We start from the raw sequence: 144179 nt of genomic DNA on the forward strand, positions 1-144179 counted from the left end.
TGCGCACACCGCACGCGCACGCCCACGTAACGGCTTGGCTGGGCACCCCCGCTTGGCTTGGTGGTCCTGGTTTGGATTGGCTTTACCCTGGCATTCCTTTGCTGGGCTTGACCTTTTCTTGCTGGGCTTGGCATTCCCCTGGCTGGGCTGGGTGTTTCCCCGGTGGGGCGTGCACTTTCCCTGGGTGGTGGAGGGGGCGTGGGCTCTCCCCGGGTGGTGGGGGGACGTGGGATCTCCCCAGTTGGTGGTGGGGGAGGGGTCGTGGGCTCTCCCAGGGTGGGGTTTTGGCTGGGATTGACCTTTCTCCCCTAACAGATTGGAAACTCGTAATTTCCCGCTTTTTGGTGAAACTCGTTGACAGACACCATCTGCTCGCTACTACCAGGCTGTTGAAAGCAGATGGTGGCTGAGGTTTCTCCAAAGCTGGCTGCCTCCCCTATGAAGAAGCCCTTTGGCTTCAGGGGCAAGATGGGCAAGTGGTGCTGCTGCTGCTTCCCCTGCTGCAGGGGAAGCGGCAAGAACAACATGGGTGCTTGGAGAGACCACGACGACAGCGCCTTCACGGAGCCAAGGTATCACGTCCGTCGAGAAGATCTGGGCAAGCTCCACAGAGCTGCCTGGTGGGGTGAAGTCCCCAGAGCGGATCTCATCGTCATGCTCAGGGGCCCTGGCATTAACAAAAGGGACAAGAAGAAGAGGTAACCGGGCCTGGGGCTGGGAGGAGGCGGGACCTTGGGGGATGGGGTTGGACGTGCCCTCGTGTGTGTGTGTGTGTTTGTGGGGGGCGCCCTGGCTTTCTTGCCTCCTCAGGTCCCACGCCACCCGGTGTGTGGATACTTCAGAGAGCTCGGGGCACAGGCCTCTTTATGAGCAGCAACACAAAAACAAAACTTTAGTTGATTTCCAATCCCATAATAATTTCCCTTATGGAACACTTAAGAGACTGTTTTAAAGTGATTTAACTCTCAAAATTAAGTCGATGCAGCAGATTATTTTTAATGTACACATTTTAAAACAATGTTATATACATTATAGAAAGGAGTATAATGAGAACTAAGTCCCATAATATATCAAATTCTGAGATTAAATATTCTTCAGATAAAATCCAATATGCATTTTATATCAATGTACCCCTATGTAAATATGTTCTTTACTGAGGAACCTTAGAAGGAAACTGAAATGGGAAGATAGTTCGTGTCCTTGAATAGGAAGATTTATTTTTCTTAAGATGTGAGCTCTTTTGTGTTTATCACTTTTACCCAAGCCAAATAAAAATAGTAAAGTTTTAACATTTTAAAATTACACATGCTGTCTTTTACTATTGTGATAAATGTTTGTGACAGAATGGAAAAAGACTTGCTCTTCCAGATATCAAAATGTTCATGTGCTATTTCCACAAATTGTTTACTAACAGCTCAAAAGACATAAATAAATAGAACAGAATACAAAATCCAGAAATACCCAAATATATGAATTTAGAACTTGATAGTGGTGATGTTTCATAGTAGTATAAAAAGATGAATTATTCATAAATGAAATGCATGCTGTTTGGAGAAAACTAGCTAGATTTTTTATGTCACAAAAATAAGTTCCTGGGGTATACATTAAAAATTTTAAATATACAAATTAAGAAAAGTGCCAGAAGGAAACACAAATGTCTATTTTTATATGCAGATATATTTTATGTTCACAGAGACCTAAGAACCTCAAAAACAAGTATTCTGAAGGGTGGTTTGGCAAAATAAAAATTAAAACACCCTGTAAATAAGAAAAAAATTAACAAAGGACAAAACACTTGCAAAACATGTATTTTCATTTTACAGAGAATTCTTTCAAATCAACAAGAAGACAACTAAATAAAACAAGCTCAATTTAAAATTGGGCAAAGTACTTTTTTGCATGTCTACCAATGACCTATGCACATAGGAGAACATAGTGTTCCTGATAAGAGAAGGAATTTAAATTAGAAGAGAAATGAAATACTCTTTTCTATCTAAGTTAGAAGAGGAATGAAATTCTGTTTCTATCCACAAAGTTTGTGAGGATGAAGAACAGTGGTACTTATACAGCTTCTTAAGGTTTAAGTTGCTGTGAGTTTTCAAATAGACATTTTGGTGGTAAGAACCACATTTTAAAAATGTATATGCCTTTTACCCATCAATTCCATTATACTGAAATATCTTTTGGAAATAGATACATCTGCTTTTCTTAGTATTACTTAAATAGCAGTGTATTGAGAAGAACTCATGTAAAGATTTTATGAACAAATTTCAGTCCATCCATATGATGGAATAATATGTAACCATTGAGGGTGTCAATAGATACAGAGATAAGTTGACATGCAAAGATGTACTTAGGTATATATCAAGTGAGAAAAAAATCAGTTATACGCAAACAGAATCTGCTCTTGTGTTAGCTGAAAATATGTCAAAAATATGATAAAACTTATTTCTGGGGATTTGTATTGTAAGTGAAGTTTTTCCCTTTATCTTATCTGCGATTTCTGCGATGAACGTCTGAAAAGTTTTAGTTAAGTTTCACTAGTAATGAAATAATCCTTGGGAAGAGAAGGAGTATGCTATTTGCATAAATACAACTAATTTCTCACATTCTAGTATTTATTTTTCTTTCTGTGGATGCGTATCTTCTGTGAATTTTTTTTTTTTTCGACACGGAGTCTCACTCTGTCACCTAGGCTGGAGTGGGGTGGTGCGATCTTGGCTCACTGCAACCTCTGCCTCCTGGGTTCAAGTGGTTATCCTGCCTCAGCCTCCTGAGTAGCTGGGATTACAGGCACGTGCCACTACGCCATGCTAATTTTTGTATTTTTAGTAGAGATGGGGTTTCACCATGGTGGTCAGGCTGGTCTCGAACTACTGACCTCTTGATCTGCCTGCCTCGGCTTCCCAAAGTGCTGAGATTACAGGGGTGAGCCACCATGCCTGGCCTCTTCTGTGAACTTTCATTCTTTTCAGAAGTAGAGGGAATCTGTTTACCTGTTACTGTAGATTTTATTGTGTATATATTTTATTATATAATTATCTTTTCATTGTATATAGATTAACATGTGTAAGAAGTATGGATTAATTATTTTAGTTATATATGAAAATTAAAATAGCAAATATAAATGATTATTACTATTGTGAATGTATTGCTGTACTATACAGGAGTTTTCTTTGAAAATATTGAATTCTTCAGCTGTGTTTATCAATTCTTTCAATCGATTTATTCATCAAACATAAGCCAGACACCTATTATGTGGCAGGCATATTCTACTATCTCTTAGGATCCTTCTATCTTTGAAAATTTCATGTTTCCCTGCCAGGCCTGAGCAAACTGAGAGATTTAAAATTGGACTATTAGGACTTAATCTCAATTGACGCTTTTCCTCTCTCCTTTCAGAAAAAAGCGTTTCGGAAGGTAGAAAATAATAAAACGTAAACTTTAACTGCCTTTTTGAAAATTTATAACAGTCACGGGTAAAGACTAGTTTAGGACTTTTAAGAACTAAAACATGATACTTAAACAGCGTGGAATATTATGCAGCCATAGAAAAAGAACAAGAGCATGTCCTTTGCCAGTGACTTGGATGGAGCTGCAGGCCATTATTCTTAGCAAACTAACCCAGGAATAGAAAACCAAATACTGCATGTTCTCACTTACAGGTGGGAGCTAAATGGTAAGAATGCACAGACACGTAGAGGGGAGCAACACACACTGGGGCCTATCAGAGGGTGGAGGATGGGAGGAAGGAAAGAAGCAGGAAATAAAACTAATGGGTACTGGGCTTAATACCTGTGTGATGAAATAACCTGTACAACTAATGCCCTTGGCACACGTCTGCCTATGTAACAAACCTGCACACCCTGCAGATGTACCCCTGAATATAAAAGTTGAAAAAAAATTCCACAAATAGTTTCATAAATCCATTTTAAAAAATAAAATTTATAACAATCTTAAATCCTAATATTAATGATTGTAAATATCTGATTTACATACATTCTACAAATCTAAGTATTGAAAAAAATTAGCTACACCTATTCATTTGAATTCCATGTTTTCTTTGGCTTAAAGATTTTTGAACACCAAAGTAAGAATTAGTTTATTTTAGAAATTTGTTTTTGTTTTCACCTCAGCCCTCTTAATGTGTAGTTCTTTTAAGAACTAAAATTCATCTAAATGTCAGTCATCTGACCAGAACTGCCCCAGACCTGTTATAGATACCATATTCTACTTAATGTAAGGCACCATAGATTTTATGATGCCCCATTATTTTATGTCACAAGAAGAGAGTTATTTAAATGCTGCCAATTATAGTAAATTGTGAATTATAAGCGGTATTCCAGTGTAAGAAATGTGAAAACATGGAGACAATGAACATCTTAGAATCAATAAAATACAATGTTATCTGTAATCTTTAAGACATATCTCAAAGTGTAGGTGTAATTGTATCATGTCACTTATTTCAAATAGTCTTCATTAAGTAGTAGTATTAATACAAATTATAATATCTGACAATTATTGAGCTGTTATTTGTGTTAGGAACTATTCTACATATTTTGTGTAGAGTCTCATTTAAGCATTATAGTGGTTTTCTGTGAGAAAGCTATTTTTTGCATCCCCATTTTATTGATGACGAAATTGAGACACAAAAAGACTAAGCAACAGCTAGGAAGTGACAGAGCTTAAAACAGTTTTCCAGCTCAAGTTGAATGGAATCCAAGGGCTGCGCTCTTTCTGTTCTGATACTCTGCTCTTTCATTAACACAGTGAGAATAAGAGGTAATAAATAGTGTGCTTTCTTCACAGGAATATTAAATATTTGTTTTGAAGGCTGGGATAGCATGCTATTCAGCATTTGCAATTACATGAGTCATTGGTATGGCTTTAGATAGTGCATTACAATTTCCTAAAAAAGTCTCTCACTCTCTTAGGACTGCTCTACACTTGGCCTGTGCCAATGGCAATTCAGAAGTAGTAAGTCTTCTGCTGGACAGACAATGTCAACTTCATGTCTTTGACAGCAAAAAGAGGACAGCTCTGATAAAGGTATGCAGTAGCCAACTATATCAGCATGAGGTAGATTTAAGATAATTAAAAAAATGAGTTTTCTCATGTAAATATAACTTGGTGAAATCTGTGGAATGTTTATTTTGAATTCCTAGGATTTACAATTGATTTCTTGGTCTAATACTGACAGGCCGTACAATGCCAGGAGGATGAATGTGCGTTAATGTTGCTACAACATGGCACTGATCCAAATCTTCCAGATATGTATGGGAATACTGCTCTACACTATGCAGTCTACAATGAAGATAAATTAATGGCCAAAACACTGCTTTTATACGGTGCTGACATTGAATCAAAAAACAAGGTACAGATCTACCAATTTTATTTTCAAAATACTGAAATACATTTGTTTTAACATCGACTTGTGTAAGGGTCAGTTTGCCATATTTGGAAGCTCAAGCATAACCTGAATGAAAATATTTTGAAATGACTTAATTATCTAAGATTTAATTTTAAATATTGTTACTTTTAAAGAGGCATCAGCAGGTACAGCTTTTTTTATGCACTTGTGGTAAAATTTTTTTGAAAACACTGAATTTGTAAAAGGTAATACTTATTTTTTTTCAATTTTTCCCTTCCAGGTTTTCTTTTCCCTAATCAATGTAAAATGACAAAATTTGCCCTGGAAGCAAGTTTTTCATTAAAACTCCAAGAAAACTAAAACATGTTTCAGTGAATAGAAATCTTGCTGCTTTGGCAAGTTCCTAAAAAAAAAAAAGTAATAGATATGAAGCGATGTATCTTTTAGTGGCAAGGCTTAAGATATTTCTGATTCCTTATAAGGCAGAAATAGAAAATGAAAAGGAGAGCAATCAGAAATATCGAGGCCAATTTGGAAATTAGGTAATGGAGGAAAAAGACCATGAAGAGATTCTGTGTGTGTGTGCTTTTTTTTGTTGTTTGTTCATTTCTTTCCTTTGCGTGGTGAAACAAGGTTCTCTTCAGTTTTAGAGAATGACAGTTTTTTAGTTTGGGAGAGGGAGTTAGTGGGTTGTAAACTGCCTAGAGATTAATTTTAGGAGCCCTCTGAGGAAGCAGATTGGCAGTGAATAGGTGGTATGTAATGGGAAACCCTTGAGCAGAGGGAATATCAGGGAATTATTTGACTTATTATCCTATTCTGGTAGAAATGGCCACTTAGATAGAGTCTAAACTCTGCTTTCAAATCTAGAATGTCTTGATGGGAAGGTGGGAGATAAAGAGCTTATAAGTAATAAGATCAAGTTGGATTTTGAGTTTACTAGGCCCTGTTCTAACCCCATCCAGGAAAATTAAGTGGTGTTTTCAGCAAATGAGTCTCTCACTCTTTCCTTTTTTTTGGCCAAAAGCTCAAATGATAAAGGGAATTGGCCATGTGGGTGAGAGATGAGACTGAAGTAATTGTCTGTTGCACTAGTTTTCAACTAGAAGTGTGCATCTCAGTAACTTGAGGAACATTTTAAAATAATCTACAAGCCTAGACCCTCTCCTGAAGATTTTGATACAGTAAGTCTAATAAAGCCTGGATATGTCCATTTAAAAATGTTTCCTTGAAGGCAGGCATGCTGGTTATGGATGCCTTCCTCCCAGCTGCTAGAGAGGCTGAGGTGGGAGGATTGATTGAGCTCAAGAGTTTGAATCTAGCCTGGACAACATAATGAGACCATGTCTGTAACAACAATGACAGCAACAACAACAACAACAACAACAACAACAAATTCCTTAAAATGCAGATACACTTCTGCTTAAGAACCACTGAATAGATAAGTGTAATATGTAAATTCTCATATCTCAGAAACTTAAGACATCTCTAGAAGAGTTGGAGTTGGATATGCGCAATTTCCTTTAAATCTTTCCTTTCCAATAATATTAGTTTGACTTTCTCTTTCTTTCTTTCTTTCTTTCTTCTTTCTTTCTTTTTTTCTTTCTTTCTTTCTTTCTTTCTTTCTTTCTTTCTTTCTTTCTTTCTTTCTTTCTTTCTTTCTTCTTTCTTCTTTCTTTCTTCTTTCTTTCTTTCTTTTTTTCTTTCTCTCTCTCTTTCTCTTTCTCTCTTTCTTTCTTTCTTTCTTTCTTTCTTTCTTTCTTTCTTTCTTTCTTTCTTTCTTTCTTTCTTTCTTTCTTTCTGACTGGGTCTCACATTGTTTCCCAGGCTGGAGCACAGTGGTGCAATCACAGCTCACTGCAGGCTTGACCTCCCCAAGTACAGGTGGTCCTCCCACCTCCAGTTTGTATTTTATTTATTTATTTATTTTTTTAGTAGAGATGGGTTTTTTGCCATGTTTCCCAGGCTGGTCTTGAATTCCTGTGGTCAAGCGATTCAGCTGCCTCAGTGTCCCAAAATGCTAGGATTACAGTTGTGAGCCACCATGCCTAGCCTAGTCTGACTTTCTTCTCTGTGGTTGGGACATTAAAATGAATATTATTGGTAGTATCTATCAGCTTACAGAATAATACCTTTTCCTTCCTACCATCAGTTATTCACTGCCATTCAGAAGGTCTTTAGAAATTTGCAGTGAGTATTCTTTCAATAAGTAGAGGCTGGCCCTCTCAGGATTTTGTGTCTCTTTGTTATTCAAGTGCTTAAGTCAGTAAGTCATTACTAAGAGCAGAGTTTTCTCAATTAAAATTGTAGCAAATTCCAAACCATTTTTGTCAATTAAAGCCATATTATGGACTATCCAGTATGTCTCTTAAGTTTGTAGAACTTTGGCATAATCAGGATGGTAGTATTAAACACTAAAAACCATGCAGTTATTAAGAATACACATGGGAATTCTGTTAATTTAGTTTCAGCAGTCCTATGAACTGATTATTTAGTTAACAATCAGGAAAATTAAATATAAATAGATTTCAAATGAATAAATATGGGAAAAATTCTTGAAATGGGCAGTATGAGCCTTAATAGCAATTTTTTACTGCACATTGGAGCTTGATTTTTTGGGTAAAACATCTGAAACTGAAGAAATATTTTACATGCAAATTCTTGCTTTATACACAACAATTTGTCACAGGGTTTGAGGATATAGGGATAAAAGATACAGACCCTGCCCTCAAGAAGATTTTTGTTTAGATAGGAAAAATTATTATCATCCAATAATACCATGTCACAAATGCTGGGATAGAGTCAAAGATTCTTGAAACCAGTAAATGTTTAAAGTGAGTTTTCAAGATGACCAGGGTTAATGTGGTGAGGCAGAGGAGGGGTGTTTCCAAGGGAAGAGCAGTGTGTGGGAAAGCACGGAAGAGTGAGAAGGAAACAACTACATTTTATTTACTTTCTATGAGTATAAGTCCATAGGATCTTTATATAAAGTTTCCAATTCAGTTGAGAAATATATAATTTTTTCAGTTACATATTATTTTTGGTTTCTATTGTTTTACAGGGTGGCCTCACACCACTTTTGCTTGCTGTACATGGACAAAAACAGCGAATGGTGAAATTTTTAATCAAGAAAAAAGCTAATTTAAATGCACTTGATAGGTTTGGAAGGTATAGTTATTTCTTTTAATCTCTGTGTTGTTCTAGATTGATAGCAGTCACTCAAGTCATAAATATTAAATTAATAATACTAACTTATACTTATTGGGACATAGTTATCAGTAGCAACACAAATCAGTTAAGTAGAAAAAAACAGTTATTTAGACTGGGCAACATAAAGAACAGTTTTAGTAGGACTCATTTTATTATTTTGACTGATGTTATTTGTTATGTGATGTTATTGGTTGTATGTTCTTATGTTAGCTAAAGGGATTTCATATTAGTTTTAGAAAGTGTGAACTTTAACTTTCAGTTATGACTCAGTCTTGAACTTCTTAACCCTTTCTAGTAGTTTTTAACCTCTGCTTCTTATATGGTTTTCCACTAAATATGCTATATTAAACATAAATAGGAGTTGCAAATCATTTTGTCTTTTGAATAACTCTGCTTTAAGTTGCTTTCTTTAAAGAATATTAATGTTAGCTTATCCCTACTTGACAATCAATTGCTATTCCCACATACTGTGGGTTCATCAGATTTTTCCCTTTTTATTTCCAGTGTATTTTGATGTTTTTATTTTTAATTAGTATGGAGAGAGGGAGCGAAGATAGTCTTAAGTGGATACACTTTTCCTTTCATGAAGGCAAGCCATAGGTGGGTGATAAAGAGAAAAGAGCTAGGCTTTAGAGTCACACAAGACTGGGTTTAATTCCTAGCTTTCTTACTTGCTAGGTGTGTGACATTGTGAATGTTATTTACCACCAAATATGTTGTCATGTATGAAAAGGAGGAGAATATATCCTTCAAAGTTAGCTGTGCATAGTAAGAAAGATATATATATATATATATCTTTATATATATCTTTTTATAGCATTTAATTCAGGGCCTAGCACATGCTTATTGGTATTCATTAACTGAAACCACTATGACCACTATTCTTACCATTTGTTATTACTGCTTTCAGCATGCAGATAGCTCTTATTTATCTGATCCCTAGCTGATTTTCTATTACAGTGTATCAGTCTAGGGACCTGGGAAGAAAACTTCACTTAAATCTTTGTCTACTTCAGATAAGCAGCCCTAGCATAGTTTCTTGCCCATCAAAGGCCTTTAAATTAGTAGCTGCTACTATGCAATACCCCACTGAGATAAGAGGTTTCCTTTTTGTCCCTTCCTTTTAACCTTGATGGTACTTTATAAAGATGAACCCTTGAGCACCCAAGATGCTTATGTCTTTTAGTACATGTAAATGTTTAATTCTGCATGGACGGGCAAGATATTAAATTGGCAAAGTATATTGAATTAGCTTTTAAAATCACTTGAAGTTCCTAAGGGAGAAATTATCTCTATATTATTTTAGAACTGCCCTCATACTTGCTGTACGTTGTGGATCAGCAAGTATAGTTAGTCTTCTACTTCAGCAAAATATTGATGTATTTTCTCAAGATGTATTTGGACAAACTGCTGAAGATTATGCAGTTTCTAGTCATCATAGTATGTAAGTGTTTACATTAAAAGTCTAGTTAAAACTACATTGAGGTTTAAAATAATTATAATGATTGCATCTTATATATCAGGTGAGATGTGATAGATTGATTCAGGTAGTTTTAGAGTGGCTATGATTTAGTCCACTGCATCAGCTAGAAATGAAACAAAAAACTAGACTAGTTAGAAGTACCAATGGGTGCAGGATTCTTTATCTCGGGACTTTTAAGACCTTTATCCTTAGAGATTCCAACATTGTTCATTTCATTCCATGTATAACACCTATGCATGGGATAAAAAATAGTGCCATATCTTTAATTTTTCTAGTTAGTTATTTGGGTCTTGAAATGTTCAGTTTAGGAGAAAGTCTTGTACTGTCTTCTGGGGACTGTCTCCTATATACTCCCTGAATTTTTTGAGAACCAAAGGGATTCACTAAGTCCAAGGAAGACAGTCCTTTTTTTCAAGTCATAAGGAGGAGAAAAAAAGGACATTTTAATCATTCTTTTGTTTCTGTTGATTCTGTTGCTGCATCGTTGCCACTGAAACTGGTCCTGCTGCCTGGTAATGGTTGGCCTTTGACATCAAGATGCGCTTACTGATTCAAATCCCTCAAGTCTTCATGGTGATCCATACATGGACTTCAAAGTTATAAAATTTTTTACATTCACATACCTATGCCTATGTGTTCAGCCATTGTTCCCAAAGCACCAGCACCCTGCTCTGGCAGCTTAGCATCCTGGCTTTATCCACACACAAAGTGAGCAAATTGACCCTTCCACCCACATTCAAAACCTGATGTGGAACCCACATGTTATCCTACACTTAACTGAGACTGTCATGGTAAGAGATCCTTTGAGTCCCATGTTGGTCTTTTCTCTAGCAGATATTAGCTGGGCTTGTTCTAAACTGTCAGAGAGGTTCAAATAATGTGGCAGAAAGAGGTCAGTGTTTGTTTATTCTTCTTTGCTACCATATCTGTACCCTGAGGCACATTTATATTGTGTATAGTACCTTAGGCAGTAGAAAGTCCCATATTAACCTTCCCCAGAGCAGTGAGCACCCAGTTATAGTTGACCCCTTGAATGATCCATTTTCCATAATAATGAGAATCTCCCAAGCTACTTGCATCTCTTCCTCAAGATTTAAAAATATTTTCAAATTCTACCTCACTGGAAGATATTGAAGAGATTTCTCAGGATCTCAAGTAGGTTAGTTGGACTTAGAGCCAAACCTTGTCAATGACTCATCACTGTCCATGTGTAAAAGTAGAGCTTTGTGCTTGCTTAGGCAGCACATATCCTAAAATTGGAACAATACAAAGAAAATTAGCATGGTGCCTGCATAAGGAGGCTGAACCAATTTTTGAAGGATTCCAAGTTTTGTGCAGTCACTGGAAGGTCATTTGACTATTTTCTGACTAGCTCCAAGGAAATGGTGTGAATCAAAGCAAAATGGGTGCCACCTAAATATTGAAATTGTGATTTTTTGCTACAAAAATATTCATGTAAGGTGGTCTAAGAGATGACCCCAGAGCTGAATAATGTGTGGGGTGTTGTGTGAAAAATATATTGCCAGCATGTGACTTGAAAATTCAAGAAGGTCAACTTACAACTTCTTCATGGAACCTAAAAAAAAAAAAAAAAAAGTAGGGTTTTAGTCTCCCATGTCAGCTGGAGATGAGCAGGGAGATGAAGCATCATCCTAACAAACATCTGCTGGTTTAGAGTTTGAGTCTGTAGAGAAGGATCATTGGTCCAAGCCAGGTGTTGACATCCAGTGGATTTTCTGCCCTTGTTGTGATTGGTAAACTCCGTAATAGTGGGCAATCATGTTTTCTACTTTAATGAGATATTTATGAATAAATTTAGTTACAAACTATGAAATAGTTGAGATTCCTTGAATTATAAGCCATAAAGAGTAGGACAACTAATAAGGAAAATTAGGACTTAACATTTCCTGAAAATTACAACATTTGCATATTAGGGCCTATGAACAAAATATACATTGGGTTTTATTTGGGATTCTGAGATAATTTCAGTATAAAGTTTAGGAATAGATTATTTCATTGCTTTACTATTTTTCTGAGCATTTAGAAAATGTTATATTGTTAAGTCTTTGTAACAACCTAGTGAAATAACAACCTAGTGAAATAAGGCAGCAAAGTCCCCACTTTGTAGAAATAACAACCTAGTGAAATAAAGCAGCAAAGTCCTCACTTTGTAGAAGAAGACATTGAGCCTAAGAGAAGTAACTTGTCCAAGAACAAGTTGAGCACTTAGGCATAGGTATGGATCAGCTGTTCATTATGGAGCTAGGCCTTATGCAGAGTTGGGACACTTTCTATTGTGTCAAGCTAATGCAAGTTAGTTTATTGAGTCATAATGCCCTTGATTTATGAGTATTTCACCTTACTTTTTTCTTCTTTAATTAGAAGCTTAATGAGAGGTTTGTAGAATGTACACAGAACTGTATGGGATAATATTGTTAAGTTCTGATATTCTGATACTGTTTGAAATACTCAAAGAATTTTTGCATTTGGTAAGCATTTTTATATCAGTATTAAAATAGTAATTTTATTTATTACATTTTTATACATAGAATTTGCCAATTACTTTCTGACTACAAAGAAAACCAGATGCCAAACAACTCTTCTGGAAATAGCAATCCAGGTAAGACTTCTGATAGTGAATTACTTTAGGTCAGTTGTCCCCAACCTTTTCGCCTTCTTGGCAGCAGGGACCAGTTTTGTGGAAGACAATTTTTGCATGGACTAGGTGAAGGTGTGGATGGTTTCAGAATTATTCAAGCACATTACATTTATTATGCTACTTTATTTATATTATTATTACCTTATAATATATAATGAAATAATTATACAACTTACCATAATGTAGAATCAGTGGAAACTCTGAGCTTGTTTTCCTGCAACTAGATGTCCCATCTGGGGGCAAAGGGAGACAGTGACAGATCATCAGGCATTACATTCTGATAAGAAGCACACAACCTAGATCCCTCACATGGGCAGTTCACAACAGGGTTCATGCTCCAATGAGTATCTAATGCAACCACTGATCTGACAGGAGGTGGAGAGCAGGCAGTAATATGAGTCATGGGGTGTGGCTGTAAATAGAGATGAAGCTTCCCTGGCTTGCTTGCTTCTCACCTTCTACTCTGTGGCATGGTTCCTAACAAGCCATGGACTGGTACCAGTCCATGGCCTGGGAGTTGTGGATGCTTGATCTGGGTGGTCCTATCACAGATAAAAAGGTAAAAGTAAGGAAGTTTTGATCACAAAAGAAGAGCGAAGCACAGGTTATGTTTCATATGCTTGTACCAACAAAGTCTCACTATTACTGACTTCATTCCTCCTAATTTGAAATTGAAAGAGATAGATTTACTTTGTTGGAACAAGATGTATTCTTCTACCTGCTGGTTAATTGTCATGATAAACAGTAATTTTGTTAGAACAAGATGCTTTGCTGCCAGTCGCCAAAAGATTGTCATAATAAATACACAAATTGCCCAATTCTAGGCTCAGCAGATTATAATAAAAGTACAAAAATGTTTCACAGTAAGAAAAATGCTAGTATGCTACCTGGATGTGGACACCTAACGCATCGTACAATCCAGACTCTATAAGGACATCTTTAATTTAGCCCTATGTTTATCAAAGAGCTTCTGTAAGTTAGATTGTGTACATTGCAAGAGACAAAGATGGAATAGATGTAGTTCTGATCTTTAAGGTGCTCATAATAGAATACAGCTGCCTCTATTTCATTTCTCTGCCTTTTCAACAGAATTTACAAAGAAAATATTTTTATGTTTTCACTTGTCCACTTAACAAATAACTATAAAATGTCTTTTAGGTACTAAGCATTTTTCTAATGCTAGAGAACAGAAACAATTAAAAATACAGACAGGAGTTTGTCATTATCATTGTCATTTTTATTATGTTCCTACCTTATTCAGTGCTTACTGTGTGCTAGATGCCCACTGGAAGTTTATAATTATGATTTATTGTATATTATATTGATTATGTGCCAGACATACGTGATGAGGAATGAAAGCTTTAAAAAAAAGTAGGTAGGATTTAAGGTAAGCATGCAGAGTGAGTAGAATTTTTCTACGTAAAGAAGTAGAAGAATGATGTTTGGCAGAAGGAACATGTAATGAGATTGCCTGTTGGGAGGAAGAGCAGCAAGTGCAAAAGACAAGATGCTTAAGCGAACTTTGTAGGGTTTATGAGCAGTTCACTTTTGCTAGTACAACTAGTGTGAGATAAGAGAGGTTGGGAATGAGGTGAATATTTAGCTAAGGCAAGTTTATGATAGACTTTTTAATACTGTTGAAATGAGTAGGTCTTATTCTGGGGACCACGGGAAATTTACCTTCGATATCTTCCAGTGAGGTATTTGCTTTGGACTGCAAATACTAGATGAGCAGTGGCTAAAACAGTAGGAACCAGAGTTGTTTTGGTTGTTCAGTGATATACTAGGTTCCCCTTGTCCCTCTTTCAGCTGTGCTTCATGTCTCCTTTCATGGTTGGCTAATCCACAACAGTTCCAAACATCTTGTTCTCACAACACAACATCACAAGGGCTGCTTTTCTTCACACATGTCTTTTAAATAGGGAGAAACCTTAGAAGCATGCAGTGGACTTCCTGTAACATATTATTGGCTAGGTCACAACATATGCTTATCCCTAAACCAGGCACTGGAAGAGCAAATGTAAGTATGTGATTAGCTTAGAATAATCATTTCTCTTTCTGAAGCTGAGGAGGGGGATTGGAATACTGTCTCAGAAGACTTGTGTTTCTTCTGCAAGAAAGAATAAGGAATAAGAAAGAATAAGGGAGCCAGCAATGTTTGCTGCAGGGACTCATTGGAGAAATTTGAGCAGGGGAGTCACAAGATTAAATTAGAGTATTAAGGCCTTTTGGTAATGTTGTAAAACAGGGGTTGGCAAGCTTTTTCTGTAAATGACCAGGTGGGGAATGTTTTAGACTATGTGGTCTCTGTCATATCTACTTAACCCTGCTGTTGTGTGAGAGCAACTATGGATAATATGTAAGCAAATAGGAATGAGTGAGCTCCAATAAAATGTTATTTTTTTTTTCACTTTTGGCATTTTTAATAGGATTTTTAGGCATAACATCTTACATAACCACACAGAAACTGTTTCTGGTCTTTTTTTATTATTATACTTTAAGTTTTAGGGTACATGTGCACATTGTGCAGGTTAGTTACATATGTATACATGTGCCATGCTGGTGAGCTGCACCCACTAACTCGTCATCTAGTATTATGTATATCTCCCAATGCTATCACTCCCCACTCCTCCCACCCCACAACAGTTCCCAGAGTGTGATATTCCCCTTCCTGTGTCCATGTGATCTCATTGTTCAATTCCCACCTATGAGTGAGAATATGTGGTGTTTGGTTTTTTGTTCTTGTGATAGTTTACTGAGAATGATGATTTCCAATTTCATCCATGTCCCTACAAAGGACATGAACTCATCATTATTTATGGCTGCATAGTATTCCATGGTGTATATGTGCCACATTTTCTTAATCCAGTCTATCATTGTTGGATATTTGGGTTGGTTCCAAGTCTTTGCTATTGTGAATAATGCCTCGATAAACATACGTGTGAATGTGTCTTTATAGCAGCATGATTTATAGTCCTTTGGGTACATACCCAGTAATGGGATGGCTGGGTCAAATGGTATTTCTAGTTCTAGATCCCTGAGGAATCGCCACACTGACTTCCACAATGGTTGAACTAGTTTACAGTCCCACCAACAGTGTAAAAGTGTTCCTATTTCTCCACATCCTCTCCAGCACCTGTTGTTTCCTGACTTTTTAATGATTGCCATTCTAACTGGTGTGAGATGGTATCTCATTGTGGTTTTGATTTGCATTTCTCTGATGGCCAGTGATGATGAGCACTTTTTCATGTGTTTTTTGGCTGCATAAATGTTTTCTTCTGAGAAGCGTCTTTTCATCTCCTTTGCCCACTTTTTGATGAGGTTGTTTGTTTTTTTCTTGTAAATTTGTTTGAGTTCATTGTAGATTCTGGATATTAGCCCTTTGTCAGATGAGTAGGTTGTGAAAATTTTCTCCCATTTTGTAGGTTGCCTGTTCAATCTGATGGTAGTTTCTTTTGCTGTGCAGAAGCTCTTTAGTTTAATTAGATCCCATTTGTCAATTTTGTCTTTTGTTGCCATTGCTTTTGGTGTTTTAGACATGAAGTCCTTGCCCATGCCTATGTCCTGAATGGTAATGCCTAGGTTTTCTTCTAGGGTTTTTATGGTTTTAGGTCTAACCTTTAAGTCTTTAATCCATCTTGAATTGATTTTTGTATAATGTGTAAGGAAGGGACCCAGTTTCAGCTTTCTCCATATGGCTAGCCAGTTTTCACAGCACCATTTATTAAATAGGGAATCCTTTCCCCATTGCTTGTTTTTGTCAGGTTTGTCAAAGATCAGATAGTTGTAGATATGCGGTGTTATTTCTGAGGGCTCTGTTCTGTTCCATTGATCTATATCTCTGTTTTACTACCAGTACCATGCTGTTTTGGTTACTGTAGCCTTGTAGTATAGTTTGAAGTCAGGTAGTGTGATGCCTCCAGCTTTGTTCTTTTGGCTTAGGATTGACTTGGCGATGTGGGCTCTTTTTTGGTTCCATATGAACTTTAAAGTAGTTTTTTCCAATTCTGTGAAGAAAGTCATTGGCAGCTTGATGGGGATGGCATTGAATCTGTAAATTACCTTGGGCAGTATGGCCATTTTCACGATATTGATTCTTCCTACCCATGAGCATGGAATGTTCTTCCATTTGTTTGTATCCTCTTTTATTTCCTTGAGCAGTGGTTTGTAGTTCTCCTGGAAGAGGTCCTTCACATCCCTTGTAAGTTGGATTCCTAGGTATTTTATTCTCTTTGAAGCAATTGTGAATGGGAGTTCACTGATGATTTGGCTCTCTGTTTGTCTGTTGTTGGTGTATAAGAATGCTTGTGGTTTTTGTACATTGATTTTGCATCCTGAGACTTTGCTGGAGTTGCTTATCAGCTTAAGGAGATTTTGGGCTGAGACGATGGGGTTTTCTAGATATACAATCATGTCGTCTGCAAACAGGGACAATTTGATTTCCTCTTTTCCTAATTGAATACCCTTTATTTCCTTCTCCTGCCTAATTGCCCTGGCCAGAACTTCCAACACTATGTTGAATAGAAGTGGTGAAAGAGGGCATCCCTGTCTTGTGCCAGTTTTCAAAGGGAATGCTTCCAGTTTTTGCCCATTCAGTATGATATTGGCTGTGGGTTTGTCATAGATAGCTCTTATTATTTTGAAATACATCCCATCAATACCTAATTTATTGAGAGTTTTTAGCATGAAGGTTGTTGAACTTTGTCAAAGGCTTTTTCTGCATCTATTGAGATAATGATGTGGTTTTTGTCTTTGGTTCTGTTTATATGCTGGATTACATTTATTCATTTGCGTATATTGAACCAGCCTTGCATCCCAGGGATGAAGCCCACTTGATCATGGTGGATAAGCTTTTTGATGTTCTGCTGGATTCGTTTTGCCAGTATTTTATTGAGGATTTTTGCATCAGTGTTCATCAAGGATATTGGTCTAAAATTCTCCTTTTTTGTTGTGTCTCTGCCCGGCTTTGGTATCAGAATGATGCTGGCCTCATAAAATGAGTTATGGAGGATTCCCTCTTTTTCTGTTGATTGGAATAGTTTCAGAAGGAATGGTACCAGTTCCTCCTTGTACCTCTGGTAGAATTCGGCTGTGAATCCATCTGGTCCTGGACTCTTTTTGGTTGGTAAGCTATTGATTATTGCCACAATTTCAGCTCCTGTTATTGGTCTATTCAGAGATTCAACTTCTTCCTGGTTTAGTCTTGGGAGAGTGTATGTGTCGAGGAATTTATCCATTTCTTCTAGATTTTCTAGTTTATTTGCGTAGAGGTGTTTGTAGTATTCTCTGATGGTAGTTTGTATTTCTGTGGGACCGGTGGTGATATCCCCTTTATCATTTTTTATTGCATCTATTTGATTCTTCTCTCTTTTTTTCTTTATTAGTCTTGCTAGCAGTCTATCAATTTTGTTGATCCTTTCAAAAAAACCAGCTCCTGGGTTCATTAATTTTTTGAAGGGTTTTTTGTGTCTCTATTTCCTTCAGTTCTGCTCTGATTTTAGTTATTTCTTGCCTTCTGCTAGTTTTTGAATGTGTTTGCTCTTGCTTTTCTAGTTCTTTTAATTGTGATGTTAGGGTGTCAATTTTCAATCTTTCCTGCTTTCTCTTGTGGGCATTTAGTGCTATAAATTTCCCTCTACACACTGCTTTGAATGCATCCCGGAGATTCTGGTATGTTGTGTCTTTGTTCTCGTTGGTTTCAAAGAACATCTTTATTTCTGCCTTCATTTAGTTATGTACCCAGTAGTCATTCAGGAGCAGGTTGTTCAGTTTCCATGTAGTTGAGCGGTTTAGAGTGAGATTCTTAATCCTGAGTTCTAGTTTGATTGCACTGTGGTCTGAGAGATAGTTTGTTATAATTTCTGTTCTTTTACATTTGCTGAGGAGAGCTTTACTTCCAAGTAGGTGGTCAATTTTGGAATAGGTGTGGTGTGGTGCTGAAGAAAATGTATATTCTGTTGATTTAGGGTGGAGAGTTCTGTAGATGTCTATTAGGTCTGCTTGGTGCAGAGCTGAGTTCAATTCCTGGGTATCCTTGTTAACTTTCTGTCTCATTGATCTGTCTAATGTTGACAGTGGGGTGTTAAAGTCTCCCATTATTAATGTGTGGGAGTCTAAGTTTCTTTGTAGGTCACTCAGAACTTGCTTTATGAATCTGGGTGCTCCTGTATTGGGTGCATATATATTTAGGATAGTTAGCTCTTCCTGTTGAATTGATCCCTTTACCATTATGTAATGGCCTTCTTTGTCTCTTTTGATCTTTGTTGGTTTAAAGTCTGTTTTATCAGAGACTAGGATCACAACCCCTGCCTTTTTTTATTTTCCATTTGCTTGGTAGATCTTCCTCCATCCTTTTATTTTGAGCCTATGTGTGTCTCTGCATGTGAGATGGTTTTCCCGAATACAGCACACACTCGACTCTTTATCCAATTTGCCAGTCTGTGTCTTTTAATTGGACCATTTAGTCCATTTACATTTAAAGTTAATATTGTTATGTGTGAATTTGATCCTGTCATTATGATGTTAGCTGGTTATTTTGCTCGTTAGTTCATGCAATTTCTTCCTAGTCTCGATGGTCTTTACATTTTGGCATGATTTTTCAGCGGCTGGTACCCGTTGTTCCTTTCCATGTTTAGCACTTCCTTCAGGAGCTCTTTTAGGGCAGGCCTGGTGGTGACAAAATCTCTCAGCATTTGCTTGTCTGTAAAGTATTTTATTTCTCCTTTGCTTATGAAGCTTAGTTTGGCTGGATATGAAATTCTGGGTTGAAAATTCTTTTCTTGAAGAATGTTGAATATTGGCCCCCACTCTCTTCTGGCTTGTAGAGTTTCTGCTGAGAGATCCGCTGTTAGTCTGATGGGCTTCCCTTTGAGGGTAATCCGACCTTTCTCTCTGGCTGCCCTTAACATTTTTTCCTTCATTTCAACTTTGGTGAATCTCACAATTATGTGTCTTGGAGTTGCTCTTCTCGAGGAGTATCTTTGTGGCATTTTCTGTATTTCCTGAATCTGAAAGTTGGCCTGCCTTGCTAGATGGGGAAAGTTCTCCTGGGTAATATCCTGCAGAGTGTTTTCCAACTTGGTTCCATTCTCCCCGTCAGTTTCAGGTACACCAATCAGACGTAGATTTGGTCTTTTCACATAGTCCCATATTTCTTGGAGGCTTTGCTCATTTCTTTTTATTCTTTTTTCTCTAAACTTCCCTTCTCGCTTCATTTCATTCATTTCATTTTCCATCATTGATACCCTTTCTTCCAGTTGATCACATCGGCCCCTGAGGCTTCTGCATTCTTCACGTAGTTCTCGAGCCTTGGTTTTCAGCTCCATCACCTCCTTTAAGCACTTCTCTGTATTGGTTATTCTAATTATACATTCTTCTAAATTTTTTTCGAAGTTTTCAACTTCTTTGCCTTTGGTTTGAATGTCCTCCTGCAGCTCAGAGTAATTTGATCGTCTGAAGCCTTCTTCTCTCAGCTTGTCAAAGTCATTCTCCATCCAGCTTTGTTCCGTTGCTGGTGAGGAACTGCGTTCCTTTGGAGGAGGAGAGATGCTCTGCTTTTTAGAGTTTCCAGTTTTTCTGTTCTGTTTTTTTCCCCATCTTTGTGGTTTTATCTACTTTTGGTCTTTGATGATGGTGACGTACAGATGGGTTTTTGGTGTGGATGTCCTTTCTGTTTGTTAGTTTTCCTTCTAACAGACAGGACCCTCAGCTGCAGGTCTGTTGGAATACCCTGCCGTGTGAGATGTCAGTGTGCCCCTGCTGGGGGGTGCCTCCTAGTTAGGCTGCTCGGGGTCAGGGGTCAGGGACCCACTTGAGGAGGCAGTCTGCCCGTTCTCAGATCTCCAGCTACGTGCTGGGAGAACCACTGCTCTCTTCAAAGCTGTCAGACAGGGACATTTAAGTCTGCAGAGGTTACTGCTGTCTTTTTGTTTGTCTGTGCCCTGCCCCCAGAGGTGGAGCCTATAGAGGCAGGCAGGCCTCCTTGAGCTGTGGTGGGCTCCACCGAGTTCAAGCTTCCTGGCTGCTTTGTTTAGCTAAGCAAGCCTGGGCAATGGCGGGCGCCCGTTGCCCAGCCTTGCTGCCGCCTTGCAGTTTGATCTCACACTGCTGTGCTAGCAATCAGCGAGACTCTGTGGGCGTAGGACCCTCTGAGCCAGGTGCGGGATATAATCTCGTGGTGCGCCGTTTTTTAAGCAGGTCAGAAAAGCGCAGTATTCGGGTGGGAGTGACCCGATTTTCCAGGTGCGTCCGTCACCCCTTTCTTTGACTCAGAAAAGGAACTCCCTGACCCCTTGTGCTTCCCAAGTGAGGCAATGCCTCACCCCGCTTTGGCTCACACACGGTGCACGCACCCACTGACCTGCGCCCACTGTCTGGCACTTCCAAGTGAGATGAACCCAGTACCTCAGATGGAAATGCAGAAATCACCCATCTTCTGCGTTGCTCACGCTGGGTGCTGTAGACCGGAGTTCAATAAAATGTTATTTAGAAAACCATAAGGGAGACTGGATTTGGCCTGTGGCCTATAGTTTTCTGACCCCTCATAGAGGATTGATGGAAGGTAACCATGTAAAGAAACCAGGAGACAAAGGAAGATTTGCTGTAGTCAGCTACAGTTTCCTTGTCACATGTCCTTGGACTAGTATCAATTTATTATAAGGTTTTCACCCATCCATCGTGAAATAAATAAAGTTAGGAATCTCAGTTATTCATTTTAAAATGTTGGCCTTTTTTTGGTGTTATGCCTTTTTCATTTGTTTTGTTTTAATTTTTTTTCATGTAAGAAATAACATTAACAGCTGGGTTTTTTAAAAAAATAAAAGCCACTTTGTAAATGTTTATGTTCCCAGTGGCAGTGGGAATATAAAATGGAAGCAGAAGAGAGGTATAGTCAATATGATTTAGTGACTGTTGAATGAGAAAATTTAGGGGACAGAGAGAAATCCCAGATGATTCACAGGTTTCCAGGTTGTACAGTATTATTTAACCTGAACATGAGGAAGGAGTAGGAAATTTTCTGGTGAATACAGAAGAGCAAAGAAGAGCAGCTCAAGAGGAATGACTAATTATTTTTCTGTGCATGTTTAATGGGATATTCATATAGGATTTTTGAATAGATCATTGAATATCAGCATTTATAGCTGGCATCCTACTAGTTTGACTCTCAGTAATAAGACTTGTCAAAGATCCAAGAATCTGAAAGTTGATGATAAATTTCCATGTGTATCACCATCAATGACTGAAAGTCAGCATCCACAGAATTGGGAGAGATGAACTTAATAGATAAAGATGAATTGGAGTTGTGTTTCTCTTAGAGAATGATACTCTCCATGACTTGTGTGAGTCACAGCTGCCAGAAAACAAAGAGGCCAAGGAACATATTAAAGAAGCACAGCAAATTCAGTCCTAGAGTGCCTCTGCTTGGCTTCGTGTTATAGTTCTGACTTCTAAAAAATCACTTTTTGGCAAAATATACTTTGTGTTTCTTCCCCTCTTGCAAACTGCAACCAAACAGAATCCTTTTTAGCAAGGCATTTTTGTGTTCTTTGACCAAAGCAACATATAAATAACAAAAAGAAGTAAGAGAAAGAACTTTTTTTTGTGTGTATAGGCTAGTATTTAACATAAACTTGAGAGTGAGTGCCAGTATTATATTTAGGATTTAGGGACTAGATAGGAAAACTGGATAGAAATCTAAAGATTGCTGACTCAAACACAATGTGGTTTCTTTGCTTTATTTTCACAGCTCTGAATTCACAACTATTAGTTATATTTATATGCACTATAACTTTAGAAAGCACCTTCCCAAACCAAATTTTATGTGATTTCTTATAATTTAGATGACTTTATTATAGAATTGAATTTCCAACTGTTCATAAGAATTATTGAGCATTTGCTGCATAGTATCATCTCAGCTGTGTCCACATGAGCTACCTATCACCTTGTGTTAATGAATAATGGTTCACCAGGAATATTGGTTTTGGCATTTAAAGTGATCTGTATTTAATGCAGATAGGACCAGGGACCACTCTTGAACATTAATGTCCAAGCATCTTAAAATTACACAGAATGCTTTCATAATCAGAATTCTGCCTCACTCTCCATCTTTAGCCCTTTTCCCCATGTGCCCTTTCTCTGGCATTACTGAACTGCCTGCAATGCCCTACTCACTCATCCTTCTCTTGTAGGCAAATACATTCACTCTTTCACACCTTACTCCCTCTCTTGCTGCTTCCTGGCATACTGCCAACCTTTCCTGCCCTCTACCCCTTGTAATCTGGCTAGCCTCAATATTTAAGTCTCTGCTTGGCCATGATTTCTAGAAAACCATCCCTGACATGCTTTATTTTCATTCTTTTTAAATCCTAATGCCTACTATGTATGTAGCAGGACTCAGTAAAAAATTGCTGAGTAAAATAAAGAATGTTTATACAAAGGTGATATGCAAGACTGTCCCCTACAGTCTTGGAGCCGAGGGGACAGACATGTGGAGCAATAACGTACATTTGAGATGGTAAAGATGCAGTAGAAAAATAAGTAAAGTATTAAGGCAGCCTCAAGGAAGGAGGTACCTGTTTATCTGGGGAAAGACATGCAGAATCAAGGAAGACTTCACATAGCATTGTTTTAAAAGATGAAAAAAATTGTCAGAATAGTGGAGGGAAACATTTAAATATTAGGAAGACATTGTACACTAATAAAGGTGTCAGCAGTGATTTTGGAAATCATTTACAAGGCACTATTAGGAAGTGGAGAACAGTATACTGTGTTACCTTATATGTTTCTGCCGTATTTTAATATTGTGTTCCTGGTGGTTTTGTTCATTTACGTTGGGTGGATGAATTTGTGAGTGAATGTTTGACATGTTTGTATGTCCTCAATCTGGTGGACTCTGGTATCTCCCCAAGTGGTTTGTTGAAGTTTTGGAGAATTATTACTTAAGTAACTATTTCATGAAAGATTAAGCTTCATTTAAGCGCTCAATTTATGAAATGAAATGTCTTAAATCTATTTTTATAAAAACAATAGTTTTAAATTGTTCTAAGTGGTTCATTTTAACCAAATATATGGATTTCACTTCAGAACAAGACTTAAAGCTGACATCAGAGGAAGAGCCACAAAGGCTTAAAGGAAGTGAAAATAGTCAGCATGAGGCATGTAAAATTTTAAATTTAAATTTCTGGTTTAATGTTCTTTTCTTTGCTTTGATAATAGTAGATAGTCCAAATGAAATTACCTTTCAGACTAGGCTTTGATAATCAATAAATTTTTTAAAATAATTTTTTAATAGATTCTTAAAGTTTATTTTAATAGATTTAGTGACCTTATTAACAGAAGAATCAATAGAATCTAATTTAATATTTGATATTTAACTTAAAGATTATAACCCACTATAAAATTTAAAATATTCTTATTTAAAATATTCTTATCTGCCTTCTTGATTGGCTTATAGCTAATCTTTCCCTTTGGAATAGAGGCAAAACAAATCCAGAACTTTATTTGTTCTTTTATTTTTACAACATCCTTACATGATAAAGAAAGTAACATCAATTATTGGATCATATTATCAAGCAATTGAAATTATGAACAATGTAGCAGTGATGGTCCCTGAGCTGGATTCATGGCAAAGGAGTAATCATGGCCAGTGATTGAAAATCTGCGGTTTTATATTGCCAGTCAGTGATGCCAAGGTTAAAGATGAATTCTACCTGTGGTCTCTCACTGACCTCAGGGTTTCTGTTCAGGGAGAGAACCAGGTCTTAAAAGCAACCCAACTGCCTATTACAATAATCATATCTTGCAGAATGAGACCTTTGTTGTTAGTGTACAAACACAGTAACATTTTAACATTTCAGTTGCAGAACATCAGTACATATTATTTAAAAATTTTTATCCTCTGTCATTAGTACACATTAGAATATATTAGAACTGGACTTAAGCCGATAGTCTAGATACATAACATGATCGTATTATAGTACATAATTTCAATTAAAATGTAACAATTTGCATTTCTTTCTGTTTGGTGTTGATTTTGGCTCCTAATAATTTAAAGTGTGCCTACACTCCAGTTAGTAATCTTTTAAAAAACCACCTAAATGCACTGTAGGGGCTCACTACTTAAGGTATGGTGAAGTAAAATCTTTTCAAGTGAGAAAAACCCTACAAATTACCTGCTAATTCATTTTGGTAGATTTAACACATAATGAATTAAGTTTAATCCAAACAAAAGGTGACAAAGTTAAGTTTTCCAGTTCATGTTTTTCTTCTTTCTTTGGCTAAGGTGAATTTTTTTATGTTTTAGTCAGAAGCCAGTGATGTGGCAGTAGCTAAACATAGAATAAAATGTTAATTCTTCATTTTAGTTATTTAATTATTATTTCTTTAATTATTTTAACAGGTAAATTTTAATTTTAATTATTTTCTAATTTTTTATTGTCCATACTTGATTACTTAAGAATAAAATTATTTTAAAAACATGTACTCCAAAAGAGCAGACATCTGAGAAACACAACAAGCAAATTAACCTTCTATAATTGCATCTGCAGAAAGTGACTCAAGAACCAGACATAAATAAGGATTGCGATAGAGAGGTATACCTTTATATTCAAATGTTTCCGTTGAATTAGATTTTTACATTATGTTGTTTAACAAAGTATAATAAGTTTAGGCATGTATGATTCTATCATGTAAGTAGCATAAATCATCAGTGAAAAATTTAGTATGTAACTCAGAAAGCTGAGTTGTGTACATTAAGTTTTAAAGAGAGACAAACCCTAGAAATATTCTTCATTATTATGGAATAATCCTGAATGGTGCCAAAAATGCTACGTAATGCTACTTTAGGAGCTTTGGATCAATCATTTTATCTTTCTTGGTATTAGTCTGATTATCAATAGATAATATGGCTAAAGAAGATAATTTGTTATTCTGTATATCCTCTAGCTAGAAAGTTTTATGGCCACTGAATGTGAAATTTGGGGAGCGTCTCATTTACTGGAATTCCATGCTAGCACCTCAGCAGTTTTATTCTGCTTTTTGTGTTGTGGGAAACTTTGGTTCCCATGTTTCAGTGAGCACTTTCATGTTTTTGATATCCCAGCAACCATATGAAAAAGCAATGATCACAGGCAGTGGGGGAGAAGAATATTTTAGTGCAGGAAAGGGAAATCTTCCTTTCTATTCCTGGAGCCCGACAGTGTCTCATCCTCTAAATCTGACTGCTTAATGGAAAATCCAGGTTGTAAAGATGGAAGAAGACACATTTTGCATCTTTGTGTTTTTATTTGTGTGTTCCCACAAGTCAAATGGGGTGAATATTTATATTAGATTCTGAAGAGTGGTTGGGAATAAAAGCACAAAATGAAATTTTGAAATTTTGGAAATTTTGAAATTTTGGAAAATTGTTCTATTCATTCAAAGAGAAATAAAGCAAACTTTACAAAAATTTTAATGATATACTAATGATGTAATAATTACATCTTAAAATTATATGGTAACAGTTCTGTATATATGATCAAATTTAAGTGTGAAATATTTTTAATGACAAATTATGACAAACTGAGTCAAATGATAAAATCAATTAAAACAAAAAGGTACTTTTTATTCAATAAAGCAATAACTGTCCTTAATATCAAACTTCCACTCAAGGTTGAAGAAGAAATGCAGAAGCATGGAAGTAATAATGTGGGATTATCAGAAAACCTGACTGATGGTGCTGCTGCTGGCAATGGTGATGGTGGATTAGTTCCACAAAGAAAGAGCAGAAAGCATGAAAATCAGCAATTTCCTAACACAGAGATTGAAGAGTATCACAGGTAAGCCTATGGCAACATTTAACAGGAGATAACTATGTGCTATCAAACTAATCCGAATTTGGACTAATATTCATGATGAAAAAATTTTATACTTTTCCTAGGATATTCAGCCTTGCCTGGTAATCAGAAGAATGAAAATCAGCAAACAATGAGTTATATTTTTTCCAGTCATTAATTTATTTGAAAAATAACCAGTGTTGGCAAATGTGAGGGAAAAAGCATTTTCTTTTCTTTTTAGTGAACTTTTATTTTAGCTTCAGGGGTACACGTGCAGGTTTGTTACATAGGTAAACTGTATCATGGAGATTGGGGTTACAGATTATTTCATCAGTCAGATAATAAGAATGATACCCAATAGGTAGTTTTTTGGTCCTCTCCCTCCTGCCATGCTCCACCCTCAAGTAGGCCGCAGTTGTCTGTTGTTCTCCTCTTTGTGTCCATGAGTTCTCATTGTTTGGTTCTGACAAATGAGTGAGAATATGTGGCATTTGATTTTCTGTTCCTGCATTAGTTTGCTTAGGATAATGACCTCCAGCTCCATCTGTGTTGCTGCAGAGGAAATGGACTCACTGAAAAGGATATTTTCATACACTGTTGGTAAATACATTTTGAGTGTTAATTTAGTAGCATATTCACACACACACATATATAACAGTAAGGATATAAAATATATGTATGTTATGGATATTTGTATAGATATATTACATATATACTTATGTATAAGGACATTTATTATAGCATAATTATATCAAAAAGTTGGAGCTAGTCCAAATCCTTATCAATAGGAAATAGCTCAGAAAATAATATAGTATGCAATCAGTTTTTTAAAATGAAGTTAGATCTAGAGTGTACTGATTATTTCACAATTAACATGTATTTAAAGCATTTAGTTTGCTGACCCATCTTAAGACAATTTTGTTAGAATTCTTGTAGTATCTGCTGTGTTGCAAATGGAAGCTACATGCTATGTTGACACTGTACCTTGTTAGCAACAATATCGCTAGTTATTAAATTATGGTTGTCAGTGCCTGAGTGCTGAAATAATTGGACCCTCAACTGAACATTGCCAAAGGATTGCACATGGGGATCTGTATTTTATGTAAATATTTCAGTATATTGGATAAAACTTGTTTAAATACATCAAAGGATCTTTGATCTACTAAAACAGGAATTGGCCAGCTTTTTTCTGTAAAGAGCCAGTTGGTAAATATTTTAATCTTTGTGGACTATATGTACTTATTTTTTTGAGACAGGTTCTCACTCTGTTGCCCAGGCTGGAGTGCATTTGCGTGATCATGGCTCACTGCAGCCTCAACTTTCTGGGCTCTAGTGATCCTCCCACCTCAGTCTCTCTACTAGCTGGGACCACAGGTGTGCAATATCACACCCAGATGATTGACTCTATGGACTATAAAGTAAATAAGCATGGCTGTGTTTCAAGATACCTTACTTAAAAAAACAGGCAGTGGGCTGGAGTGGGCCCACAAGTGTTAATTTGCTGACCCTTGTGCTAAAAGGAAGGTGTTGCTAATGCAGTGAATCTTATTTGTAAGTGTCCTGCATGCATGACATTATCCTTCCTTTGAAAAAAGAATATATTTCAGTATTCACCTCACCATAGTTTTCAAGTGACTTCATATAATTTTTATATTGATGTAATTCATGTAATTATACTTCATAAAATTTTTAAAATTTCATTTATAAAATAAGATTATTTTCTGCATTTCTCCTATTTTATTCCTGTTAATAGGACTCAGTATTTTACTGTGATCAATTACTTTGTATATGTGATGAGTATCAACTGTCCTAGATTTCACTGATTTTTATCAAGCAAGAAATACTCCTCTTGAAACTTTTAGTATTCCTTGGTCTTTATTTTTATTCATTTATTTTTATTTTATTTTATTATTATTATACTTTAAGTTTTAGGGTACATGTGCACAATGTGCAGGTTAGTTACATATGTATACATGTGCCATGCTGGTGTGCTGCACACATTAACTCATCATTTAGCATTAGGTATATCTCCTAATGCTATCCCTCTCCCTTCCCCCCACCCCACAACAGTCCCCAGAGTGTGATGTTCCCCTTCCTGTGTCCATGTGTTCTCATTGTTCAATTCCCACCTATGAGTGAGAATATGCAGTGTTTGGCTTTTTGTTCTTGCGATAGTTTACTGAGAATGATGATTTCCAATTTCATCCATGTCCCTACAAAGGACATGAAATCATCCTTTTTTATGGCTGCATAGTATTCCATGGTGTATATGTGCCACATTTTCTTAATCCAGTCCATCATTGTTGGACATTTGGGTTGGTTTCAAGTCTTTGCTATTGTGAATAGTGCCGCAATAAACATACGTGTGCATGTGTCTTTATAGCAGCATGATTTATAATCCTTTGTGTATATACCCAGTAATGGGATGGCTGGGTCAAATGGTATTTCTAGTTCTAGATCCCTGAGGAATCACCATACTGACTTCCACAATGGTTGAACTAGTTTACAGTCCCACCAACAGTGTAAAAGTGTTCCTATTTCTCCACATCCTCTCCAGCACCTGTTGTTTCCTGACTTTTTAATGATTGCCATTCTAACTGGTGTGAGATGGTATCTCATTGTGGTTTTGATTTGCATTTCTCTGATGGCCAGTGATGGTGAACATTTTTTCATGTTTTTTGGCTGCATAAATGTCTTCTTTTGAGAAGTGTCTGTTCATGTCTTTTGCCCACTTTTTGATGGGGCTGTTTGTTTTTTTCTTGTAAATTTGTTTGAGTTCATTGTAGATTGTGGATATTAGCCCTTTGTCAGATGAGTAGGTTGTGAAAATTTTCTCCCATTTTGTAGGTTGCCTGTTCACTCTGATGGTAGTTTCTTTTGCTGTGCAGGAGCTCTTTAGTTTAATTAGATCCCATTTGTCAATTTTGTCTTTTGTTGCCATTGCTTTTGGTGTTTTAGACATGAAGTCCTTGCCCATGCCTATGTCCTGAATGGTAATGCCTAGGTTTTCTTCTAGGGTTTTTATGGTTTTAGGTCTAACGTTTAAGTCTTTAATCCATCTTGAATTAATTTTTGTATAAGGTGTAAGGAAGGGATCCAGTTTCAGCTTTCTACATGTGGCTAGCCAGTTTTCCCAGCACCATTTATTAAATAGGGAATCCTTTCCCTATTTCTTTTTTTTGTCAGGTTTGTCAAAGATCAGACAGTTGTAGGTATGCAGCATTATTTCTGAGGGCTCTGTTCTGTTCCATTGATCTATATCTCTGTTTTGGTACCAGTAGCAGGCTTAGGATTGACTTGGCGATGCGGGCTCTTTTTTGGTTCCATATGAACTTTAAAGTAGTTTTTTCCAATTCTGTGAAGAAAGTCATTGGTAGCTTGATGGGGATGGCATTGAATCTAAAAATTACCTTGGGCTGTATGGCCATTTTTATGATATTGATTCTTCCTACCCATGAGCATGGAATGTTCTTCCATTTCTTTGTATCCTCTTCTATTTCATTGAGCAGTGGTTTGTAGCTCTCCTCGAAGAGTTCCTTTACGTCCCTTGTAAGTTGGATTCCTAGGTATTTTATTCTCTTTGAAGCAATTGTGAATGGGAGTTCACTCATGATTTGGCTCTCTGTTTGTCTGTTATTGGTGTATGAGAATGCTTGTGATTTTTGTACATTGATTTTGTATCCTGAGACTTTGCTGAAGTTGCTTATCAGCTTAAGGAGATTTTGGGCTGAGACAATGGGGTTTTCTAGATATACAAACATGTCATCTGCAAACAGGGACAATTTGACTTCCTCTTTTCCTAATTGAGTACCCTTTATTTCCTTCTCCGGCCTAATTGCCCTGGCCAGAACTTCCAACACTATGTTGAATAGGAGTGGTGAGAGAGGGCATCCCTGTCTCGTGCCAGTTTTCAGAGGGAATGCTTCCAGTTTTTGCCCATTCATATGATATTTGCTGTGGGTTTTTCATAGATAGCTCTTATTATTTTGAGATACATCCTATCAATACCTAATTTATTGGGAGTTTTTGGCATGAAGGGTTGTTGAATTTTGTCAAAGGCCTTTTCTGCATCTATTGAGATAATGATGTGGTTTTTGTCTTTGGTTCTGTTTATATGCTGGATTACATTTATTGATTTGCGTGTATTGAACCAGCCTTGCATCCCAGGGATGAAGCCCACTTGAGCATGTTGGATAAGCTTTTTGATATGCTGCTGGATTCGGTTTGCCAGTATTTTGTTGAGGATTTTTGCATCAATGCTCATCAAGGATATTGGTCTAAAATTCTCTTTTTTTGTTGTGTCTCTGCCCGGCTTTGGTATCAGGATGATGCTGGCCTCATAAAATGAGTTATGGAGGATTCCCTCTTTTTCTATTGATTGGAATAATTTCAGAAGGAATGGTACCAGTTCCTCCTTGTACCTCTGGTAGAATTCGGCTGTGAATCCATCTGGTCCTGGACTTTTTTTTGTTGGTAAGCTGTTGATTAGTGCCACAAATTCAGAGACTGTTATTGGTCTATTCAGAGATTCAACTTCTTCCTGGTTTAGTGTTGGGAAGGTATATGTGTCAAGGAATTTATCCATTTTTCTAGATTTTCTAGTTTATTTGCGTAGAGGTGTTTGTAGTATTCTCTGATGGTAGTTTGTATTTCTGGGGGATCAGTGGTGATATCCCCTTTATCATTTTTTATTGCATCTATTTGATTCTTCTCTCTTTTCTTCTTTAATAGTCTTGTTAGCGGTCTATCAATTTTGTTGATCCTTTCAAAAACCAGCTCCTGGATTCATTAATTTTTTGAAGGGTTTTTTGTGTCTCTATTTCCTTCAGTTCTGCTCTGATTTTAGTTATTTCTTGCCTTCTGCTAGCTTTTGAATGTGTTTGCTCTTGCTTTTCTAGTTCTTTTAATTGTGATGTTAGGTTGTCAATTTTGGATCTTTCCTGCTTTCTCTTGTGGAAATTTTGTGCTATAAATTTCCCTCTACACACTGCTTTGAATGCGTCCCAGAGATTCTGGTATGTTGTGTCTTTGTTCTCGTTGGTTTCAAAGAACATCTTTATTTCTGCCTTCATTTCTTTATGTACCCAGTAGTCATTCAGAAGCAGGTTGTTCAGTTTCCATGTACTTGAGCGGTTTTGAGTGAGTTTCTTAATCCTGAGTTCTGGTTTGATTGCACTGTGGTCTGACAGACAGTTTGTTATAATTTCTGATCTTTTACATTTGCTGAGGAGAGCTTTACTTCCAAGTATGTGGTCAATTTTGGAATAGGTGTGGTGTGGTGCTGAAAAAAATGTATATTCTGTTGATTTGGGGTGGAGAGTTCTGTAGATGTCTATTAGGTCTGCTTGGTGCAGAGCTGAGTTCAATTCCTGGGTATCCTTGTTAACTTTCTGTCTCATTGATCTGTCTAATATTGACAGTGGGGTGTTAAAGTCTCCCATTATTATTGTGTGGGAGTCTATGTCTCTTTGTAGGTCACTCAGGACTTGCTTTATGAATCTGGGTGCTCCTGTATTGGGTGCATATATATTTAGGATAGTTAGCTCTTCCTGTTGAATTGATCCCTTTACCATTAAGTAATGGCCTTCTTTGTCTCTTTTGATCTTTGTTGGTTTAAAGTCTGTTTTATCTGAGACTAGGATTGCAACCCCTGCTTTTTTTTGTTTTTCATTTGCTTGGTAGATCTTCCTCCATCCCTTTATTTTGAGCTTATGTGTGTCTCTGCACATGAGATGGTTTTCCCGAATACAGCACACTGATGGGTCTTGACTCTTTATCCAATTTGCCAGTCTGTGTCTTTTAATTGGAGCATTTAGTCCATTTACATTTAAAGTTAATATTGTTATGTGTGAATTTGATCCTGTCATTATGATGTTAGCTGGTTATTTTGCTCATTATTTGATGCAGTTTCTTCCTAGTCTCGATGGTCTTTACATTTTGGCATGATTTTGCAGCGGCTGGTACCCGTTGTTCCTTTCCATGTGTAGTGCTTCCTTCAGGAGCTCCTTTAGGGCAGGCCTGGTGGTGACAAAATCTCTCAGCATTTGCTTGTCTGTAAAGTATTTTATTTCTCCTTTGCTTATGAAGCTTATTTTGGCTGGATATGAAATTCTGGGTTGAAAATTCTTTTCTTCAAGAATGTTGAATATTGGCCCCCACTCTCTTCTGGCTTGTAGAGTTTCTGCTGAGTCTCATGGGCTTCCCTTTGAGGGTAACCCGACCTTTCTCTCTGGCTGCCCTTAACATTTTTTTCTTCATTTCAACTTTGGTGAATCTGACAATTATGTGTCTTGGAGTTGCTCTTCTCGAGGAGTATCTTTGTGGCGTTTTCTGTATTTCCTGAATGTGAATGTTGGCCTGCCTTGCTAGATGGGGGAAGTTCTCCTGCATAATATCCTGCAGAGTGTTTTCCAACTTGGTTCCATTCTCCCCGTCACTTTCAGGTACACCAATCAGACATAGATTTGGTCTTTTCACATAGTCCCATATTTCTTGGAGGCTTTGTTCATTTCTTTTTATTCTTTTTTCTCTAAACTTCCCTTCTCACTTCATTTCATTCATTTCATTTTCCATCATTGATACCCTTTCTTCCAGTTGACTGCATCGGCTCCTGAGGCTTCTGCATTCTTCAGGTAGTTCTCGAGTCTTGGCTTTCAGCTCCATCAGCTCCTTTAAGTACTTCTCTGGATTGATTATTCTAGTTATCCATTCATGTAAATTTTTTTCAGAGTTTTCAACTTCTTTGCCTTTGGTTTGAATTTCCTCCCATAGCTTGGAGTAGTTTGATCATCTGAAGACTTCTTCTCTCAACTCGTCAAAGTCATTCTCCATCCAGCTTTGTTCCATTGCTGTTAAGGAACTGTGTTCCTTTAGAGGAGGAGAGGTGTTCTGCTTTTTAGAGTTTCCAGTTTTTCTGCTCTGTTTTTTCCCCATGTTTGTGGTTTTATCTCCTTTTGGTCTTTGATGATGGTGATGTACAGATGGGTTTTTGGTGTGGATGTCCTCTCTGTTTGTTAGTTTTCCTTCTAACAGACAGGACCCTCAGCTGCAGGTCTGTTGGAGTTTGCTAGAGGTCCACTCCAGACCCTATTTGTTTGTGTATCAGCAGCGGTGGCTGCAGAACAGCAGATTTTTGTGAACTGCGAATGCTGCTGTCTGATAGTTCCTCTGGAAGTTTTGTCTCAGAGGAGTACCCGGCCGTGTGAGGTGTCAGTCTGCCCCTACTGGGGGGTGCCTCCCAGTTAGGCTGCTCAGGGGTCGGGGTCAGGGACCCACTTGAGGAGGCAGTCTGCCCGTTGTCAAATCTCCAGCTGCATGCTGGGAGGACCAATGCTCTCTTCAAAGCTGTCAGACAGGTACATTTAAGTCTGCAGAGGTTACTGCTGTCTTTTTGTTTGTCTGTTCCCTGCCCCCAGAGGTGGAGCCTACAGAGGCAGGCAGGCCTCCTTGAGCTGTGGTGGGCTCCACGCAGTTCGAGCTTCCTGGCTGCTTTGTTTATGTAAGCAAGCCTGGGCAATGGTGGGTGCCCTTCCCCCAGCCTCACTGCCACCTTGCAGTTTGATCTCAGACTGCTGTGCTAGCAATCAGCGAGACTCTGTGGGTGTAGGACCCTCCGAGCCAGGTGGGGGAGATAATCTCCTGGAGCACCGTTTTTTAAGCCCCTTGGAAAAGCGCAGTATTCGGGTGGGAGTGACCCGATTTTCTTGGTGTCGTCTGTCACCCCTTTCTTTGACTAGGAAAAGGAACTCCTTGACCCCTTTTGCTTCCCAAGTGAGGCAATGCCTCACCCTGCTTCGGCTCACACATGTTGTGCTGCACCCACTGTCCTGCGCCCAGTGTCTGGCACTCTCTAGTTAGATGAACCTGGTACCGCAGATGGAAATGCAGAAATCACCCGTCTTCTGTGTCACTCATGCTGGGAGCTGTAGACCGGCGCTGTTCCTACTTGGCCATCTTGGCCTGGGACCCCCTTGGTCTTTATTTATAAGCATGAACAAAATGATAATCAGCTTATATAATCCAGAAATGTTCACGGGGTCTTTTAGTTGTATAATTTTTTTATTATTATACTTTAAGTTCTAGGGTACATGTTCACAACATGCAGGTTTGTTACATGGGTTATACATGTGCCATGTTGGTTTGCTGCCCACATTAACTCATCATTTACATTAGGCATTTCTCCTAAGGCTATCCCTCCCCCTGGGCCCCACACTCTGACAGGCCCCAGGGTGTGATGTTCCCCATGGTGTGTCCAAATGTTCTCATTGTTCAATTCCCACCTGTGAGTGAGAACGTGCGGTGTTTGGTTTTTTGTCCTTGTGATAGTTTACTGAGAATGATGGTTTCCAGCTTCATCCATGTCCCTGCAAAGGACATGAACTCATCCTTTTTCATGGTTGCATAGTATTCCATGGTGTACATGTGCCACATTTTCTTAATTCAGTCTATCATTGATGGATATTTGGATTGGTTCCAAGTCTCTGCTATTGTGAGTAGTGCCCCAATAAACATATGTGTGCATGTGTCTTTATAGCAGCATGATTTATAATCCTTTGGATATATACCCAGTAATGGGATGACTGAGTCAAATGGTATTTCTAGTTTTAGATCCTTGAGGAATCACCACACTGTCTTCGACGTGGTTGAACTAGTTTACACTCCCATCCACAGTATAAAAGTGTTCCTATTTCTCCACATCCTCTCCAGCACCTGTTGTTCCCTGACTTTTAAATGATCACCATTCTAACTGGTGTGAGATGGTATCTCATTGTGGTTTTAATTTGCATTTCTCTGATGACCAGTGATAGCATTTTTTCATGTGTCTGTTGGCTGCATAAATGTCTTCTTTTGAGAAGTGTCTGTTCATATCCTTCAGCCAATTGTTGATGTGATTGTTAGTTTTTTTCTTGTAAATTTGTTTGAGTTCTTTGTAGATTCTTGATATTAGCCTTTTGTCAGATGGGTAGATTGCAAAAATTTTCTCCCATTCTGTAGGTTGCCTGTTCACTCTGATGGTAGTTTCTTTTACTGTGCAGAAGCTCTTCAGTTTAACTAGATCCCATTTTTCAATTTTGGCTTTTGTTGCCATTGCTTTTGGTGTTTTAGTCATGAAGTTGTTGCCTATGCCTACATCCTGAGTAGTATTGCCTAGGTTTTCTTCTACGATTTTTATAGTTTTAGGTCTAACATTTAAGTCTTTAATCAATTTTGAATTAATTTTTGTATAAAGTCTAAGGAAGGGATCCAGTTTCAGCTTTCTACATAAGCTAGCCAGTTTTCTCAGCACCATTTATTAAATAGGGAATCCTTTCCCCGTTTCTTGTGTTTTTTTTTTTTTTTTTGAGAGGGAGTCTCGATCTATCACCCAGGCTGGAGTGCAGTGGCGTGATCTCGGCTCACTGCAACCTCTGCCTCCTGGGTTCACATGACTCTCCTGCCTTAGCCTCCCAAGTAGCTGGGACTACAGGCGCTTGCCACTACGCCCGGCTAATTTTTTGTATTTTTTAGTAGAGATGGGGTTTCACCATGTTAGCCAGGATGGTCTCAATCTCCTGACCTCGTGATCTGCGCAACTTGGCCTCCGAAAGTGCTGGGATTACAGACAAGAGCCACCACACCTGGCCCCCCATTTCTTGTTTTTGCCAGGTTTGTCAAAGATCAGATAGTTGTAGATGTGTGGTATTATTTATGAGGGCTCTGTTCTGTTCCATTGGTCTGTATCTTTGTTTGGTACCAGTACCATGCTGTTTTGGTTACTGTAGCCTTGTAGTATAGTTTGAAGTTAGGTAGCATGATGCTTCCAGCTTTGTTCTTTTGGCTGAGGATTGACTTGGCAATGCAGGCTCTTTTTTGGTTCCATATGAACTTTAAAGTAGTTTTTCCAGTTCTGTGAAGAAAATCATTGGTAGCTTGGTGGGGATGGCATTGAATCTATAAATTACCTTGGGCAGTATGGCCATTTTCACGATATTGATTCTTCCTATCCATGAGCATGGAATGTTCTTCCATTTGTTTGTATCCTCTTTTATTTCATTGAGCAGTGGTTTGTAGTTCTCCTCGAAGAGTTCCTTTACGTCCCTTGTAAGTTGGATTCCTAGGTATTTTATTCTCTTTGAAGCAATTGTGAATGGGAGTTCACTCATGATTTGGTTCTCCGTTTGCCTGTTATTGGTGTATAAGAATGCTTGTGATTTTTGCGCATTGATTTTGTATCCTGAGACTTTGCTGAAGTTGCTTATCAGCTTAAGGAGATTTTGGGCTGAGACGATGGGGTTTTCTAGACATACAGTCATGTCATCTTCAAACAGGGACAATTTGACTTTCTCTTTTCCTAATTGAATGCCTTTTATTTCCTTCTCCTGCCTGATTGCCCTGGCCAGAACTTCCAACACTACGTTGAATAGGAGTGGTGAGAGAGGGCATCCCTGTCTTGTGCCAGTTTTCAAAGGGAATGCTTCCAGTTTTTGCCCATTCAGTATGATATTGGCTGTGGATTTGTCATAAATAGCTCTTATTATTTTGAAATACATCCTATCAATACCTAATTTATTGAGAGTTTTTAGCATGAAGGGCTGTTGAATGTTGTCGAAGGCCCTTTCTGCATCTATTGAGTTAATCATGTGGTTTTTGTCTTTGGTTCTGTTTATATGCTGGATTACATTTATTGATTTGCATATGTTGAGCCAGCCTTGCATCCCAGGGATGAAGCCCACTTGAGCATGGTGGATAAGCTTTTTGATGTGTTGCTGCATTCGGTTTGCCAGTATTTTATTGAGGATTTTGCATCGATGTTCATCAAGGATATTGGTCTAAAATTCTCTGTTTTTGTTGTGTCTGTGGCAGGCTTTGGTATCAGGATGATGCTGACCTCATAAAATGAGTTAGGGAGGATTCCCTCTTTTTCTATTGTTTGGAATAGTTTCAGAAGGAATGGTGCCAGCTCCTTCTTGTACCTCTAGTAGAATTTGGCTGTGAATCTATCTGGTCTTTGACTTTTTTTGGTTTGAAAGCTATTAATTATTGCCTCAATTTCAGAGCCTATTATTGGTCTATTCAGAGATTCAACTTCTTCCTGGTTTAGACTTGGGAGGGTATATGTGTCCAGGAATTTATCAATTTCTTCTAGATTTTCTAGTTTACTTGCATAGAGATGTTTATAATATTCTCTGATGGTAGTTTGTATTTCTGTGGGATCGGTGGTGATATCCCCTTTATCATTTTTTATTGCATCTATTTGATTCTTCTCTCTTTTCTTCTGTATTATTCTTGCTTGCAGTCTATCAATTTTGTTGATCTTTTCAAAAAACCAGCTCCTGGATTCTTTGATTTTTTGAAGGGCTTTTTATGTTTCTATCTCCTTCAGTTCTGCTCTGACCTTAGCTATTTCTTGCCTTCTGTTAGCTTTTGAATTTGTTTGCTCTTGCCTCTCTAGATCTTTTAATTGTAGTGTTAGGGTGTCAGTTTTAGATCTTTCCTGCTTTCTCTTGTGGGTACTTAGTGCTATAAATTTCCCTCTATACACTGCTTTAAATGTGTCCCAGATATTTTGGTACATCATGTCTTTGTTCTCATTGGTTTCAAAGAATATCTTTATTTCAGCCTTCATTTCATTATTTATCCAGTAGTTATTTGGGAGCAGGTTGTTCAGTTTCCATGTAGTTAAGTGGTTTTGAGTGAGTTTCTTTATCCCGAGTCCTAATTTGATTGCACTGTGGTCTGAGAGACCGTTTGTTGTGATTTCTGTTCTTTTACATTTGCTGAGGAGTGCTTTACTTACAACTATGTGGTCAATTTTGGAAAAAGTGCAATGTGGTGCTGAGAATGTATATTCTGTTGAGTTGGGGTGGAGAGTTCTGTAGATGTCTATTAGGTCTGCTTGGTGCAGAGCTGAGTTCAAGTCCTAGATATCCTTTTTAAACTTCTGTCTTGTTGAGCTTTCTAATATTGACAGTGGGGTGTTAAATTCTCCCATTATTATTGTGTGGGATTCTAAGTCTCTTTGTAGGCCTTTGAGGACTTGGTTTATGAATCTGGGTGCTCCTGTATTGGGTGTATATATATTTAGGATAGTTAGCTCTTCTTGTTGAATTGATCCCTTTACCATTAGGTAATGGCCTTCTTTGTCTCTTTTGAGCTTTGTTGATTTAAAGTCTGTTTTATCAGAGAGTAGAATTGCAACCTCTGCTTTTTTTTCCTTTCCATTTGCTTGGTAGATCTTCCTCCATCCCTTTATTTTGAGCCTATGTGTGTCTCTGAATGTGAGATGGGTCTCCTGAATAGAGCACACTGATGGGTCTTGAATCTTTATCCAATTTGCCAGTCTGTGTCTTTTAATTGGAGCATTTAGCCCATTACATTTAAGATTGGTATTGTTTTGTGTGAATTTGATTCTGTCATTATGATGTTAGCTGGTTATTTTGCCCGTTAGTTGATGCAGTTTCTTCCTGGCATCTATGATCTTTACAATTTGGCATGTTTTTGCAGTGGCTGGTACTGGTTGTTACTTTCCATGTTTAGTGCTTCATTCAGGAGCTCTTGTAAGGCAGGCCTGGTGGTGACAAAATCTCTCAGCATTTGCTTGCCTGTAAAGTGTTTTATTTCTCCTTCACTTATGAAGCTTAGTTTGGCTGGATATGAAATTCTGGGTTGAAAATTTTTTTCTTTAAGAATGTTGATACCTTACATCTACAACCATCTGATCTTTGACAAGCCTGGTAAAAACAAGAAATGGGGAAAGGATTCCCTGTTTAATAAGTGGTGCTGGAAAAACTGGCTATCCATATGTAGAAAGCTGAAACTGGATCCCTTCTTTACACCTTATACTAAAATTACTTCAAGATGGATTAAAGACTTACATGTTAAATCTGAAACTTTAAAAACCCCAGAAGAAAACCTAGGCAATACCATTCAGGACATAGGCATGGATAAGGACTTCATGTTTAAACACCAAAGGCAATGGCAACAAAAACCAAAATTGACAAATGGGATCTAATTAAACTAAAGAGCTTCTGCACAGCAAAAGAAACTACCATGAGACTTAACAGGCAACCTACAGAATGGGAGAAAATTTTTGCAATCCACTCTTTTGACAAAGGGCTAATATTCAGAATCTACAAAGAACTCAAACAAATTTACAAGAAAAAAACAACCCCATCAACAAATGGGCAAAGGATATGAACAGACACTTCTCAAAAGAAGACATTTATGCAGCCCACAAACTCATGAAAAAATGCTCATCATCACTGGCCATCAGAGAAATGCAAATCAAAAGCATAATGTGATACCACCTCACACCAGTTAGAATGGTGATCATTAAAAAGTCAGGAAACAACAGGTGCTGGAGAGGATGTGGAGAAATAGGAACACTTTTACACTGTTGGGAGTGTAAACTAGTTCAACCATTGTGAAAGACAGTGTGGCAATTCCTCAAGGGTCTAGAACTAGAAATACCATTGGACCCAGCCATCCCATTACTGGGTATATACCCAAAGGATTATAAATCATGCTGCTATAAAGACACATGCACACGTATGTTTATTGTAGCTCTATTCAGAATAGCAAAGACTTGGAACCAACCCAAATGTCCATCAATGATAGACTGGATTAAGAAAATGTGGCACATATGCGCCATGGAATACTATGCAACCATTAAAAATGATGAGTTGATGTCCTTTGTAGGGACATGGATGAAGCTGGAAACCCTCATTCTCAGCAAACTATCGCAAGGACAAAAAAACAGACACCGCATGTTCTCACTCATAGGTGGGAATTGAACAATGAGAACAGTTGGACACAGGAAGGGGAACATCATACACTGGGGCGTTTTGTGGAGTGGGGGGAGGGGGGATAGCATTAGGAGATATACTTAATGTAAGTGATGAGTTAATGTGTGCAGCACACCAACATGGCACATGTATACATACATAACAAACGTGCACGTTGTGCACATGTGCCCTAGAACTTAAAAAAAATGTTGAATATTGGCCCCCACTCTCTTCTGGCTTGTAGAGTCTCCCAAGAGATCTGCTGTTAGTCTGATGGGCTTCCCTTTGTGGGTAACCTGACCTTTCTCTCTGGTTGCCCTTAACATTTTTTCCTTCATTTTAACCTTGGTGAATTTCACAATTATGTGTCTTGGGGTTGCTCTTCTTGAGGAGTAGCTTTGTGGTGTTCTCTGTATTTCCCAAATTTTAATGTTGGCCTGCCTTGCTAGGTTGGGGAAGTTCCCCTGGATAATGTCCTGAAGAGTATTTTCCTAGTTGGTTCCATCCTTCCTTGTCACTTTCAGGTACACCAATCAAACGTAGATTTGTTCTTTTCACATAGTCCCATATTTCTTGGAGGCTTTGTTCATTTCTTTTTACTCTTTTTTCTCTAAACTTGTCTTCGTTCTTTATTTCATTAATTTGATCTTCAATCACTGATACCCTTTCTTCCACTTTAGCAAATCAGCTATTGAAGCTTGTGCTTTCATCATGTAGTTCTCATGCCATGGTTTTCAGCTCCATCAGGTCATTTAAGGTCTTTTCTACATTGTTTATTCTAGTTAGCCATTCATCTAATCTTTTTTCAAGGTTCCTTGCAATGGGTTCGAACATCTTCTTTTAGCTTGGAGGTTTGTTATTACCGACCTTCTGAAGCCTACTTCTGTCAGCTCATCAAAGTCATTCTCCAGCCAGCTTTGTTCCGTTGCTGGTGAAGAGCTGCGATCCTTTGGAGGGAAGAGGGGCTCTGGTTTTTAGAATTTTCAGATTTTCTGCTCTGGTTTCTCCCCATCTTTGTAGTTTTATATACCTTTGGCCTTTGATGTCGGTGGCCAGAAATGGGGTTTTGGTGTGGATGTCCTTTTAGTTGATGTTGATGTTATTCCTTTCTGTTTGTTAGTTTTCCTTCTAACAGTCAGGTCCCTCAGCTGCAGGTCTGTTGGAGTTTGCTGGAGGTCCACTCCAGAGCTTGTTTGCCTGCATATCACCAGTGGAGGCTCAGTTGGAAATGCAGAAATCACCCATCTTCTGTGTCAATCATGCTGGGAGCTGCAGATGGGAGCTCTTCCTATTTGGCCATCTTGGAACGTAATATTTTAGTTCTATAATTTTAAGAATATAATACCTTGGTCTGGCATGTTTAAATGCCATTTTGTATAATTTTTATAACCTTTAAAATATACAATTGTTACTTAAAATTTGAAAACTGCACCATTTATATAAAATTATAAACTACTATTTCTTATCTATCACTAGTCCATGACTGTGGAAGAAAATTACATCATTCACTGTCATGACTCCTAAATATGATGTCCTTAAAAGAACTGTCTGCACTCACAAACTGAAATTTTCTTTCCATTCATTCTTGATCTTATTTCAGTAGTCTTCAATTTCAGCACTCCTCCAAAGTTGTTTTTCTCAAGATTATCACAACTTTTATTGTGTAATAAATCTAGGCATTTTTTCTTACATCTCATTTTATTTAATTTATCAGCAGTATTTGACCCAGTGGAGGATATCTCCTTCATAACAGCATCTTCACTTGGTTTTCAAGACCTCACTCCCTCAGGCTTTTTCTCCTGCCTTCGTAGTCCATTCATCATGGTCTGTTTTTGTTGCTCCTCCTCATCTTTCACCTTTTGCACATTGTTGTTTCCCAGGGCTCAGTCCCTAATCTTCTTTCTCATGACTTTTTTTTTTTTTTGAGGTGGAGTCTCACTCTGTCACCCATGCTAGAGTGCAGTGGTGAAACCTCAGCTCATTGCAACCTGTCTTGTGGGTTCAAGCAATTCTGCTGCTTAAACCTCCTGAGTAGCTGGAATTACAGGCACCTGCCACCATGCCTGGCTAATTTTTGTCTTTTTAGTAGCAGCATGGTTTCTCCATGTTGGCCAGGCTGTTCTCAAACTCCGGATCTCAGATGATCTGCCCACCTCAGCCTCCCAAAGTGCTGGGATTAAGGTATGAGCCAGCACCCCAGCCCCTCATGACTTTTTCTAATGTGTATATGCTAGTGATTTCCAAATGTATGTCTCTAGCTCAGACCTCTCACCTTAATTCCAGATCTCTATATCAACCTGCCTACTTGACATCTCTTTTTGGTTGGCTATTGGGCATCACACACTTGCCAGATCCAAAATTGGGCTACTGGTGCCCTTCCTGAAATCGACACCTCATGCAATCTTTCCTAATTTGGTTAGTGGCCACTCTTCCAGTTGCTCTACCAAAAACCTTGGTGTCATTCTTGACTCATCTTTCTTTCTCTCTTATACCTCACATCCAATCTATCAGTAAATCTTGTCAGGTCTACTGGAAGAATATATCCAGAAGCCAGTCATATCTTTTATATCTGAGCCACCATCATCTGTAGTCTAGATGAGTGTCATAGACTGGTAATGGATAGTCCTGGTTTTTAAAAAATTTCCTTTAAATCTATTCTTAACTCAGTGGCAAAACATAAGTCGAATTGTGTCATTCCTCTGCCCCAACCCTTCTGATTGCCTTCCATTTCACTCTGAGTATGTGACAAAATTCCTCCTAATAACTAAAAGGCAGTACACCATCTAGCATGTTTTCTCTCCTGCTTAAACTTCTATTACTTCTCTCCTTTGCTCTGCTTCAGCCACACTGAACTTCTCGCTATTCCTTATCTATCTCTCTTGCTGAACGACTCCAGGTACACCTCTATACTTGGCAGTTCCTTGTGTTCTTCAGTTCTTTACTTAAAAATCCCCTTTCTCAGCAGGGACCTTTCTGGCCATCCCAACTTTTCCACCACCCTTCCCCTCAAACACATAATCATTTCATTTTCCTGCTTTAGTTTTTCTCCTCTAACATACTGTATATTTTGCCTTATCTGTCTATTGTTGTGTGTTTATCTCATTCTCATGAATAGGATTTTTATTGTTCACTACCATATCCTCAGTGCCTAGAAAAAGGCCTAGCATATCGGATGTATCTACCTAACAAATACTCGTGGGTATATTACATTTGATTGATTCTCACTTAAAAAATGTTTGACAAGGTTCACTCTAACAACTTAGCCTGGTAATTATATGCATAAATTCTTTTGGCTCTTTATAATAAGCTACATTCTTAATATTTTTTCATTTAGGGAGAAAATCCCAATATTGTGGTTATTCACCATTTATTATTTTACTGGTAATCATGATAATTTTAATTATGGTAAAATGCATCAGAGGAATTGCAAACTTTACTGGTATTTTATCTGAAAAATATTAGGGTGGTAAATTTAATGGACTTACAAATTCTTTCCAACGGATTATGAAACTTCAGTATTTGAAATAAAAAAACAGAGTTGGAATTTTTTGCTTGCTGTATAAGAGGTGTACTGATCAGGCACTGTCTGCTCTGATGGAGCAGCTGCTGCTGCTTGGCTGTCTTTCAGAAGCAAGCTGCTCACATTGATATTGGTGGGCAAGCAAGGGCAGCGGTCATTGATCGATTGACTAGATTTAGAACTTGCCCTGGGTGGCTTCTTGTTATCATGGCTACAGGTCAGTTCTTTTCTAAGTTTGTGCTGTTTAAAGGTTGCCTTCCATTAACTATTTTCAAAATGAAACTATTTTATATTCCAGAATTGCATACTTAATTTTAAAGTTTTTTCAAGATGAATTGGTTAATAATAGCTCTCAGGAAGACCTTTTTTTTTTTTTTTTTTTGCTACATAGTCTTGTCTTAACCAGAAGAGTTCTCTGTATAATTTATTTCTTAAAAATAATGGTTTTGTTTTTGTTTTCAGTGTTTTTAGAAGCTTTTGCTCAAGTCCTAACATAAACTCCAATGGGAGATTTTAATCTCTTTGTCAGTTCATGGATGTGTATGATAGTGATATTCTCTCTTTTTAAATTCCTTTTCTTGTTCACTTTCTTCTTTGTACAATAATAGTGATATTCTTGTGCATGTTTACCTCATTAAAAAGTAATTACAATTTTCTGCTGGCAAATCCAGCTTTTTATATTTTGACTAAATAGGAGGCTAAAAGTGAAGAACATTTACCAGATTGTTTTATTTTCAAACAAAATCATAACTAATCAAAAATTGCTATTTTTGAAATATAAATAATGACATTTAGATATTTTAAAAGTAAGGATAGCCCCCGATGTAGGTTGGCTTTGTGTCCCCACCCAAATCTCATGTCAAATTGTGATTCCCAGGTGTTGTGAGAAAGACCTGGTGGGAGGTGATTAGATCATAGGGTTGGTTTCCCCCATGCTGTTCTCATGATAGTGAATGAGTTTTCACAAGAGCTGATGGTTTCTTAAAGGGCTCTATCCCCTTCACTTCTCTCTCTCCTGCCACCTTATGAAGAAGGTGTCTGCTTCCCCTTCACCTTACCATGATTGTAAGTTTTCTGAGGCCTCCCCAGCCATGTGTAACTGTGAATCAATTAAGCTTCTTTCCTTTATGAATTACCCCATCTCAGATATTTCTTTGTAGCAGTGTGAAAATGGACTAATACAGAGAATTGGTACCAGGGATAGTGGGGTATTGTTAAAAAGATAATGTGAAAAGGTGGAAGTGACTTTGGAACTGAGTAACAGAGGTTTTAACAGTTTGGAGGGCTCAAAAGAAGACAGGAAGATGTGGGAAAGTTTGGAACTTCCTACAGACTTGTTGAATAGTTTTTTTTACCAAAATGCTGATAGTGATATGGCCAATGAAGTCCAGGCTGAGGTGATCTTAGGTGGAGATAAGGAACTTGTTGGGGACTGGAACAAAGGTGACTCTTGATATGCTTTAGCAAAGAGACTGACAGCATTTTGCCCCTGCACTAGCAATCTGTAAAACTTTGAACTTGAGAGAGATGATTTAGGCTATCTGGTAGAAGAAATTTCTAAGCAGCAAGGCATTCAAGAGGTGACCTGGTTGATTCTGAAAGCATTCAGTTTTATGCATTCACAAAGAGATGGTTTTAAGCTGGGGCTTATGTTTAAAAGGGAAGCAGAGCATAAATTTGGAAAATTTGTAGCCTGACCATTTGGTAGAAAAGAGAAACAACACATTTTCTATGGACGAATGCAAGTTGGCTGCAGAAATTTGCATAAATAACGAGGAGCGGAATGTTAATTGCCATGAAATGGAGAAAGTGTCTTTAGGGCATGACAGAGATCTTCGTGGCAGCCACTCGCATCACAGGCCCAGAGTCCTGGAAGGAAAAAATGGTTTCATAGGTTTGGGTCCAGGGCCCTGGTACTGTGTGCAGCCTCAGGACTTGCTGCCCTGCATTCAGCCACTACAGGTCCAACTGTGGCTAAAAGGGACCAAGGAGAAACTTAGCCTTTATGAATTACCCAGTCTTCAGTATTTCTTTATAGCAGTGTGAAAATGGACTAATACACCCTCCCTGAAGACATTTTCCTGATTTCGTCTTTCATGTTTTATGTGCCACAGCTACTTTTGAAATTGTATTTAAAGGTAAACATTATTATATTGAATAATAGAAACAGAAATATAGCCCAAATCTAATTGTGATTTTCATGTTTAACAGTCATTTCTCATATTCAGTGGACTCCAGCTTTTTAATATAGCATTCAAGTGTAGTGTAGATTCATCTCCTATTCTTAGCTTCCAAGTATTTTACACTTTTCCTTTCAAGTTCTTAGTAAGCATCTAGACTTCATGTGCTTAATCTTTGTGCTCACATTCTGTTCTCTAACTGGAAGGATTTTCTCTCACTGTTTTTCCCTAGTGGGCCCTTCTTATATTTTGCCTCTTCTCTAAAGCCTTCCTTGTGCTAAAATATAACTTTTTAATATATCAACTCTTACAGAACACAATGTATTATAATTGTATATTACCTTGTTTTTGAAGCAGGGGATGCACATTTCCTTTTATGTTGTTTGTAGTTCTAAACATTTAAAAAATTAATCAGTGCAATGAGATGGAAAACAGTTGGAGTTTTACAAAAATTGTGGTTTTTTTGTTCATTGTCAATAGAGTTATTAGGAAACATTGGCTTTTTATAGAGTTTTTAAAGTAGAGCTTTTGCCTTGCATATGAAGAAAGAAACATGAAAATAAAAAACGGACCTCAAAATAATCTGTGATTACACCCATATTTGAGAAGGCCAATTTACTAACTCATGGTCTGCAACAAGTAAATGATGATAGCAGTTTAAGTGAAATAGATGGTAAAGAAGGTAAAATTTATAAGTCCTTTATAAGAAATATCTGGGAACACCCCCTCAAAAAGTGGGCAAAGGATATGTGCAGACACATCTCAAAAGAGGACATTTACGTGGCCAAGAAACATGAAGAAAAGCTCATCATCACTGATCATTAGAAAAATGCACATCAAAGCCACAATGAGGTACCATCTCATGCCAGTTAGAATGGTGATCATTAAAAAGTCAGGAAACAACAGATGCTGGTGAGCCTGTGGAGAAACAGGAACACTTTTACACTGTTGGTGGGAGTGTAAATTGGTTCAACCATTGTGGAAGACAGTGTGGTGATTCCTCAAGGATCTAGAACCAGAAATACCATTTGACCCAGCAATCCCATTAGTGGGTATATACCCAAAGGATTATAAATCATGCTACTATAAAGACACATGCACACGTAAGTTTATTGCGGTATTATTTACAATAGCAAAGACTTGTAACCAACCCAAATATCCATCAATGATAGACTGGATAAAAAAAGTGACAAATATAATCCATGGAATACTGTTCAGCCATAAAAAAGAATGAGTTCATGTCCTTTGCAGGGACATGGATGAAGTGAGAAACTATCATTCTCAGCAAACTAACATGGGAACAGAAAACCAAACACTGCATATTCTCACTCACAAGTGGGAGTTGGACAATAAGAGCACATGGACATAGGGAGGGGAACATCACACACTGGGGCCTGCCTGGGGGTGAGGGAGCAAGGGGAGGGAGAGCATTAGGACAAATACCTAGTGCATGCAGGACTTAAAACCTAGATGACAGGTTGATAGGTGAAGCAAATGACCATGGCACATGTATACCTTTGTAACAAACCTGCACGTTCTGCACATGTATCCCAGAACTTAAGGTTAAAAAAATTTTAAAGTCAAAAAAAAAAAAAAAAAGAAAGAACAAAAAAGAAAGAAAAGAAAATAAATCTCTAGGAAAGAACGTTAACACCAATTACTTTTCCTGGAACTAGAATAATATAGTCTCCTCAAACTGGAAATACTCAACTGTATCAGTGCTGTTGAAAGATTGATTATAATAAGGATTAGTGACTTTGACTAGGAGAAGTTTCAACAAATGATAGCCATGGAAATCTGTAGTGGATGAATGTAGACAACTCTTGAGAGAAAATTTGCTGGGAAAGGCAATATAGAAATGGGCAATAATTAAAAAAGAGTGTGGGATTTGAGGGAGTTTTCTCTCTTTGTGTTTCAAAACAGAAATTTTTAGAGTTTATTTTTTACTGTTGGGAATGATCCATAAGAGAAGAACATGGTTATGAAAGGTAATTTTGTTTGCTTGGTTGCATGTCTAAGCATTAGACAGCTTGATTCATTATCTTTTATGGATTTTTAGCAAACTAATTGCCCTTAGAACTTCTATTCATGTATAGTTTTATGATTAGAGTTGTTTTTTCAGAATTGGTTCAGAAGTGTAACATGTTAGTGTAACTGTACATGCCGATGATGACCTAAAACTTAAACTGTCATACACAGATTTTTAAAAAGAATTATAATAAACATTCACACACTTAGGCCATGCTGAATAGAATTTAAATGTTCCTTCATAATTGCACATCTTGCACTACCTTTGACAGTAGCATCATGAATAGCCATGATTTGCTTAGGTACTTACTCTAAAATATCAGGTGTATCAACTTTATGATTGTTTAGATTCTGGGGAGTAGGGAAGGATTTTGTTCATGAAGTTGAGAAAAGCAAACTATTGACAATCTATTGCAGATTATTACTTCAGGATTATAAACTCCTAAAGCATCAAAGCCATATTTTCCTGGGCCAGCAATGTTATCAGCATATATTGTATGCTCAATGAGTATTTGTTGAATGCATGAATAAACAGTTGAAGAAATAAATGAATGACATTGATAAATTTCTTTTAAAAACTAATTTTTAGTTTTTTGAAAGTAGTAGGTTTCCAAACTTGCCTCTGTATAAAGTCTTTATTTTTTAAAAAAGTGCAGGATTCATGTTCTCACTCATAGGTGGGAATTGAACAATGAGAACACATGGACACAGGAAGGGGAATATCACATACCAGGGACTGTTGTGGGGTGGGGGGAGGGGGGAGGGATAGCATTAGGAGATATACCTAATGCTAAATGATGAGTTAATGGGTGCAGCACACCAACATGGCACATGTATACATATGTAACAAACCTGCACGTTATGCACATGTACCCTAAACTTAAAGTATGTATATATAAAAAAAAGACACTGCAATTTTCAAAAGGTGAAAAAAAAGTGCAGGATTCAGAAATTATTAGTTATAGCCAAAAACAGAATGATAATCAGAAATTTTTAGTTATAGCCAAAAACAGAATGATAATATGGATTTGTCTGCTATCATATCTCTTAAAAACACTTGAATATAAATATTACCTTCACAGCATATTGCAAAACACATGTTTTGGAGGGAGAATTCTTGGATTTCAATGCTGTGTCAATTACTGACCAGCTCTATGGGCTGGGAAAATTTATATGGCCTTTCTGGGCCTAGTTTCTTTCTTTATAGAAGCCCTAATATTACCTACCTCAAAGAATTGTTATGATGATTAAAATGAGCTTGACACATGCACAGTGCTTAGAATGATGCATAGTGTCTGCATAATAAGTCCTGAAAAAGCTAATATTATCATTTAAAAAAGGGTTCCCCTCACATAAGAACATAAATAATGTTTTCCAAATAGGTTTCAGTGCCAGTAAAAGCTTGTTTTTATTGAAAAGGACAGCAATGAGAAGTCCTGGTATATGTCTTTCTATCACATAATATCAGTAACATGTTTTTCCTTTTGCCTTGACTGTCAGAAAGCTTGATCTAAATTCAATTCTTTGTAATGATATTATTATTATCATATTTTCTTTCTCCCTTAATGTTACTCTTTCTGTTTATAGTTTAATTCCCCATGTGGAAAATAGTTATATTTACATTACCTGTTAAAAAATGACCTGAACACTTAATGGATAGAATAAATAACTTATAAATGCCGAGATTTTATATAATAAAATAATAGATTTGGACATTATTTGTATTTTATGTATTTGTTTGTCTAAGAAGAATTGTTTCTTTTTTCAGGCCTGAAAAGAAATCTAATGAAAAGAACAAGGTATTGTAATAAGTAAATTATCTGAAACATTATTGTTAAAAAAACACATTATAAAAGGTAAAGTGAGAACCTTTTTTAATAAAGACAATTAGTTAGAATAAAAGGGCTTAATAACAAGTACCCATTGATAACGGTACCCTTTTAAGAAAAATCTGTTGTTTTAAGAAGCACCTGTGGTTTTGCTCATATAAAAATATGAATAAATACCACTTCTGTACAACTGGTATATTCTATGAATATTTTGAGGACATTTGAGGCAGTATTATTTATCTTACAGGTCAAAAGCCAAATACATTCAGTGGATAACCTTGATGACATAACATGGCCATCAGAAATAGCGTCAGAGGATTATGATTTGCTTTTCTCTAATTATGAGACTTTTACATTGCTCATTGAACAACTCAAAATGGATTTTAACGGTAGGACCATTGCATAAGTAGAAGGCCTTTTAATGTATCCCACAGTAATATTCACACACATTGCTTAGTATTGCACCACAGAGCACTGACGTGTGATAGGGATGATCATCTCAGAAACGTGTTTGACATTAAAATAGACTGAGAAATAATGTATATTGTATACCAAAGAGCTATGATAACTCCACTGTACCTTTCTCAGTGTGAAGGGCAGTCTCAGCCTTTTTATTGACTCTGCTTCTCCCAGATCGGGTTACCATTCTCTCCCACTCAGAATACTGCAGTAACCTTAGAACTATTTTTCCTGCTACCCCACTTCCTGAGACCATGGTCTACTCTGAAACTATAATTATTAATTTAAAAAAATTCAGATCTGATGTTGTCTCTTCCTTGTAACTCAGCATACCACTTGCCATTGCTATTAGGTTAAGATCTGAATATTCTAGCTCTCTCTTGCATCATTTAATACCCTTTTTTCCCTGCCCTAGCCATTGTCTTAGATGTTTATTCCTGCAATTTATAGCTTTAGTGAGGTATAACTGATATATGATAGGCTGAATGTACGTAAAATATACGATTTGATAAGTTTTGGCATACGTATGCACATGTGAAACCATCACCATAATCAAGAGCAGTAACATGCCCATCATCCATAAAAATCTCTTCCTGTCCGTTTGTATTCTCCTTATTAAGAAACTACTAAATGTTTAAGTATTTATACTGTATTCCATTCCCATCAGCAGTATATGACAATTCTCATTGTGCAATGTCATCATGAGCTCTTAGTATTGCTGTTTATTAGTTTTTACTGTTAGCCATTCCAATGGGTGCATATTGTGCGTGTCACTGTGGTGTGAATATGCATTGACCTAAGGACTAAGAATGTTGAACATCTTCCCGTGTGCTGATTTGCCACCTGTATATCTTCTTTAGTGAACTGTCTTTTCCAATCTGGATAGCTTATAAAGATTTAAAAATTAGATAGTTTTTATTCTTATTTGCTGAGTTTTAAGAGTTTTTTAAAATAAATTCTGGATATCATTCCATTATTATGCTTTTTCAGAAAGATTTTTTCCCAGTTTGTAGCTTGACTTTTTGTTTTCTTAATAATATATTTTAAAGAGCTGAAGTTTTTCGTTTTGATGAAATGTGATATATCTGTTCGTTTAATTACAGACTTTGCTTTTTGTCTCATGCCTAAAAAAAGTCTTTGTCCAGCACAGGGTCCCAGAGATTTTTCTCCTCTGCTTTCTTGAAGAATTTTTATAGTTTTAGGTTTTATATTTAGATCTGTGATCCACATTGTGTACATTTTTGCATATGAGTGAGGTGTGATGTAAGTTCATTGTATGGATGTGGATATCTATCTGTTCCAGCAGCATATGTTGAAAATGCTGTCTTTTCTCCATACATTGCTATTGTCCCTTTGTGAAAAGTAAGCTGGCATATGTGTGTGTGTCTATTTCTGGACCATTTGTTGTATTCCATCAATCTGCGTATTCTTCTAGAGTTATACTGATGAACCAATCATAATTTGAAAATCAATTTAATACCCCAATAAACCCATTGTACAGTTGAAAAATTCTAAGTAGAACCATCTTAAACTGGAGACTATCTCTATCTGGCTTTCTTCATGTAGGTCTAGCATCCCTAATCCAAAATCCAAAATCAGAAATGCTGCAAAATCCAAAACTTTTTGAGTGCCAAAATGATGCCACAAGTAGAAAATTTCAAACTAGACATCAGGTACACAAACTTTCATCTGCAAATTTACTAAAAGTGTTCCATAAAATTACCTTTAAGCCCTGCATATAAGGTGCATGTAACATAAGTGTATTTTGTGTTTAGAGTTCGATTCCATTTTTGAGATATCTCATTATATATGTGCAAATATTCCAAAACCCAAAACACTTTTGGTACCATGCACTTGTAGAGATATTCCACCCATATCACACTGTTTCATTACTGTAAATTTATACTAAATCTTGACACCAGCCCTTCAGTTTTCTTCTTTTTTAAGGGTTATTTTGATTATGTTGGATCTTTTGCATTTGCACTTGAGTTTTAGAATCAGATTGTTAATTTTTTTTTGTAGTTCAAATTTAACTTTTTAAAAAATTTTATCATTATTATACTTTAAGTTTTAGGGTACATGTGCACAACGTGCACGTTTGTTACATATGTATACATGTGCCATGTTGGTGTGCTGCACCCATTAACTCATCATTTAGCATTAGGTATATCTCCTAATGCCATCCCTCCCCCCTCCCCCAACCCCACAACACTCCCCGGTGTGTGATGTTCCCCACCCTGTGACCAAGTGTTCTCATTGTTCAATTCCCACCTATGAGTGAGAACATGTGGTGTTTTTTTTTTTGTCCTTGCAATAGTTTGCTGAGAATGATGGTTTCCAGCTTCATCCATGTCCCTACAAAGGACATGAACTCATCCTTTTTATGGCTGCATAGTATTCCATGGTGCATATGTGCCACATTTTCTTAATCCAGTCTATCATTGATGGACATTTCGGTTGGTTCCAAGTCATTGATATTGTGAATAGTGCTGCAATAAACATACGTGTGCATGTGTCTTCATAGCAGCATGATTTATAATCCTTTGGGTATATACCCAGTAATGGGATGGCTGGGTCAAATGGTATTTCCACTTCTAGATCTCTAAGGAATCGCCACACTGACTTCCACAATGGTTGAACTAGTTTACAATCCCATCAACAGTGTAAAAGTGTTCCTATTTCTCCACATCCTCTCCAGCACCTGTTGTTTCCTGACTTTTTAATGATCACCATTCTAACTGGTGTGAGATGGTATCTCATTGTGGTTTTGATTTGCGTTTCTCTGATGGCCAGTGATGGTGAGCATTTCTTCATGTGTTTTTTGGCTGCATGAATGTCTTCTTTTGAGAAGTGTCTGTTCATACCCTTCACCCACATTTTGATGGGGTTCTTTGTTTTTTTCTTGTAAATTTGTTTGAGTTCATTGTAGATAGCCCTTTGTCAGATGAGTAGGTTGCAAAAACTCTCTCCCATTCTGTATGTTGCCTGTTAAGTCTGATGGTAGTTTCTTTTGCTGTGCAGAAGCTCTTTAGTTTAATTAGATCCCATTTGTCAATTTTGGCTTTTGTTGCCATTGCTTTTGGTGATTTAGACATGAAGTCCTTGCCCATGCCTATGTCCTGAATGGTATTGCCTAGGTTTTCTTCTAGGGTTTTTATGGTTTTAGGTCTAACATGTAAGTCTCTAATCCATCTTGAATTAATTTTTGTATAATGTGTAAGGAAGGGATCCAGTTTCAGCTTTCTACATATGGCTAGCCAGTTTTCCCAGCACCATTTATTAAATAGGGACTCCTTTCCCCATTGCTTGTTTTTTGTCAGATTTGTCAAAGATCAGATAGTTGTAGATAATGCAGTGTTATTTCTGAGGGCTCTGTTCTGTTCCATTGTTCTATATCTGTGTTTTGGTACCAGTACCATGCTGTTTTGTTTACTGTAGCCTTGTAGTATAGTTTGAAGTCAGGTAGTGTGATGCCTCCAGCTTTGTTCTTTTGGCTTAGGATTGACTTGGCAGTGTGGGCTCTTTTTTGGTTCCATATGAATTTTAAAGTAGTTTTTTTCCAATTTTGTGAAGAAAGTCATTGGTAGCTTGATGGGGATGGCATTGAATCTATGAATTGCCTTGGGCAGTATGGCCATTTTCACGATATTAATTCTTCCTACCCATGGGCATGAAATGTTCTTCCATTTCTTTGTATCCTCTTTTATTTCATTGTGCAGTGGTTTGTAGTTCTCCTTGAAGAGGTACTTCACGTCCCTTGTAAGTTGTATTCCTAGGTATTTTATTCTCTTTGAAGCAATTGTGAATGGGAGTTCACTCATGATTTGGTTCTCTGTTTGTCTGTTATTGGTGTATAAGAATGCTTGTGATTTTTGCACATTGATTTTGTATCCTGAGAGTTTGCTGAAATTGCTTATCAGCTTAGGGAGATTTTGGGCTGAGACGATGGGGTTTTCTAGATATACAATCATGTCATCTGTAAAGAGGGACAGTTTGACTTCCTCTTTCCCTAATTGAATGCCCTTTATTAACTTCTCCTGCCTGATTGCCCTGGCCAGAACTTCCAACACTGTGTTGAATAGGAGTGGTGACAGAGGGCATCCCTGTCTTGTGCCAGTTTTCAGAGGGAATGCTTCCTGTTTTTGCCCATTCAGTATGATATTGGCTGTGGGTTTGTCATAGATAGCTCTTATTATTTTGAGTTATGTCCCATCAATACCTAATTTATTGAGAGTCTTTAGCATGAAGTGTTATTGAATTTTGTCAAAGGCCTTTTCTGCATCTATTGAGATAATCATGTGGTTTTTGTCTTTGGTTCTGTTTATATGCTGTATTACATTTATTGATTTTCATATGTTGAACTAGCCTTGCATCCCAGGGATGAAGCCGACTTGATCATGGTGGATAAGCTTTTTAATGTGTTGCTGGATTCAGTTGGCGGTATTTTATTGAGGATTTTTGCATCAATGTTTATCAAGGTTATTGGTCTAAAATTCTCTTTTTTTTGTTGTGTCTCTGCCAGGCTTTGGTATCAGGATGATGCTGGCCTCATAAAATGAGTTAGGGAGGATTCCCTCTTTTTCTATTGATTGGAATAGTTTCAGAAGGAATGGTACCAGCTCCTCCTTGTACCTCTGGTAGAATTCGGCTGTGAATCCATCTGGTCCTGGACTTTTTTTAGTTGGTAAACTATTAATTATTGCCTCAATTTCAGAGCCTGTTATTGGTCTATTCAGAGATTCAACTCTTGCTGGTTTAGACTTGGGAGGGTGTATGTGTTGAGGAATTTATCCGTTTCTTCTAGATTTTCTAGTTTATTTGCATGGAGGTGTTTATAGTATTCTCTGATGGTAGTTTGTATTTCTGTGGGATCGGTGGTGACATTCCCTTTGTCATTTTTTATTGTGTCTACTTGATTCTTCTCTCTTTTCTTCTTTATTAGTCTTGCTAGTGGTCTATCAATTTTTTTGATCTTTTCAAAAAACCAGCTCCTGGATTCGTTGATTTTTTGAAGGGTTTTTTTGTGTCTCTATTTCCTTCATTTCTGCTCTGATCTTAGTTATTTCTTGCCTTCTGTTAGCTTTTGAATGTGTTTGCTCTTGCTTCTCTAGTTCTCTTTTATTGTGATGTTGGGGTGTCAATTTTAGATCTTTCCTGCTTTCTCTTGTGGGCATGTAGTGCTGTAAATTTCCCTCCACACACTGCTTTGAATGTGTCCCAGAGATTCTTGTACGTTGTGCCTTTGTTCTCTCTGGTTTCAAAGAACATCTTTATTTCTGCCTTCATTTCGTTATGTACTCAGTAGTCATTCAGGAGCAGGTTGTTGAGTTTCCATGTATTTTAGCAGTTTTGAGTGAGTTTCTTAATCCTGAGTTCTACTTTGATTGCCCTGTCATCTGAGAGACAGTTTGTTATAATTTCTGTTCTTTTACATTTGCTGAGGAGTGCTTTACTTCCAACTGTGTGGTCAATTTTGGAATAGGTGTGGTGTGGTGATGAAAAAAATGTATATTCTGTTGATTTGGGGTGGAGAGTTCTGTAGATGTCTATTAGGTCTGCTTGGTGCAGAGCTGAGTTCAATTCCTGGATATCCTTGTTAACTTTCTGTCTCGTTGATCTGTCTAATGTTGACAGTGGGGTGTTAAAGTCTCCCATTATTATTGTGTGGGAGTCTAAGTCTCTTTGTAGGTCACTAAGGACCTGCTTCATGAATCTGGGTGCTCTTGTATTGGTGGCATATATATTTAAGATAGTTGGCTCTTCTTGTTGAATTGATCCCTTTACCATTATGTAATGGCCTTCTTTGTCTCTTTTGATCTTTGTTGGTTTAAAGTCTGTTTTATCTGAGACTAGGATTGCAACCCTTGCCTTTTTTTGTTTTCCATTTGTTTGTTAGATCTTCCTCCATCCCTTTATTTTGAGCTTATGTGTGTCTCTGCACGTGAGATGGGTTTCCTGAATACAGCACACTGATGGGTCTTGACTCTTTATCCAATTTGCCAGTCTGTGTCTTTTAATTGGAACATTTAGCCCATTTATATTTAAGGTTAATATTGTTATGTGTGAATTTGATCATGTCATTATGATGTTAGCTGGTTATTTTGCTCATTAGTTCATGCTGTTTCTTTCTAGCCTTGATAGTCTTTACAATTTGGCATGTTTTTGCAGTGTCTGGTACTGGTTGTTCCTTTCCATGTTTAGTGCTTCCATCAGGAGCTCTTTTAGGGCTGGCCTGGTGGTGACAAAATCTCTCAGCATTTGCTTGTCTGTAAAGTATTTTATTTCTCCTTTGCTTATGAAGCTTAGTTTGGCTGGATATGAAATTCTGGGTTGAAAATTCTTTCTTTAAGAATGTTGAATATTGGCCCCCACTGTCTTGTGGCTTGTAGAGTTTCTGCTGAGAGATCAGCTGTTAGTCTAATGGGCTTCCCTTTGTTGTTAATCCGACCTTTCTCTCTGGCTGCTCTTAACATTTTTTCCTTCATTTCAGTTTTGGTGAATCTGACAATTATGTGTCTTGGAGTTTCTCTTCTCCAGGAGTATCTTTGTGGCATTCTCTGTATTTCCTGAATTTGAATGTTGGCCTGCCATGCTAGATTGGGGAAGTTCTCCTGGATAATATCCCGCAGAGTGTTTTCCAACTTGGTTCCATTCTTCCCATCACTTTCAGGTACACCAATCAGATGTAGTTTTGGTCTTTTCACATAGTCCCATATTTCTTGAAGGCTTTGTTCATTTCTTTTTATTCTTTTTTCTCTGAACTTCTCTTCTCACTCATTTCATTCATTTTGTCTTCCATTGCTGATACCCTTTCTGCCAGTTGATCGCATCAGCTACTGAGGCTTGTGCATTTGTCACATAGTTCTCATACCTTGGGTTTCAGCTCCGTCAGGTCCTTTAAGGACTTCTCTTCACTGGTTATTCTAGTTAGCCATTCATCTAATTGTTTTTCAAGATTTTTAACTTCTTTGCCATTGGTTCCAACTTCCTCCTTTAGCTCAGAATAGTTTGATCTTCTGAAGCGTTCTTCTCTCAACTCATCAAAGTCATTCTCCGTCCAGCTTTGTTCCATTAGCTAGTGAGGAGCTGTGTTCCTCTGGAAGAGGAGAGGACCTCTGATTTTTAGAGTTTCCAGTTTTTCTGCTCTGTTTTTTCCCCATCTTTGTGGTTTTATCTACCTTTGGTCTTTGATGATGGTGACATACAGATGGGGTTTTGGTGTGGATGTCCTTTCTGTTTGTTAGTTTTCCTTCTAACAGTTAGGACCCCCAGCTGCAGGTCTGTTGGAGTTTACTGGAGGTCCACTCCAGACCCTCTTTGCCTGGGTATCAGCAGCAGTGGCTGCAGAACAGCGGATATTGGTGAACAGCAAATGCTGCTGCCTGATCGTTCCTCTGGAAGTTTTGTCTCAGAGGAGTACCCAGCCATTTGAGGTGTCAGTCTGCCCCTACTGTTGGGTGCCTCCCAGTTAGGCTACTCAGCAGTCAGGGACCCACTTGAGGAGGCAGTCTGTCCATTCTCAGATCTCAAGCTGTGTGCTGGGAGAACCACTATTCTCTTCAAAGCTGTCAGACACGGACTTTTAAGTCTGCAGAGGTTACTGCTGCCTCTTGTTAGTCTGTGCCCTGCCCCCAGAGGTGGAGCCTACAGAGGCAGGCAGGCCTGCTTGAGCTGTGGTGGGCTCCTCCGAGTTAGAACTTCCTGGCAGCTTTGTTTACCTACTGAAGCCTGAGCAATTGTGGGTGCCCCTCCCCCAGCCTCACTGCTGCCTTGCAGTTTGATCTCAGACTGCTGTGCTAGCAATGAGTGAGGCTCCGTGGGCATAGGACCCTCTCAGCCAGGTGTGGGGTATAATCTCCTGATGTGCCATTTGTTAAGCCCATTGGAAATGCAAAGTATTAGGGTGGGAGTGACCTGATTTTCCAGGTGCCATCTGTCACCCCTTTCTTTCACTAGGAAAGGGAATTCCCTGACCCCTTGTGCTTCCTGGTGAGGTGATGCCTCACCCTGCTTTGCCTCATGCATGGTGTGCTGCACCCACTGTCCAGCACTCCTCTGTGGGATGAACCCAGTACCTCAGTTGGAAATGCAGAAATCACCCATCTTCTGCATGTCTCACGTTGGGAGCTGTATACTGGAGCTGTTCCTATTTGGCCATCTTGGCTCCACCCCTCTCCCAGATAGTTAATTTTTTAAAAACCTGCTGTGCTGGAAATTACACTGAGTTAGTGATGAATCTATACATTAATTGGGGGAAGATTTACATTTTAATGAGAATGCATTTTTTGACTCCTGTGAAATGGTTTCTATTTATATAGGTCAAATTTAATTTTCTCAGTAATATTTTATAGATTTTAAAATATGGCTTTCCTTTCTTTTTGAGACAGTTTCACTCCAGGCTGGATTGCGGTGCCTCGATCTTGGCCTACTGCAACCTCTGCCTCCTGGGTTCAAATGATTCTCCTGCCTCAGCCTCCTAAGTAACTGGGATTATAGGCATGAGCCACTGCACCCAGCTAAGTTTTGTATTTTTAGTAGAGATGGGGTTTCACCATTTTGTCCAGAGTGGTCTTAAATTCCTGAACTCAAGTAATCCTCCCGGCTTGGCTTCCCAAAATGCTGGGATTACAGGCATGAGCCACTGTGCCCAGCCTTGGTGTTTCCTTATTTTATCAGATTCATCTGTATCTCATTTTTTAATGAAGTTATAAATGACATTTAAAAAAATTTCAAGTTGATTGTTTACTGCTAGGATATAGGAATACAGCTGATTTTTGTATGTTGATTTTTGTATCCTCCCTCCTTGCTAAACTTAGACTTACTTATTAGTTCTAGTAGCTTTTTTGGTAGATTTGATCAGATTTTATACATACAACAAAGATTATCAAATCTTTTCATTCTCAAACTACTTTCTTACTATGGATAGGAAGTCTTTTAGACTTGTGGCAAAGCAGTCTCTGTTGCAGCTAGTCAACTCTGCCATTGTAGTATGAGAGCAGTCAGGGAAGTTACCTACATTAATAAACTCAGCTGTGTTCCAATAAAACTTTATTTACAAAAGCCAGAAGCTGGCCCAGAGGCTGTAGTTTATCTGCCCCTATTATGTGATCATGGTTGTGAATAAAGACAGTTTTACTTCTTCTTTCCAACCTGGATAACTTTTATTTATTTTTCTTGTCTGACAGCACTGGCTAGAATCTTCAGCACAATGCTTACTAAAGTGTTGAAAGCAGGCATTATTGTGTCATTCCTGATACGGGGAAAGCATTCAGTTTGTCATCATGATACACATTAACTGTAGGTTTATTATAGATGCTTTGTATCATGCTGATGAAGTTCATTTGTATTCTTAGGTTGCTGAGTTTTTTTTTCTTTTTAAATCAAGAATGAAGTTGAATTTTATCAAATGTCTTTATTTACTGAGATAATCATAAGGTTCTTCTCTTTTAGTGTTTTAATGGGGTGAATAACTGATATTTTAATGTTAAACCAACCTTTCATTTTAGAATAAAACTTATTTTCTTAGGATGTAGGCTTTTAAAAAGTATATCATTGGGGCCGGACACGGTGGCTCATGCTTGTAATTTTAGTACTTTGGGAGGTCAAGGCAGGAGGATTGCTTGAAGCTGGAGTTCGAGACCAACCTGGGCAAAAAAATGAGACCCTATATTTATTTGTATTCAGTTTGCCAAAATTCTGTTTAGAAAATTTTAAAAGACTATGTAAATGTAGTTTTAGGTTCACAGCAACATTGAAAGTATGGTACAGAGATTGTCTGTGCTTCCTGTCCACAGACATGCATAGCTTCCCCCATTATCAGTATCTCTCACTATAGTGGTACAGTTGATATGATTGATGAACCAAAATTGCATGTCATAATCATCCAGATTTCATAGTTTATATTAGTGTGCACTCTTGGTGTTGTACATTCTGTAGGTTTGGAAAGGACTGATATTCATCATTATAGTATTGTACAAAGTAATTTTACTGCTCTAAAATTTATTTATGTTTCACCTATCTGCCCTTTCATGCCCTCCTCAACCACAGGTAACCACTGATCTTTTTACTGTATCCATAGTTTTGCCCTTTCTACAATGTCATATAGCTGAAATCATACAGTGCATAGCCTTCAGATTGGCATCTTTCACTTAGTAATATGCGTTTATGTTTCCATCATGTCTTCTCATGACCTGATAGCTCGTTTCTGTTTAGAACTGAATAATGGTTCATTGTGTAACTGTACCAGAGGTTGTTCACTCACCTATTGCAAGGTATCTTGGTTGCTTCAGAAATTTGTGAAATATTTTGTCAATGTTCATGAGGGAGTTTTCTTTTTTGTAATATCATTGTTTGGTTCAGGGTAATGCTAGCATTATAGAATGAGTTGTGTTGTATTTCTCCTCTTTATTATTTGGGAGAGAGGTTGTGTAAAATTATATTACATCTGCCTAAACTGTTTGATAGAATTCACTAGCATAGCTATCTGGGCCTGGAGTTTTCTCAACTTTATTTTCTTTCATAGATATAGGGTGATTTGGATTATCTATTTCTTCTTGATTGAGCTTTGGTAATTTTTATTTTTTAAGGAACGTGCCCACTTAATCTAAGTGGTAATGGTTAGTTACATAAAGCTTGCACTATTATCTTGCTATTCTTTTAATATCTGTAGAATGTATAAAAATGTTACATTAATTATCTCTGAAGTTAGTAATTTATTCTCTTTTTTATGATCAGCCTGGCTAGGTCAAGGTTTATCACTTCCACTGATGACCTCAAAGTATTTGGTTTTATTGATTTTCCCTATTGTTCTCCTGTTTCATCTTTGATGTCATCATCGGTTTGGCCTGCTCTCACAAAATACCATAGACTTGGTAGCTTATAAACAACAGAAACTGATTTCATACATTCCTAAAGGCTGCAAAGTCCAAGATCAAGGTGCCAGAAGATTCAGTGTCTGGTGAGGGACAAATTCCTGATTTCTATATTCCTTTATTTCCCCTGTGTGCTTCATATGGCAGAAGGGGTGAATGAGCTTTCTGGGGTCTCTTATATAAGAAGGGCACTAATCCCATTCATTAGGGCTTGGATTCCATGAGCTATCACCTCCACAAAGCTGCAGTATCTAATAACATCACCTCTGTGATTAAGTTTCAGCATATGAGTTTTGGGAGGACAAAAATGTTCACACTATGTTCTGATGTTTATTATTTTCTCTGCTTCTGTTGGGTTTAATTTGCTCTCTTTTTTTGTAGTTTCTTCTTTTTTACTTACTTTTCGTTTGTTTGCTTGTTTTTGAGACAGAGTCTCATTCTGTCATCTAGCCTGGAGTGCAGTGGTGTGATTTCAGCTCACTGCAACCTCTGCCTCTGGATTCAAGCAATTCTCATGCCTCAGCCTCCTAAGTAGCTAGGACTACAGGTGTGCACCACTGCACCCAGCTAATTTTTGTATTTTTAGTAGAGATGGGGTTTCACCATATTGGCCAGGGTGGACTCGAACTCCTGACTTCATGACCCATCCACCTAGGCCACCGAAAGTGCTGGGATTATAGGCATGAGCCACTGTGTCCAGACCTTTTTTACTTTCTTAAGATAGAAGTCAAGGCTATTGATCTGAATGTCTTCCAGTATAGACATTCCGTGCTAACTTTTCATTTAGGAACTGTTGTAGCTATATTCCACAAAGTCTAACATGTAGTATTTTCATTTTTATTCAGTTCAAAATAGTTTCCAATTTCTCTTTGTGTCACCACTTTGCCTAGGATTATTTAGATATGTGTTACTTTGTTTCCAAATTTTTGAGTATTTTGATGAGCTATTTTGTTACTGATTTCTAATTTTATTCTTTTGTGGTCAGGGACCATACTTTGTATGACTTAAATACTTTTGACTTAATACTTTCATGAAGATTTATTGTATGGCCTAGAATGTGGTCTGTTTTGCTAAGTGTTCCAAGGGCACTTGAGAAGCATAGTGTTCTTCAAGTCTACTCTTGTCTTGCTGATTTTCTGCCTCCTTGTTTTATCATGTATTCAGTACGCAATATTGAAATCTCACACTATACCTGTGAATTTGTCAATTTCTTCTATCAGTTTTTAGCTCATATTTCGAAGCCGTTATGTTACCAGGTACATAAACATTTAAGATTATGTGTTCTTGAATAACTAAATATTTTATCATTCTGAAATGATGTTGTTTATAACTAGTAATATTTTTTGTTGTGAAATCTACTTTAGTATTAATATAATGATTCCTGATTAGATTTCTTTTGTCATCTGTTTGCATGGGATATATTTTTCTTCCTTTTAACCAATTTGTGTCTTTATATTTAAAGTGTGTTTCTTATAGGTAGCATGGAGTAGGATCTTGCTTTTTATACAGTTTGACAATTTGTCTTTTAATTTAGGTTATTAGACCCATTTCATTTATAATGTGATTATTGATATATTAATATTTAAGTTTATCTGTCATCGCGCTGTTTGATTTTCATTAGTCCCAGCTATTCTTTGTTCCCTTCTTTTTCTAATTTCCTTTCAATTAGTTATGTAACTTTTATGGTTTAGTTTTATCTCTCATTTTTTGGCTTATTGGCTCTATTTTTTTTTTTGCTATCTTAATGGTTGCATTACAATTTGTACTGTATGATTTTAACTTATCACAGTTCACTTTCAGACAATATTATATCATATCACATATGGCATAAGAAAATCAGAATAGTATGCTTTCATTTCCTCTCTCCCAGCCAGATTCTTCCTGGATTTGTGGAATTATGGTTTTCATTAAGTTTAGAAAGTTTCTGTTCATTTTCTCTTTATGTTTTGTCATTGTCTCTCCCTCCCTCTTTGGGGACAGGTATATTATTGCTTAAAGTTTTTGCATAATTCTCTGATGTCCCAAATTTATGAATCTTCTCTTTTGTGGTATCTAGTCTGTATTTACTTCTACCAGTGTCCTTTCCGTCATGACTTTGTTTTTGTTTGTTTGTTTGTTTGTTTTTTGAAACAAAGTCTGACTCCATTGCCCAGGCCGGAGAGCAATGGCTCGATCACCTCTCACTGCATCCTCTGCCTCCTGGGTTCAAGCCATTCTCCTGCCTCAGCCTCCCGAGTAGCTGGGGTTACAGGTGCCTGCCATGATGCCCAGCTAATTTCTTTGTACTTTTAGTAGAGATGGGATTTCACCATGTTGGCCAGGCTGGTCTCGAACTCCTGACCTCAAGTGATCCACCTGCCTTGGCCTCCCAAAATGCTGGGATTACAGGCATGAGCCACCATAACTGGCCCAGTCCTGACATTTTAATTTGAATTCCTACTAGTGTAATTTTCTTTCAAGAAATATCTTCCATGTCTCTACTTGAGATTTATTTGGGGACACAGTTGACTTATAAACAACTTGATCTTTCTGGTCTTGTTTTTTGATTTGGTCTAATTTTCCACTCCTGAATCAAGGTGTTTCTGATAACTCTATTCTTTGCCCTGTGAAGTCTTGAGTTTTTTCAGCATCATTCAGACGAATGGACACTCTTCCTGGTACACTGTGAGCAACAGGCACTGTTTCTTACAATTTTTTAAGGATTTTTTCCCCCTGGTCTCAAGTAGTTTCCTAGGACAAATATACTGTTCATTATTCTGCTAAATAAATACCCAATGAGATTCTCAGCTTCATTGTTCGAACTCAGAGAATCTGGGGCTCTACCTCAGTTTTTGGTAGACTCTACCTCAGTTTTTTTTCCTTCAATTGTCATGGCCTGGAAACTTTGCCAAGTCAGGGGGCTGGGGTGTTTGTAAGGCTTATTTCTCTTGTTTCCTATCTTACAGGGTTCATTGTCTTCATTACCTGAAATCCTTGTTCTTGAAAATCGTGGTATTATGTATTTTGTCTTTTTTGGTTTTGTTTTAAGTGAGAAGGTAAATCAGTATCTGCTGCTCCATCGTGGCCAGAAGCAGACTGCAGCAGAGCTTCAGTACATGACATAGACTAGCTAGAATGCTTTTCTACCCCCTTTACTTAACAGCTTCCTTCTCACCCTTCATTTCTCAGTGTAGCCCGCTCTTCCCCAGGGGAATCTTCCTGAGCCCAGTATAGATCAAATCCTGTGTGATCATAGAACTGTTTTCTTGCAGCATCTATCTGAATTTGTAATTTCACTTCTTTGTATTTTTTCTTCACTACACCTAAAGCTAAACAAGAGCAGAGTTACTGTTTGTTTTATCTGCAGAGCTCAGTAGACTGTGTTCGCCATGGTAGGAACTCAGTGCATATTTGTTTGGTGTATGGATGGGTGAAGGTTAAAATGCACGGGACTTTATATCCAAAAACTACTCTTATATTTTATTTCCACCTTGTTTCCCCCCGATGCAGATTCTGCTAGCCTATCAAAAATCCAGGATGCAGTTATTTCAGAAGAACACTTACTAGAACTCAAAAATAGCCACTATGAGCAACTTACAGTAGAAGTTGAACAAATGGAAAATATGGTTCATGTACTACAAAAATAGCTATCTGAGGCAAAAGAAACACAATTACAGTTAGCTCCTCAGAAAGGTGAATGTGAGCAAGAACGCTACAGTTCGAGGTATGACATTCTAGTTTTAGAGAAATATTTTAACTCTTTATTCTAAATATATATGTGAGAATTGTGATTGCTGACTTTCTGGGGCTTAATGGGAGAAAACGTCTTGGTCTTATGGAGTCTGAAAATCTTGGAAATAATACAACAAATTCTTAACTGTGCTTCTTTTATTTATTGCATATGCTTTTAAATTGTGATTTTAATGGCTATTTAGAAGTTTACCATATAGAAATCTCATTATTTAACAAACAGAATTTGGGGTTTTTGATTCTTTTGTATTAGAATTAATGCTGCAAGAAATACTTTTTATTATTACTATTATCATTATTATTATGATTATTATTATTAGAATTTTGCTCTGTCACTGAGGCTGCAGTGCACTGGTGCAAACATAGCTTACTACAACTTTGAACTTTTGGGGTCAAGGGATCCTCTTGCCTCAAATTCCTAAGCAGCTCAGACTGTAGGCACATGCTCCCATGCCTGGCTAACTTTTGAAATTTTTCATTGAGACAAGGTCTCACTATCTTGCCCAGTCTGATCTCCAACTCCTGACCTCCAACAGTCCTCCTGCCTTGGCCTCCCAAAGCATTGGGATTACAGGAGTGAGCCATCACGCCCAGCCCAGAATATCTTTTATATAAATCATTTTCTGCATTTCTAATTATTTACTTTGTATAAAGTCTTCAATATAGAATTTTTTGGTTAAAATATAGAAACTTTTTCAAAAAGGCCTTGGATCAATATTTCTAAATTGTCCTCAAGAATATTTGTATTGAATGCATGCTGAGCTTAATACCTAGGTGATGGGTTGATAGGTGCAGCAAACCACTGTGGCACATGTTTACCTATGTAACAAGCCTGCACATTCTGCCCATGTACTCTGGAAATTAAAATTAAAATTAAAAAAAGAATATTTGTATTAATTTACAGTTCAACCAACAGAGCATGAAATGGCCATTTGTCTCAAACCAGAATACTTTTTAAAAACTTTATACAGTTTTATTCTTTTTTTAACTCTCTGTTTAAATTGATTTATTTTTATTTCAATAGCTTTAGGGGTACAAGTGGTTTTTGGTTACATGGATCAATTTTATAGTGGTGAAGTCTGGGATTTTAGTGTACCCATCACCCAGTAGGTAGTTTTATTGCTCACTTTTCTTCTCCCCTTCCTTCTTCTGAGTCTCCAATGTCATTATACCACTCTACCTGCCTTTACATAACCTAGCATAGCTCCCACTTATAAATGAGAACATGTGGTATTTGTCGTTCCATTCCTGAGTTACTTCACTTAGAATAATGGCCTCTAGCTCCATCCAATTTGCTGGAAAAAACATTATTTCATTCTTCTTTATGGCTGAGTAGTATTCTGTGGTGTGTGTGTGTGTGTGTGTGTATATATACGTATCTATACATGTATGTATATGTAGATGTATGTATATAAGTATATATATACACACATAGATATATGGACTCACACACATATATGTGTATATATATCACATTTTCTTTATGCCATTCATCAGTCAATGGACACTGGTTGATTCCATATATTTTCATGTTGTAATTGTGCTGCAGCAAACATATGTATGAAGGTGTTTTTTTGAGAGTACGATTTCTTTTGTAGATATCCAGAAATGAGAATGCTGGGTACAATGGTAGGATCTACTTTTAGTTCTTTGAGAGTCTCCACAGATTTTGTACTAACTTGCATTCCCATCAGCAGTGTATAACTGTTCTCTTTTCACCACATCCACACCAACGTCTGTTGTCTTTTGATTTTTAATAGTGGCCATTATGGCTGCAGTGAGGTGATATCTCATTGTTGTTTTAGTTTACATTTCCCTGATGATTAGTGATATTTAGTATGTTTTTATATGCTTGTTCAGCATTTGCTCATCCTCTTTTGAGAAATGTCTATTCATGTCATGTGCACACTTTTTAATGGAATCATTTGTATTTTTCCTGCTGATCTGTTTGAGATTCTTGTAGGTTATGGATATTAGTCTTTGACAGATTCATAATTTGCAAATATTTTTCCCATTCTATAGGTTGTTGGTTTACTCTTATGATTATCAATTTGCGGTGCTGAAGCTGAAGCTTTTTAGTTTAATTAGGTCTTATTTATTTATTTTCATTTTTGTTGCATTTGCTTTTAGGGTCTTCATCATAAATTCTTCACCTAGGTCAATGTTTTCAGGTCTTAGTTTTAGGCCTTTAATCCATCTTGAATTAATTTTTGTATATGATAAGAGATAGAGATCCAGTTTCATTCTTCTACATGTGGCTATCTTTTTTTCCTAGCGCCATTTATTGAATAATGTGTACTTTCTCCAGTGTATGTTTTTGTATCCTTTCTCAGAGATCATTTGGTTGTAAGTGGCTTTATTTCTGAATTGTCTATTCTGTTTCATTGATCTATGTATCTACTTTTATACCAGTATGGTGCTGTTTTTGTTACTGTGGCTTTAGAGCATAATATGAAGTCAGATAATGCGACGCCAACATGTTTGTTCCTTTTGCTTGGTACATCTGTTGTTATTCAGGCTCTTTTATGGTTCTACATAAATGTCAACTTTTTTTATAATTCTGTGAAGAATGACATTGGTACTTTCATAGGAATTGTATCAAATCTGTAGACTGCTTTGGGTACTATGGTCATTTTTCACAATATCAGTTCTTTCAGTCCATGAACATAGGATGTATTTTCATTTGTCTGTGTCATCTATTATTTTCTTCGGTAGTGTTTTCCAGTTATCCTTATATAGATCACTCACCTCCTTCATTAAGTATATTCCTAGGTATTTTACACTTTTGCAGCCATTGTAAAAGAGATTGGGTTCTTGATATGACTCTCAGCTTGGTTGTATTTGGTGTATAGTTGTGCCACTGATTGGTATTCATTTATTTTGTAACCTCTGAGACTTTACTGAATTTATTTATCAAATCTAGGAGTGTTTTGTAAGAGTCTTTGGGGTTTTCTAGGTATAAGATCATATCATTGGTGAAGAGATAGCTTGACTTCCTCTTTTAAATTTGGATGCCCTTTATTTCTCTTGCCCAATTGCTCTGCCTGGGACTTCCCAGTTTTATTCTTAATATGCATGAAATAAAAGTAAAATGGAAAATGATTCACGATTAGTTTATTTCACATCTCTGTCTCATAAACAGATAAAATTAATTCACCTTGAATTAATTTTGTTATATGTTAAATACATATATTATATGTATAATAAAAACATGTAATATATTATATGTATAATAAAAACATATATGTTAAAAACAAAATATTAGACCCTGTCTTGTTCAAAAGAATGTCTAAGTTGCTTATAAAATACATAGGAATTAAGAATATAAGTTAAAAATGTTTCCAAAAAATAAACATGAAAATTATGGGTTAACACAGGGGTTCCCAATCCCCAGGCCAAGGACCAGTACCAGTCCCTGGTCTGTTAGAAACTGGGCCACACAGCAGGAGGTTAGTGGCAGGTGAGCAAGTGAAGCTTCATCTGTTTGCAGTCCCTCTCCATCACTCACATTACCGCCTGAGCTCCTCCTCCTGTCAGATCAGTGGTGGCACTAGATTGTCATAGGAGTGTGACCTGAACCCTGTTGTAAGTTGCTCATGCAGGGGATCTAGGTTGTTCACTCCTTATGAGAATCTAATGCCTTATGATCTGTCACCATCTCCTGTCACCCCCAGATGAGACCATACAGTAGCAGGAAAACAAGCTCAGGGCCCCCAGTGATTCTTCTACATTATGGTGAGTTATAGAATTATTTCATTATTAATAATAGTAGAAATAAAGTGCAGAATAAATGTAATGTGCTTGAATAATCCTGGAAGCATCCCCCCACCTCAGGTCTGTGGAAAAATTACCTTCCACAAAACCAGTCCCTGGTGCCAACATGGTTGGGGACAGCTGGCTTAACAGATGTGAGACCCCTTTGCCTTTTCTTGGATTAATCTGCAAGATATACATTGTGTGAATGATATCTGATGATGACACCTTGGCCTGTAAATCATTTTAGGGATACCTTCAGTATCTCATGAAAATTAAAATTTCTTCTAGTGAAGAACAAAATGATACCCGGAAGCAACTTTCCAAGGAACAGAATGCTAGAATATTACAAGATGAGATTCTGACTACTAAACAGAAGCAGATAGAAGTGGCCGAAAAAAAAATGAATTTTGAGGTATTTTCTTTAGTCATTTTCAAATGCTTTTATATAAAATGTATGTATTTAAAAAAACAACTATATATTTCAGAAAGTATAAAGGATTTTTAAATCACATATATATGTATATATGTATATATCATTTATCATGTGTCTATATATGTACATATAGGATAAAGCCATGTTCTTAATTCAACTCCATTTGCCTGCAACAGTTGAGTAGTGACATTCACAATGGCCTAAATCCAAAGAAGCATTTGATATTTTCCATAAGAATTGATGATCTTTCCAATATCAAAAATAAGTTTTGCTAACAACAGATTTTCCAGTTTTTGGACATTAGTTCATCTTTTAAAAATATTAATAGAGAAGTCAGTTTATTATTTTCACTGCTAAGAAAGTAGGAAATGTATAGTTGGGTCAGAGGCCATATTGTGGATATCATTATCCTTACTTTTGAGGACAGTAACAGTTTGCTCCAAGTAGTTTCTCATTTCAATGCAAAGAGCTTTGAAAACAATGACATGCATGATATACATTGAGTGATAATTTATTGATAAGTATTTTGTTCCCAGAGAAAGAGTTCAGTATATTTTCCTCTATTTCACACTTATTACTGTTTCAAACATTATAAAGAAGAAATAAGTTATTGCAATGGCAAATAATCTCATGATTTCTAAGAAAAGCTCTATAAGTTGTATGCTACCATTCATATTTTGAAATAAAAGGCTTCTTTTGTATTTATATATTTACACCACAGAAGTAACTGTGATTTTGTGGAGGATCACTAGAAGTAGCATCAGAAGACCTGGAGAAAATCCTGCATCTTGTGTATATACATATGTGTATATTTGAATATATATGTATATATTCAAAAATATGTATATATTTTTGAGATGGAGTCTCGCACTGTTGCCTGGGCTGGAGTGCAATGGCACGATCTTGACTCACTGCAACCTTTGCCTCCCTGGTTCACTCGATTCTCCTGCCTCAGACTCCCAAGTAGCTTGGATTACAGGTGCACAACACCATACCTGGCTAATTTTTTGTATTTTTAGTAGAGACAGGGTTTCACTATGTTGGCCAGGCTGGTCTCAAACTCCTGACCTTGTGATCTGCCTGCCTTGGCCTCCCAAAGTGCTGGTATTATAGGTGTTAGCCACTGCAATCAGCTGCATATATATTTTTTTAACTTCTTTTAAGAATTGTGATCTTAAATGAGTTCAGTGTCGTACATAGAGGTGCAATGTTTAGATGCAGATGTGTACAATGTAGAAGGGTACAATGTTTAGATTTAACAGTTATGAATAAGTGTAATTCTCATAACTGACTATAACATATTAGAAAAGTAGAATATTGATAAAACATTCTTGAGAAAAAGTAACTTAAAGAATTTTGAGAAATTGCTTCTGCCCTAACATATGTATAGCTAAGGCTCCTACAATGTTATGGTTTATAGGTGAGATATCAGAGTGTAAACCCAATTTAAAAAATATAGTCAAATGTATTAATCTTATATTTTATGCCTCTGGGTTTTTTGTAATTCAGAGAAATGCATTTACAATTCTGAGTTTCTTAAAAATCCTCCAGTGATTTAATTTTCATAATCTTTAAATAAATATTTAGATTTGTGGAGTTTACACTCTATTAGGTTTGAAGTTTTGTCCAACTTGTTTTTAGGTAAATATCCACTATGGGAATTCTTTCATTATACAAACATACAGGTTACTTTTTAATTTCAGAAGAAATTATGATATGTCCCTCTATTGAGTGCTAACTAAAATTTCCCTTTGTTTACTCAGATTTCTCTTAGCCATAAGGAAGAAAAAGAACTCTTGCATGAAAATAGCATGATGCAGGAAGAAATTGCCATGCTAAGAATAGAACTAGACACAATAAAACATCAGAACCAGCTAAGGGAAAAGAAATATCTGGAGTACATTAAAAGTGTGAAAGAAAAGAATGATAATCTTCTAAAGGCTATACAATTGAATGAGGAAGCACTAACAAAAGCAGTAGTTCAGTACAGTGGACAGCTTAGCATTTTGACAACTGAGAATAAAATGCTCAGTTTTGAACTGCAGAATGTAAGACACAACAATGAAACACTGGAAATGGAAATTCAATCATGTCATTTTAGACTGGCTACTGCTCTACATGATTGTGACTGAAGTCAGATAGCAGAAAGAGACTTCTTTCCAGAGAACAAGACATGAACAGGTTTATTTACAGGAGACAATGAATTCTCATATATCTAACCTAAAAGGTAACAGTGAGATTCTTTCTGAGCAACTCTAATGCTAACAGTAAAATTAACAGCCTGAAAATTAAGGTCCATCACACAAGATAAACTCTGAGAGAAAAGACGGGGCAGGCCACCATTTTTCCTTTTTGGGCAACTTAGTCATTCCAGCCTGCAGGCTTTGGAGAGTACAAACCGACCAGGGGAAGAAGACATCCTGCAGCACAGCACAGCTGCTTTATCAAATCATGGCCAGACTGCTTCTGTAAGCAGGCCCCTGATCCTGTTTCTCCTCACTGGAAAGGACCTCCCAGCTGAGGCCTCCAGCTACCCCCACCAGTGTTCCCTGGCCAACAGAGATTTAAATCCCCCCTGGGACAGAGCACCCAGAGAGAGGGGTGGGTCACCACCTTTGCTGTTTGGGCGACTAGCCATTCAGGCCTGCAGACTTTGGAGAGCCCAAGCTGACCAGGGGTGGAAGTGGTACCTCAGCACAGCACAGCTGCCCTATGAAAATGTGACCAGACTCTTTTTTAAGTCAGTCCCTGACCACATTTGTTATCACTGAGTGGAGTCTTTCAACCAGGGTCTCTGGCTACCTTCAGTGCTGTTCTCTGGCTGACAGAGGTTTCAGGCCTTCCTGAGTCAGAGCTCCCAGGGGGAGGACCAGATTGTCATCTTTGCTGTTTGGGCAACTCAGCCATTTCAGCCTTAGGGCTTCAGAGTGTCTGAGGTGATGAGGAGCTGAAGTGAACCCCCAGCATAGCACAGCTGCTTTACCAAAAAGTGGCCAGACCTACATTTTAAGCAAGTCCCTGTTCTTGTTCCTCCTGATTAGGCAAGAGTTTTTTCCACTTGCCTCCAGCCACCTCCTACAGGTGTGTTCAGATTGGCAACAAGTTTGTACCTCAGTGGTACAGTACTCCCAGAGGAAGGGGCAGGCTATCATCTTTGCCTTTTCACAGCCTTCATTGGTGATACCTTCAGGCCCTGGAAAATATGAGGCAGTTAGGGACTGGAGTGCACCCCCAGCATACCACAGCCCCCCTACGGAAAAGTGGCCAGACTGTTACGTGGGTGCCAGTTTCCATATCTTCTTGATGGGCAGGTCTTCCCATCCTGGGTCTCTAGCCAGCACCCCACTGGAGCTACCAAGCCAGTAGCAACTCAGCAATTCCCTGGACAGAGCTTCCAGGAGCAACTGAAATCCTCTATGCCACTGCCTCTGCAGTGGAACTGTCCTTGCTACCCTTGGAATATCAAGGGAGCAAAGACTTTAAGTGCTGTATTGACATGTCCAACAAGTTGCAGTTGACCCAGTGAGCAAGCCAGTCCATCTCCCATGGGTCCCACACACTCTCCACTGTTCATCACCCGACAGGGAACGCTGGCTTGGGCCCACAGCACAGACACTCCATCCTGGGCTGATCGCACTAAGTGATTGCTAACTCACATCTCTCTGGGGTGGAGCCCCTAGGAGAAAAGCCAAGTGGTAGAGCAGCAAGCCAGCTGATGCGGAGCCCAAAGGGCAGGGACAGCTATCTCTCTAGGCACCATTTGCTCTTATGAGACACTTTATCCCAGCACTTTAGGAGTGCTGAGGTCAGACCAGCCACATCTTATGTGCAAGATTGCCCAGCAGAGATCAGGTCTGAGAGTTCCCCTCTTAAAAAAAGGGGACTTGCTTAAAAAAGAAGTCTGGCCACATTTTTGTAGAGCAGCTGTGCTGTGTTGGGGCTTTAGTTTTGAGAGAGTTCTCCTCTGAGACCTGATCTTTGCTGGGAAGTCTTGCATATGAGATGGGGCTGGTCTGACCTCAGCACTCCTTAGTCTGTTTGCCTCTCCCAGGGCCCCAGCCTGGCCACACCTGCTTACAGGGCACTCTCAGGTGCTCACACCATAGCTTCTGTGCCAGTGGACCATGTCTGACCAATGGAGGGTTGCAGCAAGGTGGCCCCTACAGCCATGGACCAGCCTGCATATTGCCTCTACATACTGCAGCTCTTTATATGCAAACTTCCTACATCCCTTTGCTGGTGTGTGTTTACATGGGTGGGTTTTGCTGTACTTGCCCTACCAGCACACGGGAGTGCATCACACACCCCAACCCACACCAACTGCCATTGAAGATGGAGCCCTGGCAGGCACAGAGCCAAAAATCCCCCACCCCCACCAGCACCTCACCCTTGACCTAATGCTGCAGAGAGGAAAAGGGACCCTCTTATATCCTGAGGGACCACTGTTGCTTGGGGAGCACAGAGAAGGCACCTAGACCCGTGCTGGCCAGCACCTCACCCCAAACCAACACTATCTCCAGTGCAACAGCACACACAGTCAGCAGGGGCCCCCTGGTCCCCACCCTAGCTGTCTTGCCTCCACCACTGGGTGAATGCCCACAGGGAGGCAGGCACTTTTGCATCCGCTAGCACTCTGCTGCAGTTGCCGCACTTTGGTCCCCTCAGTGCAGTGGACCCCAAACCTCGAGGAGCCAGAGAACAAAGTTGGGGCCCAGTACAATTTCCTCAGAGTTAAAGCACACAGTCCAGGAATTGGGAGCTGAACACTGGCTCCCTAAAATCCTCCAGAAACAAAGCCAGTTGGCTGAATCCACCTGACACCACAATCAAACCCTCAAGGTCATCAAATGTGATAAAAGAAAAGTACTCTGTCCAAAGGTCAGCAACCGCAATGGTTGAAGGTGGATAAGCCTATAAAGATGAGAAAGAATCTGTGCAAGAACACTGAAAACTCAAAAAGTCAGCGTGTCTTCTTTCCTCCAAATGACTGCATCAACTCTCCAGCAAGTGTTTGGAACTGGGCTGAGGCTAAGATGTCTGAAATGATACAAGTAGAATTCAGAATATGAGTAGGAACAAAGTTCACTGAGTGAGAGAAGTATGTTGTAATCCAATGCAAGGAAGCTAAAAATCACTGCAAAACATTGCAGGAGCTAACAGACAAAATAGCCATTATAGGCCGGGCGCGGTGGCTCACGCCTGTAATCCCAGCACTTTGGGAGGCCGAGGCGGGCGGATCACGAGGTCAGGAGATCGAGACCATCCTGGCTAACACGGTGAAACCCCGTCTCTACTAAAAATACAAAAAATTAGCCGGGCGTGGTAGCGGGCGCCTGTAGTCCCAGCTACTCGGGAGGCTGAGGCAGGAGAATGGCGTGAACCCGGGAGGCGGAGCTTGCAGTGAGCCGAGATCGCGCCACTGCACTCCAGCCTGGGCGACAGAGCAAGACTCTGTCTCAAAAAAAAAAAAAAAAAAAAAAAGCCATTATAAAGAAGAACATAACCGACCTGATAGAGCTGAAAAGCACACTAGAAGAATTTTCATAATGAAATCACATGGTGATTATGTGTGATTGCATTATGAAAATTCTTGTAGTGTGTGTGGGCACCTGAGAGTGCCCTGTAAGCAGGTGTGGCCAGGCTGGGGCCCTGGGAGAGGCAAGCTGACTAAGGAGTGCTGAGGTTAGACCAGCCCCATCTCATGTGCAAGACCACCTAGCAGAATAGACCAAGCAGAGGAAAGAATCTCAGAGCTTGAAAACTGGATTTCTGAAATAAAACAGGGAGACAAGAACGGGGGAAAAAGAATGAAAAAGAATTAACAAAACCTCTGAGAAATATGGGATTATGTAAAGTGACCAAATCTATGACTGATTAGTGTACCTGAAAGAGATGAGGAAAATGGAACCAACTTGGAAAACATATTTCAGAATGTCATTCATGAGAATGTCCCCAACCTAGCCAGACAGGCCAACATTCAAATTAAGGAAATCCAGAGAACCTCAGTTAGATATGCCACGAGAAAGACATCCAAGGTCAAAATGAAAGAAAAAATGTTAAAGGCAGCTAGGAAAAAAGGTGAGGTCACCTACAAAGGGAATCCCATCAGACAAATAGTGGACCTCTCAGCTGAAACCTTACAAGCCAGAAGAGATATTCAACTTCTTAAAGAAAAGAAATTCCAATCCAGAATTTCATGTCCAGCTAAACTAAGTGTCATAAGTGAGGGAGAAATAAGATTCTTTTCAGACAAGCAAATGCTGAGGGAGTTAATTACCACCAAATCTGCCTTACAAGAGCTCCTGAAGGAAGCACTAAATATGGAAAGAAAAGACCATTACCAGCCACTACAAAAGCCCACTGAAGTGCACAGACCAGTGATGCTAAAAAGCAACCACATACACAAATCTGCAAAATAACCAGCTAACAGCATGATGACAGGATCAAATCCACATATATTATTACTAAACTTAAATGTAAATGGGCTAAATGCTACAACTGAAAGACACAGCGGGGCAAGGTGGATAAAGAACCAAGACCCGTTTGAGTATGCTGTCTTCAAGAGACCCATCTCACCTGCAGTGCCACACACAGGCTCAAAATAAAGGAATGCAGAAAAATCTTTCAAACAAATGGAAAACAGAAAAAAGCAGGTGTTGCAATCTAGTTTCTGACAAAACAGACTTTATACCAATAAAGATTTATCAAGACAGAGAAGGACATTACAAAGGTGGCCCTGACCTTTGATAAATCTCATTATTGGTTGATACCAACCTGGGCTGTCTTTTTTTGTTGTTGTTTTTTGTTTTTACTTTTGAGAAGGAGTCTCACTCTGTTGCCCAGGCTGGAGTGTGGTGGCATGATCTCTGCTCACTGCAACCTCCACCTCCCAGGCTCAAGCAATTCTCCTTCATCAGCCTCCCATGTAGCTGGGATTATAGGTGCATGCCACCACACTCGGCTAATTTTTATAGTTTTAATAGAGACCGGGTTTCACCATGTTGGGCAGACTGGTCTTGAACTCCTGACCTCAAGTGAACCGCCCACCTTGTCCATCCAAAGTGCTGGGATTACAGGCACGGGCCACTGTGCCTGGTCAATCTGAGCTATATTTATTGCTGAAACCAATAGGATAATTTGCTGAGGTTGAGAAGTTTCTCCCCTCCAGAGAGTCCCTGATCTTCCAAAATTAGGTTGAGATCTAAGGTTGATTTTACTGTACAACTCCTTTTCTGAAGTTCTACTTATTTCCAACAAGGAATGCAAGTTTTCCTGCTTCCATGATGATGGAGAGCAGGCACCTCCTTTCTTAAGTTTCAGCTTGCAGGGAAGGTGAGTGTGAATTTTTTCCTGCTTCTAAGATGATAGAGAGTGATCATCAGCCTGAGACTTTTTCCAGGTAAGTAGCTGAAGTAGAGATTTGTCTTAAAAATTTTCCTTAATGACTAAAAGTTAAGATTACCAACCAACTGGTTTTAATTTCTCCTTGCCTTTAGAACAGCCAGTAATCATATGAATTGTGCATTTGTTTGTTTTGCTTAACGGTTTTTGTTTGTATATGTTTGGGGTTTATTGTTGTTGTTTTACTTTTCTCCCATCAAGTATGATCATCTCTTCCTGACTTGGTCAAATCCAAAGGAATGTTCCAAATTGTGAGGAACAAGGCATCAGAATAGGCCAAAACTCCTGTAGCTGCAAAAAAAAAAAAAAAAAATCCAGTTAGAAATAATTTTTATAAAACTTAGAAAAAATTAAAAAAAATTTTTTTTTCTTAAGAGGTTTCATGTACATAACCAGGCCATCTTTTGCCAGCCAAGAGCAAATTGAAGAAGCAGTGGTGGCCACCCAGTGCTAAGATTCTGCCCAAACAATGTTTACTACAGCAACCTGAGTTTGTTTCCTAAGTCTAGTTCTTTCTGGTTTGGTATTTGTGTTACTTTTAAAATGCCAGCAGTTTGTCCTAGCTATGAGGCTGTAGTAAGAGATTCAAATGATTTTTTTTAAGAGCTCCATGATAAAAAGCTTCATTAAAAACAGGTATTATATATATGTAAAAATATATTTAAATATAATTACATATATGTCAAAAATATATAAATATATGACATATTTATATATAAACATATAAATACACATATTTATGTTAGAAATATGTTTATAATTTGTTATATATATTTTTTGTATTTGTGTGAATCTAAAAGGCCTTTCTCTTTTTGGATTTTTTTTTTTGAGAAACATTTGATTTTGTTCTCAGTCAACTGAATTCTATCTCTCCATTTTACGTATGTCTGTCCTTTCTTTTTCTTGCTACCCTTAATGCCCACATAAAAGACGTAAAGTAATTTCTGATAACTGGGGATTGCTTAAAACAGAAAGGGCACCAGACTTCTTTTTGCAAGGAATCACTGTTTTTGTTTCTAAAATCCCAATAGTTGTAAACAGACAAGTTTTTTTGCAGCTCTTAAACTGCTCACTTTTTAAATTGCATTATTGGATCTTAATGGCTTTTTTCTTTTTTTTTTTTTTGAGACGGAGTCTCGCTCTTTCACTCAGGCAGACTGCAGTGGCCTATCTTGGCTCACTGCAAGCTCCACCTCCCGGGTTTATGCCATTCTCCTGCCTTAGCCTCCCGAGTAGCTGAGACTACAGGTGCCCACCACCGTGCCCGGCTAATTTTTTGTATTTTTAGTAGAGGCGGGGTTTCGCCGTGTTAGCCAGGATGGTCTCGATCTCCTGACCTTGTGATCTGCCCGCCTCGGGCTCCCAAAGTGCTGGGATTACAGGTGTGAGCCACTGCACCCGGCCCTTAATGGCTTTTGAGGGTTTCAAGAATCACTTTGCACAGTGAGAAAGTTTTTGACCTTGGAGTGTGTAATAGCTAAGTAGGAGATATATTTTTAGGGCTGGTTATTATGGGATATATTTTTTCTTCCTTTTAACTAATTTGTGTCTTTACATTTAAAGTGTGTTTCTTATAGGTAGCATGGAGTAGGATCTTGCTTTCTACATAGTTTGACAATCTGTGTTTTAATTTAGGTTGTTAGGCCCGTTTCATTTATAATGTGATTATTGATATATTAATAGATAAGTTTATCTGTCATCATGCTGTTTGATTTTCATTAGTCCCAGCTATTCTTTGTTCCCTTCTCTTTCTGGTTTCCTTTCAATTAGTTATGTAACTTTTATGGTTTAGTTTCATCTCTCATTTTTTGGCTTATTGGCTCTAATTTTTTTTTTTTGCTATCTTCGTGGTTGCATTACAGTTTGTACTGTATGATTTTAACTTATCACAGTTCACTTTCAGACAATATTATATCATATCACATATGGCATAAGAAAATCAGAATTTCTATTCATTACTACTTTCATTTCCTCTCTCCCAGCCAGATTCTTCCTGGATTTGTGGAATTATAGTTTTCATTAAGTTTAGAAAGTTTCTGTTCATTTTCTCTTTATGTTTTGTCATTGTCTCTTCCTCCCTCTTTGGGGACACGTATATTATTGCTTAAAGTTTTCGCATAATTCTCTGATGTCTCGAATTTATGAATCTTCTCTTTCTTGGTATCTAGTCAGTATTTGCTTCCACCCAGTGTCGTTTTCAGTCATGACTTTGTTTTTGTTTGTTTGTTTGTTTTTTGAAACAAAGTCTGACTCCATTGCCCAGGCTGGAGTGCAATGACTCGATCACCTCTCACTGCAACCTCTGCCTCCCAGGTTCAAGCCATTCCTTCTCCTGCCTTGGCCTCCCGAGTAGCTGGGGTTACAGGTGCCTGCCATGATGCCCAGCTAATTTCTTTGTATTTTTAGTAGAGATGGGGTTTCACTGTGTTGGCCAGGCTGGTCTTAAACTCCTGACCTCAAGTGATTCACCTGCCTCAGCCTCCCAAAATGCTGGGATTACGGGCATGAGCCACCATATCTGGCCCAGTCCTGACATTTTAATTTGAATTCCTACTAGTGTAATTTTCTTTCAAAAAATATCTTCCATGCCTCTACTTGAGATTTATTTGGGGACACAGTTGACTTATAAACAACTTGATCTTTCTGGTCTTGCTTTATGATTTGGTCTAATTTTCCACTCCTGAATCAAGGTGTTTCTGATAACTCTATTCTTTGCCCTGTGAAGTCTTGAGTTTTTTCAGTATCATTCAGAGGAATGGACACTCTTCCTGGTAGGTTGTGAGCAACAGGCACTGTTTCTTACAATTTTTTTTTTTTTTTTTGTGTTTAACTCATCTGCATGTATTTTCTTTTTTGCATTTTTTTTTTAATGTTTTTTTTTTTTTTATTATACTCTAAGTTTTAGGGTACATGTGCACATTGTGCAGGTTAGTTACATATGTATACATGTGCCATGCTGGTGCGCTGCACCCACTAACGTGTCATCTAGCATTAGGTATATCTCCCAATGCTATCCCTCCCCCCTCCCCCGACCCCACCACAGTCCCCAGAGTGTGATATTCCCCTTCCTGTGTCCATGTGATCTCATTGTTCAATTCCCACCTATGAGTGAGAATATGCGGTGCTTGGTTTTTTGTTCTTGCGATAGTTTACTGAGAATGATGGTTTCCAATTTCATCCATGGATTTTTTCCCCCTGGTCTCAAGTAGTTTCTTAGGACAAATGTACTGTTCATTATTCTGCTAAATAAATACCCAAGAGGGTGTTTTTGCAGATCTCCAGTGTTCTTTCCCTTTACTGCTGTCTCCTTTCAAGTATTCTGTGATTTCTGTCTGCCTTGGTTTTTTGAGACTCTCGGCTTCATTGTTCAAACTCAGGGAATCTGGTGGGCTCTACCTCAGTTTTTGGTAGACTCTAACTCAGTTTTTTTTTTCTTTCATTGTCATGGCCTGGAAACTTTGTCAAGTCAGGGAGCTAGGGTGTTTGTAAGGCTTATTTCACTTGTTTCCTATCTTACAAGGATCATTGTCTTCACTACCTGAAATCCTTGTTCTTGAAAATCGTGGTATTATGTATTTTGTCTTTTTTGTTTTTGTTTCAGGTGAGAAGGTAAGTCAGTATCTGCTGCTCCATCATGGCCAGAAGCAGACTGCAGCAGAGCTTCAGCACATGACATAAACTAGCTAGAATGTTTTTCTACCCCCTTTACTTAACAGCTTCCTTCTCACCCTTCATTTCTCAGTGTAGCCATCTCTTCCCCAGGGAAATCTTCCTGAGCCCAGTATAGATCAAATCCTGTGTGATCATAGAACTGTTTTCTTGCAGCATCTATCTGAAGTTGTAATTTCACTTCTTTGTATTTGTTCTTCACTACACTTACAGCTAAACAAGAGCAGAGTTACTGTTTGTTTTATCTGCAGAGCTCAGTAGACTGTGTTCCCCGTGGTAGGAACTCAATGCATATTTGTTTTGTGTATGTGTGGATGAAAATAGCCACTATGAGCAACTTACAGTAGAAATTGAACAAATGGACAATATGGTTTGTGTACTACAAAAGGAGCTGTCTGAGGCAAAAGGAACACAATTACAGTTAGAGACTGGGTTTCACCATGTTGGCCAGGCTGGTCTTCTCACCTCAAATCAACCACCCGCCTTGGCCTTCCAAAGTGCTGGGATTACAGGCATGAGTCACCGCGCCTAGCCAACCTGAGCTATTTGTATTGCTGGAAACAATAGGATAATTTGCTGAGGTTGGGGAGTTTCTCCCCTCCAGAGAGTCCTTAATCTTCCAAAATTTGGTTGAGATCCAAGGTTGATTTTGCTCTACGACTTTTTTTCTGAAGTTTTACTCATTTCCAATAAGAAGGCATGTTTTCCTGCTTCCATGATGATGGAGAACAGGCACATCCTTTCTTGAGTTTCAGCGTGCTTCTGACAGGGAGGGTGAGTGTGAGATTTTTCCTTCTTGTAAGATGGTAGAGAGCCATCATCAGCCTGAGCCATATTTCCAAGTAAGTAGCTGAATTAGAATTTTGTCTTAAAAATTTTCCTTAATGACTAAAAGTTAAGATTACCAATCAGCTGGTTTTTATTTCTCCTTACCGTTAGAACAGTCACTAATCATATGGATTGTGCATTTGTTTGTTTTGCTTAAATGTTCTTGTTTACATTTGGTGTTTTATTGTTGTTGTTTTACTTTTCTCTCATCAAGTATGGTCGTCTCTTCCTGACTTGGTCAAATCCAAAGGAAAGTTCCAAATTGTGGGGAACAAGGCATCTGAATTGGCCAAATCTTTTGTAGCTGCAAAAAAAAAAAAAAAAAAAAAAAAAGTTCCAGTTAGCAAAAATGATGTTGTAAAACATTTTTTTTTTTTTAACCTAAGAGTTTTCGTCTACATAACAAGGCCATCTTTTGTTAGCCATGGGCAAACTGAAGGAGCAGTGGTGGCTACCCAATGCTAAGATTCTACCGTATTCACTACAGCAACTTGAGTTTTGTTCCTGTCTAGTGCTTTCTGGTTTGGTATTTGTGTTACTTTAAAAATAACAGCAGTTTGTCTGAGTTATGGTGTGTTAGTAAGAGATTCAAAAGTTTTTTCTAAGAGCTCCATGATTAAAAGCTTAATTAAAAGCAACTTTGATATATATGTAAATTTATATTTATAATTACATATATGTCAGAAATATATAAATATATGACATATTTATATATAAACATAAATGTACATATATATGTTAGAAATATGTTTACACATTATATTTTTAACCTATAATTTTTTTTGTGTTTGTGTGTGTCTAAAAGGCCTTTCTCTCTTCGGATCTTGTTTTTTGAGGAATATTTGTTTTTGTTCTCAGTCAACTGAATTCTGTCTCTTTATTTTACTTATGCCTGTCCCTTTTTTCTCTTGCCACCCTTGATGCCCACATAAAAGATGTAAAATAATTTCTGATAACTGGGGATTGCTTAAAACAGAAAGGGCATCAGACTTCTTTTTCTCCAAATCACTGAAATCACAGATTTTGTTTATCAAATCCCAAGAGTTGTAAACAGACAAGTTTTTTTGCAGCTCTTAAACTGCTCACTTTTTAAATTGCATTACTGGATCTTAATGACTTTTGAGGGTTTCAAAAATCACTTTGCATAATGAGAAGGTTTTTGACCTTGGTGTGTGTAATAGCTAGGTAGGAGATATATTTTTAGGGCTGGCTATCAGAAGAGATATTTGTATGCCTTTGGCTGCCTGGAAGGTATGGAAACATCCCAATGCTCCACTGAATAGTGAGACTACCATGGGATATGAGCTGATTATTGAATGGGCTAATTGGCTTTTCTTGGCTACCAACCTCAGGGGAAATGTAGTGAAATGCATGTTAAAAACATGGCATTGTCTCATCCCATAATGTTTTCCTCTTTTCAGGGCCTGAGGATTTTATGTAAAAATCAAATACTTGATTTTTGGATATCTGTTCTGCCTTACAGCTGTGCCTTCATGTTAGGCCCTAGAAGCTGCATGCTTCCTTGGCCCTGTTTCTTAAAAGGCTCCAGCCTAAAGCCAGTAAGCCAATTTTTAAAAATCTTCAAGGAAATCACATTTAAGTGTGTCTGCTTTCCTTGGCCATCTTAACTGAACTTTTACACCATTTTTTTTTTTGGCTTTAGTAAAATATAAATCCTCCATCTTGTTTCACATGAGTCATCTCTTTAAAAATGCAAATTTAGAATTGCCTCACTAATAACTGTTTACAGTAGGGAACAAGTATTCAAAAGACGAATGTGCTAAAGTGGAGAGGAAAAACTGGCAAATGAAAAATCTTTTGAATCCCTAAGATCTACTTCTGTGTGCCTATATGTCTAAATATTTATATGAATTATGCATGTAATGTTTGAATACCAAAAATATGTGAAAAGGCTCTAATTGGCTTTTTAAAAAGTTCTTAAATATTGTATCAGAAATTAGAAATTAGAAACTTATTCCCAAATACTTTTTCAAGTTTTGGTTAAAAAGAAACTTCAAGATGTCTTCACAATAGTTAGCATACATTATTGTTTAGATGTATTGGTCCAGTGGTTTTTTTCCTTTTTTCTTTTTTTTATTTTCTGGTCAAGTGGTTTTATTTTATATCTTCTAGCTACTATAACATGTCAAAATTTGCCACAAAGTTACAAACTATAAACCCAGACCCAAACAATAATTTTTGTTCATGTAATTTTTGATAAATATTTAATATTGTTGATTTAATGAAAACAGCTCAATCCAGAGTTATCAGTAAATAAAACTATTAATAATAAGTTAGGTAAATGTAATAGAATAAAAGCTTATAAATGAACTTGTCATATAAGTTAAATCTTAACATTATATTAAATCAAATAATAGATATTAGATGTCTGGATCATTATCAATTTTTAAACTATATTATTGGAAACATTTTCAAAATAATTATAAGATAGTCCTCATCTATAAAATGCTGATGTGACAATAAAGATTTCTTACTTCTTAGGTTTTCACCAAAAATTTATTACCAAAAATCAAAATTTTAGTTAATATGTGATTTTACATATAAAGTGTGCCAAAATAAGTTTTATTCTGATGAAAAAAGAAAAATTGTGAGAAATAAAAATGAAATAAAGAAATGATAAGAAACAGAATGAAAATAATTGTTGTCCAATTCAAAGATTATTGAAGGATTCCTTATGAAACAATGTAAAGGGAACCAGTAAGTGACAGAGAGATTTAAAGAAAGTTATAAAGAGATTATAAAGAGATACATTCAGTAAGAAATACCACAAAGATGCTGGGCACGGTGGCTTATGCCTGTTATCACAGCACTTTGGGAGGCCAAGGTGGGCAGACAAGATCAGGAGTTTGAGACCAGTCTGTCCAACATAGTGAAATCTCGTCTCTACTAAAAATACAAAAATTAGCTGGGTGTGGTGGTGTGCACCTGTAATCCCAGCAACATGGGAGGCTGAGGCAGGAGAATCACATGAACCCAGAAGGTGGAGGTTTCAGTGAGCCGAGATTGCACCATTGCACTCCAGCTCAGGTGACAGTGTAAGACTCTATCTGAAAAAAAAAAAAAAAAAAAAAAGGAATTATTACAAGGAAAATAATTTTGTATAAAAAATTGTATGGTAGATTTTTATCCTAAAACAAAATGGCTGGTTATTTAAGAAAGAGGATATTTAGGACAAAACAGAAAGTCTAAGCATGTTATAATTGGTCTGTGTAATAATACGCTTCATTAAAAAGAAAATTCTTTTAAGAATTTTGTGTGTGATTCAGTTGGCTAGAATGGAAGGAAAATTATTCATAATAGCCTTTCTGAAAAATTAAGCTTTGATTTTTAAAATACACTAGAAGAAAACAAAAAAATTGATTAGAACCACAAGATGCTTTTAAGCATTAATTTAATAAAATTGTAAGATTTTTTAATGTTTAATTCTATAATCTGTTTCTAAAAGGTTTCTCAGATGAATATCTCAAAAGTTTAATTTTTGCTGAACCCCATTGCTTCCAGCTTACTCAGCTTATTCTCCCTTTGAGAAACCTGGGATAGTAACTCTCTTCTTCAACTTTTCTTGACTCCAGTAGCATTTTTTTTCTTCCTCCAATTCTAAATCTGTTGTTATGGCCTGATGATGAAATGTTTTATCTTGAAAAGTATTTTTTTTTAAAGGCAATGTTTTCCTCCAGTATAAGTTAATTCTACACTGTTGCCTTTTCTTAATATGTTTATGGGCCTTGAGCCCTCTGAAGGTTAGCTTAAAAATCAACTCAGAAAAGACCAATCGATTAAAGAGAGGACAGGCAGATTTGTTTCTGAATATATACATGAAAGTTTTCAAAATAGAGGCCCAATATATAGGAGAAATTGTCTATTTTTCATTGTTTAGTTTCAACAAATTATGGAAAGCCTTGTAAACAATATGCTTGAAAAAACTTTATAATGTAGTTCTGGTGGACTTTGAGGGAATATCCAAGAAGGCCTGTCTCTCTAGATTCTTCTAAACCTTTCTGAGTTAGCATTTCTTCTTTTTAGCTATGGGGCACCTATAACCTATAGTACAACAAGGAAGGTCAGATAAGTTCTTTATGGCCAGTTCTTAGACAGAAATTTGAAGAAAAAATTAGATTAATACTTTAAAAGTTTTATGGCTGGCTCTGAACAAAAAGTTACAGATTCTAGGGCCCACCTGGAAAATGAAGATTCTAGTTTCTGTGGCCAGGCTTGAGGGAAACTGGAACTGAGGAACACAAGGACAGGAGAAAGCCAAATAAAAAGTTTTATTTCTGAGGGTGCTTCTGAAGGTTTCATTTTGGGGTATTGTTTTTTTCAGTCCAACATATGTCCAAAGTGTTCAATATAATTAGGCAACTTCCCATGCTGTGGCTAAGAGTCACATATTCTGCTCAAGACTTCTATGATATAGTGTTTGCATGTTACACTGGGCATACTCTTTCTGTATCTGACTAGTTCACGTTTTCTTTTCATCAGGTTTGACTGTCAGGTTGTCCAAATAGGCTTCCCATAAAGGAGAAACAGTCACTGAAGAAGGTTACTTTTTTCTTTTATTGTTAACTAATCAACAAACACTTTAAGATAATTCCTGTGTTGTTTTAATTAGTTTTTAAAAATTATTACAAAACTAAACTTTAACAGGGTTAAGGGCCTTACATCCATGTAACTTCCTATATTGCTGTTAAGATCTTTTCATTTCACTCTGGTTAAATGAAGAACTATTATTTTATAATGGCCCGTGATTCTGTTGTAATCAAACATTTTGAGTTTTCTAATATCTTTTGACAAACAGCCTCAAATATCAAATACTGAATAAAGTCTCTGACTTAGACTTGTAGCTGGTGGCTTATCAAAACTATAAAAATTAACCACTGCAAGGTCATAAAATCTTCTTACAGCTTCCAGTTAAGTCATGAACTCCAGTATCACCCTCTCCAGGCTGATGATTGGGCATCAGCTGAGAGACTCCTCCAGCGCCATTGAAAAGGGTTTTTATCAAATAGTGTAAATTAAACTTTTTGCTGTTAAGTTGCAGGGCTTTGACTCCTGAGTACTTCTATCTCATCTAAAAGGTAGCACTGGCTCCTGCTGAAACTTAAACATCAATGCTGATATCTGGCACCAAATTCTAGTTAATGAAAGCCCCACCTTCAAACCTGGGAGAAGATGAGAGTCAAAACAACTTGCTAATGCTATACTTTCATGGGTCATTTCTATAGTTTGTTATTAGAGAAGTTTCTCTGAATGTGTTGAGCACCAGAAACCACGAGGAGATGCAGCATTCTCTCCTGAACGGGAAGCCAGCTTTTGGCATTGCTTTGATGCAACTACCATTTGCCATTGATGGCAATGCATCGCTTCCTCTAGGAGTGTAAGAGGGAGTGGATGCAGTCAGAGTGGTTTTTTAAATTAAAAAAATTTAAAAAAAAATCCAGGCTGGGCATGGTGGTTCACACCTTTAATCCCAGCACTTTGGGAGACCAAGGCAAGCGGATCACTTGAGCTCAGGAGTTCAAGATCAGCCTGTGGGCAACATGGCAAAACCCCGTCTCTACAAAAAATTTAAAGTAGCTGGGTGTGTTGGAATATACGTGTAGTCCCAGCTACTTGGGAGGCCAAGGTGGTAGGATTGCTTTAGCCCAGGAGGTTGAGGCTGCAGTGAGTGGAGATGGTGCCACTGCACTCCAGCTTGGGTGACAAAGTGAGACCCTGTCTCTCTCTCTCTCTCTCTCTCTCTCTCTCTCTCTCTCTCTCTATATATATATATATATATATATATATATATATATATATATATATATACTTTCTTGTGATACTGTGCTAGGCCTCTATACAAAGACATAAATACTAAATCATTTTCCTCTATTTTAATATAATTTGTTCTATGCCTTAAAACTAGATAATTTAAATGTTTAGCTACCTGTGGGTTTTTTTTTTCTGTTATTGTCAGAGCTAGGCAGGGCTTATGTCCTTTGTGTTTAAACATTTTTAATTCTGGGCCAGGTGCGGTGGCTCACATTTGTAATCCCAGCACTTTGGGAGGCCAAGGCAGGTGGACTAATTGAGGCCAGGTGTTCGAAACCAGCCTGTCCAATGTGGTAAAACCCTGTCTCTACTAAAAATACAAAAATTAGCTAGGCGCAGTGGCACACGCGTGTAACTCCAGATACTTGGGGGGCATAGAGAGGAGGATCACTTGAACCTGAGAGGCAGAAGTTGCAGACAGCTGAGATCCTGCCACTGCATTCCAGCCTGGGTGGCAGAGCAAGACTGTACAAAAAAATGCCAATTCTATATGTAGCTTATAAAATTGGGTAAAACAACAAAACTTACCTTTCTCTTTCTATGTGGTATTTCCAAAATTTAAAACTATTTTAAATCTCACTGGGCCCAATCTATTTTTATTGCTAATGTACCACTGCTAAAACGATATAAACACCTTTTCTTACAGGTGCAGGCACTCATGTAGAAAAATTGAGCATGTGGAACTGTAAGGGCCAGTTTTGAGAGATAAAATTAGTTTAGCCCCTTCAAATAAAGGACAGGCACACATGCCTAAACAGCTGACAAAATAAGAAACTTTGCCTCCTGGGTTCTTTCCATTCATCCTAATATAAAGAATTACCTACTCTCCATAAAATTAAAAAAGAATTACTTACAGGATATTAAGATACTTAAGTGACAAAGCCTCCTGGGTAGAGTGCTCCAAGTTATGAAATTTTTACAGATACATATAGAAAGCTGTTTTAAATCAGCGATCTTAGTACAAATTACTAAAAAGACTACACACCAAAAAACTTTGTGGAATAACAGAAGTGTCTAAATTCCTTAACTTAAATGGTTTTAATAAAATGTTTGTGTTTCACATAACTAATTACTATAGTTTGTAACTAAAACCAAAATTATGCTAGCTTAACACACAGAAGTTGTTATAAGAAAAACTTCAGCCAAATTAAACTTCAAAGAATATTGAGCAATAAATAATTTGCAAATTGGTCTGCCTCCTGAGCCAGAGTAGACTCAGAGACTCAGTGAAGCTGTGTGGTGGAAGAAGGTTTATGGACAGAAAAAGGAAAGTGATATACAAAAAATTGAAATGAGGTACAGAAACACCTGGATTGGTTACAGTTCAATGTTTGCTTTATTTGAACATGGTTTCTACATTTGATTAGCCAAATCTCAGTGATTGGCACAAATGTAGGCTACAGTCTGTTTACAAGTTTACTTGTTATAGTTCAAGGACAGGGAAATCTTTGGCCTAAACATTTAGGCCAAACTTAACATTTGTAGGGAGGCAGCTTTAGGTTAAACTTAACAATTTCCCTCTTTGGTCATCTTCTCAATTTTGAGAGACTGACAAAAATTTAGTCATTGATGTCACTATTAGTATGTACTTACTTGGTCTTGAAACCCACTGGGAAGTGGGTTTTGTAAGGTGGGAGCAGTTGGTTTTGTAAGGTGGGAACAAGGACTTGGGATTATTTTATTTTATTTTTATTTTTGTAAGGGTTATAGTAGAGGGTACCTCCTTATGCTGGAACATCTTTTTATATGAGAAAAAAACAAAACCTGATCCATTCTAGGATCTGTGTGTTTCCTTAAAGTCTTAGTTTATGTCATGAGTGACTCAGTTTGGTTTGGTCTGGTCTGTTGAGGCCTGATGCATGAGCTGAGTCCAAAAAAATGGCCTCTCATAACTTTGTTTAAAAATTCTCCCCTTTTGGTCAGGTTCTCACTTAGGTGATTTAGACTGTGACCAAAACTTAGGGTCTGAGTGCCACTCTTAGTTGCCATCACTTTGGATTTCTGGTCTCAGCATGCCATTTATAGGTTACAGTGTCCTCATGGTCACACATATTTTGTTTCAGCTCTTGTCATTCCAGTTGAAGAGAGATCATTTGACATTCCAGAGATGGCTGCATGGAAACATTCAAAATTTTAAAGAGAATACAGTGTACCAGGAAGACTATTATTACTATCAGAAAGATAATAACAAGATTTTGGAGTAGTTCCTTACTTAGTGTCCTCATAAACCAAACCACTGAAAATCAAAAGAATGAGCTAAAGAGTCTGCTTGATTAACTAAGCAGTCTCTTCATTAAAACTCTACAAATCCATATAATACCTGGTGTGATGTATTTCTCTGTAGGCCACACATGCCAGCAGCTGCACAGATAATTTCTCTGTTTAGCCAGTAAGTAATCTAGAGCAATTCTATCATTGAGCATAACTTTCCCAAGATAAAGTCTGTTGTGTAACTTTAGCCTTTACAGTAGAATCTGCTATAACACCTATCATTAGGGATACATTTGTAATCATTCCCTCTTGTACTTCAAACCATGGAGAAAATAGGGCTTAACAAATGATGCCCTTCTAGAAGAGTGAAGGCCTCCTCTCAATGCTCTCTTAAACCCATGATGTAGGTTAAGAGGAGTGAACAAATATTCTGTTTCTGACTGATTATGAGGCAACATACGTACCATTAAAATTTCTCACATTTGGCCTCTATCTTCCATCAAAGAATAAGGTTATCCAGATGTGAGGGTAATCTGGCTGTGACATCTGTCACTCAGTTGATCTCCAGGGTTGATTTGGCTGATCTGGCTGGCCAGGCACACTTTCCCTTCCTCCCTCACCACTCCATGTGCATCCCTCCTGAAGCTGCATGCTCAGTCCAAGAGGATGACCATCTCTGTTAGAGGAGGACCATTCTTTGGTCAAGGGTATACGAGTAGCTGCACTCCCCTGGTAGAACTTCCAAACAAGCTTTCAAGTTATAAAGTTGTATATGTATAAGACTAGCTACAAAATCTATCACAAAAGTATATCCCATGAGTGTGCACAACAGACCCCCCCTTTCACATCTATTGTTCATAAAGGCATAAGCAAGGGAAAAAAATATTCAGAATCTAATGTTAGCAGAGCAGTCTTTATCCGTTGTTCACATCAAGTTTGCCATCTTCTGGGGAGAAACTTTTCTGGTTAGCTTTACCTTAAGGGTTATAGTGGGTGTACAGTTTCAAGACTGTGGAGGGACCCTTCTTAGTTGTAAGATTATGAACCCAGAGTTCAAGGTTCCAAAGCTTTTCTGTAGTGTGGATGTCAAGGGCAGTCTTTCTCTGATGTTCTCAGAAGATCCAATCTATAGGCTCTAGATTATGAAGAGGTGTTGATCTCAGTGAATCATAAAAAAGCTTTTTTTACCTGGTGAAAATACACTGTGGCATAATAATCTGTTATAACATCAGCTCTCTTGCATGGGAAAGCTTTAATACAACCAGAAAACACGCACTGAAAATGATAATTCAATGAAATCCCTTTATAAATGTTTAAATGGCCCATCAGGTAGTGGATTGTATCTGAAGCTTTCATTGTCCTTCCAGGAATATGAGTTTGACAAACCAAACATTGGTCATAAGCTATTTTAGCAATTTAGAATTCACCACACCAATATATATTTAACTTGGATCATTTTATCTTTTCTATGATAAGTCATGGAATGCAGAACTTTTAATAATGAAAGCTTTAAGGATGGACTCAGGAAGGATAAGGCAGCTGTCCTGGTTCTCCATGAGTCCATGCTTAACATTGAACTTATGTAGTCTTGAATTCCAGTTGTTTCTCCAATTTAGGTTTATAGCAGTAACAACTGAAGGGTTGTCATAGGTAATTTGACTTAGACCAAGGCGTTCATTCAAACTGTGTATTTAAACAATTTCAGTATTGGTTAATTTAGCGTGAAAGTCTGACAATGTGTTTTCTTGGTATTCAGTTAATTTTCGTTCTACTTTTAAAAACAAGTAAGTCTTTTCGTTAAAGTTCCAGGTACTCTGACACAGTCCAAATGATATGATTCTAAAATTTCCAGAAATCTGTATTCAAGAGCTCTTTTCAGGGTCTTTCCATCCTTTCAGGAATCTCCCAAAAGACACCATATTCTGGGACATTTTGGGCTTGTGAAGTTTTCAGAAACTGCATCAGTATTAAGCAATTAACTGTGGAAATGATGTTAAATAGTCATAGTTACCCAATTAACAGGAAAATTTGGTTATTTCTGTGGTCTACAATTTATCATGATAACCATAATTATAATTCATAGCATATGTTTATACATATTAGAATTTTAGAAATTCCATATAATTTTGGAACATATATTAACATTCATTAGAATATAACCTGAATAAGGTTAAACATTTCTTATTTTGACAGTGTTTCCCATGTAACTTAATGTGTCAAATAATCCTGTTTACCCCTGTTTTGAATTCTTCAGGGCCCTCTGTAGCATCCCAAAGTTAGAAGTCAAAAAGACTTAATTTTGAAACTGAAATTTGATTTTGGGAAGCCCATAAAATATATTAAAGGTTTAAAACACTTGATATTATAAAGTGGAATTCCAGATCACAATGTCATTCATTTAGCCAAAATGATAACTCAAAAAATGTTTAAAGGCAAAAACCCTTACTCATTGATAGATGACTTAGCTTTTCAAGCAATCTGTCTTTCCCCTCTTTTTCCTGTAGTTTATTTGGAGGGGAAAAAGACATCTTTTATTATCCTTTAGTATTACATGAAAATCTTATTCAAAAGAGAAAGCCAAATTTCATCCTTGCATTAGTGTACTATTAAAGTCAACTCCAATTTTTAGTAAAACCTTATAGACAAATTTATCCAGTCTTTATCAGTTTGACCATAAGGTGAGATTCTCAAAAACTTCTGATAATGTTTTACAAATTTGCATTAAAGAGCAGATGAGTGCTCTAAGAAAACCCTGTTTTGATTTCATTCCAATGTTCAATTTATGGAAAAGCTGAATAATACTCCTTTAAATTTAACCAATATGTTCACACACAGTATTTCTCTTACAAGATTATTTTTTTCACAAACCTTCCACAACTTGCTCAAACTTTTAGCTTTATTTTATCTAAATTAAAACAATCCTTTAACTCTCTAAATTAGGCAAAAATTTACATTTTAATGCCTTCTTATAATCTTTTACTGAAAGCACATTTCACTTTCCTCACACAGCTTCCATAGATAACTTTTTTCAGTAGTCTGAATTACATGTTACAATGTTAACCCTTAGCAATTTTTATTTTTGGTGAAAAATCTGGCAAGTAAGTGACTTTAATTATGTACTAGGTGTGGAGCCTAGGACACCAGACAGAAGTGCAGATAAAGTCTGACCCTTTCAAGCATAGCCAGGGGCATGGCTAACTCCACATGTCCCCAGGCATTACCTAGAATCTAATGGCTCCAGAGCAGGTAAACTGAACAGATTTTAAAACTCAAGGAAGCAGTTTATTACTTTAAAGCATTTTACAGACCTAATATCTGACCTGCCTAATTTAGACCAAATGTCTTTATTTTACCAATAAACTTTAAAGCTATCTTTATTTTCAAAGCTTACTAAAGTCATGTGAACTAAAAGGCATTACAGTTTTTATTTCTCTGAAAAAAATTTGATTTAAGCACTCATTGTTTTTAAGCCAATTAGAGCTTTTTTATTTATAAACATCACACACAACACATACACAGAAGTAGACCCAGTAGTTGTAAGACTTTTCATTTGCCAGTTTTTAAGTTTCTTAGTTGGATTACTAGCTTCAGGGTGGAGTCCCCTGAGGAAGAAGGCTAGGAAAATATGCAGTTTCTAGGACCTAATAAACAGGCACAACTGAAAGGCAAAACAGATCCCCAAAAATTTAGGGTCCCATTTTATACTGGATCCCCAAAGAGAAATGCTATGGAGCAGGACAGTTCAATGATCCTTACCATGCATTTTGTTGCAGAGCAATAGAAAGCCAATTAGTTCATTTTGTGATCAGCCCATCCCTATGGGAGCCTTATTTCTCAGTGGTGGGGGAACATTGTCATACTTTCTAGGTAATCGAGAATGTGCTTCTCTGATTGAGATGTGCAAAGAGCTGAATATCCCCCCATAACTGCCATTTGCCATCCCCCAAAAATATATTTAGCCTTAGACTTTGTGAGGAATCTATCTGCTTTCAATTCCTGGGATTTCATGAGGAAAACAGGTTTTTCCCAAAATGGGGTCTGTGGTGCCTCCTCTGTTTTTCCCAAGGAGTCCCAGGCTGTTAGAAATTAATCTTATGTCCTCTCATGCATGCATCAAGTTTGGCAAGCCAAAATGGAGAAAAACAATTGAGTTGACTGAAGAGAAAAAAGAGATCCAAGAAGAGAAAAAATCATGAAGGACTTTTAAATACACCTATATCTTTGATATCCTATTTTAATTAAGCTGACTTTTAACTATAGTGCTCTTTAAAAAAATCGTTTTAAATCTCTTATTACCTGACTTTACCTAGGCCAAACAGCCAATATTTCTGGCTTTTGAACTTTTACAAAATTAATCTCCCAGGTGAAACCAATAAGTCATAACTAAGGTTATGACTTAACCACGAGTGATGAGGTATTTTCAAAGAGGTAGTAAGCAATTTTTACAAAATCTAAAATCTCCAAAAATAGCTTAGAGAAAGAAAAATTCAAGATGGATGTCAGAAGTTGTTTATGGAGAGAAAGAGAATCAATAAATGGCAAAGGTCACACAGATATCAAACCAGAAAGGACTGATTCCCTGAGCCAAGAATTGAAACCAGGTTGCCGTTGTAAAAAGGCAAAACCTTAGCCACTAAGCCACAGTATTGGGTAGTTTCCATTGTTCTTCCCAGAAGGAGCCTAGAGCAGCTGATTTTGAACTTGCAGAGGCTTTTAACTGCTCAAGATAATTTTTAGAACTATGACATGAACTCTAAAATTCCTGCCCTCCAGATGGTGGAGACCAAGGAAAGTACTACCATGTGGTAACAAGGTCAAGCTCCCAAGGACATAAAACTAGATGAGAGGGAAACCTCATCTTTATTTATATATTTATTTATTTATCTTTTTTTTTAATGTTTCAGGAAGCTGCAGCAAAGTTTGTAAATGACCAGTTTGCTGGGCTGGCTTGAACTTCGAGCTTTTGGGGGTCCTAGGCCTGCATTCTATCCAATGGTACCCCCACAGACCAATTGGTAGCACAAAGTACACCAGGTTTGCCATAGTTTAAGACTAGTCACACATATCCTTGTTTTCATTATTTAAAACTTTGCAGAGGAGACTGATTTTTACCATTTCTACAACTAGTTCACACACACACACACACACACACAGAGGCCAGAAGTCTGAGGATACCCTTTTGGAGGCATGTCAGGCTTCTGGGCTTCCTTTCCCTTAGTGTTCCTAGCAACCCTGCTCACTGCACCATAGCCTGGGGGGCCTAACTTTTTCTATTTTATAAAACCATAGGTATAGGTGAATTTAAAATGTTCTGGTTGAGAATTGGTGGAGTTTGTCTAAAGACCTGGGATTCATAGAAAGGGAATATTCAGGTTAAGATAAAGGTTGTGGAGACCAAATTTCTTTTGAAGTCTTATAGTGGCTGCCCTGCCCTTAGAGACAATAGATGACAAATGTTTTCTATTCAGATTTAGTTAATCTCTTTACATTTGGGGGGGTCTGGAAGAAAATGATCCAGCTATATTAATAGAGATTCTTTACAGATGTAAATTCTCCCCTACAAATAACAGGTTTGCAGGGCCATTTCAAGATATGGCAAAGAAATATGTTTTGGGATAAAATATTTTGATTTTCTTCCTTGTCTCATAATGTTATGCCAGAGTCAGGTTGGAAAATAAGTCATGACATACAAGTTTAAATAAAACCCTTCTGATGGGAATTTACGTTTTGTAGGACATGACTACCCAGACCCTTTAGATAGGAATTTGGACAAGATAAAATTAGAGTTTAGCCCTCAAACATTTAAACTGGCTATAAGCCTTTTGGCTTTAAGTCTGTTGGTCATAGCAGCCCCACCAAGGAACAGAATGATTCCAGGGCAGGGAGCTGCACCACCCTGACAACAGGGACAAAATTAAACTTTGACTTTTTTGTTTGTTTGTTTTTCTGGGACAGAGTCTTGCTCTGTTGCTTAGGCTGGAGTGCAGTGGCATGATCTTAACTCCCTACAACCTCTGCTTCCCGGGTTCCAACATTTCTCCTGCGTCAGCCTCCCAAGTAGCTGTGATTACAGATGCCCACCACCACACCTGACTAATTCTTGTGTTTTTTGTAGAGACAGGGTTTTGCCATGTTGGCCAGGCTGGTCTTGAACTACTGGTCTCAAGAGATCCACCTGCCTCAGCCTCCCAAAGTGTTGGGATTACAGGTGTGAGCCACTAAGCCCAGCCAAAGTTTGACTATTGATGTTGCCTTGCAAATATTTGCCAGAAAGAGCAGGATGTAAACCACAAATAAAATTCTAAGTTCCCCAACTGACTAAGTGGACCTCTCAGCCAAGGAGGACCAAACAAACCTGAAACACTAGCTCAGGCCATGATGGGAAGTGAGGATAGACATGCCTCATTGTACCCTTCTATCCTTGGACTTGAGGCCCGAGTAAACAGTATTAACATTACAATTATAACTGACATAACAGACTCTGTAACAATAAGACCAGCTCCAACCTGACTGTGGTATAACTTCACATGACAAATAACAGGCCCTAAAAGAAAAAGTATTGTAAGCCAAAATATATTACTTTGACATATTTTGAAATGGCCCTGCATGTCTGTCTCTTGGGGAAATTTGCATTCTCTAAAGAATCTCCCTCCCTCACTAGGTCTCTCCAGAGAGTCTGACACCTCTGATAAGAGATATTCATATCTATTCTCTCTGAAACCTGCTATCTAGAGGCTTCATCTACAAGAGAAGAACCTTGGATTCTGCAACCTTCCCCCCTTAACTGAAGCTGATTCCAACTAGGTGATACTAATTTACATTGCAAACAATACTGTTTATGCATTCACTTTTTTCTGGATCCTCACCAACATTTTTTTTTTCTTTTTAAATTTTAAAAATAGCCATTCAAACTGGTGTTAAGATGATATCTTACTGCAGCTTAAATTTGCATTTCTCTGAAGATTAGTGATGAGCATCTTTTCATAAGCTTGCTGCCCACTTGTATGTCATCTTTTGATAAATATCTGATTATGTCCTTTGCCTACTTTTTAATGTTTTTTGTTGTTGTTGTTAAGTTCCCTATAGATATTAGATATTACTTCTTTGTCAAATGCATAATTTGCAAGTATTTCCTCCCATTGTTCAGGTAGTCTGTTTGCTGTGGTAATTATTTCTTTTGCTGTGCAGAAGCTCTTTGTTTAATATAATCCCATTTGTGTATTTTTTACTGTTGTTTCATTGACTTAGTTATAAATTCTTTGCATAGGCCAATGTCCTGAAGAGGTTTTTTAGGTTTTCTTTTAGAATTTTTATAGTTTCCAGTCTTAAATTTAAGTCTTTAATCCATTTTCTGTTAATTTTTGTATATGGTGGGTATAGGGATTCAGTTTTATTCTTCTACACGTGGCTGTTTAATTTATTTTAGGACAAGTTATATAGATTGTTTTTTCTATACATATGTACATATGAGGGCCCTGGTCTGTTCCATTATCCTATGGGTATAATTCTGTACCATCATCATGCTGTTTTGGTTACTACAGTCTTGTAGTGTAATTTGAAATCAGGTAATAGGGTGCCTTCATCTATGTTATTTTTGCTTAGGCTTTTTTTTTCATTCCATGTGAATCTTAAATTATTTTACTAATTCTTTGAAAAATGATGGTAATAGTTTGACCAGAATGCATTGAATTTGTATATTGCCTTGGACAGTATGGTCGTTTTAATGACATTGATTCTTTCAAATCCATGGTTATAGGATATTTTTTACATGTTTGTTTCATCTATGATTTCTTTCATCAGTGTTTTGTCTTTGCCTGGAGTGTAGTTCTCCTAACACAGATCTTCCACCTCCTTGACTAAAATGAACTTCTAGGTATTTCATGTTTGTGTGGCTATTGTAAATAAGATTGAGTCCTTGATTTGGTTTTCAGCTTGAACATTAATGATGTATAGAAATGATACTTCTTTTTGCACATTTATTTTGTATCCTGAAACATTACTGAAGTCATTTATCAAGTCTAGGAGTTTCTTGTAGGAGTCTTTAGGGTTTACCAGGTATAAGATCAATAAGCAAACAGAGATAATCTGACTTTCTCTTTTCCAATTTGGATGCCTTTTATTTCTTTCCCTTGCTTACTTGCTTAGTCTAGGACTTCCAGTAGTATCTTGAATAGGAGTGGTAAAATTTGGTATCCATATCATGTTCCAGTTCTTAGGGAGAATGCTTTTAACTTTTGCCCATAAATATGATGTAGGGTGTGGGTTCAGCATATGTGACATTTTTTTGAGAAATGTTCCTTCAATGGCTTGTTTTTTGAGAATTTTTATCATGAAGGGATATTGGATTTTATCCAATACTTTTTCTGCATCTATTGGGATGATCTTATGGTTTTTCTTCTTAGTTCTCTGTGTGGTGAATCACATTTATTGATTTGCATATGTTGAACCATCCTTGCATCCCTTTTTTTTTTAATTTCTGTGTTAATTTTTTTTTTGTTTACCCAAAGATCATTCAGAAATGGTGTTTAGTTTCCATATATTTGTGTAGTTTTGAGGTTTCCTCTTGGTATTGATTTCTAATTTTATTCAAAATTAGAATAAGATTACTGTAGTCTGAGAAGATATCTGATATGATTTTGGTCTTTTTAAATTTGGTTTAAAGTTCATTTTAAGTGAAGACTTTCCTTGTGGATTTTTATCCTCGATGATTTGTCTACTGCTGTCAATGGGTGTTGAAGTGCCCTGCTATTACTGTATTGCTGTCTATGTCTTTCCTTCAGTCTATTTGTATGTGGTTAATGAACCTAGGTTTCCAGTTTGGGGTGTATATATTTTAAGAATAGTTATATCTTTTTGTTGAATTGTTGAATTGAATCCTTTATCATTATGTAATAACCACCTTTTTTTCCCACTGTTCTTAATTTAACATCTGTATTATCTGATAAAAGTACAACTGCTTCTGCTCATTTTCATTTTCTGTTTGCATGGTACACCTTTATCCACCCCTTGACTTTCAGTCTAAGTGTGTTTATTCACTAGGTGATTCTCTTCTTGGCAGCAAATGGATGAATCTTGTTGTCTTACATTCAATTTGCCATTCTCTATCTTTTAAGTGGAGCACTTAGGCCATGTACATTCAAGGTTTTCATTGATACTTGAGATTTTGTTCCTGTCATAGTGTTGTTACCTAGTTTCTTCAGAGTCTCAATTGTGTCATCATATTGTTACCTAGTTTCTTTGGAGTCTCAACCACTTCATAGGATTTGTGAGGTTTGTACTGATATGTTTTTTAAAATTTTAACAATTATTTATTTATATATTTGTGTGAGACATTGTCTCACTCTGTCACCCAGGCTGGAGTGCAGTGGCATGATCTTGGCTCACTGCAACCTCCACCTCCTGGGTTCAAGCGATTCTCCTGCCTCAGTCTCTTGAGTAGCTAAGATTACAGACATGTGCCACCACACCTGGCTAATTTTTTTTTGTATTTTTAGTAGAGATGTGGTTTCATCATGTTGGCCAGACTGGGCTCAAACCCCTGACCTCAAATGATCCACCCACCCCAGCCTCCCAAAGCACTGGGATTACAGGCCACTGCTCCTGGCTAACAATGATTTTTGATGCAGAGGTACATGTGCTTGATCATTGCAAGGGTATATTGCACCCAGTTAGTCAGAATAGTACTCAGTAGGTAGTTTATCAATCCATATTCCTCTTTCTTCCTCCTCACTCTAGTAGTATATATATTTTATTCCCATGTTTATGTCTCAGTGTGGTGAATGTTTAGCTTTCACTCATAAGTGAGAACATGTGGCATTTTATTTTCTGTTTCTGTGTTAATTTGCTTAAGATTATAGCCTCCAGTTTTATCCATGTTGCTGATAAGAACATGATTTTATTCCTTTTATGGTTGTGTAGTATTCCATGGTGTATATGGACCACAATTTCTTTTTTTTTGTTTAATTATACTTTAAGTTTTAGGGTACATGTGCACATTGTGCAGGTTAGTTACATATGTATACATGTGCCATGCTGGTGCGCTGCACCCACTAACTTGTCATCTAGCATTAGGTACATCTCCCGATGCTTTCCCTCCTCCCTCCCCACACCCCACAACAGTCCACAGAGTGTGATATTCCCCTTCCTGTGTCCATGTGATCTCATTGTTCAATTCCCACCTATGAGTGAGAATATGCCGTGTTTGGTTTTTTGTTCTTGCAATAGTTTACTGAGAATGATGATTTCCAATTTCATCCATGTCCCTACAAAGGACATGAACTCATCATTTTTTATGGCTGCATAGTATTCCATGGTGTATATGTGCCACATTTTCTTAATCCAGTCTATCATTGTTGGACATTTGGGTTGGTTCCAAGTCTTTGCTATTGTGAATAATGTCGTAATAAACATACGTGTGCATGTGTCTTTATAGCAGCATGATTTATAGTCCTTTGGGTATATACCCAGGAATGGGATGGCTGGGTCAAATGGTATTTCCAGTTCTAGATCCCTGAGGAATCGCCACACTGACTTCCACAATGGTTGAACTAGTTTACAGTCCCACCAACAGTGTAAAAGTGTTCCTATTACTCCACATCCTCTCCAGCACCTGTTGTGTCCTGACTTTTTAATGATTGCCATTCTAACTGGTGTGAGATGATATCTCATTGTGGTTTTGATTTGCATTTCTCTGAAGGCCAGTGATGGTGAGCATTTTTTCATGTGTTTTTTGGCTGCATAACTGTCTTCTTTTGAGAAGTGTCTGTTCATGTCCTTCGCCCACTTTCTGATGGGGTTGTTTGTTTTTTTCTTGTAAATTTGTTGGAGTTCATTGTAGATTCTGGATATTAGCCTTTTTTCAGATAAGTAGGTTGTGACAATTTTCTCCCATTTTGTAGGTTGCCTGTTCACTCTGACGGTAGTTTCTTTTGCTGTGCAGAAGCTCTTTAGTTTAATTAGATCCCATTTGTCAATTTTGGCTTTTGTTGCCATTGCTTTTGGTGTTTTAGACATGAAGTCCTTGCCTATGCCTATGTCCTGAATGGTAATGCCTAGGTTTTCTTCAAGGGTTTTTATGGTTTTAGGTCTAACCTTTAAGTCTTTAATCCATCTTGAATTGATTTTCATATAAGGTGTAAGGAAGGGATCCAGTTTCTGCTTTCTACATATGGCTAGCCAGTTTTCCCAGAACCATTTATTAAATAGGGACTCCTTTCCCCATTGCTTGTTTTTGTCAGGTTTGTCAAAGATCAGATAGTTGTAGATATGCGGCATTATTTCTGAGGGCTCTGTTATGCTCCACTGATCTATATCTCTGTTTTGGTACCAGTACCATGCTGTTTTGGTTACTGTAGCCTTGTAGTATAGTTTGAAGTCAGGTAGTGTGATGCCTCCAGCTTTGTTCTTTTGGCTTAGGATTGACTTGGCGATGTGGGCTCTTTTTTGGTTCCATATGAACTTTAAAGCAGTTTTTTCCAATTCTGTGAAGAAAGTCATTGGTAACTTGATGGGGGTGGCATTGAATCTGTAAATTACCTTGGGCAGTATGGCCATTTTCACGATATTGATTCTTCCTACCCATGAGCATGAAATGTTCTTCCATTTGTTTGTATCCTCTTTTATTTCCTTGAGCAGTGGTTTGTAGTTCTCCTTGAAGAGGTCCTTCACATACCTTGTAAGTTGGATTCCTAGGTATTTTATTCTCTTTGAAGCAATTGTGAATGGGAGTTCACCATGATTTGGCTCTCTATCTGTGTGTTGTTGGTGTATAAGAATGCTTGTGATTTTTGTACATTGATTTTGTATCCTGAGACTTTGCTGAAGTTGCTTATCAGCTTAAGGAGATTTTGGGCTGAGACAATGGGGTTTTCTAGATATACAATCATGTCATCTGCAAACAGGGACAATTTGAATACCCTTTATTTCCTTCTCCTGCCTAATTGCCCTGGCCAGAACTTCCAACACTATGTTGAATAGGAGTGGTGAGAGAGGGCATCCCTGTCTTGTGCCAGTTTTCAAAGGGAAAGCTTCCAGTTTTTGCCCATTCAGTATGATATCGGCTGTGGGTTTGTCATAGATAGCTCTTATTATTTTGAAATACATCCCATCAATACCTAATTTATTGAGAGTTTTTAGCATGAAGGGTTGTTGAATTTTGTCAAAGGCTTTTTCTGCATCTATTGAGATAATCATGTGGTTTTTGTCTTTGGCTCTGTTTATATGCTGGATTACATTTATTGATTTGCATATATTGAACCAGCCTTGCATCCCAGGGATGAAGCCTACTTGATCATGGTGGATAAGCTTTTTGATGTGCTGCTGAATTCGTTTTGCCAGTATTTTATTGATAATTTTTGCATCGATGTTCATCAAGGATATTGGTCTAACATTCTCTTTTTTGGTTGTGTCTCTGCCCGGCTTTGGTATCAGAATGATGCTGGCCTCATAAAATGAGTTAGGGAGGATTCCCTCTTTTTCTATTGATTGGAATAGTTTCAGAAGGAATGGTACCAATTCCTCCTTGTACCTCTGGTAGAATTCGGCTGTGAATCCATCTGGTCCTGGACTCTTTTTGGTTGGTAAGCTATTGATTATTGCCACAATTTCAGCTCCTGTTATTGGTCTATTCAGAGATTCTACTTCTTCCTGGTTTAGTCTTGGGAGAGTGTATGTGTCGAGGAATTTATCCATTTCTTCTAGATTTTCTAGTTTATTTGCGTAGAGGTGTTTGTAGTATTCTCTGATGGTAGTTTGTATTTCTGTGGGATCGGTGGTGATATCCCCTTTATCATTTTTTATTGCGTCTATTTGATTCTTCTCTGTTTTTTTCTTTATTAGTCTTGCTAGCGGTCTATCAATTTTGTTGATCCTTTCAAAAAACCAGCTCCTGGATTCATTAATTTTTTGAAGGGTTTTTTGTGTCTCTATTTCCTTCAGTTCTGCTCTGATTTTAGTTATTTCTTGCCTTCTGCTAGCTTTTGAATGTGTTTGCTCTTGCTTTTCTAGTTCTTTTAATCGTGATGTTAGGGTGTCAATTTTGGATCTTTCCTGCTTTCTCTTGTGGGCATTTAGTGCTATAAATTTCCCTCTACACACTGCTTTGGATGCATCCCAGAGATTCTGGTATGTTGTGTCTTTGTTCTCGTTGGTTTCAAAGAACATCTTTATTTCTGCCTTCATTTCGTTATGTACCCAGCAGTCATTCAGGAGCAGGTTGTTCAGTTTCCATGTAGTTGAGCGGTTTTGAGTGAGATTCTTAATCCTGAGTTCTAGTTTGATTGCACTGTGGTCTGAGAGATAGTTTGTTATAATTTCTGTTCTTTTACATTTGCTGAGGAGAGCTTTACTTCCCAGTACGTGGTCAATTTTGGAATAGGTGTGGTGTGGTGCCGAAGAAAATGTATATTCTGTTGATTTGGGGTGGAGAGTCCTGTAGATGTCTATTAGGTCTGCTTGGTGCAGAGCTGAGTTCAATTCCTGGGTATCCTTGTTGACTTTCTGTCTCATTGATCGGTCTAATGTTGACAGTGGGGTGTTAAAGTCTCCCATTATTAATGTGTGGGAGTCTAAGTCTCTTTGTAGGTCACTCAGGACTTGCTTTATGAATCTGGGTGCTCCTGTATTGGGTGCATATATATTTAGGATAGTTAGCTCTTCTTGTTGAATTGATCCCTTTACCATTATGTAATGGCCTTCTTTGTCTCTTTTGATCTTTGTTGGTTTAAAGTCTGTTTTATCAGAGACTAGGATTGCAACCCCTGCCTTTTTTTATTTTCCATTTGCTTGGTAGATCTTCCTCCATCCTTTTATTTTGAGCCTATGTGTGTCTCCGCACATGAGATGGGTTTCCTGAATACAGAACACTGATGGGTCTTGACTCTTTATCCAATTTTCCAGTCTGTGTCTTTTAATTGGAGCATTTAGTCTATTTACATTTAAAGTTAATATTGTTATGTGTGAATTTGATCCTGTCATTATGATGTTAGCTGGTTATTTTGCTCATTATTTGATGCAGTTTCTTCCTAGTCTCGATGGTCTTTACATTTTGGCATGATTTTGCAGCGGCTGGTACCCGTTGTTCCTTTCCATGTTTAGCGCTTCCTTCAGGAGCTCTTTTAGGGCAGGCCTGGTGGTGACAAAATCTCTCAGCATTTGCTTGTCTGTAAAGTATTTTATTTCTCCTTCACTTATGAAGCTTAGTTTGGCTAGATATGAAATTCTGGGTTGAAAATTCTTTTCTTGAATAATGTTGAATATTGGCCCTTACTCTCTTCTGGCTTGTAGAGTGTCTGCTGAGAGATCCGCTGTTAGTCTGATGGGCTTCCCTTTGAGGGTAATCCGACCTTTCTCTCTGGCTGCCCTTAACATTTTTTCCTTCATTTCAACTTTGGTGAATCTGACAATTATGTGTCTTGGAGTTGCTCTTCTCGAGGAGTATCTTTGTGGTGATCTCTGTATTTCCTGAATGTGAATGTTGGCCTGCCTTGCTAGATTGGGGAAGTTCTCCTGGATAATATCCTGCAGAGTGTTTTCCAACTTGGTTCCATTCTCCCCGTCACTTTCAGGTACACCAATCAGACGTAGATTTGGTCTTTTCACATAGTCCCATATTTCTTGGAGGCTTTGCTCATTTCTTTTTATTCTTTTTTCTCTAAACTTCCCTTCTCACTTCATTTCATTCATTTCATCTTCCATCGCTGATACCCTTTCTTCCAGTTGATTGCATCAGCTCCTGAGGCTTCTGCATTCTTCACATAGTTCTCGAGCTTAGGTTTTCGGCTCCATCACCTCCTTTAAGCACTTCTCTGTATTGGTTATTCTAGTTATACATTCTTCTAAAAATTTTTCAAAGTTTTCAACTTCTTTGCCTTTGGTTTGAATGTCCTCCCGTAGCTCAGAGTAATTTGATCGTCTGAAGCCTTCTTCTCTCAGCTCGTCAAAGTCATTCTCCATCCAGCTTTGTTCCGTTGCTGGTGAGGAACTGCGTTCCTTTGGAGGAGGAGAGGTGCTCTGCTTTTTAGAGTTTCCAGTTTTTCTGTTCTGTTTTTTCCCCGTCTTTGTGGTTTTATCTACTTTTGGTCTTTGATGATGGTGATGTACAGATGGGTTTTTGGTGTGGATGTCCTTTCTGTTTGTTAGTTTTCCTTCTAACAGAGAGGACCCTCAGCTGCAGGTCTGTTGGAGTACCCTACCATGTGAGGTGTCAGTGTGCCCTGCTGGGGGGTGGCTCTCAGTTAGGCTGCTCGGGGGTCAGGGGTCAGGGACCCACTTGAGGAGGCAGTCTGCCTGTTCTCACATCTCCAGCTGCATGCTGGGAGAACCACTGCTCTCTTCAAAGCTGTCAGACGGGGACATTTAAGTCTGCAGAGGTTACTGCTGTCTTTTTGTCTGTCTGTGCCCTGCCCCCAGAGATGGAGCCTACAGAGGCAGGCAGGCCTCCTTGAGCTGTGGTGGGCTCCACCCAGTTCGAGCTTCCTGGCTGCTTTGTTTACCTACGCAAGCCTGGGCAATGGTGGGTGCCCTTCCCCCAGCCTCACTGCCACCTTGCAGTTTGATCTCAGACTGCTGTGCTAGCAATCAGCGAGACTCTGTGGGCGTAGGACCCTCTGAGCCAGGTGCGGGATATAATCTCGTGGTGCGCCGTTTTTTAAGTCCATGGGAAAAGCACAGTATTCGGGTGGGAGTGACCTGATTTTCCAGGTGCCATCCATCACCCCTTTCTTTGACTCAGAAAGGGAACTCCCTGACCCCTTGTGCTTCCCAAGTGAGGCCATGCCTCACCCTGCTTCGGCTCGTGCATGGTGTGTGCACCCACTGACCTGTGCCCACTGTCTGGCACTCCCTAGTGAGATGAACCCGGTATCTCAGATGGAAATGCAGAAATTACCCGTTTTCTGCGTCGCTCATGCTGGGAGCTGTAGACCGGAGGTGTTCCTATTTGGCCATCTTGGCTCCTTGGATCCACATTTTGTTTATCCAATCTACTGTTGATGGGTACTTGGTTTGATTTTCCATGGCTTTGCTATTGTGAATAGCACAGTAATAAACATATGAGCACAAGTAGGTTTTGGTATAATAACTTATTTTCTTTTGGGTATATTCCCAGTAATGGGATTCCTGGGTCTAATGGTCTCTCTGTTTTAAATTATTTGAGATGTCTCAAAACTGCCTTTCCCACCAACAGTGCATAAACATTCCCTTTTCTCCACAGCCCCACCAGCATCTGTTGTTTTTTGAGTTTTTGGTAATAGCCATACTGACTGGTGTGTGATGGTATTTATTGTGGTTTTGATTTGGATTTGTCTTATGATTACTGATGCTGAGCAGTTTTTTATATATTTTTGGCCACTTGTATGTGCTTTATGATGTTATGATTCTTTTGTTTCCATGTTTAGAATTCTTTTGAGCATTTCTTGTAGGGTTGGTGTAGTGGTGACACATTCACTTAACATTTGCCTGACTTTGAAATACTTTATCTCTCCTTCATTTGGCAGGATATAAAATTTGGGGCTGGCATTTTTGCTTTAAGAAGGCTTAAATAGGTCTTTAATTTACTGGTCTGTAGACTGTCTGCTGAGAAATCTGCTGTTAGTCCAATGGGATTTACTTTATAGATGATTTGATGCTTTTCTCTACGTGCTCTTAAGATTTTTTTCATGTTGACTTTGGATAGGCAGATGACTGCATGCCTTGGTGATGTTCACCTTGTAAAGTATCTTCTAGTTATTCTCTGAGCATCTTGCATTTGCATGCCTACATCTTTATCAAGACCATGAAAACTTTCCTAAAGTGTCTCCTCAAATACGTTTTCCAAGCCTTTAACATTTTCTCCCTCAGGCATGCTTATAACTGGTGGGTTTGGTCACTTTACGTAATCCCATATTTTCCAAAGGCTTTGTTCATTTTTGAAAATTCTTCTCTTATTTTTATGTGAGTAGGTGAATTTGAAAGACCACTCTTTATGTTCTAAAATTGTTTCTTGTGCTTGATCCTAGGACAGTGTGAAAACCTTTGACTGTATTTAACTTTTCATTTTCAGAATTTCTGCTTTTTCAAATTTGTCTTTCCTTTTACATTTTAAACTGTTTTTGGTGTTTTGATTTTTTTTAAAATTTTAACTTTTATTTTAAATTCAGGGGTACATGTGCAGGATGTGCAGGTTTGTTATATAGATAAACATATACCATGTTGGTTTGCTGCACAGATCATCCCACCACTCAGGTATTAAGCCCAGAATCCATTAGCTATTTTTCCTAATCCTCTCCCTTTTTCCACCCCCTGCCCTCCTACAGGTTCCAGTGTGTCCCCCTGCCCAATGTGTTTCCATGTGTTCTCATAATCTATCTCCCACTTAGAAGTGAGAACATGCAGTATTTGGTTTTCTGTTCCCACATTAGATTGCTAAGGACACTCACCTCCAGTTCCATCCATGTCTCTGCAAAGGACATGATCTCTTTCCTTTTATGGCTGCATAGTATGCCATGGTGCATACTTAACATATTTTCTTCATTTAATCTGTCATTGATGGGCGTATATGTTTCTTCCACACCTTTGCTATTGTGAATAGTGCTTCAATGAACGTGTGCGTGCATGTGTTTTTATAATAGAACAATTTATATTCCTTTGGGTATATACCCAGTAATGGGATTGCTGGTTTGAATGGTATTTTTGCCTCTAGACCTTTGAGGAATCCCCACACTGTCTTTTAAAATGGTTGAACTAATTCATACTCCCACTATCAGTGGAAAATCATGCCTTTTTCTTCACAACCTCACCAGCATCTGTTGTTTTTTTGACTTTTAAATCATAGCCATTCTGACTGGTGTGAGATTGTATCTCACTGTGGTTTTGATTTGCATTTCTCTAATAATTAGTGATTTTTTTTCATATGTTTGTTGGCCACATGTATGTTTTCTTTTTTTTTTTTTTTTTTTTTTTGAGACGGAGTCTTGCTCTGTCGCCCAGGCTGGAGTGCAGTGACGCAATCTCGGCTCACTGCAAGCTCCGCCTCCCAGGTTCACGCCATTCTCCTGCCTCAGCCTCCCAAGTAGCTGGGACTACAGGCGCCCGCCACTACGCCCGGCTAATTTTTTGTATTTTTAGTAGAGACGGGGTTTCACCGTTTTAGCCGGGATGGTCTCGATCTCCTGACCTCGTGATCCGCCCGCCTCGGCCTCCCAAAGTGCTGGGATTACAGGCGTGAGCCACCGCGCCCGGCCGTATGTTTTCTTTTGAGAAGTGTCTTTGCCCACTTTTGAATGGGGTTGTATGGTTTTTTTCTGATAAATTTGTTTAAGTTTCTTATAGATCCTGGATATTAGACCTTTGTCAGATGGGTAGATTGCAAAATTTTTTTTCCCATTCTGTAGGTTTCCTGTTTACTCTGTTGATAGTTTCTTTTGTTGTGCAGAAGCTCTTTAGTTTAATTAGATCCTATTTTTCAATTTTGCTTTTGTTGCAATTGCTTTTTTGTCTTCATCCTGAAGTCTTTGCTCATGCCTATTTCCTGAATGATATTGCCTAGGTTTTCTTCTGGAGTTTTTACAGTGTTTGGTTTTTCATTTAAGTCTTTAATATTGAGTTGAATTTGTATATGGTGGAAGGAAATATTACAGTTTCAATTATCTGCATATGGCTAGCCAGTTCTCCTAGCACTATTTGTTAAATAGGGAATTCTTTCCCCATTGCGCATTCTTGTTAAGTTTGTCAAAGATCAGATGGTGGTAGGTGTGTGGTCTTATTTCTGGGTTCTTTATTCTGTTCTTTTGGTCTATGTGTCTGTTCTTGTACTAGTACCATGCTATTTTGGTTACTGTAGCTCTGTAGTACAGTTTGCATTCAGGTAGTTTGATGCCTCGAGCTCTTTTTTTTTTTTTTCTTTTTACTTGGGATTGCCTTGGTTATTCAGGCTCTTTTTTGGTTTCATATTAATTTTAAAATAGTTTTTTCTAATTCTGTGAAGAATGTCAGTAGTAGTTTAATGGGAATAGCATTGAATCTGTAAATTGCTTTGGGCAGCATATTAGTCTGTTTACACACTGCCATATAGAACTACCTGAGACATAGTAATTTATAAAAAAAGAGGTTTAATTGATTCACAGTTATGCATGGCTGGGGAGGCCTTAGGAGACTTATGATTATGGCAGAAGCTGAAGGGGAAGCGAGGCACATCTTATCTAGTGGCAGGAGGTAGATAGCAAGGGGGAGACTGGCCATACACTTTTAAACCATTAGACCTTGTTAGAACTCACTATCATGAGAACAGCATGGGAAAAACCACTCTCATGATCCAGTTACTTCCTACTAGGTCCCTTTCTTGGCATGTGGGAATTACAACTGGACATGAGATTTGGGTGGGGACATAGAGCCAAACCTTATTATTTAACTCCTGGATTCTCCTAAATCTCATGTCCTTCTCATGTTTTGAAACCAATCACACCTTCCAAACAGTCCCCCAGCCTCTTAATTTATTCCAACATTAACTCAAACGTTCAAGCCCAAAGTCTCATGTGACACTATGCAAGTTCCTATCACCTATGAGCCTGTAAAATAAAAAAAATTTAGTGATTTCTTAGATACAATGGGAGTACAAGCATTGGGTAAATGCTCCCATTCCAAATGCAAGAAATTGGCCAAAACAAAGAAGTTACAGGCCCCATGCAATCCAGAACCCAGCAGGGCAGTCATTAAATCTTAAAACTCCAAAATAATCTCCTTCAACTCCATGTCTCACATGCAGGCCACACTGACACAATGCATGGCCTTCTAAGGCCTTGGGCAGATCCTCCCCAGTGATTCCACAGGGTAGAGCCCCTGTGGCTGCTTTCTTGGGCTAGCATTGAGTGCCTGTGGCTTTTCCAGGTGCATGGTGCAAGCTCTCAGTGGATCTATCATCCTAGGTTCTGGAGCATGGTGGCCCTCTTCTCATGGCTCCACCAGGCAGTGCCCCAGTGGGCACTCTGTGTGGGGCCTTCAACCCCACATTTCCCCTCTGCACTGCCCTAGTAGAGGTTCTCCATGACGGCTTTGCCCCTGCAGCAGACTTCTGCCTGGACATCCAGGCGTTTCCATACATCCTCTGAAATCTAGGCATAGGCTCCCAAACTGTTGCCTTCTGTGCACCCACAGGCTCAACAGCATGTAGAAGCCACCAAGACTTGGGACTTGCATCCTCTGAAACTACTGTCTGAGCTGTACCTTGGCCTCTTTTAGTCACAGCTGGAGCTGGAGCAGCTGGGACACAGGGCACCATATCCCAAAGCTGCACAGACCAGCAAGGTCCTCGGCCCAGCCCACAAAAGTATTTTTCTCTCCTAAGCCTTCAGGCCTTTGATGGGAGTGGCTGCCATAAAGATCTTTGAAATGCCCTGGAGACATTTTCCCCATTTTCTTGGTTATTAACATTCACCTTCTCTTTACTTATGGAAATTTCTACAGGCAGCAGCTTGAATATTTCCCCAGAAAATCCATTTTTGTTTTCTAACACATGGTCAGGTTGCAAGTTTTCCAAACTTTTATGCTGTTTTCCTTTAAAACATAAGTTCCAATTTCAGACCATCCCTGTGAACACACATGACTGTACACATTCAGAAACAGCCAGGTAATGTCTTGAATGATTTGCTGAGCTGCTTAGAAATTTCTTCTTCAATGGGCACCATGGATCATGCCTGTAATTTCAGCACTTTGGGAGGCCAAGGTGGGGATGACTTGAGGTCAGGAATTTGAGAACAGTCTGGTCAACATGGTGAAACCCCATCTTTACAAATCATACAAAAATTAGCTGGGTGTGGTTTCATGTGCCTGTATTTCCAGCTACTCAGGAGGCTGAGACATGAGAATTGCTTGAATCCAGGAAGCAGAGGTTGCAGTGGGCCATGATCACACCACTGTACTCTAGCCTGGGTGACAGAGCAGAACTCTCTCAGAAAAAAAATTTGTTCTGCAAGATACCCTAAATCATCTCTCTGAAGTTCAAAGTTCCACAGTTCTCTAGTTTAGGGGCAAAATGCTGCCAGTCTCTTTGCTTAAGCATAGCAAGAGTGACCTTTACTTTACATCCCAATAAGCTCCTCACTTCCATCTGAGTTCACCTCAGCCTGGACTTCATTGTCCATATCACTATCAGTATTTTGGTCAAATCCATTCAAAAGTTTGTAGGAAGTCCCAAACTTTCCCCAATATTCCTGTCTTCTTTTGAGCCTTCCAAACTGCTCCAACCTCTGCTCATTACCCAGTTTCTATGTTGCTTCCACATGTTCAGGTACCTTTATAGCAGTGCCTTACTCCCAGTATCACTTTTTTGTATTAGTCTGCTTTCACACAGCTATAAAGAACTACCTGAGCCTGGGTAATTCATAAAGAAAAGATGTTTTGTTGACTCGCAGTGACACACATCTGGGGAAGCCTCAAGAAATGTACAATCGTGGCAGAAGGTGAAGAGAAGCAAGGCACATTTTACACAGTGGCAAGAGAGTGAGGGGGGAACTGCCACACACGTTTAGTCCATCAGATCTCATGAGAACTCAGTATCATGCAAACAGCATGCGGGGGTGCGGGTTGCTCCCATGATAAAATTACCTTGCACCAAGTTCCAATCTCCATGTAGGGATTACAATTCGATTTGAGATTTGGGCATGAACATAGAGCCAAACCATATCAGGTAGTATGGCCATTTTGATGATATTGATTCTTTATCCATGAGCATGAAATGTTTTTCCACTCGTTTGTGTCCTCTCTGGTTTTCTTGAGTAGTGTTTTGTAGTTCCTGAAGAGGTTCTTCACTTTTCTTGTTAGCTGTATTCTTAGGTATTTTCTTGTGTGGCAGTTGTGAAGGAGAATTCATTTACTATTTGGCTCTTGGCTTGCCTCTTGGTGTATAGGAATGCTGGTGATTTTTGTACATTGATTTTGAGTTCTGAGACTCTGCTGAAGTGGCTTTTCAGTTTCTTCTGTGAAGTTATTGGGCTGATATGATGGGGTTCTGTTGAAATAGGAATAGAATCATGTCATCTGCAAACAAAGATAGTTTGACTTCTTCTCTTTTTATTTGAATATGCTTAATTTCTTTCTTTTGCTTGATTGCCCTGGCCAGAACTTCCAATACTGTGTTGAATAGGAGTGGTGAGAGAGGGAAACTTTCTCTTATGCCAATTTTCAAGGGAAATGCTTCTTCTTTTTCTTCTTCTTCTTCTTCTTCTTCTTCTTCTTCTTCTTCTTCTTCTTCTTCTTCTTCTTCTTCTTCTTCTTCTTCTTCTTTTTTTTGAGACAGAGATTTGTTCTTGTTGCCCAGGCTGGAGTACAATGGTGCTATCTCAGCTCACTGAAACCTCTGCCTCCAGGGTTCAGGAGATTCTCCTGCCTCAGCATCCTGGTGTTTTGGGTAGCTGGGATTACAGGCATGAGGCACCATGCCTGGCTAATTTTGTATTTTTAGTACAGATGGGGTTTCTCCATGTTGGTCAGGCTGGTCTCAAACTCTTGACCTCAGGTGATCCACCCACCTCGGCCTCCCAAAATGCTGGGATTACAGGCCCGAGCCACTGCACCTGGCCCTCAAGGCGTCAAGATAGAATAAGCTTCTATCTTTTGCTTATTCAACATGATATTTGCTGTGTGTTTGTCATATATGGCTTTTATTATTTTGAGGTTTGTTCTTTCAATACCTGTTTATTGAGAGTTTTTAAAATGAAAGGATGTTGAATTTTGTCAATGGCATTTTATGCCCCTATTGAGATAATCATGTGGTTTTGTCTCTAGTTCTGTTTATGTGATGAATCACATTTGATTTGCATGTGTTGAGCCAGCCTTGCATCCTGGGAATAACTTCTGCCTGATTATGTGTTGCGGGAAGTCAGGGACCCCAAACAGAGAGACTGGCTGAAGCCATGGCAGAAGAACATAAATTGTGAATATTTCATGGACATTGATTAGTTCCTCAAATTAATACTTTTATAATTTCTTACACCTGTCTTTACTGCAATCTCTGAACATAAATTGTGAAGATTTCATGGACATTTATCCCTTCCCCAATCCATACTCTTGTGATTTCCTATGCCTGTCTTTACTTTAATCTCTTAATCCTGACATCTTTGTAAGCTGAGTATGAATGATGCCTCAGGATCCTGTGATGATTGCGTTAACTGCACAAATTGTTTGTAGAGCACGTGTATTTGAATGATATGAAATCTGTGCACCTTAAGAACAGGATAACCACGATTTTCAGGGAACAAGGGAGATGACCTTAAAGTCTGGCTGCCTGTGGGCAGGAAGGACAGAGCCATATTTCTCTTACTACCAAAAATGGGTAAGATAAATGTCACTGAACTCTTTCCCCAGTAAGGAATATTAATAATTAACAGCCCTGGGAAAAGAATGCATTCACAGAGGAGGCCTCTGAAGTGGCCGCTCTGGGGGTGTCTGCTTTATGCAGATGTAGATAGGGATGAAACATGCCCTCGTCTCCTGCAGTGCCCCCAGGCTTGCTAGGATTAGGAAATTCCAGCCTGGTGAATTCTAGTCAGACCAGTTCTCTGCTCTTGAAGCCTGACAATGCGTGCACAGTGGGACATAGAAGTTCATTAGTGATTCTAGTTTCACCCTGACCTTCTGCCTTGTGATCTTTTGTTGCCCTTGAAGCATGTGATCTCTGTGACCCACACCCTATTTGTGCACTCCCTCCCCTTTGAAAATTCCTAATAAAAACTTGCTGGTTTTACAGCTCAGGGGCATCATGGAACCTACCGACATGTGATGTCTCCCTGGGCCCCCAGCTTTAAAATTTCTCCTTTTGTACTCTGTCCCTTTATTTCTCAGACTGGCTGACAATTAGGGAAAATAGAATAGAACCTACATGAAATATTGGGGGTGAATTTTGCCCAATAATTATGGTGGATAGGCTTTTTGCTGTGGTGGATAAGCTTTTTGCTGTGCTGATGGATTCAGTTTGCCAGTATTTTGTTGGGGATTTTTGCATTGATGTTCATCAAGAATATTGGACTGAAGTTTTCTTTTCTTGCTATATCTCTGCCAGGGTTTGGTATGTTGGCCTCATAGAATGAGTTATGGAGGAGTCCCTCCTTTTTAATGTTTTGGAATAGTTTCAGTAGGAATGGTACCAGCTCTTCTTTGTACCTCTGGTAGTATTAAGCTGTGAATTCGTCTGTTCCTGGGCTTTGTTTTTGGTTTGTAGAGTATTTTTTACTGTCTCAAGTTCATAACTCATTATTGGTCTATTCAGGATTCAGTTTCTCCGTGCTTCAGTCTTCAGAGCATGTATGTGTCCAGCATTTTATCCATTTCTTCTCAATTTTCTAGTTTATGTGCATAGAGGTTTTTGTAGTATTCTCTGATATTTGTATTTCTTTGGGGTCAGTGGTGATACACTTCTTATTATTTCTGGTTTTGTCTACTTGAATTTTTCTCTCTTTTCTTCATTAGTCTAGCTAGTAGTCTCTATTTTAATAATTTTTTTCAAAAAGCCAACTTCTGGATATGCTGATTTTTGTTAAGGGTTTTTCGTGTCTCTATCTCTTTCTGTTCTGCCCTGATCTTGACTACTTCTTGCCTTCTGCTAGCTGAGGGGTTTGTTTGCTCTTGGTTCTCTAGTTATTTTAGTTGTTATTTATGTTATTAACTTGAGATCTTTCTAGCTGTTTGATATGGGCATTTTAGTGCTACAACTTTCCCTCTTAACACTGCTTTAGCTGCATCAAGGAGATTCCCAGATGTGTTGTATATTCTCATTAGTTTGAAAGAACTTCTTGATTTCTGCCTTAAGTTTATTATTTACTCATTCAGAAGCAGGTGGTTCAACTTCCATGTAGTTATATGGTTTTGCATGTATTTCTTAATCTTGAGTTCTAATTTGATTGTGCTGTTCTCTGAGAGACTGTTTATTATTATTTCAGTTCTTTTGCATTTGCTGAGGAGTGTTTTACTTTCAATTATATGGTCAATTTTATACTAAGTGCCAAGTGGTGATGAGAAGGATGTATATTCTGTTGTTTGGGTGTGGTGAGTTCTGTACCTATCAGGTTCACTTGATTCAGAGCTGAGTTCAGGCCCTGAATATGTTTCTTAATTTTCTGTCTTGATGATCTGTCTAATATTGTCAGTGGGGTGTTAAAGTCTCTCACTATTATTGCCTGGGAGTCTAAGTCTGTTTGTAGGTCTCTAAGAACTTGTTTTATGAATCTGGGTGCTCTTGTACTGGGTTCATAGATATTCCAGATAGTTAGCTCTTCTTGTTGAATTGAGCCCTTTACCATTATGTGATGCCCTTCTCTGCCTTTTGGATCTTTGTTTGTTTAAAGTCTGTTTTTTCAGAAACTAGGATTGCAACACCTGCTTTTTGTTTGGTAAATTTTCCTCCATCCCTTTATTTTGAGCTTATGTGTGTCTTTGCACATGGGATGGGTCTCTGGAAGGCAGCATACCATTTGTTCTTGGTTTTTTATACAGCTTGCTATTCTGTGTCTTTTAATTGGGGCATTTAGCCCATTTACATTTAAGGTTAGAATTATTATTTGTGGATTTGATCCTGTCATCATGATCCTGCCTGGTTATTTTGTAGACCTGTTTATGTGGTCTACAGTGTCACTTCATAGTGACACTGGTCTGTGTACTTCAGTGTGTTTTTATAGTGGCTGGTAATGGTTTTTCCTTTCCATATTCAGTGCTTTCTTCAGGAGCTCTTGTAAGTCAGGTCTGCTGGTAACGAATTACCTCAGCATTAGTTTGTTTGAAAAGGATCTTATATCTTCTTTGCTTATAAAGCTTAGTTTGGCCAGATATGAAATTCTGGGTTGGAAATTCTTTTAAGAGTGCTGAATAGTGGCCTTCAATCTATTCTGGCCTTTAAGGTTTCTGCTGAGAGGTCCACTATTTGTCTGCTGGGCTTCCCTCTGTAGGCGATGTGGCCTTTCTCTCTGGCTGCCCTGAGCATTTTTTCCTTCATGTGGACCTTGGAGAATCTGCTGATTATGTGTCTTGAGGACGATTTTTTTTTGTGGATTATCTTACTGGGGTTCTCTGCATTTTTGAAATTTGAATGTTGGCCTGTCTAGGTAGATCAGGGAAGTTCTCCTCGATGGTATCCCGAAATGTTTTCCAAATTGGTTTTACTCTCCTCATCTCTTTCATGTACCTCAGTCAGTTGTAGATTCAGTCTCTACATAACCCCATATTTCTGTGAAGTTTTGTTCATTCCTTTGTTCTTTGTTTTTATTCTTGCCTGCCTGTCTTATTTCAGAAGGTCAGTCTTCAAGCTCTGAGATTCTTCCCTTTGTATGGTGTATTCTGCTACTAGTACTTGTGATTGCATTATGGAGTTTGTTAGTGTGTTTTTCCGCTCTATCAGGTCAGTTATGTTTCTCTCTATGCTGGCTATCAGCTCTTGCATTATTTTATCAAGATTCCTAGCTTCCTTACAAGGGGTTGCAAGTGGCTTTTTTAGCTCAGTGCAGTTCATTTTTACCCACATTGGAAGCCTACTTGTGTCATTTCAGCTATTTCTAGCCTCAGTCCAGTTCTGAATCCTTGCTGGAGAGGTGGTGTTGTGGCCATTTGGAGAAAAGGGGGCACTCTGGGTTTTTGAATTTTTATTATTTTTGCACTGATTCTTTCTCATCTTTGTGGACTTATCTACCTTTGATCTTTGAGGTTCCTGATCTTAGGTTTTTTTTTTTTTTTTTTGGATGTTTATTTGCTTGGGTGCTTTTCTTTCAGCAGTCTGGCCACTGTTTCATAGGGGTGCTGCAGTTTGTTGGGGTTCCATTCTAGACCCTTGTTGCCTCAGTTTTTCCAGTACCTGGAAGTATCACCAGAGAAGGCTGTGAAACAGCAAAGATGGCATCCTGCTCCTTCCTCTGGTAGCTTCATTCCAGGGGGCCTGAATGCACCTATAGGAGTTGGCTGGAGACCTGGGTTGGAATACCTCACCCAGTCAGAGGGAAAGGGATCGGAGACAAACTTGAAGACGCAGTCTGGCTGAATTTTGTAGAGCAGCTGTGCTGTATTGGGGATCCCTTCAGCCTCCCAGTTGGTTTGGATCCTTTAAGGTTCACAGGTTGGACCAGCTCAGATGCCCAAATAGGAAAGGTGGTGGCCTGCTTCACCCATCAGGCACTCCATCCCAGGGATAAATTAGAACTTTGTTTGCAATAGAACATGAGCAGTGGTGACCAGAGGCTTTGGCTGGGAGAGCCAGCAAGGAGGAATGGATCTGAGTCCTGTTGAAAGAAGCAGTCTGGCCACTTCTCAACAAAACAGCTATATCATGCTGTGGAATTGCTTTTTGCCTTGTCTGCTTATACTCTCCAAAGCCCACAGGCTTGAAGGGCTGAGTCATCCAAACAGCAAAGATGATGACCCACCCCTCCCCACAAGCACTTTTTGGCAGAAAGATATCAGAACGCTGTCCATAGTATACAGGTGAGGGTGGCCAGAGGCCTTGGCTAGGAGGACTGACCTTGTGAGAAGGAGTAGATCAGGGACCCATTTAAAGAAGCAGTCTGGCCATGCCTCAACAAAACAGTCATGACAGGCTGTGGAACCACCTTTGCCCTGTTGGTGTTGGACTCTCCCTAGGCCTAAGGCTGGAATGGCTGAGTTGTCCAAACAACCAAGGTGGCAGCCCATCCCAAGGAGAGATCAGAACTCTGTCTATAGAATATGAGTGGGAGGGGGTGGCTGGAGACCCAAGTTGGGAGGTCTCACCCAGTGAGGAAGAATGGATTGAGGTTTCACTTAAGCAGTCTGGCCACGTTCTGGCAAAGCAGCTGTGCTGCACTGTGAGGACCTTTTCTCATTTGTACCATCTGGACTCTCCAAATCCTGCTGGCTGGAACAGCTGGGTTGACCAAACAGCAAAGATGATAGTGTGCCCCTTGTCTTGGGGGTTCCATCCCATCTCAGGCAGGCTCCACCCTGTTTTTAGTGGCTGGCTGGAATTCCAAGCCAATGGGTCTTATCTTGTGACATGCCATGGAAGTGGGGCCCGCAGACTGCTGCTGCTCAGCTCCTTCAATTCTGCCCCCTTCCTATGGGTATGTACGGACCTTTGACCTTGCCTGAGTTGCAGTCACCTTTGTCAGGGATCCTGGGCTCAGAGTCTATAAAGCTCCTGGGTTTCTGTGCATGCCTGAGCAGTTGCTCTGCCAAGACTCCACACAGCTGTGTGTTGGACCCAAGGCCCCTGTAGTGTGGGCTCACAAGGTAATCTGCTGATTGGAGGGTTGCAAAGATCTGGGGGAGAAGTGTGGTTTCCCTGGGGTTGCACATTGACTCACTGCTTTTCTTGGCTGGGGGTGAGGGGCTCCCTTTCCAAATTGTTAATCTGATTTCTTTGTGGTGGTTTTCAACTCTCTTGTATCTCATTGGGCTTTCTTACAAGCCATAGTTTGCCATTTGTGGAATTGGTGGAATTTGTCCTTTCAGAATTTTTATTTTGTTTAGGACCCATGTCTAGACCGCTAGTGTGATCCTTATGGGTGCTGCAACACTCTGTTTTTTGTGATGCCACAGTTCTTATTCTGATTTTTTTTGAATTTACTTCTGTTCAGATGGGGATTTTACCCCCCGAGGGTTTATTTCATATGTTGAGTAGCATTTTTTTTGGCTTTGCTTCTTTATGCTATTAGGGGGCAAAGCTTTGTTTGAATTCCTTGGTAGTAGATAGCCTTTGTGTAGTGGTGTTCTCAAATGCCGGTTGTTTGTAGCATGTAGTAGTGGTGTACTATGCATGTGAGTAGGCTTGCTGTCTTCTGCAGAGATGGGTAGGAGGCTCATCATTTTTTACAGCAGTGTGAACTTCTGTCAGCAGGAATTATTTTAAATTCTGCCGTCCATCCTATAGACCAGTAGGTGGCACTTGTAAGAGCTAGCTGAATGCTGCACAGATGTGTCAGCATAAGCTGTAATCATTTTTGCAGACTGGCATCAAAGTCAGTAGGTTGTACTTGCAAGAAAGAGGCAGCTTCAGTGGTGGCAGTGAGATTTTTACTTGGCCATTTAAAACCAGGAGAAGTGCCAGGGTATCTCAGTGATGGGCAGGGCTGTGGAGCTCCTGGGGATCCCTGTCCGGTTCTTTGCTACCAAGGTGACTAGAGTGGGCAATGCTGGTCATGGCTGGGTTGGTATGTCAGTGAGCAGGCTCTTGAAGGCAGGCATAAGTACCAACGTTTGCAGCAGTCTAGGCACAGCTCCCAGGCTGCTGGAGCAACTCTTAAGGGAGGAATAGAGGTGTCTGTCCACCACAGAGCCTACTGAGGTGAAGAAGGGCATGGCCCAGAGTGTTCAGCATAGTAGGTGGCTGTGGGATCCACCTAATTCCCACACCCCTGACCTGAAAGTTCTCCCTCCAGGCGCTAGCTGCTGCCAGAATGCCAGAATGCTTAGACTGGTCCCAAAGAGTCTACATTCAGATTGTTGAACAGTTCCAGAAACTGTAGCTATGAGGCCACACCCTCTCAGGACTAGTCTTGTGATGAAAGGCGGGCCCAGCTCCTATGCCACAGCATACATTCACACAACAGTCTTCTCTGTGTTCTGTCAGTGGGAATTCCTCCCCTGTTGGAGGTCACATAACAAATCTCATCTTCATGCACCTGAGTGATTGTGTTGAGTCCTGGGGAACTGGGATAAGGTCAGTAGGTTTTTCCCCTGGCCACTCAGGCTGTAGCACCTGCTGTGATCAGAAGGGGTAAACAGCTTCCAGGCCACCAAAAGAACACTCAGGTGTGGCAACAGCAACTGTGCCACATATCTCAACTTCCTGTGAGAATGGGAAGGCAGGCAGTCTTGGGATGAACTGGCAGGCATGGGATGTGTGGCTTGAATGTACTTCATTCCCAACACAATGGTGGTGGAACCTGTTTAGGGAGCAAGAGAGTGCCTTGGGCCCCACTCATTCCCTGGCCTGACAGGCAACAGCAGCATCACCTCAAAATAGGATGCAAAGCCTTCAGGGATGGGCACCAAAATTGTGCTTTGCTACAGCAGCCCAGCACATGGAAGTCCTTCATGTTTTGTTTAAATGCATACATTTGTTTGAGGGATGGAGAAGGTGTACTTATATACCTCAGCATGTTTCATTTTTCTTTTTATCATGCAAGGAGTTGATTTGGTTCAGGCAAATATTCATTGAAGTTTAAAATGTACATACCTCACCATGCAGTAAACACCTGTTTAATGTCTGACCTGCTCAGATTTCATTTACTTGTACTGATAATGCTTTTTTGTTTTATTTATTCATAACATTTTACATATTTATCAGGTACTTGTGATTGTTACATGCATAGAATGTATTATCAAGCCAGGAGTATTTGAGGTATCCATCAACTTGAGTGTTTGTCATTTTTGTGTTGGTACCATTTCAAGTCTTCTAGCTACTTTGAAATATACTCTGCTATCTGAAGTCACCCAACTCTGCTATCAAACATTAGAATTTATTTCTTCTAACTGTATGTTTGTATCCATTAACCAGCCTCTCTTCATCCTCCCTTCTACCCTCACATCTTCCCAGCCTCAGGTAGTTATCATTCTCTGTCTTCATGAGATCAACTTTTTTAGCTCCTCCAAATGAGTGAGAACATACAAGATTTGTCTTTCTCTGCCTGGCATGTTTCACTTAGCATGGTAACCTCCAGGTACATCCATGTCATTGTAAATGACATCTTATTTCTTCAATTACTGAATAATAATCCATAATGCATATATACCACATTTTCTTTATCTGTTTTATTGATACTTCTGTTGATTTCATAGCTTTGCTGTTGTGAAGAGTGCTATAAACAATTGAGTGCTGGTATCTCTTGGATATACTGTTTTCTTCTCTTATGGATAAATACCCCATAGTGGGATTGCTAGATTGTATGATAGTTCTACTTATAGCTTTTAAATAAATGTTTACGCTGTTTTTCATAGTAGTTGTACTAATTTACATTCCCACAAACTGTGTAATAAGCATTCCCTTTATCCGCATCCTTGCCAGTATCTGTTTTTGTTTGTTGTTGTTTTTGCTTGTTTTGTCTTTCTAATCATTTTAGCTGGGGTAAGATGATGTCTCATTGTGGTTTCAATTTGCATTTCCCTGATGATTAGTGATGTTGAGCGTTTTCTATGTAACTATTGGTCATTAGTATGTTTTCTTTTGATAATTATTTATTTATTTATTTATTACTTTTGATTATGAATCCTCCTGGAACTTGATTCTTTAAAAATTTATTATTATTATACTTTAAGTTTTAGGGTACATGTACACAATGTGCAGGTTAGTTACATATGCATACATGTGTCATGCTGGTGCACTGCACCCACTAACTCGTCATCTAGCATTAGGTATATCTCCCAATGCTTCCCCTCCCCACTCCCCCCACCCCACAACAGTCCCCAGAGTGTGATGTTCCCCTTCCTGTGTCCATGTGTTCTCATTGTTCAATTCCCACCTATGAGTGAGAATATGTGGTGTTTGGTTTTTTGTTCTTGCGATAGTTTACTGAGAATGATGTTTTCCAATTTCATCCATGTCCCTACAAAGGACATGAATTCATCCTTTTTTATGGCTGCATAGTATTCCATGGTGTATTGTGCCACATTTTCCTAATCCAGTCTATCATTGTTGGACATTTGGGTTGCTTCCAAGTCTTTGCTATTGTGAATAATGCCGCAATAAACATACGTGTGCATGTGTCTTTATAGCAGCATGATTTATAGTCCTTTGGGTACATACCCAGTAATGGGATGGCTGGGTCAAATGGTATTTCTAGTTCTAGATACCTAAGGAATCACCACACTGGCTTCCATAAGGGTTGAACTAGTTTACAGTCCCACCAACGGTGTAAAAGTGTTCCTATTTCTCCACATCCTCTCCAGCACCTGTTGTTTCCTGACTTTTTAATGATTGCCATTCTAACTGGTGTGAGATGGTATCTCATTGTGGTTTTGATTTGCATTTCTCTGAAGGCCAGTGATGGTGAGCATTTTTTCATGTGTTTTTTGGCTGCATAAATGTCTTCTTTTGAGAAGTGTCTGTTCATGTCCTTCACCCACTTTTTGATGGGGTTGTTTGTTTTTTTTCTTGTAAACTTGTTTGAGTTCATTGTAGATTCTGGATATTAGCCCTTTGTCAGATGAGTAGGTTGTGACAATTTTCTCCCATTTTGTAAGTTGCCTGTTCACTCTGATGGTAGTTTCTTTTGCTGTGCAGAAGCTCTTTAGTTTAATTAGATCCCATTTGTCAATTTTGGCTTTTGTTGCCATTGCTTTTGGTGTTTTAGACATGAAGTCCTTGCCTATGCCTATGTCCTGAATGGTAATGTCTAGGTTTTCTTCTAGGGTTTTTATGGTTTTAGGTCTAACGTTTAAGTCTTTAATCCATCTTGAATTGATTTTTGTATAAGGTGTAAGGAAGGGATCCAGTTTCAGCTTTCTACATATGACTAGCCAGTTTTCCCAGCACCATTTATTAAATAGGGAATCCTTTCCCTATTGCTTGTTTTTGTCAGGTTTGTCAAAGATCAGATAGTTGTAGATATGCAGTGTTATTTCTGAGGGCTCTGTTCTGTTCCATTGATCTATATCTCTGTTTTACTACCAGTACCATGCTGTTTTGGTTACTGTAGCCTTGTAGTATAGTTTGAAGTCAGGTAGTGTGATGCCTCCAGCTTTGTTCTTTTGGCTTAGGATTGACTTGGAGATGTGGGCTTTTTTTTGGTTTCATATGAACTTTAAAGTAGTTTTTTTCCAATTCTGTGAAGAAAGTCATTGGTAGCTTGATGGGGATGGCATTGAATCTGTAAATTACCTTGGGCAGTATGGCCATTTTCATGATATTGATTCTTCCTACCCATGAGCATGGAATGTTCTTCCATTTGTTTGTATCCTCTTTTACTTCCTTGAGCAGTGGTTTGTAGATCTCCCTGAAGAGGTCCTTCACATCCCTTGTAAGTTGGATTCCTAGGTATTTTATTCTCTTTGAAGCAATTGTGAATGGGAGTTCACTCATGATTTGGCTGTCGGTCTGTCTGTTGTTGGTGTATAAGAATGCTTGTGATTTCTGTACATTGATTTTGTATCCTGAGACTTTGCTGAAGTTGCTTATCAGCTTAAGGAGATTTTGAGCTGAGACAATGGGGTTTTCTAGATATACAATCATGTCGTCTGCAAACAGGGACAATTTGACTTCCTCTTTTCCTAATTGAATACCCTTTATTTCCTTTTCCTGCCTAATTGCCCTGGCCAGAACTTCCAACACTATGTTGAATAGGAGTAGTGAGAGAGGGCATTCGTGTCTTCTACCAGTTTTCAAAGGGAATGCTTCCAGTTTTTGCACATTCAGTATGATATCGGCTGTGGGTTTGTCATAGACAGCTCTTATTATTTTGAGATACGTCCTATCAATACCTAATTTATTGAGAGTTTTTAGCATGAAGTGTTGTTGAATTTTGTCAAAGGCCTTTTCTGCATCTATTGAGATAATCATGTGGTTTTTGTCTTTGGTTCTCTTTATATGCTGGATTACATTTACTCATTTGCGTGTATTGAACCAGTCTTGCATCCCAGGGATGAAGCCCACTTGATCATGGTGGATAAGCTTTTGGATGTGCTGCTGGATTTGGTTTGCCAGTATTTTAGTGAGGTTTTTTACATCAATATTCATCAAGGATATTGGTCTAAAATTCTCTTTTTTGGTTGTGTCTCCACCTGGCTTTGGTATCAGGATGATGCTGGCCTCATGAAATGAGTTAGGGAGGGTTCCCTCTTTTTCTATTGATTGGAATAGTTTCAGAAGGAATGGTACCAGTTCCTCCGTGTACCTCTGGTAGAATTTGGCTGTGAATCCATCTGGTCCTGGACTCTTTTTGGTTGGTAAGCTATTGATTATTGCCATAATTTCAGCTCCTGTTATTGGTCTATTCAGAGATTCGACTTCTTCCTGGTTTAGTCTTGGGAGAGTGTATGTGTCGAGGAATTTATCCATTTCTTCTAGATTTTCTAGTTTATTTGCGTAGAGGTGTTTGTAGTATTCTCTGATGGTAGTTTGTATTTCTGTGGGATCGGTGTTGATATCCCCTTTATCATTTTTTATTGCGTCTATTTGATTCTTCTCTGTTTTCTTCTTTATTAGTCTTGCTAGAGGTCTATCAATTTTGTTGATCCTTTCAAAAAACCAGCTCCTGGATTCATTAATTTTTGGAAGGGTTTTTTGTGCCTCTATTTCCTTCAGTTCTGCTCTGATTTTAGTTATTTCTTGCCTTCTGCTAGCTTTTGAAAGTGTTTGCTCTTGCTTTTCTAGTTCTTTTAATTGTGATGTTAGGGTGTCAATTTTGGATCTTTCCTGCTTTCTCTTGTGGGCATTTAGTGCTTTAAATTTCCCTCTATACACTGCTTTGAATGGGTCCCGGAGATTCTGGTATGTTGTGTCTTTGTTCTCGTTGGTTTCAAAGAACATCTTTATTTCTGCCTTTATTTCGTTATGTACCCAGCAGTCATTCAGGAGCAGGTTGTTCAGTTTCCATGTAGTTGAGTGGTTTTGAGTGAGATTCTTAATCCTGAGTTCTAGTTTGACTGCACTGTGGTCTGAGAGATAGTTTGTTATAATTTCTGTTCTTTTACATTTGCTGAGGAGAGCTTTACTTCCAAGTATGTGGTCAATTTTGGAATAGGTGTGGTGTGGTGCTGAAAAAAATGTATATTCTGTTGATTTGGGGTGGGGAGTTCTGTAGATGTCTATTAGGTCCGCTTGGTGCAGAGCTGAGTTCAATTCCTGGGTATCCTTGTTGACTTTCTGTCTCATTGATCTGTCTAATGTTGACAGTGGGGTGTTAAAGTCTCCCATTATTAATGTGTGGGAGTCTAAGTGTCTTTCTATGTCACTCAGGACTTGCTTTTCGAATCTGGGTGCTCCAGTATTGGGTGCATATATATTTAGCATAGTTAGCTCTTCTTGTTGAATGGATCCCTTTACCATTATGTAATGGCCTTCTTTGTCTCTTTTGATCTTTGTTGGTTTAAAGTCTGTTTTATCTGAGACTAGGATTGCCACCCCTGCCTTTTTTTGTTTTCCGTTTGCTTGGTAGATCTACCTCCATCCTTTTATTTTGAGCCTATGTGTGTCTCCGCACGTGAGATGGGTTTCCTGAATACAGCACACTGATGGTTCTTGACTCCTTATCCAATTTTCCAGTCTGTGTCTTTTAGTTGGAGCATTTAGTCCATTTACATTTAAAATTAATATTGTTATGTGTGAATTTGATCCTGTCATTATGATGTTAGCTGGTTATTTTGCTCGTTATTTGGTGCAGTTTCTTCCTAGTCTCGATGGTCTTTACATTTTGGCATGATTTTGCAGTGGCATGTACCGGTTGTTCCTTTCCATGTTAGTGCTTCCTTCAGGAGCTCTTTTAGGGCAGGCCTGGTGGTGACAAAATCTCTCAGCATTTGCTTGTCTGTAAAGTATTTTATTTCTCCTTCACTTATGAAGCTTAGTTTGGCTGGATATGAAATTCTGGGTTGAAAATTCTTTTCTTTAAGAATGTTGAATATTGGCCTCCACTCTCTTCTGGCTTGTAGAGTTTCTGCCGAGAGATCCGCTGTTAGTCTGATGGGCTTCCCTTTGTGGGTAACCCGACCTTTCTCTTTGGCTGCCCTTAACATTTTTTCCTTCATTTCAACTTTGGTGAATCTGACAATTATGTGTCTTGGAGTTGCTCTTCTCGAGGAGTATCTTTGTGGTGATCTCTGTATTTCCTGAATGTGAATGTTGGCCTTCCTTGCTAGATTGGGGAAGTTCTCCTGGATAATATCCTTCAGAGTGTTTTCCAACTTGGTTCCATTCTCCCTGTCACTTTCAGGTACACCAATCAGACGTAGATTTGGTCTTTTCACATAGTCCCATATTTCTTGAAGGCTTTGCTCGTTTCTTTTTATTCTTTTTTCTCTAAACTTCCCTTCTCGCTTCATTTCATTCATTTCATCTTCCATTACTGATATCCTTTCTTCCAGTTGATCACATCGGCTCCTGAGGCTTCTGCATTCTTCACGTAGTTCTCAAGCCTTGGTTTTCAGCTCCATCAGCTCCTTTAAGGCCTTCTCTGTATTGGTTATTCTAGTTATACATTCTTCTAAACTTTTTTCAAAGTTTTCAACTTCTTTGCCTTTGGTTTGAATTTCCTCCCGTAGCTCAGAGTAATTTGATCATCTGAAGCCTTCTTCTCTCAGCTCGTCAAAGTCATTCTGCTTCCAGCTTTGTTCCGTTGCTGGTGAGGAACTGCGTTCCTTTGGAGGAGGAGAGGCGCTCTGCTTTTTAGAGTTTCCAGTTTTTCTGCTCTATTTTTTCTCCATCTTTGTGGTTTTATCTACTTTTGGTCTTTGATGATGGTGATGTACAGATGGGTTTTTGGTGTGGATGTCCTTTCTGTTTGTTAGTTTTCCTCTAACAGAGAGGACCCTCAGCTGCAGGTCTGTTGAAGTATCCGGCCATGTGAGGTGTCAGTCTGCCCCTGCTGGGGGGTGCCTCCCAGTTAGGCTGCTCGGGGTTCTGGGGTCAGGGACCCACTTGAGGAGGCAGTCTGCCCATTCTCAGATCTCCAGCTGCATGCTGCGAGGACCACTGCTCTCTTCAAAGCTGTCAGATAGGGACATTTAATTCTGCAGAGGTTACTGCTGTCTTTTCGTTTGTCTGTGCCCTGCCCCCAGAGGTCGATAATTATTTATTAATGTCCTTAGCCCACTTTTAGATAGGATTTTTTAAAATTGTTGAGTTCCTTGTATATTCTGGATATTAGTGCCTTATTTGATGAATAGTTTTAAAATATTTTCTTCCATTCAACAGGCTGTCTCTTCCATCTATTGATTGTTTCTTTTGCTGTGCTGTGATTGTTTCTTTTCGGTTTCTTTGTATCATCTATAATTTCTTTCATCAATGTTTTACAGTGTTTTCTTGTAGAGATCTTTCACGTCCTTCATTAAATATAGTCCTCGGTATTTTATGTTTTGTTTCTATTGTAAAGAGGATTGAGTTATTGACTTGGTTTTCAGTTTGACCATTATTGGTGTATAGAAATGGTACTGATTTTTTGTATTTTTGTATGTTAATTTTGCTGTATCTTGTAACTTTACTGAATTTGCTCTCAGCTCTTAGAGGGTTCTTTTTGGTGAAGTTCTTTGGTTTTTCTAAATATAAGTTTATGTCATCTGCAAAGAGGGATGAGAAAGGTTTAATTGAAAAAGCTTATCCCCATCTTGGAAATTTATGGAGCCATTAACGGTGGGCTTTTTGCAGCTGTGACATGTTAGCTACAACTCTCATTGGAAAATGGGAAAGGCTTTTCTGACCCATAAGGGCTGTCTGATACATGAAGATAAAAACCTAATGTTTGGCCACTTTGTTGTTGTTTCTTGTTCTGTTGTTAATTTTAGGGAATTTATTTATTTATTTATTTATTTAGTGTGTGTTATAGCAGTGATTTATTTTATTATTATTATTATTATTATTAATATTATTATTTTTTATTTTTTTATTGATCATTCTTGGGTGTCTCTCCCAGAGGGGGATTTGGCAGGGTCATAGGACAATAGTGGAGGGAAGGTCAGCAGATAAACAAGTGAACAAAGGTCTCTGGTTTTCCTAGGCAGTGGACCCTGTGGCCTTCCGCAGTGTTTGTGTCCCTGGGTACTTGAGATTAGGGAGTGGTGATGACTCTTAACGAGCATGCTGCCTTCAAGCATCTGTTTAACAAAGCACATCTTGCACCGCCCTTAATCCATTTAACCCTGAGTGGACACAGCACATGTTTCAGAGAGCACAGGGTTGGGGGTAAGGTCACAGATCAACGGGATCCCAAGGCAGAAGAATTTTTCTTAGTACAGAACAAAATGAAAAGTCTCCCATGTCTACTTCTTTCTACACAGACACGGCAACCATCCGATTTCTCAATCTTTTCCCCACCTTTCCCCCCTTTCCACTCCACAAAACCGCCATTGTCATCATGGCCCATTCTCAATGAGCTGTTGGGTACACCTCCCAGACGGGGTGGTGGCCAGGCAGAGGGGCTCCTCACTTCCCAGGAGGGACGGCCGGGCAGAGGTGCCCCTCACCTCCCAGACGGGGCGGCTGGCCGGGTGGGGGGCTGACCCCCCCACCTCCCTCCCGGACGGGGCAGCTGGCCGGGCGGGGGGCTGACCCCCCCACCTCCCTCCCGGACGGGGTGGCTGGCCGGGCAGAGGGGCTCCTCACTTCCCAGTAGGGACGGCCAGGCAGAGGCGACCCTCGCCTCCCGGATGGGGCAGCTGGCCGGGTGGGGGCTGACCCCCCCACCTCCCTCCCGGATGGGGCGGCTGGCTGGGTGGGGGGGCTGACCCCCCACCTCCCTCCCGGACGGGGTGGCTGGCCGAGCGTGGGGCTGACCCCCCCCACCTCCCTCCCGGACAGGGCGGCTGGCTGGGCGGGGGGCTGACCCCCCCACCTCACTCCCAGATTGGGCGGCTGCCGGGCAGGGTGCTGACCCCCCCACCTCCCTCCCGGACGGGGCGGCTGGCCGGGTGGGGGGCTGACCCCCACCTCCCTCCCGGACGGGGTGGCTGCAGGGTGGAGATGCTCCTCACTTCCCAGAAGGGGTGGCTGCCGGGCGGAGGGGCTCCTCACTTCTTAGATGGGGCAGTTGCCAGGCAGTGGGTCTCCTCACTTCTCAGACGGGGCAGCTGGGCAGAGATGCTCCTCACCTCCCAGATGGGGTCACGGCCGGGCAGAGGCGCTCCTCACATCCCAGATGGGGCGGCGGGGCAGAGGCGCTCCCCACATCTCAGACGATGGGCGGCCGGACAGAGATGCTCCTCACTTCCTAGATGGGATGGCGGCCAAGCAGAGACGCTCCTCACTTCCCAGACTGGGCAGCCAGGCAGAGGGGCTCCTCACATCCCAGACGATGGGCAGCCAGGCAGAGACACTCCTCACTTCCCGGACGGGGTGGCGGCCGGGCAGAGGCTGGACTCTCAGCACTTTGGGAGGCCAAGGCAGGCTGCTGGGAGGTGGAGGTTGTAGCGAGCTGAGACCACGCCACTGCACTCCAGCCTGAGCACCATTGAGCACTGAGTGAACCAGACTCCGTCTGCAATCCCTGCACCTCGGGAGGCCGAGGCTGGCGGATCACTCGTGGTTAGGAGATGGCGACCAGCCCGGCCAACACAGCGAATCCCCGTCTCCACCAAAAAAATACGAAAACCAGTCAGGCGTGGTGGTGGGCGCCTGCAATTGCAGGCACTTGGCAGGCTGAGGCAGGAGAATCAGGCAAGGAGGTTGCAGTGAGCTGAGATGGCAGCAGTACAGTCCAGCTTCAGCTCGGCATCAGAGGGAGACCGTGGAAAGAGAGGGAGAGGGAGACTGTGGGGAGAGGGAGAGGGAGAGGGAGAGGGAGAGCAATTTTAGGGAATTTATTAAGCTTCATAAATTTATGGGATAAATGGAGGCCCCTAGGTTAGGGGTGATGCCACTGTGAGATTCAGAGTCACTTCAGTGTAAGGAGGCTGCAGCAGTGTTTAGAAAGTGTGTCATAATTATAGCCATATTTTGACTTCTGGAGGCAAGGGCAGGAAGTGTGGCTTTTCCCTGACATACAGTTGCCAGGTAGGCAGTTATTTGGTTGCATAAATAATTGTAATTTTATGGAAAAATTTTGGAGATTGAAAATAGAAATTAAAATTACTCCACCATTCAAAAGCAATTGTTATTACCATGTTTGTATAATTTACTTTAGAGTTTAAAATTTTCATGTATATATATTTTTAACTTACAATGTAGATTAAATAAATAGAGATGAGGTTTTGCCACATTGCCCAGGCTGGTCTTGAACTCCTGGGCTGAAGCTATCCTCCCACCTCAGCCTCCCAAATTGCTAGGATTAAAGACATGATTTATTGTGCCTGGCCTCATGTATATTATGGAAACTGTTAAGATTATTTTACATGAGAGCTTTATATTTGCTTAAGGTTTGAAAGGCTTCAGAGTTTATGTAGGAAGTTACAGACAATGTTTCTGTTCATGTATCAAAAGAAAAATAATATTCAGAGACTGAAGTTTTTCTAGGGCAGTGCCACAAGGGTTCATGTCCTTAGAAGTTAGCAGTGGCCTATCTAGGACAGTGTAATTGTGGTGATTGTTTTTTGTTTTGTTTTCCCTATTATCTCTTATCCCTGGAAAACATCTTTCAGCATTAGGCAATGTGCTATTTGACATTGATCAGTCCCTTAATTTATGGCCACTTTTCCTGCAGGTTTTTATGCAGCCAGTGTTAAACAGCTGCTGGTCTTAAGCTAAAGGTGGGAAGGTCATGGCACGCAGTGTGGGCTGGATTTAGAATATGAATTGCTACAGTTTTATTTTGAAGAACATAGAGCATCAGTAGATGATGGGCATTTAGGGCCTCCATAAAGACTGCAGCTGAGGAAAAGATTCACTTATAAGTACAGGAGCATCATGTTGGGAGGGGTCAAGTTAATTATTGACCACAGCTTTTACAATCTGCTTTATCAACCAGGGCTGCAGGCTGGGAACTTAGTACAGCTAAATTTTATGTATAAAGAACTAGTGTGTAAGTGGGATTTATGTTATGTGTGCAGAGGTAGGCTGGCACTCACTTTTTGCACTATTTTTGGCTGAATTAAGGGCCTAAAGATGGGCTAATTCATGGATATACATGGCTTCCACATAGGCTTTTAAAAGCCACTCCCCACTCTGTAGTTTCAAGTTGGCCATGGATTTGTTAATCAAAGTCAACTGTGATCTTAGTACTAGACCATTCTGAGACATACAATGCACCCTTGTCCACAGAAGGGTGGTAGAATTTTATTAACAATCTTGCAAAAAGACATGAGACTTATTATTAAAAATGGTCCCTTTTTGGGTTGAAGTAGAAAAACACCTCAGTGAAGCCATTACCACACCAAAGTCTAGAAAGCCGGTGCCTGGAGGACTACATCTCAAGAATCAGCTTTGCTGAGGAAGCCAGAGATGAGTTTGAAGAGTATGCTTCAACCCTTCTATAAGAACAAGTGCAACAGAATATTGAGAATAACAGAATAAGACATTTAGGAATATTTAACTGAAGGAAGCAAAGGATTTCCTTATGAGAAAGGTTGAGGTTTTATTGGTTAAAATCAACAGATGTGAAGGGGAAGCAAGAACTGTAAGGACAGACAAATGTAGATGGTCTACCTGTTCTCAGAAGGTTTTAGAAAATGCGTTGTGCTTTCATTGTTGCTATATCAGAAAGAAAGACCGGAGCCTGACAAAATTTAGAGAGGAAGCAAGGCAGGATCTCATAAAGTAGAGTGATCCCTGAGAGGGTGTGCCCAAATGCTGCAGACTCTCTCATAAGTGTTAGGAGAAACCAATTCTCCAAGCATATATTGGGACAACAGTATGACTTGATCCAGAATGTTAGGACAAATTTGAGGGGGAAAGGTGGGGCAGAACAGAGAAAAACTCAAAACATAGGAGGTGACTTAACTATTATGTACTGTATTAAAAGTATTATATGCTGTTCCTTGAAGAAACATCCCCAAGCAATTTTTGGTTAGGACTCAAGGTAAAGCACAGAAAAGATGAGTTATATTGGAGGGATGTAGACAGAAGAACTATAATATGTACTGAGCCCATTATAGATGTTGAGTGATGGAAGGGTATCTTCTGGGATGGATAATCTTCCTAGGAGCCTGGATGTACACAAAATATGTTTAAACAGCAGATATTTTTGGCAGACCCAGAACCTGATGTTTTCATGTATCTCACCATGGAAAACTCTATAACCACAATCTAACAGAATACACTAGTAAAATGTCCGGGCCTGAGAGCAATGCCAAAGTAAAAAGAAAGAACTCGGATCTTACAAACATTGTGATCCTACTTGGCAGAAGAAAAGAAACCTCTGAGGTAGGTTAATCAGCTAAGTCTTCTTGAAACTATTAGAGGGGAAAATGAAAACACTTGAGGCATATAGCATAAAAGACATAGCATACAGAAATATTCAGAGCTGGTAGCATCCTAAACCAGAGGAAATGTCATTTCTTGGGGAGTAATCATGAGGGAAATTTTTTCCGTGAGGGTGCTAGGGGTGCAATTCACCAGAAACAGCTTTATTTAAGGAAGTTGCTGAAGGTGATTCTCTAGCTGGAACACTTCTAGGGACTGAGGGACAGGAGGATCTTCACTGGGAGGCAGGTTTCACAGGTCCAAACAATTCTGTAGTGAGTGACAGCAGCCACTGTGGCTCAGGACCAAAACTACCAGTTCCTGGGATACAGTGTTAGCTACCTGGCCAGATGGAGTCCACTCTTAGTATAGCATTAGAAGGGTACTCAGTGGGGAGATTGAGACTAAAAGGCTGAGAAAATACTGAATGGGAAGAACTTCTCAGTAGTACCTGATGCCCAGTGAGTGGGGTGGGGGGTGATTTCATTGCAAATTTTAGAGATTAAAAAGCCAGGAGTATCTCAGATGACAATAATTGGGAAAGAAGATAAGCGAATAAGCCTTTAACCCACTCTGGTGCCATAGTTATGATAAATCCCATATGGTCAAATTTAATCTCTTATGACAGGTTTCTCTCAATGTAAGGGTTTTTTTTTTAATGTGATATAATCTATATAACGTAAAATTCACTGTTTAAAAGTGTAGAATTCAGTGATTTCCAGCATATTAACTATGTAGTGCAACCATCACTATTGTCTCACTCTAGAGTATTTCTGCCACCCCCCCAAAAAAAACCCTGTACCAATTAGCAGTGAGTCCCAATTTTTCCCTTCTCTCATCTCCTAATGACCAGAAATCTGCTTTTTGCATCTACAAATTTACATAGTCTGGATAGTTCATGTCAATTGAATCACGTTATATGTAGCCTTTTGTGACTGGCTTCTTTCCATTAGCACAGTGTTTTCAAGATTCATCTATATTGTATCACATAGCAATATTCATTTCTTTTTATAGCTGAATATGTTTTGGATATATACCACATTTTATTCATTTATGCATCAGTTGATGGGCATTACATTGTTTCAGTTTTTTAGCAATTATGCATAATGCTGCTGTGAACTTTTCTGTACAACTCTAATGGATTTTTAGGGTAATGCTCATATACCCCAGACAAGCATCTCCTGTAGAGATCTTTTACCTCCTTGGGCAGATGTATTCCTAGGTTTTTATTTGTTTTATTGTTTGTTTTGGCTATAAGTGGGATTGCATTCTTGATTTGGTTCTCAGCTTGAATGTTGATGGTGTATGGAAATAATACTGATTTTTATATGTAGATTTTGTATCCTGAAACTTCACCACATCATTTGTCAAGCCTAGGAGTCTTTTGGAGAAATCCTTTGGGTTTTCTATGTACAGAATTATATGTTCAGTGAAGAGAGATAGTTTGACTTCTTTTTCTATTTGGATGCCTTTTATTTCTTTCTCTTGGCTGATTGCTGTGGTTAGGATTTCCAGTACTACATTGAATAGGAGTGGTGTAAGTGGACATTCTTGTTTATTCCAGTTCTAAGAGGGAATGTTTCTAAATTTGTCTTTTCATTATGATGTCAGCTGCAGGTCTGTCACAGATGGCTCTTAATATTTTGAGGTATGATGCTTAGTTCATTGAGGGTTTTTATTATAAAGGGGTGAGTTGATCAGCTATTTAGTAAAGTTGAAACTAATATTTCTTTTTCAGATACTTTTGAGTTTCTATAATGACCTTTACAACAGTATATACTAGGTTCTAGAACATAATTATGTTTGCGATAACATTACTAGCAAATGGGATTGCTTTATTTTCTAAAACGTGTGGGTGCGGAAAACATGATGTTCAGTTTTGTATGTTCTAGTAATGCATTTGATCCTTAAAAATGAGGCTTCTGAGTTGACTTAGGAGTGAACAAACACAATTTCTGAGGTCCTGAAGAAACTGCAGCCACTCCTGAGAAAGAGTCAGGCTGTAGCTGCTGAAAGAATGCAGATATGGAGAAAATTCATCTAACTGAAACTGAAGAGAATGAGAAGTTGGAGAGAATAAGTTTAGAATTTAAGTTGGGATTTGAGACATTAATTTCTTTGGATTCATACTGCACAACAAAGACAGCAGGAATTTTTCAGACTTTAGCTTTTATGGATTTTAAGGTTAAGAATTTGAATTTTTTAAAGCTTTTAATATTTGAATTTAATTATAATTCCTGGGAAACTATTAATGAGAGGGAAATTATATTTAATTTTGGAGTATCAATATGTGGTGACATACGATTATTGGACTATCTTACGGTCATTATTTAATATCATTGCAGAAGCTTTGAAAGGATATATTAGGTAATATGGCTGGATACAATTTAAGATAGGAAATAGAACAGAAGTGAAGTTCCAGCTTTACTGATCTCTCAGCAGAAACTCTACAAGCCAGAAGAGAGTGGGGGCCAATATTCTTAAAGAAAAGAATTTTCAACCCAGAATTTCATATCCAGCCAAACTAAGCTTCATAAGTGAAGGAGAAATAAAATACTTTACAGACAAGCAAATGGTGAGAGATTTTGTCACCACCAGGCCTGCCCAAAAGAGCTCCTGAAGGAAGCACCAAACATGGAATAGAACAACCTGTACCAGCCACTGCAAAAACATGCCAAATTGTAAAGACCATCAAAGGCTAGGAAGAAACTGCATCAACTAATGACCAAAATAAACAGCTAACATAATGACAGGATCAAATTCACACATAACAATACTAACCTTAAACATAAATGGGCTAAATGCTCCAATTAAAAGACACAGACTGGCAAATTGGATAAAGAGTCAAGACCCATCAGTGTGCTGTATTCAGGAAACCCATCTCACGTGCAGAGACACACATAGGCTCAAAACAAAGGGATGGAGGAAGATCTACCAAGCAAATGGAAAACAAAAAGAGGCAGGAGTTGCAATCCTAGTCTCAGATAAAACAGACTTTAACCAACAAAGATCAAAAGAGACAAGGCCATTACATAATGGTAAAGGGATCAATTCAACAAGAAGAGCTAACTATCCTAAATATATATATGCACCCAATACAGGAGCACCCAGATTCAAAAAGCAAGTCCTTAGTGACCTACAAAGAGACTTAGACTCCCACACAATAATAATGGGAGACTTTAACACCCTATTGTCAACATTAGACAGATCAACAAGACAGAAAGTTAACAAGGATGTCCAGGAATTGAATTCAGCTCTGCACCTAGCAGACCTAATAGACATCTACAGAACTCTCCACCCCAAATCAACAGAATATACATTCTTTTCAGCATCACACTGCACCTATTCCAAAATTGACCACATAGCTGGAAGTAAAGCACTCCTCAGCAAATGTAAAAGAACAGAAATTATAACAAACTGTCTCTCAGATGACAGTGCAATCAAACTACAACTCAGGATTAAGAAACTCACTCAAAACCGCTCAACTACATGGAAACTCAACAACCTACTCCTGAATGACTACTGGGTACATAACAAAATGAAGGCAGAAATAAAGATGTTCTTTGAAACCAACGAGAACAAAGACACAACATACCAGAATCTCTGGGACACATTTAAAGCAGTGTGTAGAGGGAAATTTATAGCACTAAATGCCCAAAAGAGAAAGCAGGAAAGATCTAAAATTGACACCCTAACATCATCATTGAACGAACTAGAGAAGCAAGAGCAAACATATTCAAAAGCTAGCAGAAGGCAAGAAATAACTAAGATCAGAGCAGAAGTGAAGGAGTTAGAAACACAAAAATCCCTTCAAAAAATCAAGGAATCCAGGAGCTGGTTTTTTGAAAAGATCAAAAAAATTGATAGACCTCTAGCAAGACTAATAAAGAAGAAAAGAGAGAAGAATCAAATAGATGCAATAAAAAATGATAAAGGGGATATCACCACCGATCCCACAGAAATACAAACTACCATCAGAGAATACTATAACCACCTGTACATAAATAAACTAGAAAATCTAGAAGAAATGGATAAATTCCTCGATACATACACCCTCCCAAGTCTAAACCAGGAAGAAGTTGAATCTCTAAATAGGCCAATAACAGGCTATGAAATTGAAGCAATCATTAATAGCTTAGCAACCAAAAAAAGTCCAGGACCAGATGGAATCACAGCCAAATTCCACCACAGATACAAGGGGGAGCTGATACCATTCCTTCTGAAACTATTCCAATCAATAGAAAAAGAGGGAATCCTCCCTAACACATTTTATGAGGCCAGCATCATCCTCATACCAAAGCCTGGTAGAGACAACCAAAAAAGAGAATTTTAGACCAATGTCCCTGATGAACATCAATGCAAAAATCTTCAATAAAATTTTGGCAAACTGAATCCAGCAACATATCAAAAAGCTTATCCACCATGATCAAGTGGGCTTCATCCCTGGGATGCAAGGCTGGTTCAGTATATGCAAATGAATAAATGTAATCCAGCATATAAACAGAACCAAAGACGAAAACCACGTGATTATCTCAATAGATGCAGAAAAGGCCTTTGACAAAATTCACAGTGCCTCATGCTAAAAACCTCTCAATAAATTAGGTATTGATGGGACATAACTCAAAATAATAAGAGCTATTTATGACAAACCCATAGCCGATATCATACTGAATGGGCAAAAACTTGAAGCATTCCCTTTGAAAACGGTCACAAGACAGGGATGCCCCTCTCACCACTCCTATTCAACATAGTGTTGGAAGTTCTGGCCAGGGCAATCAGGCAGAAGAAAGAAATAAAGGGTATTCAATTAGGAAAAGAGGAAGTCAAGTTTTCCCTGTTTGCAGATGACATGATTATATATCTAGAAAACGCCATCATCTCAGCCCAAAATCTCCTTAATCTGAAAAGCAACTTCAGCAAAGTCTCAGGATACAAAATCAATGTGCAAAAATGACAAGCATTCTTATACACCAATAACAGACAGACAGAGAGCCAAATCATGAGTGAAGTCCCATTCACATTTGCTTCAAAGAGAATAAAATACCTAGGAATCCAACTTACAAGGGATGTGAAGGACCTCTTCAAGGAGAACTACAAACCACTGCTCAAGGAAATAAAAGAGGATACAAACAAATGGAAGAACATTCCATGCTCATGGGTAGGAAGAATCAATATCGTGAAAATGGCCATACTGCCCAAGGTAATTTACAGATTCAATGCCATCCCCATGAAGCTACCAATGACTTTCTTCACAGAATTGGAAAAAACTACTTTAAAGTTCATATGGAACCAAAAAAGAGCCCACATCACCAAGTCAATCCTAAGCCAAAAGAACAAAGCTGGAGGCATCACACTACCTGACTTCAAACTATACTACAAGGCTACAGTAACCAAAACAGCATGGTACTGGTAGTAAAACAGAGATATAGATCAATGGAACAGAACAGAGCTCTCAGAAATAACACCGCATATCTACAAATATCTGATCTTTGACAAACCTGAGAAAAACAAGCAATGGGGAAAGGAGTCCCTATTTAATAAAGGGTGCTGGGAAAACTGGCTAGCCATATGTAGAAAGCTGAAACTGGATCCCTTCCTTATACCTTATACAAAAATTAATTCAGGATGGATTGAAGACTTACATGTTAGACCTAAAACCATAAAAACCCTAGAAGAAAACCTAGGCATTACCATTCAGGACACAGGCATGGGCAAGGACTTCATGTCTAAAACAACAAAAGCAATGGCAATGAAAGTCAAAATTGACAAATGAGATCTAATTAAACTAAGAGCTTTTGCACAGCAAAAGAAACTACCATCAGAGTGAACAGGCAACCTACAGAATGGGAGAAAAGTTTTGCAATCTACTCATCTGACAAAGGGCTAATATCCAGAATCTACAATGAACTCCAATAAATTTACAAGAAAAAAACAAAGAACCCCATCAAAAAGTGGGTAAAGGACATGAACAGACACTTCTCAAAAGAAGACATTTATGCAGCCAACAGACATATGAAAAAATGCTCATCGTTACTGGCCGTCAGAGAAATGCAAATCAAAACCACAATGTGATATCATCTCACACCAGTTAGAATGGCAATCATTAAAAAGTCAGGAAATAACAGGTGCTGGAGAGGATGTGGAGAAATAGGAACACTTTTACACTGTTGGTGGGACTATAAACTAGTTAAACCATTGTGGAAGACAATGTGGCGATTCCTCAGGGATCTAGAACTAGAAATACCATTTGACCCAGCCACCACATTACTTGGTATAAACCCAAAGGAATATAAATCATGCTGCTATAAAGACACATGCACCCATATGTTTATTGCAGCACTATTCACAATAGCAAAGACTTGGAACCAACCCAAATGTCCAACAATGATAGACTGGATTAAGAAAATGTGGCACACATACACCGTGGAATACTATGCAGCCATAAAAAAGGATGTGTTAATGTCCTTTGTAGGGACATGGATGAAGCTGGAAACCATCATTCTCAGCAAACTCTCACAAGGACAAAAAGCCAAACACTGCATGTTCTTACTCTTAGGTGGTAAATGAACAATGAGAACACATGGACACAGGAAGGGGAACATCACACACTGGTGCCTGTTTTGGGGTGGGGGAATGGGGGAGGGATAGCATTAGCAGATATACCTAATTTAAATGAGGAGTTAATGGGTACAGCACACCAATGTGGCACATGTATACATATGTAGCAAACCTGCACGTTGTGCTCATGTACCCTAGAACTTAAAGTATAATAAAAAGAAAAAAAAGTATGTGTATGTATCTATACATATTTATAAAAGAAGGCAACATAGTGACAGCCTGTTAGAGACCCAATTTGCATAATAAAAGATCAGGGTGGGGTGGCCAGCCTCTTCACGTACTATATAAAGGGCACACCTGGTTTAACCAATCCTCTGTGCCCTATATAAGGCAGACATGACTTCCTCAAGCTCATCTATAAACCAACTGCATCTTGCTATGAACCTGGAAACCATTTGGGATCTCTTCCTCTGCACCAGAAAGCTCTCTTCTTTGTTTCACTTATTAAACTTCTGCTCTTAAACCCACTCCTTTTGTCTGTGTCTGTGTCCTTGATTTCCTCGGTGTGAGGCAATGAACCTTGTGTATTACCCCAGACAAATGAGGCAGCTTCATTGTGGGGGCTTGTCCAGGATTATCAAAAGGGTGAGTATAGGAGTGGACCTCAACTCTGTCCTTTTATTTCAGGGCTCTCAGCCTCCATTTTAATTATTTAATTATTTTATTTTTTTGAGACAGAGTCTCACTGTATCACTCAGGCTGGAGTGCAGTGGCATTATCTTGGTTCACTGCAACCACCACCTCCCAGGTTTAGGTGATTCTCATTTCTCAGCCTCCTAAGTAGCTGGAATTATGACACATGCCACCACACCTGGCTAATTTTTGTATTTTTAGTAGAGATGGGGTTTTGCCATATTGGGCAGGCTGGCACCAAAGTTCTGGGATGAGGTGTGAGCCACCACACCTGGCCCTTAACCTCCATTTTAAAGTCAAATCAAACCATATACTGTGTGTCTGATGGCCACCTAGATACCTCTAGTGTGAGCCATGCTTCTCAAGGCTCAGATGACAGGCTTGTTGGGCTGTCATGATAGTGAATCCACTAGTGCCCTCAGGTTGCTGGGCTTATTGGTTATGTTTCAAACCAATTTTCCTTCATGGAGGAACTAGCCATCTCATGGGGCTTGAAGAAGTCCTAGGGCAACTGACAATTTCTGGCCAGGGCTAAACCTTGATGTAATTCAAAAGCTTTGGGACTGAACTCAGCCTCCAGCTGCTCAATTGGATCAGCAACAGAATCTCCAGCTTTTCTATTGCAGAATGTTCTCCTTTCCTATCCACCACCATCATGTCTCCTCTCTCTGTATGCAATATCATGGGAATTTTTACAGTTCAGAGAAATAGTCCTGTTAGGAAAGATCAAAAAATGCTATAGTAACTACAAATATAGCTCAAGGGAATGCCACTTTTGTAACTTTCTAGAAGCAGAGGTCTCCCCCAGCGAGTGTTTCTACCCTTCCTCTGGCAAGCATATGGTATTTCTAGGTCAGCAGCGTCAACTAGTGGAGTATCCTTACCATGAGTCTCAGTGTTGGTCCTTTGCTGAGACACTCCAGCTTCCCAATTCTCCCTTTTTGTGCCCCTCTACCAGATTCCAGGGTTTATGGCTTTCTGTAAATGGGAAAAACTATGCCATGAAAGATCAGGAGGAAAATGTCCTCTGAAACTGTTTTAGTCTGAACACTGTCCCATCAGCAGGAAAACCACCATTTGATCCCTATGTTCTTTTAACACACCAATCCTGCTTGCAGTTAAGACAATACTTAAATAGTAAGGGAATTTTAAGTCCAGAAGTTAACCACTACCATTCTCTAGGGGTAAATCCTTTAGCACGACCCACAATAGCAGGATATAGAGTTCAATCTTGTACACCCCCTCCATTAAAGGGGCCATGCCCAAATTCAACTATTACATAGTCTTTCCTGAGATCCATTTTTCAGGGAGCCATGAAGATCATACAAGTCTAGGAAGTCAGGGTAATCAAAAACAGAGAACTAGGGCTGCATGGGTACACATGACTAAACTCATCACTTAATTCCTCTGGTTCCATGGCTGGGGAATCATGCCTGCAACCATGGGTAGCATGTTTAACAAGGTGCCAGGAGCCCAGGAACCAAAGAGAGAAAACAGTAGGGGGAATGCCCCCACTGTCTTCCCCTCCACCCTGGGCCATCCCAAGGAAAGGATCCTTTTATTCTCAGTTCTCTTTCTAGATGGGTAACAGACCATCTTTGGCCTGTACTCCTCTCAAGTGTATTCTAAAGCACTGGGACTCATTTAACCCCAAAACTTTGAAGAAAAAAGCAGCTCATTTTTCTTTGCACAAGGGGATGGCATTCTTTCTAGACCTTTGCAAGCATTGCAAAATCAACCCAGCTTTTTTAGCAGTCATATCAGGCAGGTCTGTAGAGAATGATTTCCCACAGTAAGAGAAGCAACTTTTGAGGGAACCATCTGAGAATTCCCCTTATCTGAGGCCCCTTTAAGTTCCCTTCTCATTACAGAACCTTAGGCAGATTAAGGGGGTCTTAGGCCATGCTGCTCCTAAGCCAAACCCTCACTGCTACTCAAAAACAGGCAGCTCTGTAGGCAGTAGAACATTTTGGAGATGAACAATATATCTCCTATAATAGGCCAAAAAGGAAAAAAGGAGATAGGGAAGGTGATATGGTTTGGTTCTGTGTTCCCACCCAAATCTCATCTTGAATTATACTCCCATAATTTTCATGTGTTGTGGGAGGGACCCAGTGGGAGATAATTTGAATCATGGGGGTGGTTTTCCCTATACTGTTCTCATAATAGTGAAGGAGTCTTATGAGATCTGATTGTGCTATCAGGGGTTTCTGCTTTAGCATCTTCCTCATTTTTTCTAGCCACTACCATGTAAGAAGTATCTTTCACCTCCTGTCATAATTCTGAGGCCTCCCCAGCCATGTGAAACTGTAAGTCCAATTAAACCTCTTTTTCTTCCCAGTCTTAGGTATGTCTTTATCAGCAGGATGAAAACATGGTACATCCTACATCAGCAAGATGTAAATTGGTACCAGTAGAGTTGGCGTTGCTGAAAAGATACCCAAAAATGTGGAAGTGACTTTGGAATTGGGTAACAGTTTGCAGGGCTCAGAAGAAGACAGGAAAATGTGGGAAAGTCTGGAAATTTTGCAAAGACTTGCTAAATGGCTGTGACCAAAAGCCTGATAGCAATATGGACAATAAGGTCCAGGCTGAGGTTGTCTGAGATGGAGGTGAGAAACTTGGGAACTGGAGCAAAGGTGACTCTCATTATGTTTTAGCAAAGAGACTGGTGGCATTTGGCCCCTGCCTTAGAGATTTGTGGAGCTTTGAACTTGAGAGAGATGATCTAGGGTATCTGGCAGAAGAAATTTCTAAGCAGCAAAGCATTCAAGAGGTGACTTGGGTGCTGATAAAGGCATTCAGTTTTATAAGGAAAACAGAGCATAAAAGTTTGGAAAATTTGCAGCCTGACAATGTGATAGAAAAGAAAAACCCACTTTCTCAGGAGAAATTCAAGCCAGCTGCAGAAATTTGCATAAGTAATGAGGAGCCAAATGTTAATCCCCAAGCCAATGGGGAAAATGTCTCCAGGTCATGTCAGAGGTCTTCCTGGCAGCCGCTCCCATCACAGGCCCAGAGGCCTAGGAGAAAATGGTTTTGTGGCCTGGGGCCCAGGCCTAGGGACTTGGTGCCCTGCATCCCAGCCACTCCAGCTGTGGCTGAAAGGGGCCAACATAGAGCTTCAGCCATGGATTCAGAGGGTGCAAGCCCCAAGCCTTGGCAGCTTCCACGTGGTGTTGAGCCTGTGAGTGCACAGAAGTCAAGAATTGGCTGGGCATGGTGGCTCATGCCTGTAATCCCAGCACTTTGGGAGGCCGAGGCAGGCAGATCATGAGGTCAGGAGATCGAGACCATCCTGGCTAACACAGTGAAACCCCATCTTTACTAAAAATACAAAAAAATTAGCTGGGCATGGTGGCGGATGCCTGTAGTCCCAGCTACTCGGGAGGCTGAGGCAGGAGAATGGCGTGAACCTGGGAGGCAGAGGTTGCAGTGAGCAGAGATCGTGCCACTGCACTCCAGCCTGGGCGACCTTCACCTAGATTTCAGAAGATGTATGGAAACACCTGGATGCTCAGGCAGAAGTTTGCTGCAGGGGCAGGGTGATCATGGAGAACCTCTGCTAGGGCAGTACAGAAGGGAAATGTGGGGTCCCATACAGAGTCCCTACTGGGGCACCACCTATTGGAGCTGTGAGAAGAGGGCCACCATCCTCCAGACCCCAGAATGGTAGATCCACTGACAGCTTGCACTGTTTGCCTGGAAAAGCCGCAGACACTCAATGCCAGCCCATTAAAGCATCTGGGAGGTAGGCTGTACTCTGCAATGCCCCAAGGATAGAGCTGCCCATGACCATGGGAACCCACCTCTTGCATCAGCATGACCTGGAAGTGAGACCTGGTGACAAAGGAGATTATTTTGGAGCTTTAAAATTTGACTGCCCCTCTAGATTTCAGACTTGCCTGGGCCTTGTAACCCCTTTGTTTTGGCCAATTTCTCCCATTTGGAATGGCTATATTTACTCAATACCTGTACCCCATTGTATCTAGGAAGTAACTCACTTACTTTTGATTTTACAGGCTCATAGGCAGAAGGGACTTGCCTTGTCTCAGATGACATTTTGGACTGTGGACTTTCGGGTTAATGCAGAAATGAGTTAAGACTTTGGGGGACTGTTGTTGGAAAGGCATGACTGGTTTTGAAATGTGAGGACATGAGATTTGGAGGGGCCAGGGGCAGAATGATATGGTTTGGCTCTGTGGCTCCACCCAAATCTCATCTTGAATTGTACTCCAATAATTTCTGCGTGTTGTGAGAGGGACTCAGTGGGAGATCATTTGAATCATGGGTGCGGTTTCCCCCATGCTGTTCTAGTGGTAGTGAATAAGTCTCATGAGATCTGATGGTTTTATTAGGGGTTTCTCTTTTTGCATCTTCCTCATTTTCTCTTGTCGCTGCCATGTAAGAAGTGCCTTTCACCTTCCATCATGATTCTTAGGCCTCCCCAGCCATGTGGAACTATAAGTCCATTCAAACGTATTTTTTCCCCCTTGTCTCAGGTATGTCTTAATCAGCAGTGTGAAAACACACTAATACAAAACACAAAGAAATAATGGAAACACCTTTCCCAATAGGAAGGGAAACAGTCCCTCCTGACAATCCCTATTGAAACTCTGGTAGCTCTGCAAAAGAATGGAAAAGGCAACACTTTTTTTTTTTTTTGAGACGGAGTCTCCCTCTGTTACCCAGGCTGGAGTGCAGTGGTGCAATCTCGGCTCACTGCAAGCTCCACCTCCCAGGTTCATACCGTTCTCCTGCCTCAGCCTCCCAAGTAGCTGGGATTACAGGCACCCGCCACGACGCCCAGCTAATTTTTTGTATTAAAGGCAACATTTTTTAATGTACTTATGAGAGGGCTTACAAAGAACTAGGGCTAAACCTGTTAATTACTCTAAGCTGTCCTTGATAGACCAATAGCCAGATAAGAATTACACAGCCTTTATGGAAAGGCTGAGAGAGCTACTAACAAACCACCCCTCCTTATCCCTTGATTCAGTTGAGGGACAGCTCATCCTAAAGGACAAGTTTATCACACAGGCTGCTCCTGATATTAGAAGGAAACTGTGAAAGGAGGCTATAGGAGGATACACCACCTTGGAAAACCTCCTGAGGGTGGCCACTTCAGTCTTTTATAATAGATATCAGGAGGAGGCCCAGCAGCAGAAAGAGAGGAAGCACAAGAAAATGACAGAGGCTGTAGTATCTACCTGCTTTGCAGGCTTGCAAAATTCAGGATCCCCAAGGTACATCTGCTAGTGGCTATCAATGTGGCAAGTCAGGGCACTTTAAGAAGGAGTGCTCAGGCAGCAAGGAAATGCCACCTCAGTCTTATCCAGCTTGTGGCAAAGACCACTAGAGATCAGACTGCCCCCAGTGATGGAGGTCACTGTGTTCAGAACCAGTCTCACAGATGGTCCAACAGGACTGATGGGTTCTGGGGCTCAAACCCGTGGCTCCAGTGGCTCAAACTGCCATTACAGCACAGAAACCCCAGGTGATTCTGGAAATTGAAGAAAGGAAGGAAGACCTCCTCCTGGACACTGGAGCCAGCCTCTCTCTCTCTCTCTCTCTCTCTCTCTCTCTCTAATCCAGGCCTTCCCACTTCTTGTAGCACCACCATAAGGGACATCTCAGGAAAAACTCTAATATTTTTCTCGACCCCTTAGTTGCAGCTAGAGGGACCTATTATTTACAAATACCTCCAAGCCATTGTCACAGTGACCCTACTGGTCCTAGATGCCACAAATTAACCTCGGAAATGACTTAAATGTTTACACCTCACATAATGTGGAAGGATTACTGTCCTCTAGGGGGAGCCTTTGGCTAATAGTCGGCTCCTTAAATATTAGGCTCTGCTCTTAGAGGGTTCCACAATCCAGTTAAAAACTTGTTCTCACCTAAACCTAGCCACTTTCCTCCCCAA

At 38.9% G+C, this 144179-nt stretch overlaps 1 protein-coding gene, 1 non-coding gene and 1 pseudogene across 5 annotated transcripts; all 3 read left to right on the top strand.

Annotated features, from left to right (window-relative positions):
• Positions 1-284: 284 nt before the first annotated feature.
• Positions 285-73090, top strand: POTEA (POTE ankyrin domain family member A (gene/pseudogene)). Of its 4 annotated transcripts, NM_001005365.2 has the most exons (14): positions 357-698; positions 4935-5049; positions 5201-5374; positions 8433-8539; positions 9888-10025; positions 12614-12684; positions 23806-23876; positions 25269-25313; positions 26371-26537; positions 49794-49824; positions 50102-50243; positions 64674-64887; positions 68958-69081; positions 70866-71100. In NM_001005365.2, exons 1-12 carry the CDS (start codon positions 400-402, stop codon positions 64808-64810), a joined length of 1497 nt encoding a protein of 498 aa, NP_001005365.2. In that variant the 5' UTR covers positions 357-399; the 3' UTR covers positions 64811-64887; positions 68958-69081; positions 70866-71100. The 4 variants fall into 4 exon arrangements, with proteins under 4 accessions (XP_024302914.1, XP_047277712.1, NP_001005365.2 ...); NM_001002920.1 differs by lacking the exon at positions 9888-10025; XM_024447146.1 differs by lacking the exons at positions 49794-49824; positions 50102-50243; positions 64674-64887 and having other exon boundaries at positions 285-698; positions 70866-73090.
• Positions 11291-11397, top strand: RNU6-104P (RNA, U6 small nuclear 104, pseudogene; annotated as a pseudogene).
• A 13122-nt stretch (positions 73091-86212) lies between the features above and the next one.
• On the top strand, positions 86213-86425 carry LOC124902100 (small nucleolar RNA U3). Its single transcript, XR_007061224.1, has one exon. It is a non-coding gene; the product is annotated as a small nucleolar RNA U3 (small nucleolar RNA).
• The last annotated feature ends 57754 nt before the right edge of the window (positions 86426-144179 follow it).

This window comes from Homo sapiens, chromosome 8, assembly GCF_000001405.40.
Source record: "Homo sapiens chromosome 8, GRCh38.p14 Primary Assembly".
Classification (NCBI taxonomy): Eukaryota; Metazoa; Chordata; class Mammalia; order Primates; family Hominidae; genus Homo; species Homo sapiens.

Bases quoted from the DNA above. Each gene is read 5' to 3' on its own strand.
- POTEA (XM_024447146.1), top strand. From the start codon at position 400: ATGGTGGCTGAGGTTTCTCCAAAGCTGGCTGCCTCCCCTATGAAGAAG. The intron at 699-4,934 runs GTAACCGGGCCT...TCACTCTCTTAG, and splicing joins AAAAGGGACAAGAAGAAGAG to GACTGCTCTACACTTGGCCT. The intron at 25,314-26,370 runs GTATACCTTTAT...CTTCCACTCAAG, and splicing joins ATAAGGATTGCGATAGAGAG to GTTGAAGAAGAAATGCAGAA.